The sequence below is a fragment of the Malus domestica genome, chromosome 10 (genome assembly GCF_042453785.1).
Source record: "Malus domestica chromosome 10, GDT2T_hap1".
NCBI classification, from domain to species: domain Eukaryota; kingdom Viridiplantae; phylum Streptophyta; class Magnoliopsida; order Rosales; family Rosaceae; genus Malus; species Malus domestica.
This window is the reverse complement of record NC_091670.1, coordinates 19,885,959-20,030,137: the sequence shown is the minus strand read 5'-3', so window position 1 is coordinate 20,030,137 and position 144,179 is coordinate 19,885,959. Positions and strand designations below refer to the sequence as shown.

General features: G+C 37.3%; 8 protein-coding genes and 3 long non-coding RNA genes across 17 annotated transcripts; 7 read left to right on the top strand and 4 right to left on the bottom strand.

Moving 5' to 3' along the window:
• Positions 1 to 31,127: 31,127 nt before the first annotated feature.
• Positions 31,128 to 31,811, top strand: LOC114827281 (uncharacterized). The gene has a single exon (XM_029108927.2). It carries the CDS (start codon positions 31,284 to 31,286, stop codon positions 31,479 to 31,481), a length of 198 nt encoding a protein of 65 aa, XP_028964760.1. The 5' UTR covers positions 31,128 to 31,283; the 3' UTR covers positions 31,482 to 31,811.
• Positions 31,812 to 47,825: 16,014 nt separating this feature from the next.
• Positions 47,826 to 49,272, bottom strand: LOC114827593 (F-box/FBD/LRR-repeat protein At1g13570-like). Its single transcript, XM_070806207.1, has 4 exons — positions 48,663 to 49,272; positions 48,491 to 48,615; positions 48,224 to 48,379; positions 47,826 to 48,098 (listed from the first exon to the last, which is right to left on the bottom strand). Exons 1-4 carry the CDS (start codon positions 49,270 to 49,272, stop codon positions 47,826 to 47,828), a joined length of 1,164 nt encoding a protein of 387 aa, XP_070662308.1.
• Positions 49,273 to 60,150: 10,878 nt separating this feature from the next.
• LOC114827393 (uncharacterized) lies at positions 60,151 to 60,816 on the top strand. The gene has a single exon (XM_029109180.1). The coding sequence runs from the start codon at positions 60,151 to 60,153 to the stop codon at positions 60,814 to 60,816; it is 666 nt and encodes a 221-aa protein (XP_028965013.1).
• Positions 60,817 to 69,183: 8,367 nt separating this feature from the next.
• Positions 69,184 to 69,702, top strand: LOC108173004 (uncharacterized). Its single transcript, XM_017331326.3, has one exon. The coding sequence runs from the start codon at positions 69,184 to 69,186 to the stop codon at positions 69,700 to 69,702; it is 519 nt and encodes a 172-aa protein (XP_017186815.1).
• A 4,678-nt stretch (positions 69,703 to 74,380) lies between these two features.
• On the bottom strand, positions 74,381 to 75,925 carry LOC114827592 (uncharacterized). The gene is made up of 2 exons (XR_003776697.2): positions 75,758 to 75,925; positions 74,381 to 74,675 (listed from the first exon to the last, which is right to left on the bottom strand). It is a non-coding gene; the product is annotated as an uncharacterized lncRNA (long non-coding RNA).
• Positions 75,926 to 78,622: 2,697 nt separating this feature from the next.
• LOC103432382 (uncharacterized) lies at positions 78,623 to 79,141 on the top strand. Its single transcript, XM_008370572.1, has one exon. The coding sequence runs from the start codon at positions 78,623 to 78,625 to the stop codon at positions 79,139 to 79,141; it is 519 nt and encodes a 172-aa protein (XP_008368794.1).
• A 2,111-nt stretch (positions 79,142 to 81,252) lies between these two features.
• Positions 81,253 to 92,016, top strand: LOC114827590 (uncharacterized). Of its 5 annotated transcripts, none has more exons than XM_070805699.1 (5): positions 81,253 to 81,669; positions 82,334 to 82,470; positions 82,633 to 82,708; positions 84,600 to 84,636; positions 90,384 to 91,212. In XM_070805699.1, the coding sequence occupies exons 2-5, from the start codon at positions 82,415 to 82,417 to the stop codon at positions 90,689 to 90,691; spliced, it is 477 nt and encodes a 158-aa protein (XP_070661800.1). In that variant the 5' UTR covers positions 81,253 to 81,669; positions 82,334 to 82,414; the 3' UTR covers positions 90,692 to 91,212. The 5 variants fall into 5 exon arrangements, 2 of the variants coding, with proteins under 2 accessions (XP_070661800.1, XP_028965514.1); XM_029109681.2 differs by having other exon boundaries at positions 81,299 to 81,669; positions 82,391 to 82,470; XR_011571790.1 differs by lacking the exon at positions 90,384 to 91,212 and adding an exon at positions 91,355 to 92,016 and having other exon boundaries at positions 81,315 to 81,669; positions 82,391 to 82,470.
• On the bottom strand, positions 82,961 to 84,142 carry LOC114827591 (uncharacterized). Its single transcript, XM_029109682.2, has 4 exons — positions 83,862 to 84,142; positions 83,706 to 83,780; positions 83,557 to 83,616; positions 82,961 to 83,436 (listed from the first exon to the last, which is right to left on the bottom strand). Exons 1-3 carry the CDS (start codon positions 84,069 to 84,071, stop codon positions 83,557 to 83,559), a joined length of 345 nt encoding a protein of 114 aa, XP_028965515.2. The 5' UTR covers positions 84,072 to 84,142; the 3' UTR covers positions 82,961 to 83,436.
• Positions 92,017 to 119,019: 27,003 nt separating the features above from the next.
• LOC114827280 (uncharacterized) lies at positions 119,020 to 120,721 on the top strand. Its single transcript, XR_003776476.2, has 5 exons — positions 119,020 to 119,363; positions 119,468 to 119,686; positions 119,807 to 119,905; positions 119,996 to 120,076; positions 120,161 to 120,721. It is a non-coding gene; the product is annotated as an uncharacterized lncRNA (long non-coding RNA).
• Positions 120,722 to 126,250: 5,529 nt separating this feature from the next.
• LOC103415244 (uncharacterized) lies at positions 126,251 to 127,943 on the bottom strand. 2 transcript variants are annotated; one of them, XR_011572357.1, is made up of 5 exons: positions 127,492 to 127,943; positions 127,314 to 127,376; positions 126,957 to 127,049; positions 126,802 to 126,881; positions 126,251 to 126,448 (listed from the first exon to the last, which is right to left on the bottom strand). It is a non-coding gene; the product is annotated as an uncharacterized lncRNA (long non-coding RNA). The 2 variants fall into 2 exon arrangements; XR_003776475.2 differs by having other exon boundaries at positions 126,957 to 127,018.
• A 1,918-nt stretch (positions 127,944 to 129,861) lies between these two features.
• On the top strand, positions 129,862 to 139,994 carry LOC103415221 (magnesium transporter MRS2-3). Of its 2 annotated transcripts, none has more exons than XM_008353563.4 (6): positions 129,862 to 130,577; positions 137,695 to 137,910; positions 138,004 to 138,132; positions 138,291 to 138,454; positions 138,540 to 138,768; positions 139,232 to 139,994. In XM_008353563.4, exons 1-6 carry the CDS (start codon positions 130,125 to 130,127, stop codon positions 139,517 to 139,519), a joined length of 1,479 nt encoding a protein of 492 aa, XP_008351785.1. In that variant the 5' UTR covers positions 129,862 to 130,124; the 3' UTR covers positions 139,520 to 139,994. The 2 variants fall into 2 exon arrangements, with proteins under 2 accessions (XP_008351785.1, XP_008351798.1); XM_008353576.4 differs by having other exon boundaries at positions 129,873 to 130,577; positions 138,540 to 138,776.
• The last annotated feature ends 4,185 nt before the right edge of the window (positions 139,995 to 144,179 follow it).

Here is a 144,179-nt window from a genome sequence, read left to right as displayed (position 1 = left end):
AGTTATAATGAATGCGATGGTGACCTAAGTTTAAACCAATTATTCTTATGTTAAAACTGGAATCGCTACACACATGACTATGTCTTATTTCCTTAAAGAATTTTCTGAACTAATTAAGCACTATTATGGCCTTGTGCTTCATCCTGGTTTCATGAATATTTACAAGAGAAAACCCAACTCTTGGTAGAAGTGGCACCACTTCTTATGTTCATATAAGTGAGGTTCCTTCCTATGTCCCTAATACTATAGACATAACTACAAATAACCTCATTAAGAGATAAAACTCATCCTCCTAAACGTGACAGTCTTGCATTGATCATCTTGGAATGAGCTATATATTAATTTTCAGTGCTTTCACAACCACTTATCAATAACTTGTTATTACCCATTAAACTTTTAAACTAGTGATGTTCTAGACAAAGTCGGGTTACCATTATTGGTGGCTAATTTTCAGGGTTTTAGCCCCATTCTAATAGATGTACTAACTACCAAAACTCTTGAAAGTGTTTTCGTTAACGGATCCGCCAAGTTATTACTTGATTTAACATAAATAGTATTAATAACTCCATCAGTTATATTGCTTGACATATTCATGTCTCAAGCTAATATGTCTAGACTTTCCATTGTATACCTTATTGTATGATCTAGACAAAGTAGCCTCACTATCACAGTATAACGAAATGGATGGCATTGGTTGTGAATGGTATAAATTCAGATTTCATAGTTGAATGTGCTATACATGTTTGCTTTTTCGAAGCCTAAGAAATTGCTTATCCGACAATTGTAAAAATCCACCCTGATATAGACTTATTATCATTAGCACTTGTTATCCAACTTGCATCTGAATAACCTTCAAGTACCGCTGGAAACTTAGAGTAAGTTATACTCCGGTTAATAGTTCTTTTAAGATATCCAAAAATTCTATTTATTGTTTCCAATGAGCATTACATGGATGACTAGTGTATCTAGAAAGTTTGCTTATTGCAAATGCAATATCTGTCCTGATACAATACATGGCATACATTAAACTTCCGATTACACTAGCATACTCAAGCTGTGCAACAGACCTACTATAATTATTAAGCAAAGTTTCACTAGGGTCATAAGGGGTATTTTATTCTTTTATTTGTAGATGCTTAAACTTAAGAAGCAATTTTTCTATATACTGTGACTGAAACAAAGCGAAACCCCTACTATACTTCTTTACTTTAATTCCCAAGATAGTATCTATCTCATTCAAGTCCTTCATCTTAAATTTTGAATTTAGATACTCTTTAGTTTTAGATACACCTTTCATGTTTGTACAAAAATTTAGCAAGTCGTCGACATATAAACATATAACAATACCATAATCATTTATGAATTTAGAGTATATGCATTTATCAGCACTATTATGTCTAAATCCATATAATAAAATGACAAAATCAAACCTTTCATGCCATTGTTTTAGTGCTTGCTTCAATCCATATAACGACTTTACTAATTTACAAACTTTCTTTTCATTCCCAAGGAGAACAAACCCTTTTGGTTGTTCCATGTAGACTTCTTCATCCAAATCACCATTTAAAAATGATGTTTTCACATCCATTGGATGCACATGCAAATTATATAAAGATGTCAATGCGAACAATATTTTAATTGATGTGAGCCTAGCTAGAGGAGCATATGTATCGAAATATCGAAATAGTCTATTCCCTTTTTCTGCTTAAAACCCTTGGCAACTAGCTTGGCTTTAAATGTTTGAATAGACCCGTCTGTATTGTATTTTCTTCTAAACACCCACTTACAACCTATTGCTTTTGATCCTTGAGGAAAATCTACTAAAACCCATGTCTGATTAGATATTAATGATTCAAATTCATCATATATAGCCTCTTTCCGAAAGGCTACATCTCTTGAAGTAAAAGGCTACACAACCCCATACTCTCAAATATGACAAATTTGGTTTTCTTCCTTTCCAAATTTCATATGGTGACACATGTGTATATGGCATGCAGTCAACAATGCTTCTCCCCATAAATGTTTAGGAGTATTAGCATTAATCATCATAGAATTAATCATTTCAATGAGTGTCCTCTTTTTTCTTTCTGCCAAATCATTTTGTTGTTGTGTATAGGGTTTCTTTGATGTACAACACCATGCTCTTCACAAAAGAAATCAAATTCATGTGAAAAATATTCACTACTTGTATCACTACGAAGGCATTTAATTTTCCTTCCATTTTGGTTTTCAACTTCAGCCTTATATCGCTTAAAACACTCAAAAACTTCATCTTTATTAGACAATAAATAAACATATGTGAACTTAGAACAATCATCTATAAATATGATAAAATTGTTGTAGGCATAATTTACTAAACAATTATGGAGGCCACAGAGAGAGGGGTGTGGCAATAGTAGAGAGAAGAGAGAGATGTGTAATTATGAGGTGTGTTCTATTCCACCCCATTGTGCCTTTATTTATAGCAGTAGGGAAGGTTAATTCCTTACCCTTTTATAATTACAACTCTAATAGAATATTAACTACTAAAGGGAATATTCAAAGGTATCCCTGGATACACCAGGATTTACACAATCACATTCCTAATCTAATAGGACTGCAACACTCCCCCTTGAGTGTGTAAATACTCAAACAAATGGCACATCAAGTCTTCAACAATGAAGTATAGTTGATAAATTCGTCGGCACAATGAACGAATGCGAGTCTCAAATCAACGAAAGAATGCATAAAAAGTAAAACTCACAAAACCTCGCTATGGTAAAACCTAAGGTGGGATAAAAACCCATAGGCTAAGGAGAAAAGCGACAAGTTGCATTAAGTCAAAACTATACGTCTTCTGGATGCAAGTAGAAGAGCTCATAAAGGTATGATCAGCCTAAGATGGGTCCCTCATTAAAACCTAGTTATGTAGCAAAAACCGAGTGGGAAAAATGCTTTTAATCATAGGGAAAAAGAGTACATTAAGATCAAGTGAGTATACTTCTAGATACTCCCCTTGAGTTTGACAGAACTTCCAAATGAGAACTACAAGCATTGCATATGAATAGTTAGGCATACCAATTCCTTGGACAAGCTCCTGGAATGTTGACTTCGGCAGTGACGTCGTGTAAAGGTCGGCAAGGTTGTCTAGGATCGGCTTGCATGACTTCAATCTCCTAATGTTTTGTTGATGTAGATGCAATATGTCTTGGTGTAGACTTCATTGATGTATCATGTCTTGGTCGGGTGGATACATGTGGTATAGTCTTCATGGATCGTCGTTGGGACTCAACGATGGATGAAAACAACAAGTACTTCGAATATGCTCAACAAGAATTCCTAACCGTGTCTCACTTGTGGCGTAGTGAAGTGAGGTGAGTCTTGGAATGGTTCAAAGATTTCACAACTAAGGTCATATCATGGACCTCCAAGATATTGCGATATCCCTTAACGGTAAAGACGTAACCATTCGAGAATTTTGCCTTGTGCGGGTTTGATAAATAACAGCGAAGGAGATGTCCTGTCTAATACAATGAGCTAAGTACAACGTGTGCAAAGTTGAACTTAGATATGAAATTTTGGATTCCATAACCTCTTGATATCATGATACCAACAGCTTCTAAATTTGTAGTCCATGTTGTAACAACATTTTCTCATTAGGATTTTGTAAGGGAGGTGCCGTACAGGTTGATGCATTTGATATCATGCTACCAACAGCTTCTAAATTTATTCTTTTTGTTTGAAAATGGAGCGCTTGCCTTTCTTTGTCCACAGTCAGCAAAATGAGTCTTTCATGTCTCATTTGTCAATCAAAGAAACGTAGTGGTTGTGTATTTGGGTTAAGTTAGTTGTGTTAGAGTAAATGTAGAAATATAGAGAATAATCCGAATGATGACTTTGAGGTATAGCTTGAATCATTTCCTTGAAGTGTTATTTGTCCCAACTCGAATAAGTTTGCTAAAGGGTTCTTGGCCAATCAGTTCTAGGATACAACAAAGTATGGAATATTCGATTGGCAAAATCGAATTATATTCGCTTAGAAATAACTAGAAAGAAATTGTATGAATATGATGGAGAGAGAAAAGAGCAAGGATTGTAGAAACAAATTTCTAAAAATGGTGAGTGAAACATTATGCTACAATAGGTATTTATAGACATTAAAGTACCCATTCATCGAGCCCTTTTATTTTAGTTGAAGATATAGAACCCTTCTTAATAATGTTAACCCAAAAGACATGTCTTCTATTTAGAATTTTCAAAAAATAAATATTGACTAATTATATCTTTTAATTCTACTTATACAATTTAAGTAAGCATCATATCTTTTAACAAGAAGTTGCAATTCATCAACCAAAAGGTACAAGGTTGAATTAAATTCAACCTTTTGGAACTATTATTTTTCGCACACACACATGCTGCACAATGCAGCATATATATATATATATATATATATATATATATATGAAACTAATAGCTACAATGCTTCACTCAAAGAGAAGCTACTGCTAGGCAAATACCCAACTTTCTAGCCAATGCGAATATATAAATATATTCTTGAAATATTTAACAATCCTTCCCTATTTTAAGAATATGGTAAATAATATTATAATAATTCTCTCTTTGTAAATAATCACAAGCACACCGATATAATCATGCATACAATAAAAGTGTTTTTGGAATTAAACATTTAATTAGTGTAAGTAATTCAAAGTTATAATGAATGCGATGGTGACCTAAGTTTAAACTAACTATTCTTATGTTAAAACTGGAATCGCTACACACGTTACTATGTCTTATTTCCTTAAAGAATTTTTTGAACTAATGAAGCACTATTATGGCCTTGTGCTTCATCCTGGTTTCATGAACATTTACAAGAGAGAACCCAACTCTTAGTAGAAGCGGTACCACTTCTTATGTTTATATTGGTGAGGATCCTTCCCATGTCCCTGCTACTATAGACATAACTACAAATAACCTTATTAAGAGATAAAACTCATCCTCCTAAATGTGGCAGTCTTGCATTGATCATCCTGGAATGAGCTATATATTAATTTTTAGTGCTTTCACAACCACTTATCAATAACTTGTTATTACCCATTAAACTTTTAAACTAGTGATGTTCTAGACAAAGTCAAGTTACCATTATTGGTGGCTAATTTTTAGTAAACGGTTTTAGCCCCATTCCACTAGATGTACTAACTACCAAAGCTTTTGAAAGTGCTTTCATTAACGGATTCGCCAAGTTATTACTTGATTTAACATAAACAATATTAATAACTCCATCAGTTATTACTTGCTTGACATATTCATGTCTCAAGCTAATATGTCTAGACTTTCCTTTGTATACCTTAGTGTATGATCTAGACACAGTAGCATCACTATCATAGTATAACGAAATGGATGGCATTGGTTGTGGCCACAAATTTATTTCCAATAACAAATTTCTAATCCATTCCGCTTCTTTTCCTTCTGCCCCTAATGCTATAAATTCAGATTCCATAATTGAATGTGTTATACATGTTTGCTTCTTCGAAGCCCAAGAAATTGCTCATCCGACAATTGTAAAAATCCACCTTGATGTAGACTTATTATCATTAGCACTTGTTATCCAACTTGCATCTGAATAACCTTCAAGTACTACTGGAACCTCAGAGTAAGTTAAACTCAGGTTAATAATTCTTGTAAGATAACCAAAAATTCTATTTATTGCTTTCCAATAAGCAGTACATGGATGACTAGTGTATCTAGAAAGTTTGCTTACTGCAAATGCAATATATGGCCTGGCACAATGCATGACACACATTAAACTTCCGATTACACTAGCATACTCAAGCTGTGCAACAGACCTACTATAATTATTAAGCGAAGTTTCACTAGGGTCATAAGGGGTATTTTATTCTTGGGTAAATTACAAAAAACTAGCTCAACTATTGGTGTCACGACACTTTCATACCTCATTTTTTAAAATTGACAATGTCATACCTCATCTTACGAATTTGTGCCAATGTCTTACCTTCCGTTAGCTTGGCCGTGAACTCTCAGTTAAATGTTGACGTGGCTTTATTTGGGACCCACTTTTTATTAAAAAATTATTTAAAAAATAATAATTTACCCTTAAAAAAAAACCCAATTTTCCCTAACCCCTTCCTCGTGCCCTCATCCTCTCCTCTCTTCTCCCCCATCTTTATATTCTTCCCTCGACCCCTTACCTGCAACCCAGAAAGAAAAAAATAAAAAAATTCCCAGTTCGTATTCCCTCCGCACCCACCCTCTTCCCTCCTCTACACACCCCACTCCTTAAATTCACACCCATTTCCCCCATTTTCTCCGTGCCTAGGTTCTCCACCCGCGGAATCGGCCTGGCGAAGGGGGTTCCCGATTCCACCTCACGAACCCGGCGATGGCGGTGTAGACGGGATCTGGGTTTTTTTTCTTTTTTTCTGGGTTGCAGGTAGTGGATGCGGAGGGTTTAGGGAAGACGGGGTGGGGGAAGAAAGGGGTGGTTGCAGGGAAGGGGGGTCGAGGAAGATGAAGATGGTTTTTTTTTTTGGGTTGCAGGTTAGGCTTAGGTGGAGGAGAAGAGGGGGTAGGGAGGGGGAAGACAAACTGAGGGTGGGTGCGGGGGGAAGACAAATTTGTTTTTGTTTTTTTCTTTTTTTTTTGGGTTGCAGGTAGGAGGAAGAAGATGAAGATAGATCCTGATGAATCCAGCTGCGCCTGTGTCGAGAACGGAGTGGCCGATCGTAGAGTTAGCGAGAGGCCTGGCGGACTGGACGATGACGTTTTCCTAGGCGGGGAGGCTGGGGAGGACATGACAGTTGAGATTGGAAGAAGGGGTTCGGTGGAAGAATAAGAGGATGGTGATGAGGATTGCGATCCAGGAGAAGATAAGCTTGGTGATGGAGTAGCAGAGGCGGAATCTGGGTTTTTCCATTGCCGGAAATTTTCTCGGGAAAAATCGGGAGCTCCTTACTTTTGAATGGGTCGGGTACTAGTTTTCTGGCATTGCTAAATTCCAATGGGAAGGGTTGTGGGGCTTAAATTTGTGAGAGTTTGGAAGTGAAAGAATTTGGGTTTTTGAGTTGGAGAGGGATTGGGTTTGTTCTGATCTTTCTTCTTCTCAGTGTTGTACTAGGAGTAAATCTTATAGGCTTTTTCTTTTCACTTTTTTTGTATTTTGCTTTTTGAGTTGGAGGAGTTATCTGAATGGTTGCTATTTGGGTAAAAAGTGCTGGGAATCCACCAGAATTTCAGGAAAAAGGAGAATGGAGAAATTGGTGATGGAAAAGCTCAACCTTTCTGTTTGCCCATGAAAGAGAGAGAGAGAGAGAGAGAGAGAGAGAGAGAGAGAGAGGTGGGAGGATGGTGAGGGTAGATTTACGATGGATGAGGTCAATTTACCTCTTATGATATTTTTTTTTAATATTTAAAAATATTAAATGTTTTTTTTTAGTTTTTAATAATTTTTTAATAAAAAAGTGGATCCCGTCTCTGGCCACGTCAGCAGTTAACAGAGATATTAACAGAAAAACTGACGGAGGTCTGACATTGGCACAAATTCATAAGATAAGGTATGACATTGTCAATTTTAAAAAATGAGGTATGAAAGTGTCGTGACACCAATAGTTGAGGTAGTTTTTTGTACGTTACCCTTTATTCTTTTATTTGTAGATGCTTAAACTTAAGAAACAATTTTTCTATATAATGTGACTGACACAAAGCGTAACCCCTACTATGCTTCTTTACTTTAATTCCCAAGATAGTAAACAATGCTTCTCTCCATAAATGTTTAGCAGTATTACATTAATCATCATAAAATTAATCATTTCAGTGAGTGTCTTATTTTTTCTTTCTGCCAAACCATTTTGTTGCTGTGTATAGGGTTTCTTTGATGTACAACACCATGCTCTTCACAAAAGATATCAAATTCATGTGAAAAATATTCACTACATGTATCACTATGAAGGCATTTAACTTTCCTTCCATTTTGGTTTTCAACTTCAGCCTTATATCGCTTAAAACACTCAAAAGCTTCATCTTTATTAGACAATAAATAAACATAAGTGAACTTAGAACAATCATCTATAAATATGATAAAATTGTTGTCTGCATAATTTACTAAACAATTATGGAGGCCATAGAGAGAGGGGTGCGGCAATAATAGAGAGAAGAGAGAGATGTGTAATTGTGAGGTGTGTTTTATTCCACCCCATTGTGCCTTTATTTATAGTAGTAGGAAGTTTAATTCCTTACCCTTTTAGAATTACAACTCTAATAAGATATTAACTACTAAAGGGAATATTCAAAGATATCCCTAGATACACTAGGATTCACACAATCACATTCCTAATCTAATAGGATTGCAACACTCCCCCTTGAGTGTGTAAATACTCAAACAAATGGCACATCAAGTCTTCAACAATGAAGTATAGTTGATGAAGTCGTCGGCACAATGAGCGAATGCGAGTCTCAAATGAACGGAAGAATGCATAAGCTAAGGAGAAAAACCCATAGGCTAAGGAGAAAAGTGAAAAGTTGTATTAAGACAAAACTATACGTCTTATGTATGCAAGTAGAAGAGCTTATAAGGTTATGATCAGCCTAAGATGGGTCCCTCGTTAAAACCTAGTTAGGTAGCAAAAACCCAATGGGAAAAATGCTTCTAATCATAGGGAAAACAAGTACGTTAAGATCAAGTAAGTATACTTCTAGATACTCCCCCTAAGTTTGACAGAACTTCCATATGAGAACTACAAGCATTGCATATGAATAGTTAGGCATACCAATTCCTTGGACAAGCTTCTGGAATGTTGACTTCGGCAGTGATGTCGTGTAGAGGTCGGCAAGGTTGTCTGGGAATAGCTTGCATGACTTCAATCTCTTAATGTTTTGTTGATGTAGATGTAGACACAATATGTCTTGGTGTTGACTTCGTTGATGTATCATGTCTTGGTCGGGTGGATACATGTGGTATAGTCTTCATGGATCGTCATTGGGACTCAACGATGGATGAAAACAACAAGTACTTCGAATATACTTAACAAGAACTCCTAACCGTGTCTCACTTGTGGCGTAGTGAAGTGAGGTGAGTCTTGGAATGGTTCGAAGATTTCACAACTAAGGTCATATTGTGGACCTCCAAGATATTGCGATATCCCTTAACGGTAAAGACATAACCATTCAGGAATTTTGCCTTGTGTGGGTTTGATAAATAACTACGAAGGAGATGTCCTGTCTAATACAATGAGCTAAGTACAACGTGCGCAAAGTTGAACATAGATATGGAATTTCAGATTCCATAACTTCTTCAAGGGTCTCATTTGCATATAACATATAGAAGATCATAGGTATACTTCAACGTAATACACTCGGGGTGTAGTTCGACTAGTAAACCAAGGCACCGTTAGAACAATGTTTGAACTTTAGGTCAAGGCATAAATGAGTGTTCCCATGATCCTTCATCTCAAAATCCATCTTCAGGTGCGAGCCATGTTGCTCAAGTTCTTTTAGAGTCTTTGTGAGATTCGTGTGAACGACATAAATTGTAACTCTAGCAATTCGGAATAAGACTTCATAATTTAACACGCAAAGGCATTCATTCATATCCTTGACTGATCAAATAATCAATTAGACGAGTATACCACATCCGCCAAATTATTTTAATCCATAAGGGAACGCCTCAAACGAGAGGGTGTTCCATGGTTTGGAACTATTTGAGTCAATCCATGTAATTATTCAGGAACTTACATGTAAATCTCCATATCTATATCCCTATGGAGAAACACTAACCACATTTCATAATGATGCTATCAATCACATGACGTTTAAGAGAAACCTTGCGCCGTAAGGTGTGCATCATATCACATTATTTCATTAATCTCAATACGCTTCCTTTCCCACTTGTAACATAACAGGGTTACCTTGGGCAGTGTAGGAACGATAGGTCCAAACACACTTTGGTAAGAAATTTGACCTGGATTGTAATTTTGGTTGTCCAATCAGTTATACGTTGTCACTTAATCAACGAAACATGGTTCGATGTCGTCGCTTTTCATTTATGTCAATAGCTATCATATAAGTGAAAACATCATCGATGGTAATCTCATTTCAATTCCATTAACTCATCGAAACTAGTATACTGGACCAAGAAATTCAAGTCTTGGGAGTAATCTGGATTAATCTCATGAGATGGAAATGATTTGAGACAACGATTGAGTATAGATTCATTTTATGTCGTGTCATCCTCTTCTAGGGAAGTGAATCCTACGAACCGAGTGATATGTCGTGCTCCAGGTTAAGACAGATTGATTGGCTATCCTCTAGGAATGTTGACTCAATGTCCGTTAAGTACGTCTATCCTTGCAGGCATGTTTGCAGCTGGTTTATGATCTCGTCACTTTAGCTAGATCAGAGGAATGTGTTTGGAGCAACATTTGGAAAGCTAGAATTCATTGTATTTTCTTATCATACTTATGCTGTATGAGGATCGAGATGAGACATAATGGGCAACGTCCATAAAAATTCGCGTTGTTCTGCAAGAACGTTGATGTTCTTATCTCCCTCTAACAACGGGAAGACTATCGCATTGAAGTGACAACCTCCAAATGAGGGGTAAAGAGATCACATGCAAGGGCTCTAAGAGAGCTAGTGTGAAGGAGAATCATAATCGACAAAGATTCACATCCTTCTTTGAGAACCTATATTGGTACATTGGGGTGACGCAACTTGGCACATGGAATGCACACCCAAATCGTGTCAGGCTCGTACCCAATAACCAACTGTAATGTCAAATAGGTTGGGTGGTAATGGGCCTCAAGGAGGACTAACATAACTACATACAAGATTGCATAGCCCTAGGCAGAAACCAAAAAAATTGTACGTTTACCAAGGTCCGGGTGATCATTTAAAGATTACTAGGCGAGGCTATTTCGGGTGAACATGGGAATTTGATGTTCAATTATGAACCCAAAATACATGTAATACTTTATAAAAAATCGTTTATAAAACTCTCCGGCATTATCCAGTCTTTTAGACTTTAAGGGATAAGTAGGGTGGTGAACCCTTAATCGGCCAGGGGGTTTAGTAGCAATGTGTGTGGACAAACATGTGACCAGTTTGTCGATTCATCAACCAAAACCATCAGTATTTATATGGTCTGCATTTTGATTGAATTAGTCCACATATATTCCCTTGAATCCACTGTGAAAAATGGTGATTTTGTATCTTTGCAAAGAATGATATAGAAATCAAATTTCCTGAACCAGCGGACTTTGGTAAAGTGTGCTTGTAGGCACAAGATCCTTACTTCGGGTAAGGAGATGCATCATAGTATCATTATTCGACCTAAATGTCCCAAAAGGTCATGCCAAAACAAGCAAACTGCTCGAATCACTCAGCTCCAGGCCAGCCACATGTGGCATGTTCCCAGTTAGGAGGCAACCTATTAGCCCCAAATCAAAGCTTCAAGCTCATTTTTGGAGGTGGTGCAAAGATATTTCACTCCATTTTCTTCAGTGGTTTCATTCATGATCATTGTCATCTCGAATATCCTAAAGAAAACGCAACGACATTCTTCCAGAACGAATAGAGTATAAGGTCTCTAACATGGTAATTTAGTACCATTCATACAACAAGGAGTGTGCCAATGCTCTTAATCAGGTTGGATAGACCTGAAGTCGTTGCTAGAGATGTGAGTTAGGTATAAAGTTAGTATACGTAGTACTACATTCATCCAGACAATTAACTTTCCCACATTCATACCTAATCACATGTTTAACTGAAGTTGGTCACATATATACAAGAAACATGATTCAATTAACTCATATTCGAGGACCATATCAATAAGATTATCCATAACTAAAACATACACCAAATGTGAATCCAAGAACATGGAAAAATGTTCACAAAGTAAATGGTTTACTAAAGGGATTTGACCAATAAGGCCATTCATGTCAAAATTCTGCTTTTCCAACGATGTTCGGTGGAGCAAAATTAGTCTCACATATTGACTATGAGAATGGTACTTCTCAACGACATTGGTAGGGGCACGAATAGGTGCATAACCAATGATCTATTCTATCAAGACAGAAGTAGATTATGCAAGGTTGAGGTTAGAGAACAATATCCCTTATTCTTGAAGTTTTAGGTCTTAGGTGCCAAAGATCATGCTTCGGGCATGATGTCACACTTTGGCAAGCCCTGATTCTACCATATGTTGTAAAAACAAACTCGAAATTGGATCGTGAGAAAGACAGACCCAAAATTGGGTTTGGTAGGCTCCAATTGAAGATGAAGGGGTCTGTTCGCAGGCCTCTACTGAAGCAAGGCACCACCATTCTGTAGGCTTTGACCAAACTGGGTCGAGTCATTCGGTAAACTCCAACCGAGCTAAGTCTATACTGTTCGGTAGACTCTAACCGAAGCTGGGTCTGTACCTTTCTCTCATATTTGTGGTAGAAATCAGATTCGAGAATTTGGTAAACTTCCGCTTTGTTCACTGCTGCCTTAGGAGTGAGTTAGAAATATGGAAGGATGAGAAAAATTATTCTCGAGTCGAAATCATGGTGTGCTTTAGGCAATGTCTTTCATAATTAGACGGTCCGTAGAAGCGAGCCAAAGAGCCATGGAATCCTTGTTCATGAGGTATTTCCATATGTAATGCTTCAGGCATAAGTCTTTGAATGAAGATCATGGCAGAGGCTTATTCAGCTTTTCCATGCCATTGTTAGCTTCAATGGTTTCTTAGCTTTTTAATAGTCAAGTGGAGATCCACGTCTTGTACCCCACATAAAATGGTTTCTATTAGAAACGTCCAAATAAGGGAAATTGAACTTGTGAGGGTTCGACAATCCATTGAATTGAAGAGAACAAGATTGTGATTGGTGCTATGGAAATGAATCGTGCATAAGCATCAAAGTTAGAACATTCGAGTTCTAAGACATGGTTTTCATGAAAAACATCAAGTTTTCATGAGTGTATTGTTTTATGAAACCTTCGGGTTCAAAGGCACTAAATTTGAAACTAAATGTTCAATTTAGTTTGTGAATGTTTAGTTCATAAAAGAGAGGTTCCTTCAAGAACACATAAAACAATATGCTGATTTAAGAGTAGTGGATTTGAGTTACTTTAGGAACTCAAGAATGAGCACTTCGGGACTACGAAAGGATGTCAACGGTTCAAAGAATAGAAATAAATTATTGAATCGTTAATGTCCAAAGGTGATCTTCAGGTCAATAATTTTGGATTCATTATCAGATTAATGACTGCATGTCACTTTTAATTAATTCAATAGATCAGGATCATACGGGGTGATCGTATAAGCAAAATAATGACATTCGGGTCCTATTAGCTTCAATTGGCAGGGGGTCAAGTGACAAGTGAATTATAGCTTAATTAGCGTTAACCAAAAAACATCCCAAAAATATTTGGATATGGTTAAGAAGAGGGGGATGCCAAAATATGGCATTGGGTAGAAAAAAAAATGTAGCCAAACACACTTTGATTGGCTGCTATACACAGCCTTGCAAATAAAAGTTGTAGGCCTTTGGGGACACGGCTGCAAGGCAGCCCAGATGGCTGCTAGGGGGCTTGGGAAAAACTGATATGCAGCCTAGCGTACAAAGTAAGTTGCAAGCTTGCAGTTGAAAGTGGGTCGTGTGTTGGGAAGAGCCCAACAGCCTTGTGCTGCTGGCTTTAGGCCTAGTCAAGGTGAAGCCCGGTTGTCGCTGGCTTCAAGTTTGATGCAGAACAAGCCCAACAAGTATAGGCTTGCTAGCTGGTAGGCCGAGGGCTGCAGGCCTTCAGAAGGAAACCCAGGTCCAGGCCTAGTTCTTAGGCACATGCAGCAAGCCTAGACAATCTGTTGATGCTAGACAAACATCATATTGACGTCATTGGTGATGCTGGCACAAGCTGCTGGCTTGGTTCAACCGCTTAGTGCTTTTTCCAAAAAAAAAAAAAATCTCTTTCTCCTTTTTTTTCGATATGTAGGGTTTGAAAAACCCTAGAATTGCTTCTAGTTTCTCTTGATTATTTGACTCACAAATTCCACATAGCAAAAATTGCGTAATGCATGAAACGTACATATATATATATATATTGACAAATATATGAAACATATACAATATATATCAGAAAGTAAATATAATTGTAAGGGGTTGATGCATCATGGGGAATGTTTTCATGCCTCATGGTCGTTTCAAATATCTTCCTTTATTTTAAGCATACCTGATTGGCAAAAAACAATAAAAGCCTTTGAATTTGTAGAAGATCTTTCTCAAAAATTAAAAAAAAAAAAAAAAAAACCGGAATTGCATCTCCAATGCGTTGTATCACGTTAAACATAGAAAAATTAAATTGAATCAATAGCATGTAGATTATTTCAATAAAATAATTGATTAATCATAAAAAGAATGATTAAAACATAATACTCCCTTGATTGAAGAATATCTTTAGCGCAACATCAAGAGTGTGCTCATAACGTGTTGTAGGCATAATTTAGTAAACAATTATGGAGGCCATAGAGAGAGGTGCAGCAATAGTAGAGAGAAGAAAGAGATGTGTAATTGTGAGGTGTGTTCTATTCCACCCATTGTGCCTTTATTTATAGTAGTAGGGAAGGTTAATTCCTTATCCTTCTAGAATTACAACTCTAATAGGATATTAACTACTAAGGGGAATATTCAAAGATATCCCTAGATACACTAGGTTTTACACAATCACATTCCTAATCTAATAAGACTGCAACAAAAATATCTTTTTCCACCTCTTGTTAAAACACCATTAAATTCACATTCACATATGTCAAAATGTATTAAGTGTAATAAATTTGTATATCTTTCGGCAGTTGGAAAAGGTTTCTTAGTCACTTTCGCTTCAATACATGTTTCACATTTATCATTGTTATCATCATTGCAAGCAATTAAACCAAGTGTGTGCATGTATTTGAAAGATATAAAATTTACATGTGCTAAATGTAAATGCCATAAATGAGAGGAAGATTCAACAATATAAGCAGAATAATTCACTTTATTATTAATACTTAGTTTGAACATCCCATCACAAGAATACCCGTTCCCAACAAACATCACATTTTTCGACATTATTAACTTGTCGGACTTTAGAACAATCTTTATACCGTTCTTACACAATAAATTTGTAGACACAAGATTCTTTCTAATTTCTGGAATATGTGGTACATTAAGCAACGTCAATTTCTTCCCAGAAGCAAATTGAAGTTCAACGGTTCCTTTTCCTAGAACTTGGCGGAATTATGATTCCCCATTAAAACCTCTTGATTGTCCATTGATGCTTCATATGTCTTGAATTGTACCTTGTCATTACACACATGTATAGTAGCCCCTGAGTCAAGCCATCAATCAGATGGTTTTATTGTTGTTGCCATATTTAGTTCGATAATCATGACAATATGCATCATTGATACCACTGCAACAATGTTATCAATTCTAGAATTTTCCACCATAATTGCGCTATTGGTTTTATTGGCATATTCCTCACTCGCTTTTCTATGTCTACAATCACGAATGTAATGGCCTTTCTTTCCACAATGGTAGCAGACACCATTTGTATTCTTTTGATTGTTGTTGGAATTGGTATTCTTAAACTTCCCTTTGTCAGTTTTGACTTTGAAGTTCTTTTTGTCTTTGTTTCCTTCGACAATGTGAACTTTAGAGGAATATTTATTTGCAAAATTTTTATCACAATTTTGAGTTTCCTCTTCAATATGAATACCCTTTTGCAAATCCTCCAAACTAATATCTTCCACCATGTGTAGAAGTTTCTTTCTATAGTTATTTCATGCTTGGGGTAATTTTGTCGTAATAGCCCCAACTATCATAGGATCCAGAATAACTATTTTAAGTTCATGAAGCTTTGAGACCAAGACCAATAATTCATGAACTTGGTTTAGGATGGGTTTGTTATCAAACATAGTGAACTCATAATATTTGAACATTAAAAATGTATCGGTACATCTTTTCTCCGTTGTGTACTTGTGTTCAAGTGCTTCCCAAATTTCCTTTGGAGATTGAATGTGTGTGTATAGGTCATATAAGCGATCAGATAATGTGCCAAGATGTCCTCGACATACATTTCATCTTCTTCACGGTTCTTTCGATCGGCAACTATTTTGTCCGTGTCTTTGTCACTTGGTTCATGAATAGGCTCCAATTTCGGGTCCAACACATATATGACATTTAGAACGGTAAGCATGAAACGCATCTCGTCCTTCCATCAGGTGAAATTTGATCCATCAAATTTGTCTAGCTTGTAGACATCTTGATTGATAATCTTCAAAACCATGTTATCAGACTTGTTCTCCATGACGACAATAACACTTTAAGATTGTTAGAGTAAATGTAGAAATATAGAGAATAATCCGAATGACGACTTTGAGGTATGACTTGAATCGTTTCCTTAAAGTGTTATTTGCCCCCACTCGAATGAGTTTGCTAAAGGGTTCTTGGCAAATCACTTCTAGGATACAAATACAACAAAGTATGAAATATTCAATTAGCAAAACCGAATCATATTCCCTTAGAAATAAATAGAAAGAAATTGTATGAATGTGATGGAGAGAGAAAAGAGCAAGGAATGTAGAAACAAATTTCTGAAAATTGTGTGTGAAACATTATGCCACAATAGGTATTTATAGACATTAAAGTACCCATTCATCGAGCCCTTTCATTTTAGTTGAAGATATACAACCCTTCTTAAAAGTGTTGACCCAAAAGACATGTCTTCTATTTAGAATTTTCAGAAAATAAATATTGACTAATTATATATTTTAATTCTACTCATATAATTTGAGTAAGTATCATGTCTTTTAACTAGAAGTTGTAGTTCAATTCAACCAAAAGGTACAAGGTTGAATTAAATTCAACCTTTCGGTACTATTATTTTTCGCACGTACACATGCTGCACAATCCAGCATATATATATATATATATACACACACACACACATACACACACATATATAACATACATATAATATATAGTATGTTATATATTATTGAAAATAATAGTTGCAATGCTTCACTCGAAGATAAACAACTATTGGGCAAATACCCAACTTTCCAGCCAATGTGAATATATAAATATATTCTTGAAATATTTAACAAGTTGTCCAAGGCAGTGTGCTAGTTCTCTTTCATCCAAGTTCAAACCACTCTCGTCGACTCCAATAGTTAATCAGAAAATCATATTGTCAAAAACATAAAGCTAAAAAAAGCCACAAACTTTGTTTTTTCTCTCGAAATTGTCACTAATAAGAGAAGGGAAAATCACTTGACAAAAAAAGGAGTGAAAATTATATTTGCAACACATCAAGGTTTTCATGTATGCGATAGGCGCATCACATCGATGATACGCCGTAAGCACAGATTCATGCTACACTGACAAAATTATGTAAGATTTGTTTCTCTTTTTTGCCTCAACATCCGTGGTAGATAATTTCAACATCAGAATGAGAAGTACCGCTAAACCAACGTGGTATACGTAAATCTTGTTGCACTAAAACAATAGGAACATTAGTACCATTTTAATTTTGCAATAATTGTTAATTAACGATGCATAGGACACTTGTGTTTGTAATTCTTCTAAAAAGTTGTTTCTGCCCCAATTCTTGAGGTCTCGATCAGCTCACCAAAATGTGTCACGATAGGAATTTATAACTACAATAACAGAGAACTATAGCTCTCCTACGTCCAACGGATTGTCCAAAAGTTGATGGTAGATATGGTAGATTTTGTCAACCCAGTTATACATGTTCTTTGCGACTCTTGATTGCTTTGGTAAACAGCGTATTATTCTTCAGGATTGAGGATCATTTTCGGATTCTCTCTCGACAATTCTCAAATCGTGTCCATTCATCGTATATTATGTCATCAGTTTTTGTCGGGTAGTATTCATGTTTAATTTTAAATAAAAGTATTTAAAATAATTTATAACCGTACGATGTATGATGAACTGACATGATTTAAGGATCCACAGGATCCTCACAAAGAGGGTCTAGAAGGAATCTTCATTTCCTCCTCTCTAATTGTTTAAATAAATTTAGTACAAATTATTATATCAGTTGTTAAAAAAATTAATTTAAATTTAAGGTCATTTTGGTTTTAGTCCCAATCAACCTAATTGTTAGACTGAAACCTTATTTGTTTAAATATTTTGATCAAGGTCCTACGCCTCATTTAAGAGATTTAACTCATGCATTTATGTATTTAATGTCCCACAAATTATGAAAATTAAACAAATTCAAATAATATTTTTAATTATAATAAATACTTAAAAATCAATTTTAGGGTAATATTGTTCTTCACAAAAATTATAGCAAAAAAATAATAATAATGTACCCACATAATTATTAACATATTTAAAAAATAACTATTGATATATTTTAAAACATAAAATAAAAACATATAATTAGCATGGGTACACTTAGCAAAATTAAAAATGGGTACAAATAAATAAATAAATATGGGTACAAATACAAATAAGAGTTTAAAAAATATGGGCATAAAAAGGAATTAATATAAGGAAAACTAATGAAAATGACTTGAAAACTTTGAATTTTAACGATAAGGACAAAATAAAGGGTAAAGTGAATAGTACCAGGATTAACTTTTTAGTGTAAAAATGTGGTTTTTCGTTAAAGTGAACAGTACAAGAGCTTTTCATTAAAGTTTCCATTAATATATAGGTACAAATTAAAACTGAAAAGAAAATTGGTACAAATTTAAAAAAACAGGTTGCAAATTAAAAAATGGTACAAACTAAAAATAAAAATATATGATAAAAAATTTAGCCATGGATATAAATATGACAAATATAACGTTTCTAACACTAAATGAATATATTTAAAAATAAAAAATATTTTATTAGTGAAATAATTAATAATGTTTATTAAAATCTAAGGACCTTGATTAAAAATTAAAAAAGAATAAGGTTTTAATCAATGGAGTAGTAAAATAAAGATGGAAACCTAATTTTTCCTTAAATTTATTTGCGTTTTTTTTTTTTTTGCCTGAACTAAATACTGTTTTATTCTTAGTTATTTTTTTCTTTTAAAAGGATCAGCTGGTAACTTTGTCACGGCAGTCCATCCTTTTGGGTATTGAAAAAAATCACAGAGACATTTTAGCCTCCCCGCCGCTAACCCATCCCGAAGAATATGGGTTCAAAATTTGTCCCCAACCACGGACCCATCCCGTGATGGTTTATTATTGTTAATTCAAGGATAAGTAGTAAATTTAGGAAAGGTTTGAATTTGTTTGTATACTTGAGGATTATTTTTCCACGACTTTATGCCGCACCTAATTTTTCTACGAAAGCTTTTTAAGTTTATAAAGTGGGCTATATCCTCGGACTCAAATTCTACACCGCCATTCATACATCAAAGTACAAAGCTGTCCTTAGTAGACTGACCAAATAACATGACTAGCCTGACTGCACTCACCATAAAAATATCTAACAAGTGAAGTCTATCAAAATACTACAGTCTACTGATATTATTTTTTACTTGTAAGTGAGATATCTTAAATTCAATTATTATCAAAGGTGGGTTTGAATAACATTATTGCTAGGCTATTGTTAGGCTAAACCCACTCATTTTCTTTAGTTTAGATAATATCATTTGTTAAAAAATAAAATAAAATTATTTTTTTATTTTATTCTAATTTTTATAAAAGGAAGGTTTCATGAAAAGGGCTTGAGCTAAGTTTATTTTAATAAAAAAAATCACGCTATAACTTTATTTAATTACGATATAAATTTTAATGAAAAACCTTTAAATTTTAATAAAAATGACAAAAGAACTTAAATTTTAATGAAAAAGACATAATTTTAATAAAAATGACAAAAAATCAGACGCGCAAACTCACGATACACTGTTTATGAAACTTACTATACTATTTATGAAACTTAATAGTACTACACTGTTTATAAAATTTAACGGTGTTGCACTGTTTAGGAATTCTACTATGTGAGAAAGGTTTGGTGCCAGAGGCAGTTTTTATCATTCAAGGCCTCTGTAATAATCGAAAGTGCTCCAGTTACGAGTTCTACAAAAACGTAATCTCAAGCTTGTGTCGCAAAGGAAACACATTTCTAGCGTTTCAGATATTGTACGAAATGACCAACCACGGTTTCACTCCAGATTCTTATACATATTCATCTCGGATCAGAGTGTTGTGTTTGGAGGGTGTGCTTGATGAGACAGTGGAGATTTTCAAGGTAATGGAAGAAAACAACCTTAGGCCTGATATCGACAATTTCAATGCAAATGGTGGAGATAATGTCTTAAAGACAATATGGGGATGGGAATGATGGGGTCCATCTCTTCAGATCAGTCTGATGAGCAGGAAGATCGTCGTCGTCGTCACGGTGGCGGATCACGTATTGACACAGGTATATGGAAATTGCAGGCTTTGTTGATCTTCAATTTCATTTGCTTGAATCAATAGGACTTTGAGGTCTGTTTGGTTGTTCGGAAATTGGAGATTGAAACAGAGTTGAATTCTAAGAGATTTGAATAGAGATGGACCTTTGATTGGAAAAAGACTACTAACTGATGGTTTGAAAAAATCCTTCCTCATATTGTTCTTCTTTGTAAGTGGTGGATCATGTATTGACAGAGGTGCAAGGCTTGCACACGCTTTTGTTAGGTTTTTTTTTTTTTTCTCTCTTGTCTTTATGATTAAATAAAGTTAGTGGGTAGTTTTTTGTTAAACTTATCTCACTGAATTTAAGTGCTGGAGTATTGACTAATCTATTCAAAATTTCAAACCATGGCTTGAAATTTATGATCAAATTTATCTCACTGCGAAATATAAGCAAGTGGAAAAAAATTTTAACTGAAAAGACATTAATCAAGAAGAAGATCCATAAATCTTATTAAATGCCATACATATGGATTTGTAATTTATGGCAATGGATCCATAAATCTTAGTAATACGAATGATCAACCTTGAAACCGATGTTGATGCGGCTATGGAAGGAACTATTCATGTTATTTAGTCCCTTCCTAGTTTTATGGAGTCTGATGAGTTTGTTTTTACCCATAAGATGGACAATCGTGCTACACATGATGCATCAGCTTATGTCTCCAAAGTTGGTGGTGAACATAGGTGGAATTGGGAAATTTGGAAATACAACAAAAATTTGTACCTCATATAGAATTATAACCATAATTTTAATTTTAAGGAAAACTAATGAAAATTGCTTGAAAATTTTGAGTTTTAACGATAAAGACAAAATATTGGGTAAAGTAAATAGTACCAAGATTGACTTTTTAGCGTAAAAATGTAGTTTTTAATTAAAGTGAACAATACCGAGAGATTTTCGTTAAATTTCCTTAATTTTATGATAACTATAACCAAAAGTTAATATAAAATTACTACTATACGCTTAATCACTGAATACTTATATGTTGTTTTCCTAAACCCACCTGTAACCAATCTCCATTCAAGTCAGCTCCGACGGGGAGTTGCAATTTAAAAGCTGAGCCTTGGATCATTCACTTCACAAGCGTTTTTGCCTCTCTATATCTCTCTGCCTTTTTTTCCTTCCATCACTAGTCTTAAAAAGCTTCAACTTTTAGCTTCTGGGTATTCAAAGGAGAAGAAACTAGCAGGAGGAGGAGGAAGAAATCGGTAGAATTAGAACATAGAATTATCAATTTAACTTCTTAAACTCGTATCTAAATTAAATGATTGTTGAGTTGTATTGGGTTTTCTTCTAAATTTTCAAAATTTTCCATATGAGTTTTATCTCTGATTATCATATCTGGTATTGGATAGCTGCTGGACTTGATTCATCATCATCATCTTCTTCTTCTCTCCAAACATTTTCCATTTTCTTAATTTATAATTTTGCGTGAAAAAATTCGAATCAATTTTTCCAGCTAGGTGGAAAATAATTCAAGAAAAAAGGTGTTTGTGGCCACTTTTTTGGGATGGTTTTATGGGGCATGTGGCCATTTGGAACCCACATGGTGGGCGTGGGGGGACGGAGCTATATTGTGTGTTGGAGAAAAAATAGAGGAAGGTGGGGTGGGGCGGAGCTGCATTGAGTGTCGAAGACAGAAAGGTAGAGCTTGCAGAATGGAACCTACATGGTGGTTATAGCAGGGAGGAAGCTCAACGTTGGTAAGGTATTAGGGAGAAGAACCGCAAGATTTAGGTAGATGGATACTGGGCTCAACGTCGTAGTCATGGCAGTAGCCACCATCTATGTTCAATGACTTGCGGGTCGGCTTCGCCGACGAGTTTTTTCATAGTTAAGAGCAAAAGAGAAGTTTCTAGCTAGTAAGGATAAATTGGTAATTTCAGATCAACTTTTGGTTATAATTATCATAAACTTAGAAGTGTGGCTATAATTCTATATGAGATCAAAATTTTGGTTACTTTTCCAAATTTCCTGGTGGAATTGTATAGTACCTGAGTTTCCTTTCAATATTTTGACGAATGATGTAAGTTTATCTATTAGAATTTAATAAAATCTATCTGTTGACAAAAAAAAAAACATATTTGTTGCAGTCCTATTAGATTAGGAATGTGATTGTGTAAATCTTAGTATATCTTGGAATATCTCTTATATTCCTATTAGGAATTGATTACCTATTAAATGTTGTAATCCTAAAGGGAAATGTTTTTACCTATCTTACTACTATAAATAAAGGCACAATGGGGCTGGAATAGAATACACCCACAATTACACTTCTCTCTTCTTCTCTCTTTATGCCGCACTCTCTCCCTCTGTCTATGGCCTCCATAATTATTTATTAAATAATGTCTACAACACGTTATCAGCACGTTCTTGACACTGCGCTAACAAGAGAGTTTGATCTTCAATCAGGGGAGTATTACATTTTAATCATTCTTTTTGTGATTAATTTATTATTTTATTGAATTGATCTATATGCTATTGATTCAATTTAATTTTTCTGTGTTGAAAGTGATACAAGGCATTGGAGATGCAATTCCGGTTTTCCGAGAAGGATCTTCAACAAATTCAAAGGTTTTTGTTGTTTTCTGTCAATCAGGTACACTTCAAATTAAGTAAGATATTTGAAATGACCATGAAGCATGCAAACATTCCCCATGATGCATGAACCCCCTATGTTTATATTTTCATTTTGATATATATATATATATATATATATATATATATATATATATATTGTATATGTTCATATATATATTTGTTTCATGCATCGCACAATTTAATTGTTATGTGGAATATGTGAGTCAATGTATAAAATTAAATTAGAAGCAATTTTAGGGTTTCCTAAACCCTAAGGGATTTTTGAAAGAAAGGGGAATGGGATATGGTGCGGCACACCACCGTACCATCTCTATGGACACAGCAACCAGGCCACGGCTTGGACTTCACCTCGGCAGGGCCTAAAGCCTCAAGCCCAAAACACTGAAACCAGCCCCGTTTGGCTTAGTCCCCTCACCCGGATACCGCAACCTTATGGTTACTGGGCTTGTGCAGCAGCAAAGGGCCTGCAGCTAGGGGTGGGCAAAGGGGTACAGAAACCGCGGGTCAAGTCGAGGTAATCACGATTCGGGGTGGGTACGGGCTGCTTCTTAATATTTTAGAAAACAAACGGGGTGGGCCAGGGCGGGCTCTTTTCATTTACGGGGCAGGCCAGGTCCAGATACTTAGAAAAACGGGTACCCGGACCAATCCATTTCAAATTATAATAGCTGGCTGAGATTGAATGATAACCTATCATTCAATCTCAACCATTAGTTTCTACCTAGGTCTACCCGAGTCCAAGCCAAGTTCCAGAATTATCACTCTCTCAAGTCTCAGCCGCCTCTCTAATCTCTATCCCTCTCTCTCGCTCATCTCTTTCCCTCTCGTTCCATGTCTATCCCTTTCGACTCCGTCACAGTGTCACTGGAATGGAGGCCCCGATTGCCTAATACGGAGACTCGTCCACGGACTTAGACTCCGAGTCGCTGGCTTCACCTCCGGAGCTCAACAACCCTCAAGAATATACCCCTACGCTGCCTGTAGTACAGATAACGTTGTCAAGTGTTTCCCCTTCCTCCTTCACTTCACTCTCTCGAATTGTCGGCCCGAGTTCGAATTGAATCGAAACCGAAAGCTCGGATCTTTATCACTAAATGGGTACAGTCACTATCCACCAGCTCGATCTTTTATTTATTTATTTTTTCTTGATCGGAGCTTTTTATTTGTTTATTTTTTTGGTTTTTTGTTTTAATTTTTTATGTTTTGGGGTGGTTTCAGCGACGGCGAATCTGTTTCAAAAGATACTAACGGCGCTGGAAAAGCTGGACGGTGGTGAATTTGGCATATACTACAGCTTGCCGGCTCTCAACGATCCCAGAATCGGTTTGTTTGTTTCTCTAATTGGTTTTACTATATTTTCTGTTTGGTTGCCGAGAAAGTGTGGGAAATGAGTAGAAGTTTGAATCTTTGTGGTTTGTGTTTGTGGAAAGTAGTTGCTTTTGGATTACTGCAAGGAAACAGAGTGTTAATTTTGTTTATTTCACTTGAAAGTGTGAAAATTTGTGGTGAAATTTACTATGGTATTAGTGTTATACATTGCAGAGAACCTGCCATTCTCGATTAAGATCCTTCTCGAATCCGTTATTAGTAACTATAATGAGTTTCAAGTAGATGTTGCAAGATCAGAAAATGCGGTGCAGACAAATATGGAACTTGAGTTCCAGTGAAACAAAGAACGGCTTAGTTTTCTGAAATGGGGATCAAATGCATTCCATAACATCCAGATTGGCGCCATTCCAAAACCCAAAAAAAAAAAAAGTAATCAGACATGTGGACCTATCCTAAACCGGCCCGTTTGAAACGAGCCGGGTTAGGTCCGGTTCCTAAAATCAAAATCCTTCTACCCGGTCCGGCCCGACCCGTTACATATTAAAACGGGTAGGGCCAGGTTCCTCCAAATTTAGGCCATGCCCGACCTGTGCCCAGCCCTACCTACAGCTCTGGCCTTCAGTCCATGCCAGCAAGCCGCATAGCTTGCTGGGCCTTGTAGCACCCAGGCCCGCCTTACATGACAGCCAGCCCATTGCAGCTGGGTTTCCTCGCGCCAAACCCAAGGCCAGCTCATGCTGGGCCTTATCCCGTGCCCTCCCTTGGTCCAAAAATTGAAACCCAGCTGCGGCTGGGGTTTCTCCCTCACCCCGTGACCTGAAATTCACACCCAAGGCCCTTTTAGGCCATGCCTTTTACTCAAGGCACCCAACCCGTGCCCAATTATTTTTTTAGGGGCAATTTTTCGACCCAATGCTATTATTTTAGCATTCTAAATAATTTTAACTTGTATGTTAATATTATTTTGCTTCTACAATTGACCTTGTATGACCCGATTTATTGAATTAATTAAAAGTGACTTGCAGTTCATTAATCTGATAATGAATCCAAAATTATTGACTTGAAGATCACTATTGGACATTAACAATTCAATAATTTATTTTTATACTTTGAACCATTGACTTACTTTCATAGTCCCGAAGCTCTCACACTTGAGTTCCCAAATAACCTCAAATCCACTACACTTAGTTGTATATTGCATTATGTGTTATTGCAGGAACCTCTCTTTTAGGAACTTAACATTCATAAACTAAATTGAACCTGTAGTTTCAAATTTAGTGCCTTTGAAACCCGAAGTTTTCATAAAACGAATACACCCATGAAAACCCGACGTTTTTTTCATGAAAACCATATCTTAGAACTCAAATGTTCTAACTTTGATGCTTATGGATGATCCATTCCCATAGCACCAATCACAATCTTGTTCCCTCCAAATTCAATTGATTGTCGAATCGTCACAAGTTCGATTTCTATTATTTAGATGTTTCTCGTAGAAACCATTTTATATATGGGTACAAGGCATGAATCTCCACTTGACTATCAAGAAGCTGAGACACAATTGAAGCCAATAATGACTTGGAAGAGCTAAATAAGCCTCCGCCATGATCTTCATTAGAAGATTTATGCCCGAAGCATTACAAACAGAAATACCTCCCAAACAAGGATTCCATGGCTCTTTGGGTCGCTTTTTTGGACCGTTTAATCATGAAAAATATTGCCTGAAGCACATCATGATTACGTCCATGAATGAGTACAATTCTGAAGTTTATAAATTGGATCGAATTTTTAACTAAAGAAAACTTTTCTCGTCCTTCCATGTTTCTAACTCACCCCTGAAGCAGCAGTGTAGAAAGCGGAAGTTTACCAAATTCTCAAATCTGATTACTACCACAAACATATGGAAGAATCAGGGTCTGCCAAGGTGTGGCATCATGCCTAAAGCGTGATCTTTGGTACCTGAGACCTAAAACTTCAAGAATAAGGGAAAATATTCCCGAATCTTAACCCTGCAGAATCTATTTCCGTCTCGATGGAATAGACCATTGGTTATGCACCTATCCGTGCCCCTACCAATGTTGTTAAGGAGTACCATTCTAATAGTCAATACGTGAGACTAATTTTTGCTCCACCAAACACCGTTGGAAAAGCAGAATTTTGACATAGATGGCCTTGTTGGTTGAATCCCCTTAGTAAACCATTTACTTTGTGAACATTTTTCCATGTTCTTGGCTTCAAGTTTGGTGTACGTTTTACTTATGGATAATCTTATTGATATTGTCCTCGAATATGAGTTGATTGAATCATGTTTCTCATATATGTGACCAATTCAATTAAACAAGTGATTAGGTATAAATGTGGGGAAGTTAGTTGTCTGGATGAATGCGTACTACGCACACTAACTTTACACCTAAATCACATCTCTAACAACAACTTCAGGTATATCCAACCTAATTAATAGCATTGGCACACTCCTCGTTGTATGAATGGTACTGCGTCACCATTTAAGGGACCTTAAATTCTCCCTAACGTTGAGTTTTTAAGAATATTAGAGATGACAATGATCATAAATGAAACCACTGAAGAAAATAAGGTGAAATACATTTGCACCACCTCCAAAAATGAGCCTGAAGCATTGATTTAGGGCCAATGGGTTGTCTCCCAACTGGGAACACACCACATATGGCCGGCTTGGAACTGGGTGATTAAGCAGTTTACTTGTTTTGGCGCGACCATTTGGGACACTTAGGTCGAACAATGATGCTACGACGCATCCCCTTACCCGAAGTAAGGATCTTGTACCTACAAGCACACTTTGCCAAGCCTGCTCATTAGGGAAATCGATTTTCTATATCATCCCTCGCAAAGATACGAAATCACCCCTTTTTCATAGTGGATTCAAGGGAATATATGTGGACTAATCCAACCAAAATGCGGACCATATAAATACTTATTGTTTTGGTTGATGAATCAACAAACTGGTCGCATGTTTGTCCACACACATTGTTGCTAAACATGCTGGCCGATTAAGGGCTCACCACCCTACTTATCCCTTAAGGTCTGGGAGACTGGATAATGCCAGAGAGTTTATATCAACGATTTTCAATAAAGTATTGCATGTATTTTGGGTTTATAATTGAACATTGAATTCCCATGTTCATCCTAAATAGCCTCACCTAGCGATCATAAAGTGCAATTTAAATGATCGCCCGGATTTTGGTAAACATACCAAGTTTTCGGTTTCTGCCTAAGGTTATGCAAGAGTACACAGTTATGTTGGTCCGCCTTAAGGTCCATTGCCACCTAACCTATATGATGTTACAGTTGGTTATTGGGTACGAACCTGACGATTTTCATATTTACACATTTGGGTGTGCATTCTATGTGCTAAGTTACGCCGCTGCAAAGTACCAACTTAGGTCCACAAAGAAGGATGTGAATCTTTGTCGATTATGATTCTCCTTCACACTAGCTCTTTTCGAGCCCTTGCACGGGATCTCTTTACCGCTCATTTACAGGTTGTCACTTTAATGAGACAGTCTTCCTGCCGTTAGGGGGAGATAAGAATGTCAATGTTTCTCGAGAACAGCACGAATTTGGGTGGACGTTGCCCATTATGTCTCATCTCGATCCCCGTACCGCACATGTATGATAAGTAAATGCGATGAATTCTAGCTTTCAGAATGTCACTCCAAACGTATTCCTCTGATCTAGCTAAAGTGGCGAGATCATATACTAGCTGCAAACGGGACGGGACGAAACGGAATGGGATGGGATGGAATGAGACGGAATGGAGAGGGAGCAAAGATGCCCTCGGATGGAAACAAGGAGGAAGAAGAAGGAGATGGAGAGGTTATAATTTTGTTTTCCACAAATGTGGAACGAGTCGTTTCAGAGGGTGAGGCCGAACAAAAATTCACCCAAAATTCATCTTGTGGAACAGCACGTTCCAATCGTTTTAGGCACACCAAAGGTGGGACGGAAAGCCTCGTCCCACTCTATTCCGTCCCGTCCCACGTACCAAACGGTACCTAATGGACGTCAAGTCAACATCCTTGGGGGGTGTGCCGCCCCTGTTGAAGGGTGTGCCGCCCCTTTTGGATAATTTGGACGCCCTTGTTGGACAGTCGAGTACACCGACGGATAGCCAATCAATCTGTCTTGGCCTAGAGCACAACAGATCATTCAGTTCGTAGGATTCACTTCCTTAGAAGAGGAAGATACAGCACAACAATGAATCTAAACTCGATTGTTGTCTTAAATCATTTCCATCTCATAAGATTAATCCGGATTACTCCCGAGACTTGAAGTTCTTGGTCTAGTATACTTGTTTAGGTGAGCTAAATGGAATTGAAATGAGATTATCATCAATGATGTTTTCACTTATATGGTAGCTACCGACATAAATGAAAAGTGACGATATTAAACCATGTTCCGTTGATTAAGTGACAACGTAGAATTGATTAGATAACTAAAGTTACAATCCATGTCAAATTCCTTACCAAGGTGTGTATTAGACCTGTCATTCCTACACTACCCAAGGTAACCCTGTTGTGTTACAAATGGGAAAGGAAGCATTATGAGATGAATGAAATAGTACGATATGATGCATGCCTTAATGCGCAAGGTTTCTCTCAAACGTCCTGTGATTGATAGCAACATTATGAAATGTCGTTAGTGTATTCTCCATGGGGATATAGATAGTGATTATTTAATCAGTCAGGGATATGAATTAGGCCCTTGCGTGTTAAACTATGAAGTCTTATTCCAAACTGCTAGAGTTACAGTTTATGTTGTTGACACGAATCTCACTAAGACTTTGGAAGAGCTTGAGAAAATTGCCTCGCACCTAAAGATGGAATTTAAGATGAAGGATCTTGGGAAACTCGTTTATGCCTTGACCTGAAGTTGAAGTATTGTTCTGACGGTATTTTGGTCTACCAGTCGACCTACACCCTGAAGGTGTCACCCTTAAGTATATCCTTGATCATCCACATGTTATATTCAAATGAGACCCTTGAAGAGGTTATGGAATTCGAAATTCCATATCTAAGTTCAACTTTGCGCTTCGTTGTACTTAGCTCATTGTATTTAGACAAGACATCTCATTTGCTATTGATCTTGGTAAAGATGCAGCACCGTGCCTACACGCATCCACTGAATTGGTATTAAAGACATACCCTGAAGGTACTACGAGGGAAAATCCCAACATATCTCAGGGGATCCAACCCCCCAGATCCTCAGAATGATGCTTGCCTTGTTTGTTATGTTGAGGCATGCAGGTTGCTTATCAAACCCGCACAAGGAAAAATCCCCAAATGGTTATGTCTTTACCATTAGAGATATCACAATATCTTGGAGGTCTATGATATGACCTTAGTTGCGAACTCTTCGAATTGTTCCAAGACTCACCTCACTTTACTACGCCACAAGTGAGACATGGTTAGGAGTTCTTGTTGAGCATATTCGAAGTACTTGTTGTATTTTTCATCCATCATTGAGTCTCAACGACGATCCATAAAGATTATGCCACATGTATCCATCCGACCAAGACATGATACCTCAACAAAGACAACACCAAGACATATTGCCTCCACATCTACATCAAGAAAGCATCAGGAGATTGAAATCATGCAAGCAGATCCTAGACAACCTTGCCGACCTCTACACAACGTCACTGCCAAAGTCAACCTTCCAGAAGCTTGTCCAAGGATGTGGTATGCTTAACTATTCATATGCAAATACTTGTAGTTCTTATTTGGAAGTTATGTCAAACTCAAAGGGGAGTATCCAAAAGTATACTCACTTGATCTTAATATACTCTTTTTCCCTACGATTAGGAGCATTTTTCCCACTGGATTTTTGTTACCTAACTAGGTTTTAACGAGGCACCCATCCTGGGCTGATCATACCCTTATGAGCTCTTCTACTTGCATCCAAAAGACGTATAGTTTTGACTTAAAGCAACTTCTCATTTTTATCCTTAGTCTATGGGTTTTCTCCCACCTTGGGTTTTACCATAGCGAGGTTTTGTGAGTTTTACCTTTTATGCATTCTTCCATTGATCTGAGACTCGCATTTTCTCATTGTGCCTACGACTTCATCAACTATATTTACTTCATCGCTGAAGACCTGATGCGCCATTTACTTGAGTATTTACACACTCAAGGGGGAGTGTTGCAGTCTTATTAGATTATGAATGTGATTGTGTAAATCCTAGTATATCTTGGAATATCTCTTATATTCCTATTAAGAATTGATTACCTATTAAATGTTGTAATCCTAAAGGGAAATGTTTTTACCTATCCTACTACTATAAATAAAGACACAATAGGATGGAATAGAACACACCCACATTTACACATCTCTTCTTCTCTGTTTATGCCGCACTCTCTCCCTCTGTCTATTACCTCCATAATTGTTTAGTAAATTATGTCTACAACAATATTATAAATATTTCTTAAAGCAAAACCATCTACTGTCATATTTACATAATTTTTTGTTTAATTTACTTCTTTTAATTACATGATTTACGGTGTGATCCGAAGTTGGAATTCTTTCTCTCTATTAATTGAAAGAAAGAAAAAAAAAAAAAAAAAAACTTTTAAAAACACGTAGTATTGGAAAATTCCAAAAAGTACAGCGCCTGAAGTACACATTAAGGGATGGCAAATCGGTGATTATCCCAAACACCAAGACCATTTCGAGAGCACACCATATGGATTGACTCGATATTAAACCTAGTGAAAGACACCTGCAACAAACTACAATTCCCAAGCCAGCAACAAAAACTTTCGTCCTCCTGCTTCCCCTCCTCCACCTCCTCCTCCTCCTCCCAACTCTCTAAGATCTTTCTCACTTAATCATCATTAAGCTTTCTAATTAGTCAAGCTTAATCACAAAATTAAGATCATCATGACGAACCAGTTGGAGAGCTTGGTGGAGTCGATCAAATCGAAAGTTCGAGCGCTGAAGAAGAAGTCGAAGAAGCCGTACATAAAGATGGACAAAAGCTCCAGCGTCAAGGTCGAGATCCGCAGCAAAAAGGCCCGCAAGCTCATTGACAAAACCCTCCAGGCCGCCGACCGTCCCGGCAAGCGCCCCATTCCTTAATTTTTCCAGTTAATTAGTTAATCATTATATGATTTGAAATAAGTACATTTCTTCTGTTATGTACCATGTATTTGCTTTGTGTAAATCTATGAGGAAAAAAATGGGGTGGGAGAGATAGGTAGGCTGATTAGTCCTTGTTAAAAAAAAAAAAAAAAAAAAGATAACTGGTAGCAAGCCACGGTTATCTACCTTTCCGGATTTGGAGATGTTATTAGGAAATATTTGTTTTTTTTTTGTAATATTTTTGGTTTGGCTGCCGATTCTGTGTTTTGTAACCGTTTCGGATTGTCTTGGATTTGAAAGCAAACGAACAATGTTTGGTTTGGTTTATGGTTTTGTCATCTATTTTTCTTGTTGGGGATTAGATTGCTGTGGTTATTAGGGCTGGTTTGTTATTGCTGTGCTTTGAAAAAAAACTGCTGTGAGAATAAGCGGCTGTGAAATAAATCAGCAGAGTGTTTGGTAAACTTTTTTGTAAAAGTGCTTTTAGAAAGAAAAAAAACAGTCTGATAGTGGGTCTTTTCATTAAAGGAGCACTGTAGTTCTGTGTGCTTTGAAAAAAAAGCCAGTTTTCCAAAGCTACAAATTGCAGCTTCAGCTTTTTCCTTTAATTTCAGCTTATTCTCACAGCAGCTTCCAAAATAAGCCTTTTTTTTTTAAGTTTACCAAACACCAAAAACACTCCCAGCTTTTTTTCATATGAGCTTTTTTTAAAATCACCTCAACCCCAAACTGGGGCTTATTATTGACAGTTTCTGGTAAAATTTTCAAATTTTAATTGCTTTAAGGGGATTTGAGTGGTGCTCTAAAGGGGCATCGGAGTTGCTATATTTCTAAATCTTAAATAACGAGTGTATAATTTCTAATTTTCTATTGCATAAAATGTAAAGGTGACATTTTTAATGATTATTTACCTCCAAACCCACACCCATCAACACGCCTATCATGAAAATTTTATTTCTAAACCGTGTAATATAATTATATAAATCATAAAACCTAATAAAAAGGTAAATGTCTGTTTGGTACTCTATTTGAATCCAACTTTTTTAAATTCAAAAATAGTTTTCAAGTTTTAGGCTTTAAAAACTTGTTTGGTAGAACTATTTTAAAAAAACTAAACTCAAGACTAACTCAAAAATATAATCTATTATCTAAAAACATAAAAAATATTTTTTTAGAGTTTTTAAACTTAAATTCACTTTTTTCTTTTCTCTCCCTCCTCCTCTCTCACTTCAAATCTATCTCTCTCTCTTTTCTTCTTTTTCTCTCTTTTTTTTTTTTTTACCTTTTTCGTCTCTCCTTTAATCCACTCTCTTCATTCTCTGTGTTCTTTCTCTCACTCATTTCTCTCTATCTTGTTCGATCCTCTCTCTTCTTTCTATTTCATTTAATCATCTTTTACTTTCTTTCCTCATCTCTCCTCCTATTTATTCCTCTCCTGCGACCCCCTCTTTTTAGATCTCTTTGTCTAGTTTAAGTTGTAAGATTTAAAATTTTTAAATCACAAACCAATCAAGTTTTTGAGTCTTACAAGAAAATTATTTTCAAGAAATATTCTTAAAAAATATTTTGAGAAATAATATAAATTTTCAAATATGATATTGAACGGGCCCTAAATAATGTTTAAAAAAATGGCTTCAATGTTAAAATGGTCCCTGTATTTTAGTCATTGAGTCAATTTAGTCCCTGTGTTTTCAATTTGACCAAATTGAAAACACAAGGGCTATTGAACACAGGGACCACTTTAACATTTAAGCCAAAAATTTATAATTTATTATAAACTTATTTATAAAATTATTTATTTGATTTAAAATATTTAAACTAAAATAAAATTAAAAATCATGAGAAAAATTATTCTCCTCCCCACTCCCCAACCTCCTCTCTAACATATCCCCCTTCTCTTTTCTATGTCACAACCGTAATCACTTTTCATATTGGAAATTTTATCTCTTCTATGTGTTATTTCTCATTAATTTTCATTTTTCTGTAAAGAGAAGGGGTAAATATATCTCATATAATTTTTCTTATGAAATTTTTAAAAGATATTGAATGAAATGTTCTTAATTGGCTAACGTAGACAAACACGAGGACTAAATTAGCGAAATCGAAAACAAGGAAACTAAATTGGCCACATAACTAACACATGGATAATTTTGACATTTAGGCCTAAAAAATTCTACACAATTGTAACAGCAACCTACAATCAGTTCATCATTCCATGTCAAAAAATTTATTCAATAAAAAGGAAATACAAGAATTGTAGAACCAATAAAGAGTACTCACAAGCATAATATATTAATAGACATATGTAATTGGGTCAAACTCGGATATGGGATGGCAAAACCATCATCATATCCGACTCGGGATTTTTCAAAAATCTCGAAACCAGACCATACCCATTTATTGTCCCCCATAACTAACCCATTAGGGGCAAGTGTCCTCTTATACCCATACACGTGAGGCTTTTTGTCATCCCAAAAAATTATGTTAATAGAGTATCTCTAAAAGAAATGTTAAAAAGTCCAAATCAGCATTAACTGTCAAAGAAGACAACGACAATGTTTTATAACCGAAAAGGCAAAAAGTTAATTTGATGTGGCATGATATCGATTGACAACTATAACCTTTGCTACCAAAATTGACAGCAACTTTGATTATTAAATGTTTTTTTTACCATTTTTATTTATTTTTTCTCCAAAAACATTTATTATTGTTGCATTCTTGATTTAGTTAGGAATGTGATTGTGTAAATTCTAGGAAATCGTTATGGGATTCTACCATATCTTAACTTTTAGATAATATATTGTTTAAGTTGTAATAGTTATTGCATAAGGATTTTACATTTCCTACTACTATAAATAGAGGCAAAATGGGCTCTACAACATGCTATCAACACGCTCTCCTTGCTGTTGCACTTCCCTGTTAAATAGGCCCTACAACATGCTATCAACACGCTCTAGCCTGACGCTGACGCTAAGGAACTCAAGGTTCGTGGAGGATGTTCTTCTACAAATTCAAAGGCTCGATTTTATTTTCAGCCAATCAGGTTCTTCTAAAACACAAGTTTGATATTTTCTCTAACCTAATGCATAAAAACGTTCTCTATTATGCATTAACCCCCAGCTTATATTTTTGCTAAATACATATTTATTGTATGTTGTATATATTTGTCAATATATATGTTAATGCATATGCAATTTTATAATAGATATAATTATTGTGAGTCAAAGAAACAAAAGAAAATAGAAGCATTGTTGTGACATATGTGCTTATCAATAAGTGATTGTGTAAATCCTAAGTAGAGATAAAGTAGGAATCCTTTGGGATCTAAAAGATCTTTCCTAATAGACTTTGTATTACTTGGAGAGCAAGTTTCTCTCCTCCTTATTACTATAAATAAAGGCACAAGGACTGGGGAATTAACACACAATTCCTCAAGCCTATTCTCCAATCTTTCTCTCTTCCCTTGGCCACACCTCTCTATTAAATATAGGCCACAACACGTTATCAGCACGCTCTTCACGCTATGCTAGAGAGAATTTATTCGTCTTCAATCAAGGGAGTATGTTTAATTGATTAAATTTTGATTTTATTGAATTCATATACTTCTATTGATTCAATTTATTTATTTTTCTTATGTTGAACGTGATACAAGCTTTGGACATGGAAAGCTGAAATTGAAGCAATAATTTTCAGCATTAAACCAATTCATCAATATCGTCACGCAATCAGGTTCTTCTAAAACAACGGTTTTTAACTCGATATTTTTACAGCCTTGATAGCATGAACATTCACCATAATGCATGGCCCAACTTTACGTTTTTCGAATTTTAGATTCTACATAAATTGTGTATGCATTATAATCATAATCCTACCGAATTATGTGAATTGATATTGTGATATTACTATGAATTATTATATGTAATTGAATCTAATTGAATTTATAAAAAAATTAAATTAAAAAAAATAAAAATAAAAGCTAGGGTTTGTTGGAAATCCACCGAGACGCGGCACCAAAGCCGCTGAGCTCCCCTATGCACCGTGAGCCAAGAAGGCTTGCAACCGTTCGTTGAACCCAGAAACGTGAAGCCACATGGCGTTGTCCTTATCCTTCGACTCGGACCAGTGAACCACCGCCTCGACCACCAATTTGGTGTAGCCCAGGCTAACTCTGATGACCTGTAGTCATCGTCGATGGAGTTTGTGGCCAAGATTTCTTTGAAATCTCACCTAAAGTTCAAAATTTCGATTTCAATCCCATGGAGTTCTTTGTTTGGGGAGGTTTAGGCTATCCCTCAGCCACCAAACGATGGTTCTCACATGAACCACCGTCTCACGCACCACTTCCTGACCATAACATGACTGCCTGAAGCGACGGTGTCGGTCCTCAAATCTTGATGAACACCCAGCGTTGCTGGGATGTTTTTTGGTCCAAACCCGAGCCCTACTAGGCTCGCTCTCATTGCACATCACAAGCCCGTTTAGGCCTTGCTTGTTACAACCCGCAGCAAAACAATTTTTTTTTTGTTTTTTTTTTGGGCCTGTATGTAGTAGCATGCTGCCTTTCCATGCTTGGCCCACTTTACACAAGCCTGTGGGGCCATGGTGTCTCAGTGCACTGCAAAACACTAGATTAGCGCCTCTATATGGGCTCATGCTGATTTGGGCATGCAACCGCCTTTTTAATTTTTGTTCCAATTTTTCTTGGGCCACTCATTTTTCATTGCCTATTTTTTAGGCCTTATGGGTTTTTAAATTTTTCTCCCAACTTTTAATTTTGGCCCGAAGTCCAAATAATTAAATTATAAACTCTATACATATTTGCATATTTTCTTGTTGCATATTTTTGTATATTTTGCGTTTGTTTGCAGGTATTATGAACTTGAAGTTCATTTGTTTGCAGGTATTATGAACTTGAAGTTCATACTTCCGAACCCGAAGTTTCGGAAAAGTGCCATAGAAACCTGAAGTTTTTTAAAGAGCAACACTCATGTTGAGACTCAAAATTCTCCATGCTTAAATCTGTTTAAACCAAATCATGTCTTAGAACCTAAATGTTCTAGCTTTGATGTTTATGGAAATTTTATTTCGTAAAACACCAATCACATTCTTGTTTCCACCATTCAGCGTATTGTCGAACCGTAACAAGTTCAATTTCACTGATTTGGAAGTTTTGAATAAGAAACTACTTTATGTGGATACAAGACATGACACCCCACGTGACTACGACTAGTTGCGAAATCATTGTAGCTAGTTCTGGTGTGGAAGAGCTGAATAAGCCTCTGGAAGTATCTCACTCCCAAGGACTCCATGGCTCTTTGACTGGCTATAGATTGTTTCTAATCATGAAAAGACGAATTCTTGCCCAAAGCAAAACATGATTGAAACCTTTACGTCCATGAATAGGTACAATTCTAAAGTTTATATCCGATCAAATTTTGACTGGAAGAAAATCTTTCTAGTCCTTCTATATCTAAATTGCTCCTCAAGTAACAGTATATAGAGCGAAAGTTTACCAAATTCTCAGATCTGATTAGTATTACACTTGTGGGAGAAAGACCGTTCCAACTTCAGCCAGAGTCTACTGAACCCAAGTCTGGGTCTGTCTCTCTCTCTCACAATCTCATTTCAAGTTTGTTTTACAACATATGGTAGAATTAGGCCTGCCAAGAGGTGGTATCATGCCTGAAGCATGATCCTTGGCACCTAACACTTCAAGAATAAAGGATAGTATTTCCTAACCTCAACCCTGCATAATCTAACTCTGTTTTGACGAAATAGATCATTGGTTATGCACTTGTATGTGCCTCTACCAACGTTGTTAAGGAGTACCATTCATGTAGTCAATCTGTGAGACTAATTTTGCTCCCCCTAACACACTTGGAAGAGCGAAATTTGACATGGAATGCCGTATTGGGCGAACCCCCTTGTATATTTGGTTTAATTTATGAATAATTTATTTTATTCTCGGATTTAAGATTGGTATTTGGATGTCACTATTATTCTCGAATAAGAGTTAATTAACAAAATTATCACATGTGACTGCAATTAACTCATGCTTAGGTATGTTTTGTGGGGAAGTTAGCTTGTCTGGCTCTATGCTAACTTCATACCTAATCATCCTCTGACAACCCTTTAGGCTTATCCAACCTATTTGTGGGGCATGGCAATGTCCTATATTGTCAAATGGTACTAATTTTACCATAAAGGGAAGCCTCATACTCATTCGTTCCGGAAGAACGCCCTTTTTGAGTTTTAAGGATATTCTAGAGCACTATTACCATATTGAAACCAATGTAGCAAAATGGAGTAAAATTCCTTTGCATATTACCATATTGCACTTCCTACGAATATAACCAAATGAATATTATAGGGAAGATGGAACGCTTAAAGAGTGGATTACACCCATTCAGACCCACTATGTGGCCGACTAGAAGCCCGCAATTCTAAAGGCATTTTCGCTATAGATGCATGTTTGGGATATCTAGGATGATCCGTTATGTGCCGTTTTGGACATTCTTTTACCAGAAGTAAAGACATCATACTTGGACGCATATCGTACCTTAGCACCCTCCATCTTTCTACGAAGGATTCAAAGAGGACATTTATGGACTAATTCAACCATTCTGCGGACTATTTAGATACTTTATAGTATCGGTTGATGCTTCTACATGTTTGTCACACGTGTGGTTGTTGTCCACAAGTTGCATTATCCACATTGGTGGCTTAGATTAACAAGCTCAGGGATCACCACCCTATTATCTGATCAAATTTATTTGATTTGATAAGTTGCAAAATTCACATCTAAAACTTAACTTTCGATGGATATTACATGTTGGTTGGGTTTTAAAGTTGAACATCCAATCCCATGTTTATACCCAGAATGACCCAACAAAAGCATTCATTAAACGCCTTCAAATGGTAGCGCAATCAATTGGTCATACGTACCAAAGTTCCCGATCTCTGTTTGAGGCCATGCAATATTGCAAGCAACCATATTGGTCCGCCTGAGGCCTGTCTCGACCTAACCTTATAAAACATGTGTCAGTTGGCTACCAGATACGAACCCGACATATCTCATCTATGCGTCTTTCGTTGTGTGGTCTATGTGCCATTTTGCATCGCCCTTACGTACAAAAAAACAAAGGGGTCCTCAGGGAATGATGGAAAGTTATGTCGGCTATGATTCTCCTTCTAATATCGTTACTAAGAACCTTTGCCAGGCGATCTCTTTACCGTTCGTTTTGCGGATTGTCACTTTTATGTGACATTCTTCCTGTTGTTAGGGGGAGATAAGAACATCAACGTTCCTAAAAGAACGATGCAAATTATCGTGAACATCCCCACTATGTCTCATATCTATCCCAATCTAGATCGTCAAAGTATAACCAAACACTTCCTCTTATCTAGTAAAAATGACGAGATCACATATACCAGCTGCAAATGTGCCTATAAAGATATGTACCAAATGTACAATGGACCTTCGTCCCGAAAGCATGAACCCTATAATTATGGCTGACCCTCGTACATTGGCGGCTAGCCAATCTATCTAGTGCCAAAAGCGTGGCAGATCACTCGGTTCGAGGATTCACTTCCCAAAAAATGGGGGAATATAGCACGAACAAATCCGCCCTTTGATCGTTGTCTCAAACCTTTTCATCTCATGAGATTAAATCCGGATTACTCCCGAGACCTGAAGTTCTTGGTCCAGTATACTAGTTTGGATGAGATGTGGAATTGGAATGAGATTATCATAAATGATATTTCATTTATATGGTAACTACCGATGTAAATGAAAAGCGACAATAACGAACCACATTTTGTTGATTAATGTCAATGTAGAACTGATTAGTCAACTAGAAGAATCAATTGATGATGCATGAGATGAATGAAATAGTGTAATATGACGCCTTGTGGTGCAAGGTTTCTCTTACATGCCATGTGATTGATTGCAACATTACAAACATAGCTGTAATATCCTTAGGATCGTGATACGAACCTACATGGAGTTTCCAAAGGACTTACATGTATTTATTCAAATAGTTCTAGACCACAAGAACACCCTCTTGGTTTTCAAGAGGTCGTCACTTTACGGATGCAGAACTATCCGGGCGGATGTGGTATCCGAAATTGCTAAAGTTGAGAATATTAACTCACATGTCGAACTTTAAAATGAATGATCTTGGGAAAAATGGACATTACCTCGACCTAAAGCTTTGAGCTAGCTCTAATGGTATTCTAGTCCACCACTCGAACTAGACCCAGAAGGTGTTACGTCCAAGTATACCCTAATCGTATGTATGCTAGATGCAAATGAGACCTTTACGGAGGGTATGGAGCATAAGGTTCCATATTGGAACGTGAGGTAGCCATATCTAAATACCATGGGCGTTTGTTGTACTTAGCTCAAATACACTAGATCAGACATCTTATGTGTTGATAATCTTTTGGCATAAAGCAGCATTGTGCCTAACACTTCACCACCCAATTTGGTGTTAAAGACATTTTTCCGTTACTACGGATTAGGGCTTATCTATCCTTATGCATCTCAGAATAGTTCGCACCCCCTTGGCCTTCAGAATGATGCCTACTTTGTGGGATTCACTAAATCAGACCATCTGTCTGACCGCACAAGGTACTTCCCAAATGGTTATGTTTTTGCCATTAAGGAACACCGCAATATTTTAAAGGTCAACCAGATAGACCTTTTGTTGCAAAACCTTTGAATCGTTCCAAGACTCACTATGTCTCATCACATAAGAGATATGGTCGAGAACTCTTGTTGAGCATATTCAAAATCCTTGCGATTTTCATCCATCGTTGAATTCCAACACGATCCATGAAGACAATGTTGTATGTATCGACCAGATCATGATACATCCAACAAGTCAACACCAAGCATATTATGTCTACATCAGCATCAACATCAAAAGATTGAAGTCAAGCAGTCCAATCCCAGACAACCTTGTCGACATCTAAACGGAGCCACTGCCGAAGTTTACCTTCCAGAAGCTTGTCTAAGGAATTGGTATGCGTAGCTTTCTCATTTGCAATGCTTGTAGTTTCATTTGGAAGTTTTGTCAAACTCAGGGGGAGTATCCAAAAGCATACTCACTTGACCTTAATGTACTATTTTTTCCTACGATTAAGAGCATTTTTCCCACTAGGTTTTTGCTACCTAAGTAGGTTTTAACTAGGCACCCATCCTGGGCTGGTCATACCATTGTGAGCTCTTCTGTTTACGTCCAGAAGACGTAAAGTTTTGACTTAATGCAACATCTCACTTTTCTCCTTAGCCTATGAGTTTTTCTCCCACCTTGGGTTTTGCCATAGCGAGGTTTTTACCACCTATGCATTCTTCCACTAGTTTTGAGACTCGCATTCGCTATTTGTGCCAACTAGACTAGATGACTTCATCAACTGCTTCTATATTTGCCTGAAGATCTGATGCGCCATCTACTTGAGTATTTGCACACTCAAGGGAGAGTGTTGTGACATATGTTCTTATCAATATATGATTGTGTAAATTCTAAGTAGAGATAACGTAGGAATCCTTTGGGATCTAAAATATCTTTCCTAATAGACTTTGTATTACTTGGAGAGCAAGTTTTACTCCTCCTTATTACTATAAATAAAGGCACAATGACTAGGGAATTAACACACAATTCCTCAAGCCTATTCTCCAATCCCTCTCTCTTCCCTTCGCCGCACCTCTCTATTAAATATAGGTCATAACAAGCATGAATTTTTTGGTTTTGAAAACCCCTAGAAGCGAAAAAATAATGATAATTTTTTTCAATAAACGCGACTGAGCCAGCAGCTCAAGCCTGTGGCCCCTAGACAATGTCGTTTGGCGTTTAGACCCAAGCTGTCCTCTGGGCATTGCTTGCTGCAAGCAAGGCAACCAAACCGAAAGACTGGGTTTTCTTTTATGCTGGGCCTGCAGTTTTCCAGCCCACATCCTAGAAGCCAGCATCTCTGCAAGGATTCGTCCCCGCCTTGGCCCACCTTTCGGCAGCGTTCATCATTGTTGGGCTTGCTTTTTACCTGGTTCCGCATGCTTGCACCTTGCATGTGTGCTGGGCTGCCTGCAAAAACCTACCCTGAGCCCACCTAGCCTGCAGCTTTCTTGCAAGGTCGTGTGTCACTGCAGCCAGCAATCCTTGCTAGGTTGCGATAATTTTTTTGACCCCATGCCACGAATTGGCACCCGTTGCTTCTTAGCCACACCCAAATATTTAGGGGTGTTCCCGGCTGAAGCCCTATTAAGCTATATTTTCGTAACTAGCCTGGTCCGAAGCCAACTAAAGCTAATATGATGTGAAAGTCATTATTTGCTTCCACGATCGATCCCGAATAGTCTTAATCTATTGAATTAATTTAAGTGACCAATAGTCTATGTGAAATCCTATTCCCGGATTTCACTATTATAATGCACGTGTTTGTATTCTTGAGATTTTATATTAAGTTATTTGAAGTTATACTTTAATTAAACTAGTTACGAAGTTTAGAGTTTGGAAATTAATTATTTAAAATTCGTAGACCGTTTGATGTCACAATTTATATCTTTGGATAGAGCTCAATCTCACGAACGCGTAGGCGCAAACCGTTCGCGAAACGGATCTATAACGAAGAAGTTAAAGACGTTTTAGTTGTTGGAAAATAAATAATTAAAAGTTTAGAAGCTACCATGTGGCAGCAAGGGAGAGGGGAGAAAGGAGAGAGTGCGTGAGAGAAAAGAGGAGGGAGAAAGGAGGGATACCCGAAATGGGTCATTTTGACCTGCGAACCTTCAAAATTGAACCGCTCATATATCCTTCATACAAACTCCGTTTTGGGTGATCTTGATGTCCATGGAAAGCCCTTAACGAGCCCTACATCGCTGGAGTGTTAGATTTCTGAATTTATTTCCCATTTGTTTCAGTTCAAAGCCACAAACCCACGGGTGTCTGGACGGTTTTATCCTTTTTTTGATGGCTCCAGCAAGCTTCACCATTGATGACCACCACCAAAAGACTCCTCTAAATCCCAGGAACAAAGCCCAAGCAGTGGTGGAGGCATCAGAGCTCGTATGGATTCTGAATCGAAGCACACCCTTTTCTAGGGTTCTGGCGGGTTTGTGTAAAATCGAGGTGTTTCCCAGAAAAATTGTCCTTGGTCACAGGTATGAAAATTGTTCCCCTCATTGAGATATACTTTCCTGTAAAATTTCTTAATTTTTGAAAATAGTTGAATTTTCCGGCAAGTCCAGGTGGTCGACTGCCACCTGCGTTGGTGCGTGCGGCGGCACGTGGCCAGTGGGCCGACGATGAATTTCTAAGTTCAATTAGATGTCCTGACTTTGTATTTGATATTCGTTTGACATGGATTGATCATTGAACCTAATTTCATTACAATACGTGGTTAGGTCAAAAATATGATTTAACGATCCGACCGTTGGATCGTCACCAAACATTAATGCTTGATAGAAAATAACATTTTTGGATTATAGAAACTTATGGATCGGGAATCCGATGTACGGATCTTCCCTAATTGGATTTCTACGTTTGTAAAATCAAACTTTGGTCGCCACTTGAATTTGTAATTGGCGGAGATCCGACCGTCGGATCGTGATGAAATTTTAGTATGTTGTTTTAGAGGAATAATGTGAATTTTAGAAAGTTACAGATCCAAAATCCAACATGCAGATCTTATGGATCGAGTTATGTAGAATTGTGAACCCTACCTTTGATCGAGAGTTGACTTTTGGTCAACATGTCTCGAAACGTTCTAAATACTAAAATTAGTACTACGGGAGAAACAGTGAGGCCTAGTGGGCCTACATTGGTTAGAGAGTGACTTGAATATATGGGCTATGGTGATTACCTTAAATTCTTATATTAATATCAATTGTGATTACGACTTGGTTTTATAAATGTGATTTTATATATTTAGCCATAGACCTATGCTTATTAAATAGGATTTGGCTTGTACACTGATGATGTTTGTGATATATATATATATATATATATATATGTGTGTGTGTGTGTGTGTGTGTGTGTTTAATTATCTTTTTAATAATGCGATTGATAATTATGATGAATGTTATGACAATTATGAGATTTAATTATTGTTTGATAATTATTTGGATATGATTGCCAACTGAATACCTATTTGAACTTGGCATTACTACCTAGCTTGAGATGGAGATGAGTTAGGTACTTTATTAGATTTTTAGTAGAAATAGTAATTAAGGGAATTCCTTGCGTTGTGTTCCATATGACTAGATGTTGGTTGATATGTGGAATCGATAACATGTATGCGTATAATTATGTTTAATGTGTGATGATGAGATTGCACCACATAGTAGTGGTACATGGATGTGGTCCTGCTTGGTATATCCGCGATGGGGGACCATATGTATTCAGGGGTGATCATGCTTGGTATATCCGCGATAGGTGATCACTACCTACACGATGATATTATGCCTATGGTTCTGCTTGGTATATCCACGATGGGGGACCATATGCATTCTAGAGGTGATGATGATTAGTTGTACTTGGTACATTTTATAGGCGATCATATTTGGTTTGGTTCCGTTGAGTGGTCCGGAACCCGAGGTTGTTGAATTTCATGGAGTGGCCTAAAATCCCATTAATTGGAGAAGTAGGCTTGGCCTAACTGTGTCACTCTAGCCTTAGTTTTATATATATTTGTGTCAATGGTTTTGAGAGTCTTGTGAATTGAATTAGAAAAGATGTTGGACGTCTGAATGACTCATTCGAGATTTTCTATGATTCGATTATGATTTCATAAGGTATGAATTTAGAAGATATGGGAATGATTGTTATTACTTTGATCAAATTAATTAATTAATGCGGTTAGTGAATTGTTTTATGTTTCGTCGGCTCTTAAATATGATGTGTGTTGTGAATTGCAATATCATGATAAGACATAATGATTTATATGTTGGTGGGAGAGAAATCATGTTTTCATGGGGATTGGTTATGTAGCCTGAGTCCATGTTTTACATGTTGTCAAGTTATGATAAATGATTGATGAATGCTATGCTTTTCTGCTTGAACTTAGTGGATAAACGTATGATTTTGTGATAAGGTGAACTACGAATGGCTTGATCCCTATTGAGGGTACGTAGGCAGTCTAACGAAGAGGTTAGATGCAACCATAAAGTATACGAAAAATTATTGTGCATCTAGATCTTGAAGGATACTTTGTATATATTTAGGAGGCGAGGTATGATAGATATACAGGTATTTGGTGACGTCACGTGTCGATGTTGGACGTATGTCGGGATCGGGACGTGACAGTCTATAAATTCGACAAAAATTCAAAATTATTAGCATGAAGTTCATTTTTTTGGCATTAACAATTCAACATATTATTTCTTCTTTTTTCGAACTGTTGACATCTTTCGTAGTCCTGAAGCTACTCACATTTGGGTTCCTGAAGCAAACCCCGAATTCACTACATAAACTTAATAATGATATCCACCATCTTGACTTGGTGGTGGACTTGGGATGTAGCCTTGAGATGAATCATCATCTTGAAAGATACCCCGTAGAAAGTGAGCTAAATTTGGTGTAAGATAGTCCTCGTAAGGAGGTTATGTCCGAGAAAGTCGGAGCTCACGAAACTGGCGATTTGGGTTTTGAAAATTAGGGTTTTGACGATGGCATAACTGGACTTCGAATATGCTGGTACGGGTGAACAAGAAGGTTGCGCGTAGTAGCGGCTGCATGATGTGGGGTTTCAATGGAGGACTCGGATACGACAGGGATTATGGAGGAACTAAGTCAGACTTTGGGGGATAAACTTCATCTCACTGATAGAGAGAAGGAGGGAGTGGTAATCGGCAGAAAGGACGTGGAGGGAGCACTGTTAGGGTTTCAGTATATTTTGTTAGCAGAAGTGCTAACTGAGAGGACTGTGAATGCGGAGGTGTTTTCACTTCGCTGTGGCGGGGGAGGATGGGGTTTCTATCCGCGATTTAGGGGACCGACGTTTCCTGACTAGGTTTGTGTCAAAGAGAGACATGCAGCGTGTGGTTTACTCATAATTTCCTTGGACGTTCCGTGATGATTTTGTAATGGTGGGCGACTGCACACACAGACGCGACGAACGAGGGAGGGAGCTGTCAACGGGGGAGATGTGGGTGCAGATCCATAAAGTTTAACTGATAATTAATCAATGGAAGCTTTTTTTTTTATTATTAAAAAAAAAGAAAAAAAGGAGCTGAATTAAACCCAAATTCCACCATGAGAAAAACCCTAAATCCACAGGCACAGAAAAATTTCAGAGAAAAATAATTAACCAAAATTTTGCGAGTTGCATCGTTATGTAAATTGAAAGGAATTCTGTTCGCGTGAAAACAAACATTGTTGGCTCGCGGAGTAGTTTTGTTTCTCAGTTGGTATAGGCTTCGCACTTTGACCTTTGAACAGGGGCGGAGCCACTAAGGGACTAGGGTAGTCCCTGGCCCATCCTAACTTCATCTGAGGTGTGAACCTCATGGAAGAAGATGAAGCAAACGACGTCGTTAAGCCGTTTTGATTTTAAATCTTTTCGGCTGTCTAATGAAACGATAAGTTTGACAGGGGAGTTTTAAAAGAGATGTGCAATTTTAAAGGGAAAAAGAAACTCCATTTCTGGTTCGATTCTCTCACCTAACAGTAATATACACCCTATAATTTTCTAAAACAACTCACCTTCTTTATTTACAGACTTCTCCCCCTTTTCCTTCGTTTCTACTTCTTTGTATTTTCTTTAGCCTTCCACAACCTACCTCTTATTTGGTTGTTTGGGTTTTTACATTTTTTTTCTTCTTAGTATTGAATTTAAAAGAATTTTTTTTCAGTTTTGTGAGGATTACACGAATTGCATATGTCAACATGTTATGAATTCAACTTTTTACACACACTCATATATATATATGTGTATATATATATATACATATTTGTGAAAGGCCCCTCCTCATTCAGAATTCTAGCTCCGTCACTACCTTTGAATATGGGGCAGGTGAACAAGTTAAAAACTTGACCAAACAGCTAGGACTAGCGGGAACATAGCTAAGTTCTTCACCAAACAAGTAGAGGGCATCAAACAATGAGATTATCAAACACATTTCGAGCCATGGTAACTTCATGAAGACAAAAGGCTCTTCAAACTCCTGAAGCCTTTGAAGGAGGAAGGAGCATCTAGCAACCAATTAAATAACTCTAAATGAACCAAATCTTGACAAGAACACAAACATGAAGTCATGTTGTAAGCATAAGCTTCCTCGATTTCAAGTACCAACTCTTTGATACGATTTCTTGATAGATGACGAATCCCTCCATCAAAAGAATTATTGGCTACAAAACCTGGATGAGAAAGCTTGAATGTGTGTACGGAGCCAATCCGAAGTAAGAGTACTTGATATACAATGCTCTCAATGGATGCATGGTCGGAAGTCGAGAAGTAATCAAACACAAGATGTGGAATCATAGCCGAGTTGAACCTCCATTTGCTTGACAAAACATTTGTCTTCACTGCCTCCTTAATAAGCTTAAGTGACAAATTTTGTCCTTTTATATCACTCGGTAAGTTGCTAATTCTATCCAATTCCATCTTTCATTTCGAACAGGACTTTAATGGTTTTCTTTGTTTCTAAGATATTCAAGTAGTAAAGAGATGTCCATAATCTAATATAATGGCCATGGCCAGTGGAGTCAAGATCATTTAAACTGTGACCCCGGATGTTTGAGTGTGTAGATATAATATATATATATATATAACTGAACCAAACCGTCTATATTAATTTTAATATTTCTCGCATTTCGTAAACTTTTACTAATTATTTTCATATGAGACAGACGCTTGGGGAAAAATGGTGGAGGAAGACCTAGGAAGACTTAGGACGAAGACTTCAAAGACATGGAGTACTTAGAGCTAACAGTAGACTTGGTGCAAAATTGAGCGCACTAGCGTTCTGGGATTCATACAGCCGACAACATTTAGTGGGATATAAGGCTTTGTTGTTTTTGTTATTTTCATATGATATCTGTCTTGGATATAAAAAAGAAGAAGATTGTTAGTATTAGAGGTCAGAGTGTCATAAAATATTGTGTTTTAGAGGTCAGAGGCTACAAACCATCAATGTACATGTGATCTTCGTCTTGCAAGCACGACAATAAACCATTGTAAATAACAAGCACTGGATCAATTTTTGTATACGTTTTGTGCCAAAGAGGAGAGAAGACATTACATTGTTTACCAGAAAGGAAAAATAGGAAGCAAACAGCAGACATTACATTGATTTGTGCAAGCGAATGAAGTAATTAGTTTCAATAGTATATCATGGATGAATCATGGGTCCATGTAGATTATCTCTGCAAAAGCTGAGGCACGCCTAAACCGGAGCAACTTCTTCACTAGTTCACCATTCACAGAAGCAGGTTTAACAGTCATCCTCTTAAGCACAGGAGCATTTGAAAGCAGAAATCTGATAAAATCTAGTTCTGTTTCAACACCAGAAACTCCGATTATTGTCACAATTCGTAGTTGGGTCAACTGGCAATTCTCATTGTCATCTAACGAATACTTTGCTTCTTCCACAAGTACAGCCTGATCCTCCTCTGCCTACACAATGCTAATAGGATTAGAATCTTAAACTTTAAGGCTAAACAGCTCTACAAACTATAAAGCTTTAGCGTAGAGTTGGTTTTCAAGGGTAGAAAATGAATCAACAAAAGAATTAAACTCACCAAAATGCTTAGTACTTTTAGAGAAGGAGAATTTCTTAGAAGGAAAAGAGCAGTTAACAGCTCCTTCAGATGCTTAAAGCGTATAATGAGAGAGAGATAATTCAGAGATAATAATGGTTCAGGAAACTTCTCCGGCAAATCACCAATAGCTAAATACTGGAGAAGAAAAGATGCAGAAGGAAGCAGGATCAGTGAATTAATACGCTCAAATTCACAAGGACATGTAAGGGATATTAAACAAAATTACAAAAACACACAAACCATTACCTGTAAAAAGAAACTCTTAATCTTTAGCCGTCGAATATGAGGTAGGTGAACAAAAAACTTTACCAAATTGCTACAAATGCCAGGAACCAGTCTCTGGTCATAGCTACCATCCAAGGCAATGGAAACTTCAACAAGATTTAAAGTATTTTCAAGGCAAACATTTCGAAATCACCATTAACCTTAAGATATTGGAGATTTGGTGCACCAATCTTGAGACGTGTTAAACCATCAATGTACACTACAGTCAACTTCTCAAGCAGAGGACTGCAAACAATCATTTTATCAAACACATCTGGGGCCAGAGTAATCAACCGAATATCAAGGCTCTTCAAACTCTTGAAGCCTTTGAATGTGGAAGGAGGTTTTAGCAAACAGTTGTATAACTCCAAATGAACTAAATCTTGACAAGAAAACAAACATGAAGGCACCTTGTAGGGATCCCCTTTCCAAATGTCAAGTATCAACTCTTTGATAGAATTTCTCGAGAGATGAAGAATCCATCGATCAATATCACTAGTGGCAAGATGATCTCGATGGGAAAGCTTGAATGTGTTTATGGGTCCAATGTGAAGTAGGAGTACTTGATTAACAATGTTCTCAAAAGTTGTAAGGTTTTTATTTGAATAACACCGATCATCAAACACAAGATGTGGAAGCATAGCCGTCTTGTACCTCCAGTTACTCGATAAAACACTTGTCCTCACTGCTTCCTTAATCGACAAACGGGACAAAATATTTTCTACAACATTGCTTGGTAAGTTGCTTATTCTATCCAACGCCATCTTTCTTTCCGAACGGAACTTCGCGGTTCTTTTTGTATCTAAGATATTCAAAGAAAAAATTAAATCGTTTAGACCATGTTGTTAGAGTTCTCTGAATTAGCTGTGTTTCTATGGAAGTAAGAAATCTGAAAGGTTAGAGAAAGATACAATGTGAAGGAGTGCTCTGTTCTCTCTCAAAGTCTGAGAGGTGATGTTTCATATATCTCACTCAATACACGCACTAAGGCATATGTACATAACTACTAGCCTTAGCTGGATACACACAACCAACATTACAATCTCAGCCTTACACTTGTCATAATCTAAGACTAAGTGAATACACAATTCAACACAAGGCTTATTTACTTTAACTTTACTTAGCTCACAGCTTATACACTAATACTCCCCTTTAAGCTTTGAGCTGATACAACTCCAAGCTTATCTCTGAGATAGTTGAATCTCTCTTTTGGTAAGGCCTTGGTAAAAATGTCTGCCACTTGTTCTTTGGTTGGACAGTATATCAAATCAACAATTCCCTGCTGCAAAGCATCCTTTATGAAGTGATATCTTCTGTCAATGTGCTTAGTCCTTTGGTGAAACACTGGATTTTTAGTTATTGAGATTGCAGAGGTATTGTCACACTGCAAAGGAGTTGCTTCAGCTTGTAACTCTCCAAAATCTTCAAGAACAAACCTGATCCATATAGCTTGAGATGTTGCTTCGGCAGCACTAATATATTCAGCCTCTGCTGTGGATAGTGCAACACAATTTTGTTTCACAGAAGCCCATGAGAACACTCCACTGCCGAATGAAAAAGCATAGCCTGAGGTACTCTTGCTGTCATCTATTGATCCTCCCCAATCACTATCACAGAAACCAACTAAAACTGCCTTCTTGCCTTTCATATAATGCAAACCATAATCCAGTGTTCCTTTGATATATCTGAGCACTCTCTTAGCTATCCCATAGTGCTTGTTAGAAGGACCATGCATATATCTAGCTAACAAACTAGCTGCATACATCACATCTGGTCTTGTAGCAGTAAGATACAATAAACTGCCTACAAGCTTTCTGTATTTCTCTTCATCTGCTGCACCACTGCCATCTTCTTTACTCAACTTTTCAGTAGCCACAAGAGGTATAGAGACAGATTTACATTCTTTCAATCCAAACTTATCCAACAGGGAAGAGGCATACTTCTTTTGATGAATGAAGATGCTAGATTCTGTTTGAATTACCCCCATCCCCAGAAAATGGTGAAGAAGGCCCAAGTCTGACATCTCATACTTCTCTTTCATATCTTCTTTGAACTCATCCAGCATGTCTTGATTATTTCCAGTATACACAATATCATCCACATATATGGAGACTATTAGTATATCCTTTTCTCCCCTTGTCTTAGTGTAGAGAGTTGCTTCACTTAAGCTTTTCTCAAACCCACACTTAGCAAAATAGCTGTCAATCTCTCCATACCAGGCCCTAAGCGCCTGTTTCAAGCCATAAAGAGCCTTGTGCAATTTGTAAACTTTGTCTTCCTTGCCATTAATCACAAACCCTTCAGGTTGATCAACATATACTTCTTCCTGCAATATTCCATTTAAGAAAGCAGACTTAACATCTAATTGAAATATCTTCCAGCTTCTGTGTGCAGCAAGTGCAATCAGTGTTCTGATGGTGTCCAATTTGGCAACTGGAGCAAAAGTCTCATTATAATCGAGTCCTGGTTTCTGCACATATCCTTTAGCAACTAGTCTTGCCTTGTTCTTTTGTACTGAGCCATCCAAATTCAGTTTGGTTTTGAACACCCATTTCACACCAATAACCTGCTTATCACTTGGTCTGTCTACAAGCTTCCAAGTCTCATTTTTCTCAATCATGGATAGTTCTTCTTGCATAGCTTTTATCCAAGCTTTATCTTGTGCAGCTTCCTCATACTTCTCTGGCTCCACAATACAAAGAGTGCATTGTGCTAGGATATCACTGATATTTCTCCATTTAACTGGTGTATGATCATAAGGACTAGTGATCTCAACAGTTTCAGAGACATCTCTATCTTGTTCTTCCATTTGATTACTATTTTCTACTTCTGTCACTTCTTGTATACTAAAATCACTCACAGTCCTATACTGATCTTGAATATCAGTTATTGCAATAGACTTCTCTGAATTCTGCTTCCAATTCCAAGATATAGTTTCGTCAAAGACCACATCCCTTGATAGGATTAACTTCCTTGAACATGGATCAAATACTTTGTACCCTTTCTCACAAGTTGCATAACCCACAAACACACCTTTGACAGACTTTGCATCAAGCTTTTGTCTTCTTTCTGCTGGTACATGAACATAACAGAGTGATCCAAACACCTTTAAGTGACCAATTCCTGGTTTTCTCCCACTATAGGCTTCAAAATGAGTTATATTATCAAGAGCTTTTATAGGTGATCTGTTTAGAATATAAATAGCTGTATGTACAGCTTCTGCCCACAGAAAGTATGGCATGCTTTTATCATGAAGCATTGCCTTAGCCATCTCTACAACTGTTCTATTCTTTCTCTCCACTACTCCATTTTGCTGTGGAGTATAAGCAATGGATAACTGTCTTTGTATGCCTTCAGATTCCAACAACTTGCTGAATTCAGTTGAGAGAAATTCTCCCCCCCTGTCACTCCTTAGGCATTTCACTTTAAATCCACATTGTAACTCCACCATTGCTTTGAACTTTCTGAAACAGATTAGTGCCTCAGACTTATGTCGTAGGAAATAAACCCATGACATTCTTGTGTGGTCATCAATAAACAACATGAAATATTTATTTCCAGCAATAGATTCAGTGTTCATGGGGCCACACAAATCTGTGTGTATCAATTCCAGAGGATTCTTAGCTCTCCAAGCTTGTCCTTTTGGAAACCAATCTCTGTGTTGTTTTCCCATTTGACAACCTACACACACACCATCAACATCTTCAAGGTGTGGAAGACTATGCACCATTTCTTTTTCTCTAAGCTGTTTAAGGCTTCTAAGATTTAGGTGTCCTAGTCTCTTGTGCCAAGACCAGGTACATTCATTTACACTAGCCTTCAGTGCAACTTGATCAGTTTGCATTAAAGAAAAAGGGTAGCACCTATTACTTTTCATCTTAACCTTGATAACCAGACAATCAAGTGAAGGACCATCAAATATACAACACTCTCTTCCACCAAATAGCAAATAATATCCATGTTCGTCCATCTGTCCCACACTCAACAGATTTTCCTTCAAACCAAGTAGAAACATGACTTCCTTGATGCATTTACTACCAGAATTTGTATCAATCACAAGTGAACCTATTCCAGCAACATCTACCAGATTTCCAGTGGGCATTTGTACTTTTCCAGTGACATTTGTTCTTACATTCGTAAGTAGCTCAGCATTTCCAGTCATGTGGTTGCTACAACCACTATCAATGTACCAGTTTTCATTCACCTTTACTTCAGTAATTGCACTGTTAGCATAAAACAGATTGCCTGTCACTTCTGCTTGATTAGCACAGTTTGCCTTCTGAATAACCTTGCCTGCTGTGCATTCTCTAGCCCAATGCCCGAACCTATCACAGTTGTGACATTTGGATTGCCCCTTGTATCGACATTCTCCAAAGTGAAACTTAGAGCACACTTTACACTGTGGTTTAACTGTATCTTACTTCATGAATCCTGAAGAAGATGAATTCTTTGCAGAATTAGTAAATGATCTCTGTTGGAACTTAGGCTTAGACTCCCATTTCTTGCCTTTAGAATTCCAATTTTCTGAGATCTGGATGAACCAGAGTATGCACTACTCCTGTTTTGTTCCTTTGGATTCACCGAAAGTGAAGAGAATGCTTTCTCAGTTGCATCAACAGTATGTAAATCAAACCGTTGTTCTTGGCTTTTCAAAATTGCTACAACTTCCTGCAATTCTACAGTCTCCAAGCATTTTGTATTTTCAATGACTAGACATATGGGATCATATGGTTTACTAAGACTAATCAGAACTTTCTGTACAAGCCTTTCATTGGACAGAATCTCACCAAATGTTTTCATCTGATTAATCAATTCATTTAGCCTAGTAAGATATCCAGACAAAGTTTCATCATCACGCATCCTAGCATACTCAAATTCACGTCTCAGATTTTGTAGTTTCACAGATCTCACCTGATCACCATCATGGTACTCACCATATAACAGATCCCATGCCATCTTCGCAGAATCTGCATTAGCTATCCGAGGAAATATCTGATCTGAGACTGCATTCTGAATAATACCCAGAGCTTTTGCATCTTGCATATATGCGGTGACCATTTTCTCATCGTCTTCTTCTTCCTCTGAGCTTCCTTCAGCCTTCTTCTTCTTCTTTGTTTCTGAGATCGTAATCCCTTTTTCAACTAATTTCCATAGCCCGTGAGATTTGAAGATCGTCACCATCTTGATTCTCCAAAACTCGTAGTTCTCACCGGAGAAGATCGGAGTTCTCACCTCAGAACTTCCAGATCCAGCCATCTCTTAGCTTAGACGAGACGAACACAAACCGAAATCGGATTCTACGATCTTCGCCTGAATCGAAACGAGCTCGAGTGTAGCTCGATTGCTTCACAGTTTACTCCTAGATCTCAAATGATCGAACAAGGCTCTGAGGCCATGTTAGAGTTCTCTGAATTAGCTGTGTTTCTATGGAAGTAAGAAATATGAAAGGTTAGAGAAAGATACAATGTGAAGGAGTGCTCTGTTCTCTCTCAAAGTCTGAGAGGTGATGTTTCATATATTTCACTCAATACACGCACTAAGGCATATGTACATAACTACTAGCCTTAGCTGGATACACACAACCAACATTACAATCTCAGCCTTACACTTGTCATAATCTAAGACTAAGTGAATACACAATTCAACACAAGGCTTATTTACTTTAACTTTACTTAGCTCACAGCTTATACACTAATACATGTGAGAGAGAGTGTGTAGAGAGAGTTGTATATAGTGACAAAACGAGTTCAGATTTCCACTTTCACAGGAAACGATTTAATGGAAGTAATCAGAAAATGTCTCACCTGCATCAATAACAATGGGACGGAGTTTGTCTAATGCAAATTGCATACGTACAAAAACTAAAGCAAAACAACTTACCTTTGTCCAGAAACTAACTGGAGATATACGGTGAACTAACTGCGTAAGCTTCCTTTCACAAGATCGCTGCAAATGGAAATGGATCTGCATAAAATTGTAAAACAAAGTTTATATATGTGGAATAAGAATCGATTGGAGTCTTGAATTTGGTCAAGTTAGGAATTAACAATTAAAGGTCAAGGTAGGAATAACCACTTGAGAGAGGAACCGATTGGGGTCTTGAATTTGATTCCGTTTCACATTGTTATTCTTAACTTGATAGTTAGGAATTGACAATTAAATGTGACTCTTCTCTTTCACATTCGATTCCCACCTTTTGTTACTGTATACAATTCTCTCGGCCTGTTTTCTCCTCTGCCCCACTGCACTCCGCTTCACATCCTGACCATCTAAACATAAATTAATGATTAAAAATGTATCACATCATAAACGGGGCAAATGGTTTTTTAATCCACCTCTAACGATGGAAAAAATTCCTGTAAATTCTGAACTAAACCGAAAAAATTCGATCCCAAACCAAAAATGTCACAGCCTGTCCCGAAATATTTAATTTCGACGGTATGAACTGACGATTTTACCCTTGGATGTTGAGATTGTGATGTGTGTGTGACATGCTTTTGGGATGTAGGTTGTTATGTTGAGTTCCTAAGTTTTGGACTCAAGTAAAAATTAAACTTTTGGTTGTTTTGGTGGATGACCAAGAGAGGACACACACACACACACAAAAAGCACCCCGTGCTCTCTCTCTCTCTCTCTTTCTCTCGGCCTTCCTACCATTTCCGTACAAAACGTACGGACAAACGTCAAACCAACCATTTCGTGCACGGATCGATGTCAAGAAGGTAAAATTCGAACTCCTTGCAAGTCTCTGAGTTTATTTATAACATTTTTAGATCTTAAAACCTTCAAATATCCCGAGAACTCGAACCCCAGATTTCATGCACTAATTAATGTGAGGTTTTTAGGAGTTTTTAAGGGCATAGGAAGCTTTAGATTGTCTTCACGAAGCTCGGAGAAGAAAAATGAAGTGATTTGGATGTCGGAAAGTTGAGTTTCAACGAGTTGCAGGTTTAGCCGGAATATCGAAGGATTTTCCGGCAAGTTTCGTTGGTTTTAGGACTTTTGAAAGCTAAGGTTTTGTTCTACTTGTCCTAAGCTTCAAATTTGTTCAAGTTTCGTGGAATTTGGTTGAGATTTGGACAAGATATGAAGGTTTTCGTGATTTTTCCAGTTTCCGACAAACGACGACCAGCGAGGCTAACCGGAGAAAAAGATAGAATATTCCGTCAAAGTTGACAAAATATTCTGACGCCGTCAGGTAGAATTAACAGTTTCTGTTACTATTTAACGGAATATTCCTAACGGGGTTAGGGGAATCCGTTAGGGTCCCTGCGCGTGGCCGCGCGTGTTACCGTGCCCTTGCCAGGGCGTGGCGGCGTGTGGGACGTCCAAAAATTATTTTAAAAATATGGGGATGTTTGTGAGGTTGTGTAGATCACGTTGGTATATTCAAACATCCCATTTGATCAATGTATGAGAAGTTATTAGCTAGTATTGGTTATGTTCTTTAAATTAACACTTTTATAGTTATTTCGCATATAGGGGAGACTTATCTCGAGGACGAGCGCAATCAAGGGCGACTCGGGGGATACGACCCTTCGACATACCAGTTAGTAGGCTTTTGGTTTTAAGTATATACGTATACGCTTGATGTTTTTCCCAGAAAATGCATTTAAATGATTTATACTTTGAAAATGCCATGCCTATTGATTTATGCTTAAATCATGAGTTAGAATATGATGCATAATATATAATTGTGGTGTTGTGGACGCTCAGGTAAGTACCAGGTGAGTTATGTTTGTTATGTGAATTATCGATGATGTGATATGTGATTGAGCAACTTTGAGCTCATGAACCTGCACCTAGGGTGATTGTGATTTAGCCAAAGATATGACATAGGCTTGTATATAATGTCACCTCCCGCATCATATGCTCACTTTGGGTCCAATTTAGGTGCACAATCTTATCGTATAGACCATCATAGGTGGTTCCGCCTCGTAGGTGACTAGCGAATTATCGCGCAGTTATCATGAGAGCGTAGTGTTAAGCATAATTATATTACAGCCAGTCTTGTCGTACAGACCATTTTAGTGGTTCCGACTCGTGTGCAGTGTAGTGTCGTATAGGTCATTGTAGTGACTATAATGAGCTATGAATTCAGCCATACAGACTTATGCAGGGGTTCCGGCTAATATGTTATTTTCCATGAATTTATTCTCACTTGAGTTACTTACACTATTTTATGTTTTGGCATGGCATACTTATGAATATGGTTATGTGAAGCATCATTTGAATTGAGATATTTATATATACATTTATGCATATGTTTATATTCTATTTTTGGGAAAATTATACATGTTTTACGGCGAGAGGTTATAACTTTTGAGAAATTAAATGATTTTGAAAACATTTGTTTTTGCCCACTCACATTTTCTGTTTTGCGCCCCTCCAGGTTTTAGGTTGTCTTGTTGTTGGTGGTGTGCGAGGATTTCGGCGGTTCTGACATAATAAAATATTTGTAGGACATCTTCTGGTACTGTATAGTGAGTACTTGTCCTACTGGAATGCACCTAGACTTTCTATGCTCTAATTAGGAGTATTTACTCTTGTATCTCACTCCTAACACTTCCTGTTTATTAGTGCTCTTTAGCATCTTTCGGTTTTAATTATTAGTATATTTCTTATCCTTATTGCTTCCGCACTGTGCATATGGCTACGTCAACCTCATGTGACAACCAGCATGCCTCGATCTCGGTCGGGGTGTGTCAAAAAAAGTCCCAAATTGAAATTCCCATAATTTTTGGGACGTCAAACCGAACTGATCCCCAACTATTCGGTACCAGATTCGATATTACCTATTCAATGGTTTAGGAATCCCAAACCGAACTGAATATATATATGGGATAGGATTAAGGGACAAATAGTTTTCCAAATATTTTTACATTTCTTTGTAGCCCTTAGATTTTATAACATCCAAGGGTTCTTATCTATTCATTAAATGACATGGATACTTATGTGGATTTTAACTAATATTAATGATAAAAATAAAACTGAAAAACATAAAATCTGGAAAATTAAAAAAGGAAAAAACCCTCCCTAGATGTAGTCGTGAAAACAAACTAACAGACTTTGAGCCCTAATAACACAAAAACATCAAATCTCTTCAAGATCTACAATGCCTTGGATGAAAGCTAATTAACAAGCCATTGAAAAGTTTTCTTGTTTGCTTAAGAATTTAATGTGAATTAATTTAAGGTTCATCGGGTCATCTTCACTGATTGAAAAAAATGGACTTCTTTAATAATGGGGCAATGGTGGGAAAGTTAGAATTTGAAAGAAAGTGTATAGAAACTTTTTGGGAGAGAATTGGACTTAGATTTTGGAGAAAATGAGTGGCTATATATAGGGGTGTGGCCAGCCCTATTAGGAGAATTGGGACCGACCACATTTGGTTGATTTGTTGGATTGATTGCAAGATATTATGTAAAATAATATCTTGCGAGTAGTTTGGTAATTAATCAATTGATTTTGTCTTCTTTACCCAAAAGTCCACGTGTCGCCTCCGTGATTTTCTTGATTATTTTTTGCTCCACAATATTAGTTTTAACTTTCATTCGGGACCATTAGATGTATAGAGATCCAAGAACTAATGTAAAGATATTTGTCAAAAAATATATCTTTTGATCCTATCCCTATATATATATATATATATATATATATATGCTATAATTTTCCTTCTCATCGATCTTCGTAGGTTGACCCATTTCAACTTTTGTCTATATCTAGTCCTTTAGTTTTATTATCAACAATAAGATTGTACAAATCTGATAAGCAGGATATATAGGGAGCTTACAATTTTGGGATGATTGCAAATGTTTTGGAGATACAAAAATGTCCTCACATTTTGGGATGAAGCACTTTCTCTCCCACTGTGAGAGTCTTTCTCTCCACCCTCCGTCAGAGCCCTTTTAGCCTGTGTGCTGAGTCTTCTTCAAACTTTATCTCCTCCACCGGCCCTTGCCAAGGTATGGGTCGGTGGCTCTCGGGTTTAGTTTTCTTTGCAATCTTTCTGCTGATAGTCACCAGTCTGTGCTTTAATTTTCCAAATCATATGCCATCAATTCCGATTTCTTTTCACCGTCTTTCTCATCCTCCACCTCCTTGGCTTTCCTCAAACCCATTTGATTTCGGATTTGTAGCTACTTACCTTAAACGCGTTTTGACGCGATTATCTGGGGATGTGCGTAGAGCTCCGGTGCAGGTGATCACACCACCACCTCTCATGGACCGGGAAGTGCATTTTGCTCTGGCTCGGGTGTTTACACCACCACTCCCATGGTTTTATCTTCAACTGCTTTGTTGCCTTCAATGACTCTGTTGCTGATGAGTTCTCTCATCAACTTCCTTTAGTTTGCTACAGATCCGTCATCTGTGGTGCTTTGTGAAGGTTGTTGGAGTCGTCTTTCCATCATTTTTGTGGCATTGTTTGGCTGGATTTTTGGCTTTTTTGGCAATGCATCAGCGGCGGTAGCAGGAAATCTAGGGTTTTCTGTTTCTTTTACTGTTTTTGGGCTCAAACTTTTGGTTTGGGCTTTGTTTTCGGCGTCCATATTTTCTTTTGGGCTTTTCTTGTAATTGGACCTCAATCATTGTAAATTTTCGTGTGTTTCGGTAATAAATCTACTACTTTTACCCAAAAAAAAAAAAAAAAAACACTATAAGATCAATTTGCCAAAGGGCTTCGAATGGTTAAGTCAGAAGTGTTTAAGATAAACTGAATATAGTAGTAGAGAGTTGTGAGTTAAAGTTTTCCATTACAAGAGTATTCTGCAATTCGTGTCAAAATGAAGCTTCATCTATTGTTGTCAATATGTATAAAGTGTGTTTCGCGAAAGTCGGATCAGACTTTGGGGGACGGTTGTCACTCGTTTGGTTTCATTGACCCTAATTACTTAAATATATCAACATTTACAATAAAGACAATAAAGAAATTCTTGAAGTAGGATACTCTTGAGTGTTTAAATTGGATTGTTGTTAGCGACTTTGCTCAAAAAAAAAAAAATTCCACCGCAGTTAGTGTTAGCTAGATGCTCAAATCAGTTTGTGTGCTTGAAGTCCCTTTTTATTTATGCTTTAATTATATGGACAGATCTTAGCTATATACAAAGTTTTTACTGCATTTCGAGAATACCGATCCGTCCCGAAATACCAAAAATATTTTGAGAATCTCAAAATTCAAGAATACCGAAATTTCGGTTCAAGAGCGGTCTTTGATTCCTAATCAAAAAATGGTCGGTTCGGGATTCAGGATCCCATTTTTGGTTTAGTATCCCATACCAAACCAGCCCTACCCACTTCCCTCCTATGCTGCTGCCCTCCCTTAAGGGACAACTCACACTTGTATATTTTACTTGTCTACTTGTCAGCTTGTACAGCTGCATGTTTGTTATAACTGTTTTGTAACTAATCTTAGTCTTAGTGAGTTAATTAGGTGTATTTAGTTATAAGCTTTACTTGGCAATGTATATATACTGAGTTGTAATTCCTTATTCATTAAGAAAGAAATATACAAGGCTTCTTTCTTATATGGTATCACCTGCCTCTCTATTGCACATCACTCATATCCTTCTTTTTGTGCAATTCGATCTTCGATCTTTGTGTTGTTGATCCTCGGTCTTTTCTTTGATTATTCTCTACAATTCATGGCGTCTTCAAGCTCTTCTCCTATGCATCCTGAAGTTGTTGCTTCTAATTTTACGCATGTCATTCCCAATTTCACAACGATGAACCCTAATTCTTCGATCTCTTCGATTATAGTTTCAAATATTAGTTGTATGGTGCCTACGAAGCTCAACCATGATAATTACCTCGTTTGGAAAGCTCTTTTTGCTCCAATTTTTAGGCGACATAAACTCACCGGAATTGCTGATAAATCTGAGATATGTCCACCACCATATCTTCTTGATCGATCTAGTCAAAATATTGGAATTCATAATCCTAGTTTTGAAGTTTGGTATGAAAAGGATCAGAATATCCGTATTTGGCTCAACTCTACACTCTCTGAAGACATCATCCCCTTCACAGTCGGTGTCACCTCTTCTCGCAAGCTTTGGTTGAATCTAGAGCAACATTTTGGAGGTGTTTCTACAGCTCACATCCATCAACTCCGCTCTCGTCTTCATTCTGTAAACAAAGGTGATCTCGCCATTTCTGAATACCTGCAACGCATCAAAGGCATTTCTGATGCTCTAATGGCTGTCGGTGCTCTGGTCTCTGATCATGACCTCATTGTTGTTACTCTTAGTGGCCTCCTTAATGAGTACGATTCTTTCATTGACTCTATTGTGCTTCAAATTTCTTCTACCTGACTGGACGAACTTCATAGTCTTTTGTTGAACGAGGAAGTTTTTATGAATCATAAGAAGAAAAGAGTGCCCTCTTCCGCTTCAGAACCATTTTAGGCTTTTGCTGCTCAATCTCAACATCCTTAAGCCCCTCTACTTCCTACACCATCTTTCTATCCTTTTCCACAAGCTTATTGATAGGATTTTTACCATCTACAAAAGTAGGGATAAAAACACTTAAAAATACTTGCAAGAGTACAAGGTTAACGTAGTATGGCAACTCAAGCAATGTCATTTTTCCACAGGGATTGAATGAATAATTTGTATTTAAACTAATCCTTCTAATTATTTAGAACAATGTTTCGAAAAGGTTGATTTTGGAATTTAAAATAACAAAAATGAATTTAAATAAAAATAATTAAATACATCAACAAAGTAAAGAAAGCAAAAGAAAACGGTTTTGGAAAACAATTTAAACACTAGGGTTTTGCCGTCACCATTGACAATCCTACACAATTTTACCAAATACTTATGAATTTCTACATACATGCTTTGAAGGTTAGGTTTTCCTAATACATATTTTCCTCATGATGTTCAAGTGAAAACGTATATCTAACATGCAACCCGTTTGTGATATTCAGATCAAATATAAACATGCAAGACTCACTAAGCTTTATGAAAACCCTTTGAAAAACCATGCAACCCTTAAGAGCATGATGTTCGCCTTAAGTGAACTTACAATTACTAATCACAAGAAGCCCTCCTCAATTTCAGGGTGATGTTCCAACATACATCAAATTACTTATCTAAATACCCTAATGGTCGCGAATCACTAAGACAATTAGATAGTTTAATCACGGTGATTAATAATTCAAAGCAAGCATGCATCCATTCATAAGCAAATTAATAAAGTCACATATTCTTGCTAAGGCTCGTGGATTCTCCCTAACAAAATGACTAGTTACGAACAATCAGAATAAAAACTAAAGAAAATATATTAACTAGAAAAAGGATTGAAAACACCTTGTAGGTAAAAAGTCTGAGGTTCTCCAAAATAATGCCTATGTTCTCTTAATGTTGTGTAGAAAACCCTAATGGCTAAAAAGCCTTTTTTATATACTCCAAATTAAAACCCTAATAGTAAAAGGTTTTCTAAAAACTAGAAAATAAAATAATAAAATGATAACTAGGAATTACATTCCTATTATGACTAGGAAATATGCTCATCAAACAGATAGCCACGTTTCTGAAACTTCAGGGCTCCAAAACAGATCCAAAACTACTCGAATTAAAGATGACCTCCTCTTCAAGTTCCAAGAAGAGCCCAAGTCCAAAATCCATCATCTTCCAGCCCAAAAGTCACAAATAAGCTCTGCAACTCAATCTGCCAACACAGCACGCTGTGGATAAATTAATTCGCCACGATCTGATGCTTCGAGATAAAATTATGAAATTTTGACACAATCTTCTTGACAGGCTCACGAAGCCGCTCCAATTAGAATTACTCGAAAATTCCACCGTTTGGTTATTTTTAGCTAAAAACAATTTCGCATGTCCTACATTAAAAATACATAACAAAGTATTAAAATGTCACCAAAATAATAATCAAAATATACCAAAAATAAGGAATAATATATAGTATAAAATCGACTCATCACTTATGCTACTCAGTCATCCAACTATAATGCTTCTCCAAAGTATTACAACAACAATGGTTGTAAAGGATCCTTTTAGCGTAACAATTGTGGTAATTTTGATAAGAGTTCCAATAATTCTCGTGGTAATTTTCACAATTCTGGCAATGGTTATGGTAACTTTAGAAATAACTCTGGCAATGATTCTGTCAATTTTTATCGCAACTTTGGTGGTTTTAATCGAAACAATCGTGGAAGAATTCCTTGTCAAATATGTCATTCTTATAATCATGAAGCTATTGACTATTATGAACACATGAATCATTCTTTTTTTGGTAGTAAAATTCCACCTGCAAAATTGGCTGCTATGTATGCTTATACTACTTCCAAGCAATCTCCTTCTACTTGGTTGATGATTTATGGACCCACGTCTCATATAACCAATGATATCTTAGCCATTTCTTCCCCAATTCCATATTATGGTGAAGACAAGGTGTATATTGGTGATGGACAAGGTATGTCTATTCATCATACTGGTACTTCTCTGGTTAAAACACTAGATTTTACATAAGGATAAGCTTGCTCACAGTGGTGACAAGTTTACTAATTTATTTTGCTCAGATTGTGCTATAGGTAAAAATCACAAATTGTCTTTGTCCTCTAGTACTAATACTATCTTTGCTAGTTTAGAGTTGATTCACTCTGATGTTTAGGGACCAGCTCCAGTCACTATTGTTGGTGGTTACAAATTTTATGTGTTGTTTGTGGACGAGTTCAATAAGTATACTTGGTTGTTCCCTCTGAAAGCTAAGTCTGAAGTATTTTTCATTTTTGTAAACTTCAAAGCTTATGCAGAAAACATGATTGGAAAGAAAATAAAGATTTTGAGGTCTGATTCAAGGGGTGAGTTCATAAGTTCTCCATTCAATTCTTTTCTCTTAAGTCATGGTATATCACATCAATATAGTTGTACTCACCTCACAATCCATCATATAATGAATGTGTTGAGAGGAAGTGTGAAATCACATCCCCGGATTTCACTATTTAATTTTCATATATTGTATTTGCGCGATTTTATTTTTGTTAATTTTAGAGTTTTAGTTAATTAGTTACAAAGTTTGAGTTTTCGTAATAGTCATTTAAAATCCGTACACCTTTCGAGGTTACACTTAATGGTTTTTAATAGCGCTCGATTCTACAAGCACATAGGCGAATACTGTTCCCGAAACGGAGCTATAACTAGGGGTGGTTCGGTATGGGATCCCATACCGAAACCCTTGTCCCGATTCCCAAACCAAAAATTTCGGGAATCCCAATGTCAATACCGATCCCAAACCAAATTTTCGGGAATCCCGAAATGATTTTGGGCTTTTGGGCTTTTGGACTAAAATATTATGTTTTTGGGCTAAAATTGAACCTTTTAACACTTTTGGGCTGCAATCTGCGAAGAAGCCCGTTGCAATATGTGCCAATTGCAAGACTATGTCAATTTAAATGTAGATGCTACAATTGCAAGACTCTGCCAATCTGGATTCAAATGTAGATGCCACAATTGCAAGACTCTGTCAATTTAAATCATTCATACAGAAATATGTGCAACTATTGAAACCTTCATTTTCTATGGACTCCCATGTCGTGTGTGTGTGGGTGCTTATTATATAAGTGTATAAGTAACCAAGCTGCAATCTGTGCACAAATCTGTCCATCTGCCAATTTGTGCAGTGTGCACAAATCTGCCAATCTGTGCACAAATTTGTGCACAATAGCATTTGCCCATTCAATTTCTACTACAAATGCATGCAATAAAAATAAATTAAGTAACAAATCCAAAAGCAAAAAAAATTAGTTACAAGCCAAGGTTTTAAAATAAATAAAGTAACAAACCCAAAAGAAAAAAAAAATTAGTTACGAGCCAAAGTTTCAAAATAATTACTAGCCAAAGTTACTGAGCTTCGACAAAGAGGATCAAAATGGCCTTCTGTGCAAACTCTTTCCAATAGATGATATTCTCAATAACTTGTTGGTTTTTCCAATTAAGTCATAGGGTGATCAGTAAGAGTGAAATATTATTCAACTCCGATTTTAAACTTCAGCCGCTCGTTTGGACAAACTTTCTTAAACAAACAATTTATGCAGTATCCACTAATGATACGTCTTACCACTTAACAGTGGACATGAAGAAGGGACATGATTAATTGGGACCAAACAAGGGGTGGCTATACAGAATCACATATACACAATAGCGATATAGATCAGAATGTAGCGGGTTTTTAACCTCTCCGTCGATTCAAAATCCCTAATTCAGAAACCCTAATTTCAGAAACCCAAATTCAAAATCTCTAATCAAATTTGGAATCAAACAATTTGTACGAACTTTGGTTGAGTTTATTGCAGGAATTTCTTACCTTTTGCAGTGAGGAGGAGTGCGGACTGAGGACTGGTATAGAGGACAATGGGTGAAGGCGCGATTCAGGTGAGGAGTGAGGACCCAGAGGAATGAGGACTGGTGTGGCCGTGCGGGTAGATTTGGGATTCAAGCGACGGATGTGGAAGGAGAGACAAATCGGCGAGGAGAGACCGAGAGTGATTGTCGAGAGAGACCGAGAGAGAGATCAGGATTTAGGTCTGAGGTGAGGTGAGGGTGAGAGTGACGAGATTGTCGAGAGGGACCAAGAGAGAGAGTTAGACACGGGTTTAAAACATAACAACGGTTGAGATTAAATCTCAACAAAATCCAACGGCTATTAAAATTCTAAATATATATATTTAAAAATTAAATAGGTTTTTTATATTAGCACCCCACAAAATGTTGAATGCACCCCATATTAAAAATTAATATTAAATAACTTATTTATTCTACTATGCAATGGCAATTTTGACCTTATTAGGTTAAAAAAAATAAAAAAATTCTATATACACCCCAAATCATTTTTAACGTATTATTTATTTTCTTCAACTATCAAAACCCCTCCAACCCTCCATTGTTGAACAAAATCCTAACCAATGAAACTACAAATATGTTGATTGAGAAAAATTATTTTTGACGAATGAAACACGAAATCGATGTTTCGAAAGCTTCACATGAGGTAAGGCTTCATATTATTTATTGTTTTAGTGACTTTGACGATATCGATAATTATTTAATCTTGTTTTTGATACATTATTCAAGCTTCTATGTTCGTATTCATCTTTTAGGGATCACAGAGATTACATGAAGAATTAAACATCTAAAATTACCACTATTAAAAATAGACAACATGGGTTTTAATGGTGGAATTGAAAACAACCCACATATGCTTTAAATCCCAGGCGGCATCTTTTGTCAAAATTTTAGTCAACGTTATTTGTCCAAATTAAAAGCTTTATAAGATTTGAGAAATGTTGGTGTCTAGAAAATATGGGGTGCATATAGAAAATGTAAGGTGTATATTAAGAATATGGGGAATGAGGGTATTATGGAGAAGTATGTGGGGTGTATTAAGATAATTTTTAATTAAAAAACAAATGTGAGGTGTATTAAATTTGTGGGGTTTATTCAACAATTTATGGGGTGTTAATATAATAAGCCGTTAAATAATATATATATATATATATATATATATATATATATATTTTCAGTTCGGTTTGGGAATACCGAAATCCCAAAAACTTGAGACCGATTCCCGTACCGAAATTTCGGGATCGGTTCAGTATTGGGTACCGAAATTTTCGGGAATTTTAGTTTGGGATTTTTTTGGTTTGGTTTCGAGAATTTTTCGGTTTGGTTTGAAATTTTTGGGATTTTTTTCCAGCCCTAGCTATAACGAAGGAATTACGAGCCACGTAAGTTAAGGACAAAAACGTAAATTGGAAGGGGGACCAATCCCCGTTCTGGAAAACTGACAGCCGACTCGATTGAGACCGGGTCACTCACATGACCCGTTTTCCGACCCGGTTTCTGCAAGCTGTTCCGACGCCGCTCCGACGTTTTTTTCTAGCGAATTAAAGCCAGTCACCACCAGGAAACAACTCAGCTCACCCCAAATATCATTTCCACCGAAACTCTAGCGAGTTTGATCACAGTTTCACTACGAACAGAGTCGTCGTCTTCCTCGAGCTCACAGCGACGATGCCGCCGTTGCAGCGCTTTCCGACGTCACCTACCACCACCATCTGACTCACTACCAGCCCAGGAACAAAGCCCAAGCAATGTTCGAGGCGTTGGAGCATCGATGAAGTTGAATCGACGATCACCCTTTCTATGGTTTTTCGGCAATCCATGAGCGTTTTCAGGCGTTTTCCCACGGAATTGGACCCAGAAGAAGTTATAAATCTTACTCTACGCCTCAAGCTTCATTTTGGTATAATTTGAGCTACTTGGCGTTAGGTGAAAATTCCGGCGAGTCGTGGCCGCCAGCGGCCACGTGCGACGCTTCAATCATACCTGGCATCATGAACCAGGATAATTAAGTACAATTTTGGCTGTATTCATATTGAGTTAGTGTTCTGCAATCAACTAAGTATTAGCCATAGGCTGCAGAGAATAATAATCAATTGTAGTCATAGGTCATAGGCTACAGCTGCAAAGCACAAAGGTTTGACTTATGAATTAAGATATGACCATCAAGATGCGGAAGAATTACAACAACAAAAAAATGAAACTGAGAAAACAAGATAGATGGGGAGGACGATGGAGTTGAACGAGAGAGGGATATGAGTAAGGGAAGAACGATGAACAGGATAAGGGAAAATAAATAGTCAAACGGGAAAAGAGAGGAGAATTAATGAGATAGGAGAGAGATTAATAAATTTGATTAAAAGGCTTTTAGAATTTTGTTACCAAATATATAATTATTTAAAAAAAAGATAATTAATTGGATTAATTATATTGCATCTCAACCGTTAAAGTGTATAAATTTAAGAAAACTTTCGGTACTGTTGATTTTAATAAAAAATCACATTTTTACATTAAAAATTCAATCATGGTACTATTTACTTTACCCTTTATTTTGTTCTTATCGTTAAAACTCAAAGTTTTCAGACCATTTTCATTAGTTTTTCTTAAATTTAATGATTTAAGATTTGTGTCAATATGTGTCAAAAAATGTTTACTAAAAGAAAAAAAAAATATGTGTTAAAAATGTGGTGTCCCTAATCTGTATCCATTGTAAAACACAAATTATGTGTCAAAATTTGTGTCAAAATATGGTGTCACTGACCCATACCCATTGCGAAACCCAGATTCACTTATTTTAAAAAAGTAGCAACCTTCCAAATCAAGCCAATTTAGGCGCAAACTTGGTCAACTTAGCCATGCCTAATAATATGATGTAATGCCACCATATCTCTGACTCATAATCTTCTAATTGCTATCATTATCGTATACTTTTCTGGTAAATATGCAAACAATAAACTCAAATATCTAATGGTTGATATAAATTTTGTAGATATCGCTTCTTGTCTGGAAATAAAAAACATAACTTAAATTCGTTAACCTCTTTCAACATTGAGAAACGATGTGCTTCAAGAGCTAATTCATACTTGATACTTGTTTGTGAATAATCAGCACATTTTGATTATACTAATGATGTTTATGGCTTATAAATTAAGGTGCTCTTTTTTACTCCAAAAGAGATGTTGTGGTAGAAGGGGATAACAAAATAAGATCATCTCCAAAACAAATATCAAATTATTAAAGTCAAATTACAATTGATGGCTGATGTGACAATCTCAAGTCTTATGTCAAATTTTGTACTTCTCCATCCAAATTGTGAAATGTTATTTTATTATTTAGGCCTAATTGGATTATTAGTTCCCGTGGTAATATGGTAGTTGGAAGATAACCATGTGGTAAAATAAATAAATAAATAAATAAACTAAGATTTAAGCCTATGTGGTGAAGTTTGTTAGGATTTATGCCCAAAATTTGAAAATTTTGTTAACTCTCCGTTAATTATTAGCACGTGAGCCACACATATTAGGCAAACATAACTCTCCGTTAATTGTTAGTATGTGAGGTTAACTTTATCTTTTTAGATTCACGTGTGAGCCTCCTGTGCTAACAATTAGTAGAGAGTTGACAAAATTTTCAATTTTTGGCCTAAATCCAACAGACTTCCCTAGGGCTTAAATACTAATTTTTATTTTTATTTTTTTATCACATGGACTATTTTCCAACTAGCCAATCACCTTTAATCCAATTAAGCCTATTATTTAAATAGAGCCTTAAATGGTTGTAATTATTAAAAAAATGTTGAAACAAAATTTTTATTGGTTGAAATGTGAATAAAATAAGGGATCCACCATAAATGAATTAAAAATTGATGTCAAATTTAACTCTAAATCACCAAATCTTCAAATTCAGTTAGCAAATAACATTTCAGTTGGAGAGATTTTTTATGTCAAATATGCATAGTGGCATACGACCTAGGATTTTGACATCTCCTATAGAGATGCTCCAAAAAAACAAAAGACAAGTAAACTTCGTATAAGTCTACTTTAATATATTTATACATATATTTGAACCTTTCACTTGCCCCATTTGAATTTCGATATGGTCCACACGTCGCAATTAACGATGAATGTTTTTTCTCTTTTGGCTAGCCGTCTCCCAATTAGACTGCTTCTTCCAGCGCCTACTTCCAAGGAACAATTCCAAACCCCAAGTCCCCCAAGTCCCCCACACCTTTATATATACGTACACATTAAAAACTCTCCCTCATCACCTCACAACTCCAAACGATATATACCCAATATACAAAATCCATTAAAATTAGAAATGAGGACCTCTAGCAAAGCAAAGAAGCAAAGCAAGTTCATGCACATTATTTGTGCACCCGTTAGGATCTTAACCAAGGCAAGAAACTTTTACGTGAGGGGCCTGGAAGATTATGCCGGCAAGGTGGGTTATGGTGGCGGTGGTGTGAGTGGTTACACTGCTTCACAAGTTTTGCCCAGGAGCTTCAGCGTCAATTCTTCGAGTTCTAACGACGATGAGGACTTGAGTCAGCTTCTAAGAACGGCGTCGTGCAAGAGAAGTAATGCAGAGAAAGAGAGAGAGAACAATAATATTAAGTCTGTTGGGAGATCAGATTTGCACAGAAGACCAATAGTTAGACAACCCACAAACACTATGAATGGAATGGGGTTGAGGAGTTACAGTGTTGGGTTGAAGATGGGAAGAATTGATGAGGAGACAGCTTGTTCTTTTATGGAAGATAAGGTGGATGTGAATGCTGATTTGTATCCGAGAAGCAGAAGCCATGCTGTTCGGAGAAGAAATGTTGGGTTTGCATAATTAGCCAGCCAAGAACTGATTTCTGAAATATTTTTTTATTTGGATGTAAAAACAAAATGAATTCGTTCAAATTCTTTGTTTGATTATTTGGATGCCAAATTATTTTCGATACAGTGTTAGAGTTAATTTGAATTACCCTTATTGGCCGCAAATTTGTACTTTCTAATTCCTAATTATATTTAAAAATGCTACTCAACAGGCGAAGCTAGGAATTTTTCACTAGGCGTGCTAGCTTAAAGATTTTAATCTTTTATAAACAAAGAAATTTGATACTATATTTTTCATATTATCAATTAGCTTAAGGAAATTTTCACAAAGTGAGCCAAATAATTTTTTCGTTATTAAAAAAATAAGTGTTAAAATTCAAACAAATCCAAACTTGAAACATATACGTACAAGCAGTGTTCTAAAAATTGCTCTAGGCGGCCATGGTGGAAGCCCACTGCGATTTGGGATAGATCGTTTGAAAAATCGGCGGGGACCTAGGCGCTCTAAACATCGCTAGGCGGTCTGAAATTCTTGCCATTGCACAAGGTGCTCTGTAACTCTCCCCACCACCGAAGGCTCTACAACTCTCGCCACCTCAAACTCTCATCGCATCTGCAACTTCAAATTTCCAACTCCCACATTGCATCTCTCATCTCGCATCTGCATCGCAAACTATGGTTGCTTGCCAGAGGTTGAGAGAGAGAGAGAGAGAGAGAGGTTTTGTGTCACGCCCCGAACCAGACATACGTCCAGGATCGACACGTGACGCCACCAAATACCCATATCTCAAACATACCCCGCCTCCGGAATATGACAAATCACAACTCGAGAATCGATTCACATAGCAAATTTTCGTATACTTTATGGCTGCATCTAACCTCCTTATTAGACTGCCTACGTACCCTCAATAGGGATCAAGCCATTTGTAGTTCATCTTCACTATAACTCGACATATAACACATTCTGTTCAAGCCAAAATGCATAACATTCCTCAATCAAACATTTGGACTTGACAAGCATGAATTATTCGATTCAAACTACATAACAACCCGCATGACAATCAAGGTTTCTATTTCATCCATCATATAAATCATTATATTTCAACATAAAATTGCTATTCATATCATGTAATATATCAAAAAATCAACAAGGCACAATAGTATCCTCTAGTCGCATTGATCACTGATCTAGTCGTATTAATAACAATCATATTCAACGTCCTTCCACAATCATCTCAAGTAACCCATTCCATGATATCAAGGAGGCACGATATTAACATTTAATTATGTCAATCAGTCAATCGATCATACCTCAATGCACAAAATTAATAAAGGACTTCTACATATTTCCCTGCCTGATTTCAAGTAATAACTTGATAATTCTAATTTATATTCACAAGATCTATTGTGGGTAATTCTCATTCACTCGAATCTAGGGTACAAGTCTAACTTATGGAAATGAGCAAGAGTAGGTATTCCGGACCACTCAACGGAATCCAACCACATTGGGTTCCGGATCACTTAACGGAACCAAAATTATCAATCGGTTTCTCGCATGTAAAATTAGTGTCATCGATCACAATCTATAAACATCAAGTATAGAATCATGCTTTATGAAATCATAATCAAGTCACTGACAACTTTGAAGGAGTCACCCAGACATCCAATGACCTTTCTAATTCAAAGCACAAGATTCTCAATATCCATCGTTCATATGTACATTAAAAACTTGGGCTAAAGGGATGCAGCTCGGCCGAAGCCTACGTCCTTGAAGCTATCTCAATCCAAACTCAATGAAACCCGAGGTGGATACGATCCCAGACCATCACTCAACGAAATCGCGAAGTATGAGGGATTCCGGACCATCTCTCAACGGAATCCGAGTGGATACGATTCCGGACCATCACTCGACGGAATCGCAAAGTACAATGCATTACAACCACTAAATGAAACTCAAGCTGGATACGATTCCAGACCATCACTCAACTGAATTACAGAGTACGAGGGATTTCAGACCATCTCTCAACGGAATCTAAACTAAATTATGATTGCCTATCGAAATATACGAAGTACAACTAATCATCAACATCTTTAAAATGCGTATAATCCCCCATCGTGGATATACCAAGCAGAACCATAGGCATAATCTCATCGTGCAGGCAGTGATCACCCATCGCGGATATACCAAGCATGATCACTCCTGAATACATATAGTCCCCCATCGCGGATATACCAAGCAGAACCATATGCATAATTTAATAACATAGGCAATGATCACCCATTGCGGATATACCAAGCATGATCACCCTTAGCAGTCCCCCATCGCGGTTATACCAAGCAGGATTGTATTTTGTAGCTCTAGGTAGTAATCATCCATCGCGAATATACCAAGCATGATCATTCCTAGAATGTGTATGGTCCCCCATCGTGGATATACCAAGCAAGACCATCCATGTACCTCTGCTACATGGTGCAATCAATTTAACACACAACTCAACCCCTATGAGTTTCAACGTAGTCACCTACACCATCAACTTCTCATGGCCACCAACTAATATGTCACACAAGCATATAAGTTCTACAGAATACAACCAATAAGATTCTAGGATCACATTGTCATAACAACAATCATACACATCATACATATATAACCACTTTTCATATACGTTTCCAAGCTACAATCGATTCACAATTAATAAACATAGATTGATGCTAAAAATAAAAATAACAATTCAATAGAAAGCACATTTAATAAACAAGTATAACTCAATATGGTGCCACTAATACATATATTGAGACACACGTCAACTGGGAACGACACGTCATCGTGATGAGCCAACTAAGCTCCATCAAGCCTCAACAACAAACTAGAGGTAAACGACACTCTAGAGTAGAGCACATTGACAAGAACATCAACCGTCGATAAGGTAGGTCCATTAAGGTCAACAATCTAAGGTTATTCAATCCAGAAGATCCGCACATCGGATTTCCGATCCAAAAGTTCTCAAAGGTTCAACAACTAATAACTATGGTGCTCACAAAACTGTACGACGATCCAACGATTGGATTGTCATCAATCACACAAACAAGTGGTGGTCCAATTTGATCACCACACCAAACAATTGAATTTCGGGAAACTGAGCTAGACATAGGTTCATAGGGTCACTAGAAGGTATTTGGTACTTAGACAACACTCGTGAACGGTCTCACGCACCACCACACACGATGGTAGTTATGGTGAAGGGTTTGAAAACCCAAATTTTCAACCTTAACCAAAAAGGCTCAAATTTACGTGGTAACTAGAGCTCAACAAGGGAAACATTATTCACAACTAGGCCAACGACAAATTCTAACCGGAAACCATCCAAATTCATCGGAGAAAATCGGCTTTCTAGGGTTCTAAACACCCAATTCTAAAACGAATACGAAAGCACAAACCAAGTATACCAACTTGAAGATTATGAAGAATAGATGAAGTTTAATACCTCACTTGAAAGAAATGGTTGCCGAAATCACCGGAAAAATGACAAAATCGCCGGAAACCCACGGAACTTTGCTACCTGGAACTGGAAAAATGGATAAGAAGATGGGAAATCTAACACTACAAAGATGTAGGGCTTGCCAAGAGCTTTCCATGGACACTAAGATCACCCAAAACGGAGATTGGATGAAGGAGATACAAGCGGGTCAAATTTGTGGGTTAACGGGTCCAATTCACCCCCAAAACGGGTTAGCAGCAGCCTATCTCCCTTTCTCCCCTCTTTTTTTTCAGAAACCTTCCCCTTTTTAATCTAACTTAACCTTTAACCCACATCTGGGAATTAAATAAATCCCATAATCTATAGTTCACAACTTCAAACGTCTGTAACTATACCGTTATAACTCAGACTTGCAAACGGCTTTCGCCTATGCATTCATGGGTTCGAAATCTATTTAAAAACATTAGTTAAAACTTTGAAAAGTCAACGAAAGATAAAGATTGATTACAAAAATTCAAACTCAATAACTATTTGATTTAATTCCCAAAATTTATGGAATTAAAATTAAGTAATAAAAATGATGTAAACGTGAAATACAAACTTAAATTACGAGATACATAATGAATAGTGAAATTCCGGGGACGGGATTTCACATTTTGAGTTTTTGTGTCATGGGTTCACGGAAAGAGACGGATCCCCTAATCACATCCGTTCATCGTACATCGTGCGACCATTTTTTGTCAGGTATTATTTATATTCAATTTTAAATAAAGAAGTTTACAATAATTTTTGACTGCATGATGTACGATGAACGAATGTGATTGGAGGATCCCCATGATCCTCATAAAGAGGATTCGGCGAAGATCCTCCTACTCACGGGAAGAATGAAAAATTAAGTAGAAAGAGGGATTTTTGTTTGACTTTGCCACATGTGTGATTTTTCATGACTAAAACATAAGGGAATAAATTTATTTTTTAATGGGGAAACCAGGTCCAATTAGGGGTGGGCACGGTGCAGTTCGGTGCAGTTCCACTCCTAAACCAAAAAATATCAACGATTCGGTTCCACTTAAAATTATTACTAGAACCGTACAGTTCGGTCTACACCGGTTCCGATTTGGTTCTTACCGGTTTACGGTTCTGAATACTAAATTATTTGAACACCAAATCATCATGCATTCAAATACATCTTCTAAAACTGATTATATGAAGTTGCATACAACACATATACTTTTTAATGCAAATGTCTTTGGTCACACCAAGTCAACAAAAAGAGACAATTAAAAGAAATATGCATTGGTCAGTCAACATACAAAAAAATCAAGAACTCAAAGCAGCATTAGTCTCCTGACATTGGCAGCAACAACAACAACAACAAGCAAAAAGAAATATTCAAAGAGCATTAAAGGAAATATGCATTGGTCTCTTGATATTGGCAACAACAACAAGCAAAAACAAAAATCCAAATGTCCTTGGCAGTGGCAGATTCTTTTTCAAACAGCAGCTCCTGTACACAATCAAACAACATATAATCAAATCAAACAACTTATTTCAGAGAGCAAGCAAAATCAAACAATTTCTTATTTCAGAGAGCAAGCAAACAACATACATCAAACAACAAGCTTACAATTCAAATTAGTAAGGAAGGTGCTAAAAAACTAAAGTTACATACATACCATCAGTAGTAAAAGGTGATAAGTTAGGACTAAATAGTTTATGAAGCTTCAATGCTAAATGTGCCACCATTCCTCTTTTCTAGAACATATAAAAATCAAGAACTCATTAGAAAATAAGAAAGTAAGCACATACATCAACACCTTGTATTCTCTCATCATTGTAAAACACCAACCCACCCCTCTCCCTTCCCTCCCCTTTTAAGTTTCAATCCAATTTTCAATACAAACAACAAATCCATTCACACATATACTAAATTATAGGAATATACATTCACACATAAGGTGTGGGCATTGTCCTTAACAGCCCATGTGATTTTGATTCTCTTTAACGTTGTGTTACCAACGTCGGTTTATAAAAACCCAACCCCACCCGCATAGCATTAAAACAAGCTTTTATCTTTAACACATGCCACATGGCATGCTCTTACTGGATGCAAGTTAGAACTTTGTGGTCTTTACCACACCTTAGCATTTTGATTTCTAAAATATCATAAGCCGCTTTCTTTCTCCATAATCCCTAACTTCAGTTCTCTCCGTTGCATCCTCCATATCCACTCCATTAAATTTCTTCTAAGATTCCTAGTTTTCTATGCATCTTTGTTGGTATTCCGAGCATGTTGGCTCGGCCTACGGGTTGAGGGTAAACCCCGCCCAATCTACCTAATGTCTAGCCCTACCCTTTAATTCTTGGCAGAAATAATAGATGCTCTTATTGATTACCAACAGATGGTAGTTTTAAGTGATACTATTACAATTTAGGCCGCACATCACTCAACACGAGCTAACCTCACAAGAATACAGTAGTACGACAGCAAAACAAGAGTAAATTTAATTTAGCCCAAGAGAAAATGGAAAACCAGTAAAACTGAACCATATTCCTAATCTCAAATATGCGAAAAGATAGAGAAAATACTGAGGGAGGACGAAAGACGAAGAGTCGTGAGCTTTCGTGGAGGAGGGATGACGAGGGCTGTCGCAAAGAGCTGAGGTTGTGGGCTGCCTGAGGAATCGCTGATGAGAGGCTGTGAGTGAGGTGGTTGGCTGAGTGAAAAAAGAATGAAAGTCTAAAAGTGTGAAATGGGGGATGTGAAGCCGTGAGTGAGGTGAGGGTGAGGTGGGTGAGCCCTAATTGGGATGGGATCCACTTCTTTGCAACTTGGTGAAACTAATTTTTCAAACTTTTCCAATCAACACGGTTCTTTTTGGTTTTTTTCATACGATTCGATGCAGTTTGCGGTTTTTATGCCCACCCATATGTCCAATTGTTTTTCAAATGAAAAGCAAAGTCCAACAATGATTAATATAATGGGGTGAGTAAATGTTACAAAATTAACAACAAAAAAAAGTCCTAAAATTATACACATATACTCATATTTTATAATATATTATAAATTTATGTAAATCCGCCTAGGTCGCCTAGGCACCTGTCTAGGCCCCGCCTAACCACTTAGGCCCCAATCCGCCGCCCGACTAGAGCTTAACGTTTTTTAGAACCTTGTGTACAAGAAACAATGAGAAAAATGATGTAAGAAAAAGATATGGTTTGTAAACAATATTATATAGTTTTATATAATTAAATTGAGAGAACTAAGATTAGTGACTAATTATATATATGGTGGGCTACATTAAATTTCACCGAAAGCTACTTGGGTAGCCCTTAATGTGGTTTTGCTAGTGCTTACTAATTATTTGTATCATCATTTGTATCATTTATCTAATAGAGATGAAACTCACAAATGTTGATGGACCATACTTCTATTAGATAAATGATACAAAAGATAGTACAAATACATAGTAAATATAGCTCACTCAATTATATTACATTTGGATTGGTTTTGCCATGTTAGTCAATTGTCCGAAAATGATATGGTTCGTTATTAGTGGCATCAAAGTAGGGAACAAGAAGGTGGATTTTATTTATTGACAGCATTGAACAAGTCGTCAAGCAATGAGCTACGATCTGCCTGTCGGCCTGACCCTACTAGCCATATGCAATGGAATTGACTCTGTAAATTATCTTGCCCTTCCTTTTCTTCCCCTGTTTTAATTAGTTAGACTTTTTTTATACAAAAAAAAAATATTTCTTGAGTCAAATATATTTTTAATTATTAAATTTTTTATACAAAGATATATTTCCATACAAAGGGTTTGGAAGAAAAATTGATTATGAACTCGTTACTTTCGAGATTCAAACCTAAAGTCTCTCACTTACAAGTAAAGACTAATACTGCTAGACTAGGATTGGCAACGGTTCGGTTTGGGACGAAAATGCTATGTCCATCTCCATAACCACAAAAATTAATTATATTCATAACCATAAATTAACCAACGAAGTTTATCCATAACCATACCCATTGGATAATGGATTTCAGTTAACGGTTATTTCCATCTTCGTCAATATAAACAATGTATTTGTTCAGTTAACGCACTATAATTTAGTAGATACTAATTTCGTTATTAAATATCCACCAATTTCTTGATTGTAAGACTCTTGGAAAGAGATGATAAACTTGGAATATTTGATAAAATGATTCAATGAACGGATCTTGTAGAGTATAAAAATTAAAGCATTGAATTTAAAGTATTGATGATGTTGGCTCATCTTAGATATCTCCCACAAGCACCATTGAATTCTCATTGATTTTGATTCAAAACTTTTGAACTTTCCGACAAAATGCAACTCACACAATGCAACTTTTGTATTCTCAAGGTAATGGGTTCGGTGAATAACGATTATAAATATATGGGAGGCCTTTAAGGGAAGGGAACCCTATTTTTATTTATTTATTTAATAATAAAAATGGGGATTAATTGTGAGGCCCACACTATATCGAACTTTAACGATACCAACTATCTATTTTTCACGTTGCACCTCATGGATCATCCTTGCAAAACATTAGCAAAACCGAAAATATTTAAGGCATCTATTTGAGTTAAAAAAAATTAATTGACAAAGACTTTGTTCTAAGAAAACATATAAATTTCATTGTGATAGTTAAAAAGACAAATGGTTTCAAATTAAATAGAATTTTTGTAAAGATAATCTATGAATCAAAACTTACAAAATAGACCGTTCGGATTGTTGAAGTTCGATGTGGAGTGAGTTCCACAACTAATCCCCATTTAAAAAGAAGATGGGGATCCCTTTCACTTAAAGGGTCTGTGCATAGGTTTTAGAACCCAAAGGCCGAGACGTGTTTCTTATTTGGCCATGATCACTCATATATCAGATCTACACCATCATCACATTTATTCTACTTGCCGATCGAGTTCGGTGGCAAATTGGTACGCCCACATTCACTAGAAAGACATAGTTAGCTAATTAGCCATTTACCCTGCGCATCACGCAAGCTAAGCAGTTTTAAGTTCAACAAGAAGTTTTCCCTTTTACTCCTAAAGAGAATGTTGTGATAAAGGGGGATGAGAATAAAATACAAAAGACCAGTAAACTTAGTTGTACAAGTCCACTCTAATATATTATACACTTATTTGAACCTTTCACATGCCCCATTTGAATTTTGATATAGTCCACACGTCGCAATTAACAATTAATGTTTTTTCTCTTTTGGCTAGCCGTCCCAGTTAGACTTTCTAATGCCTACTGGCTAGTTCCAAGAAACAAGTCCAAAACCCAAGTCCCTCAAATCCCCCACACCTTTATATATTCGTACACATTACAAACTCTCCCTCATCACCTCACAATTCCAAACCTCTCAAATCTCTTTCTCTTCTTTGTTCATCCCATATATACGCAATACAAAATCCATCAAAATTACAAATGAGGACCTCTAGCCAAGCAAAGAAGCAAAGCAAGTTGATGTACATCGTTTGTGCACCCATTAGGATCTTAACCAAGGCAAGAAACTTTTACATGAGGGGCCTGGAAGACTGTGCCGGCAAGGTTGGTTATGGTGGCGGTGGTGTGAGTGGTTACACTGCTTCACAAGTTTTGCCCAGGAGCTTCAGCGTCAACTCTTCGAGTTCTAACGACGATGAGGACTTGAGTCAGCTTCTCAGAACGGCGTCGTCGAAGAGAAGTAATGCAGAGAAAGAGAGAGTGAACAATAAGATTAAGTCTGTTGGGAGTTCAGATGTGCACAGAAGACCAATAGTTGGGCAACCCTCAAACACTATGAATGGAATGGGGATGAGGAGTTACAGTGTTGGGTTGAAGATGGGAAGAATTGATGAGGAGAAGGCTTGTTCTTTTAGGGAAGATGAAGTGGATGTGAAAGCTGATTTGTATCCGAGAAGCAGAAGTTATGCTGTTCGGAGAAGAGATGTTGGGTTTGCATAATTAGCCAGCCAAGGACTGATTTCTGGAATATTATTTTATTTGATGTAAAAAACACATGAGTTCATTCCAATTCTTTGTTTGATTTTTTATGCCAATTTATTTTCGAAAATGTAATTTACAGTGTTAGAGTTAATTTACCCTTATTGGCCATAAATTTATACTTTCTAATCCTAATTATATTATTTTCGTTTGGATTGATATTTGCCAAGATGTTAGTCAATTGTCCGAAAATGATGCCTAGTTCGGCCTGACCCTACTTTAGCAAGATGCAACAGAATTGTACTTTCTATAATATATATATATATATATATATATATATATATATAATTATCTTTTTGTTGGGTCAATATGTATTTTTAATTAATTATTTATTTTTATACAAATATATAATTACATACAAAGGATTAGAATATTTGTTACGAACTCGTCACTTCCTAGATTCAAACTTAAGATTTCTGCTTACAAATAAACAAGAATACTACTAAATTATAGTACTAGTAACATTATATTTTAATCGTTAACTTGAGTCTGATATATAATAGGAGGGGATCGAACCAATTGGGCCAAGCCTTCCTCCCCTATGTACGTTTTTCTAAGGGCCTCTCCTATTAGAAGTTATTGAGCGTGACAGTTATGTTGTCACCTAGTATTATTAATCAATGTGTTATAATTTTAGTAAACGATATGGTTGATATGTTATTAAATTAAGATATATTTTAATATGATATCTAGGATATATTATAAAAAAAATGGACATTCATGCTCGTGTTATAACATGAGTAAATTAATTATTGCATGTAAATCGGCTGGAAAGAGCTTGGGTTTAGATTGAGTTTGACTTGTGTTTGGCTTGTCAAATCTCCTCTCGTGTAAGAACAAGCCGAACCTATATTCCGCTGGATATAAAACAAACCAAGCTTGAATGTTGATATGTTGGGCTTGTAAAGCTCGTGAACAACTTTTACAAAAGAGCTCAAACTGGATTCTATTAAATAACTTTTCTTGGGATAAAAAAAAGAAGGAACTTTAATGAAAAGCTCACAGTACTGTTCAATTGAATGAAAAATCACATTTTTACACTAAAAAGTCAATTCTGGTACTATTCATTTTACCATTTATTTTGTCCTTATCGTTAAAACTCAAATGATGTTTGAGATTTTGGTTTTAAAGAATTAAGTTTATATTTTATTCTAAGTTTAGATTAAGGATTGGTTTGGTATTGCTGTGCTCTAAAAAAAAAAAAAAAACTGATTCTGCTGTGCTATGAAAATAAGCTCATTTTTGCTGCTTCACATTTTCGGTTTTTTTTTTTCACCCAAAACTGTGAAAATAAGGTGTTTTTAAGTATTTATCAAACACATTTATGAGCTCAGCTTTTTTTATACCCATTTTTTATAAAAGCACCTCAATACCAAACTTGTTGATGCAAATTTTCGCCGTCTTCAGTCTTGACAAAAATGCACCTGCAAAACAATCAACACCTTTGATCAAAGACCTAAGCCTCACGCGCCCACAAGGTGGGAAGGGGGTTTAGGTCAATGGATCTCCAATGCCTAAGTTAGTTTCTCTAAGAGAGTAAAGTGTTTAGGGCTTTTTTAGGGTTGCCAAAACTCTCAAAATTTGTAGAATATGAGGTATTTATAGAGCTAGGGCCGGCCATATAGTGTTTAATGGAGATATATTCTCTAAATATTCCCAAGATATTAAATAGGAAATAATATCTTAAAATAATGGTGTAATTATCCTTAATTTATTTAAATTAGTATTGTTTACTTGATTGGAGTCAATCTTCAATTATAAATGTATTAAAGATAGGATTTGGGTAATTAATCATTATCTTTAATTCCTTGCCAAGGGCAGGTGAGCTGTGGGCAGTTGTGTTCAGATGCTAAGATCTCCAGGATGTGAGCTGTGCGTGGGAGCATCTGAGAAGTCTACCCAATTATTGAGGGCAATCTTGTCTTTCTTGATTAAAAGTCCACGTGTCGCCTCTAGAATTTTTGGGATTATTTTAGGCTCCACAAAACCAGTACTAATTATCTTCAATGGATGTGGATCCTCTCCTAAGCTATTGCCAGGGGATCCTAGGGATCAATTGATCCCAGCCCTTCAAATTGATCCTATGGCCAAGAAAAGCCAAGAAGCCTTCAAATTATTTCACACAACCCAAGGCAATTTTGTTTGCCTTTTATCCAAATCCCCCGCTCATAATCCACTTCTCTCTCCTCTCTCTCTGTCTCTCTTCCCTCTCTCTTTCTCAATCTGCTTGTTTGCGCCCCCTATTCCCGCTCCCCTAATCTCCAGTTTCCTTCCTCCGAAAAAAAAATTCCAATTCCTACATGCAATCTGGTGGCGGAGGAGGAAGCGGGCCCAGCCAGGGAGTGGGCCCGGCTGGCCATGCCGGATCGACGTCATATGCTGCTTCGCCATCTTCATCGTCCTCGGCAGTGTCGACATCGTAACTGGGTTTTGATTCGGTGCAGCATCAACAACATCAGCAGCAGCAATAGCAATTGGGGTCTAGACAGGTAATGATTGATATGTGTGGCTGGAAATTTGGTTTTTTTGTGAGAATTTAGTTGAATTGGAATGTAGGTTTTGGAATTTGGAATCGGATCCTTTCATGATCTCCAGCTTTATTGAATTTAGGGTCCATAGCTCTTTCTTCAAGTAGAGGAATTTATGGAATTTGTTTCAATTAGGGAGTAAAAGTCAGGGAAAAAGTCGAAATCAATCAAAAATTGTTACATGTATTTGATGCAGAAGTGGATTTTTTTTTAAGTTTTTTGGAAATTTGTGTTTTGATTTCAGTTAGAGGCATAATTTGTAGAAAAGATGGCTATGGTTGATGAAGCCTTGTATCCGATCGCTGTTTTAATCGATGATTTGATCCTATTCCATTATTTAATTGTAGTTGTTTGCCTTCTCATTACGCTTTCACTCTGGACACATGATCTTGTGGTTTGACCTGGCGGATTGGGTTGTAGAGTGTATATAATATGCCGTGGTAGTAGGTTCACAATTCAAAAGTTTCGTTATCTCTTTTATTTTCGTTCCAGTTCATAAAATGTAATTATTCACAAAATCCACTAGAACTTATATTTTGTTCATGTTATCCCTATGGGAATGCTCTACCTCAGTGTATTGGAATGACTTTTCTGTATTTCTCTCCATACATCATTTTGAATACAGAGACTTGTTGTCGGAGAGTGGTGTGATGTTCTGTGACTTATCTGTATTTCTCTCCAGGATAAGTCTTGGCGTGTTTGGGACATGGTCGCGAATCAATTATACGAGTTGTGTGACATTGTTGGTCTAGAAGCTACAAGGTAGTCAGTTTATTTTGTGGCTTGGCTTTTATTATGAATATTGTATTACTTGGATTAGGATGTTGTAATTATTTAAATGTGAATCAATTGTCCGATCTCTCTCTACCTATTTTCTTGAATTCTTAATTAATTGATGAGTGTGGTAATGTTGGTATATATTAGGTTGGACCTGGTGCCTTCATATGTTCGGCTTCAACGAGATAATGAGGCTGAAGTACGAATAGCTGCTGCAGGAAAGGTATCTAAGTTTTGCCGAATTTTGAATCTAGAACTTGCCATTCAGCAGATCCTTCTGCCCATAACCTTAACACCATGAAGTACTCTGTTTTATTGCTTGTACAGAGTACTCTTTTTTTTTTTTTTTTTTTTGGTGTAACTGACTCTGTTGGAGCACATTATTTGAAGAATGAATCAATGAGAAGTAAAAGAAATTGGTACCACCAGTATGTTGTGGAATTGTACTCTATTCTTATCTGAATAGACATAGCTCTAAGGAAATATGCATGTAATATGGTTTCACTTCAAGAAGTAAAAGATGAACGTTAGGTAGACATTTACATAACCAACTGAGGTAGACATTTACATAACAAGTTATGGTTTACAAAAAACCTCTAGCTTTACATGCCTTAACTCATGCATTCTCTAGTGAGTTCCTAATACATTTGGATTTCTTAGTTCACTAAACTAACCCAAAAAACAATAGCTACACATCAGGAAATCCAATGATGACCAAAAAACAATAGCTACACATCTGAGAATCCTACCCAAAAAACAATAGCTATACATCTGGAATCTACCCAAAAAAATCTAGTGATGACCAAAAAACCCAAAACAGTAGCCATCTATTTAAGCATGACTATTTCCAATGATATTTTGATGAAGAAAAGGTTGGGAACTTGACGACTGAGATTCTTCACAAGGCAGCCAAGGCATTGCGTTCGACATATGCGTATTATGTGGTTGTAACTACATTCAACAACCATAATGAGATAAATATATATATGTATATATATATATATATATATATATATATATATATATGACACATATCAAATAGAGAGTGCAACTTGCAAATAGATGACAAACCTAAACATGATGATATGGAATTGGCATATAGGTATTATTACCAAACATGTGAACTGGGACCTGTATATCACATACCAATTTTGAGTGTATATTTGTCAACTAATCAAGCCTTGCTATGAAGATTAAAAAAACATTCAAAAGTACTTCACCTTTGATGAATGGGAGGGTGGCAGTGGATAAGGACTAAAGACATTGGTACCACCAGTATGTTGTGGAATTGTAACCTAAAACATGTCAACGATTAGAAGTTTAATTACATATATTAAGCACATAGGCATGATAAAGAATTAAATGAGTTTAAGTACCTGATCAGACTTCTTTTTTCTTGGTAAGGCTTTTTCCAAAGCACTCCTAATTCTTCGTCTTCCTCGATGAAACTTTTCTTTCTTCTTAAGCCCTTTTGGAATGGCAACTTCAACATTCTCCAAGCAACTGGCCATTTGTCTATTACAATTGGTATGCATTTTCTCATGCACATCATCATTCACTTCTAGATGCAATAGGTCTTCAACCATTTTTGCCAATTTATTTGCTTGCTTAATCACCAGTTGGTATGCCTTTACATTTTCAGATGCCCTTATTGATAATCTAGTGAATATAGAACACAAGGACCTATATCTAAAAGCTTGCTACAATTTAGACTCCACTTCAATCTCACGCCCACACATGTCTACCACACTCTCAACTTTTGCTTCTTTAGTCCACCTGTTCAGTATATATTGTTCAGGAATTTCCTTGATAAGCATGGCTTCTCTAAGGACTTTAATAGCATGACTGCACAAAATACCTTTCATCTCAAATAGTCTACAGTTGCAAGAAACAGTAGATATACCTTGCCTTTTCACCTTACGCTTCTTGGACTTATCATCTAGTTCAACCGTGTATACAAAGTCATCCCCATCAGCAACACAATTTGTTATTGACAATTCAATAGATTATTCAAATTGATCTTGAAACAATTTGAATAGCGCTTTCGTGTAAACTTCTCTAGCTTGTTTCAACATTTTGATATAAAATTTGACATGTGCAATTCTGAATTGTAGGTCATACTCTGCTTCCCACTCCTTGTACCTAGTATCGGTAAGAACCCTCTCAAAGTTTGTGAAAAATTGAACAATATTGAGATCTGACTTCAAATAATTTTTCAATCTTGCATTATAACTTTCACTGATTTGTGTGCTTCATATTCCTATAGACCATGCCGATCTCACATATGCATATGCCCATTTCTTTCTAATCTTAAATGTGGTGGCCAACCAATCATTCTCATGTGCGTCATACTCATCAAGCATAGAATATTAAGCAGCTACAAACTCACTTTCCTCCTCAATGTGGTCAACAAATTTTGTCAAAGCATTGTGAACTCTTTCCTCACCTCTAAACAAAGTATTTAAATTTTTACAAGCATTCTGCATCAAATGCCATAAACAAAGTCTATGGTAAGTTTGAGGCATCACTTCTAAAATAGCCTTAGCCATCACAGGATCTTGATCGGTAAAAATAGTTCTTGGAGCCTTGCTAGACATTGCCTTCAAAAATGTCTTAAATAACCAACTAAATGAAGCAGCGGTCTCATCATACATTAAAGCTGCTCCAAATACAACGATCTCCTTGTGATGATTAAAGCCAACAAACACTGCAAATGGTCGATCCAATTCATTGACTTTGTAAGTTGTATCAAAACTTACAACATCTCCAAAATGGATATAATCAATTATCATTTTAGCATCTGCCCAAAAAATGTTTGTTATTTGCTCCTCTTTGTCCAAGTGTAGTTCATAGAAGAATGATGGGTTTTCCAATATTTGTTTGGAAAAGTATTGTAGCAAGACTCCAACTTCTCCATATGCCATTTTCTTTTGCCTCACAGTTCGAAGATAATTTTTTTGATCTTGCTTAATATATCCTAAAGACTCTCTTCCACCTGCTTGTTTGCTTATTAACTCATAAGCCAACCTTAATGGAATCCCCGATTCTTCAGCTAAGTCTACTTCAGTGGCTTGTGAGGCTGTCATTTTCCGTTGGGATGGTAACATATGAGCATATTATTTCTTTACCAGGGGATGATTATGTTGTTCAACAAAAGTATAAACATAAAACTTTCCCGTATGCCTATCCAACCTAACACCCATATGAGCACCATATCCAGTCATCGTCTCTGCTCTTGGTCTTTTAATCATATCATTTCGCTTATCTACAACTCGAAACCCTTCTTTAGCACAAGAAAAGATTCTTGAAGTGAGTTCACCAGTTTTTTTATTCTTGCCAGCACTTTCTTTTCTAATACTAAACCCCATAATTCCACCATACTTGTTGTAGAAATCATATGCTAGTTGGTCAGTATCAAACTCCATATTTTTTGTAGGTTTCAATTCCAAAGTACCTTCTACGCCATCATGCGGTTTATCCATTATATCATTCACTATCAAATCCTACCACAAAAATATACCAAGATTCAGACAACTTCAGCTCAATGAAAAAAACCAAATTTTCTACAGAATCAATGCAACATCCCCTCTTTTTCAGACATAAACATGCAGCAAATCCAATATAATTGCAAAAATATCATGAAAAGGAAATTCAATAATGGAAGCCTAACCTTTATTATTGAAGACCAGTGGCAACCCCGTTGATGTTAATCGACCAAAGCAAGACGATGATTTCTTATTATTTTAGCTGGGAGCAGTGATGTTGTTCTACCAAAGCTATTGTCATTGCCACATTGTTTATAGCGAAACCCTGGCAGAGATTTGCCTCACATATCAACCTGAGCCTGTCTAACCCATATCGATCTGCTGCTGCAAGCAGATGCTGAGCCATCAAAGTGGAAGCCCCATTGGAGTTAATTCCAGTAAGCTCTTCTATGTCAGGCAGTGAGTCCCAATATAGAAAATGAAGCAACGCTTGCAGAAGGACAAAATTAATGAGTGGCCAAGGATACACTTGAAACTAGTTGTATATGTCGTATTAGTCTTTGAGACACTCGGTGATTAAAGAAAAGTTAAGGGGAGAGCGCGGATAAAATATACATGAAAACGGTCCCAAGAGGATGGTTATGATTCACCAATTCTCTAACTTCACATGACATCACAAGAACCACAAAATTAGAGAAGAAAACCACATCGTCAACCTATCTTACATTTCTAATGAAGGAGGATAAGCACTACATGTAAAGCATAATAAACCCCATGAAAAATTGAATCTTACTACTTCTTGCTAGGGGACATTATACCACTTAATACCAAACAAAACAAATCATTACTGCAATGCAATACAGATTACTGACATCAATCATGCAATCCGCTAGCGATATTGCAGCTAAAGCATAGTAAACATGAGATCTACAACAACATCTCCTCTTTTTCAGACATAAACATGCAGCAGATCCAATCTAATTGCAAAAATATCATGAAAAGGAAATTCAATAATGGAAACCTAACCTTTATTATTTGAAATTGCGGCTTGGTGCGGCGAGGGCGTTCACGGCTGCTGATCAAACTCGAAGACAGAGACAACCCAGAAAAAATGATGTGATGAGAAATGCTCAAAGCACCAGAACGGGAGAGAACTTGAGCTTATTATGGTACTTTTCGGAGGAAGGAGAGGAGATGCAGGAATTGGATTTTTTCGGAGGAAGGAAGCTGGAGATTAGGGGAGCGGGAATATAGGGCGCAAACAAGCAGATTGAGAGAGAGAGAGAGAGAGAGAGAGAGAGAGAGAGAGGAGAGAGAAGTGGATATTGAGCGGGAATGGTAGAAGGCAAACAAAATTCCCTTGGGTTGCGTGAAATAATTTGAAGGCTTCTTGACCTTTCTTGGCCATAGGATCACTTTGAAGGGTTAGGATCAATTGATCCCTAGGATCCCCTGGCAATAGCTCAGGAGAGGATCCACGTCCATCTTCAATTGACCTTTCGTCGTAACACGGAGCTTGATATACTATATCCCCTATAAAATATATAAATAAAAGAAAACTTATGTGATCGTCCTTAAGTACTATATATGAATTTTTTTTTGTTATATTGTTTGTATATTATATATTCTATTAGTAAAATGTGTTGCCAAATTGCAAATTTGTGTTATAATACCAGACCATCTTATTTATAATAAATAGCTCGATACAACTTAAGTTCGTTGTTGAGCTATAAATTTTAAGGCTCGGCTAATAGAAGAAGGAAGCCAAGCAAGGCTAATGTTTGGAAATTAAATTAAGTAAGTCGAACTTGAGCAAAGTGAAAATCTGTTTGGCTCGGTTTGTTGCTGGCCCTACAATGTGATAGTCACACTAAAAAAAATTATTTTTCGTTAGAAACTAAGAAGTAGTTAATTAGATGAAGCTTTTGATTACACTGTTATTGTAAGTATTTTATTTATTTTTTTTGTTACAAAGGGACCCAAAGTCCAAGCAAAACCACTAAACAAGGAAGAACATCAGCCCAAAAGGCTTACACAAATAGCCTGAGTCCTAGCAACCCCAGAAATATCATCTAGAAGTAAGCCACCAACTAAAGGAGGAGGGTCATCTAACATAACTTAGCCTAAGTCCAAAGAAAAACTCAACTTTGCCAAACCATCATCACCCATATTCCTTTCCCTATAAATATGACTTAAATCACATTGATCAAATTGAGTAACCAAGTGATTACAGCCATATACCAAAGAAGCCAAGGGATGCAACTCATGCCTAGTACATTTGACGAGTGACACTAAAATAGTAGAGTCAAATTCCACAAGTATTCTCCTAGCACCCTTTTCCAAAGCCATTTTCAAACCTAGAAAGAGATCCTACAGTTCAAGGTCAAGGACTTCTCCTACTTCCATATAAGCTGAAAAACCCCCAATCCAAGAGCCTTGATGATCACTAAGTACTCCTCCTGAACCAATAGCATGGTTTTTCCCTTTGCGAGAACCATCAATATTCAATTTCAACCATTCCTCGTTTGGAGAAACCCAAACCAACTTTTCAAGAATTTTGCGAGACTTAGAATGACAAACCTTATTAGCATCAGTCCACTCCCAAGCATACTTTAAAATAGTGTTTACAATGTCCAAGGAAGCTTGATAGGATGGATTGAAGACAATACAATTTCTCCACATCTAAATATGCCAACACGCAAACCAAAAAAGATTACACCATTCCAACCCTTAGTGACTGGGAGTTTTATAATGTATGTTAGTAGCAATCCATCCTTCTAGGTCTAAATTGAAAGTAGAGAGGATATTACTAGAGCACTCATTCAAAAGATGAATTAAATTTTCAACAGGACCACTGTATATAGAACAACTAGTATCCAAATTCATATTTCTCTTAAATGTTGGTTAGTTAGAATATTATCTCGAGTGACCAACCAAGTAAAGACCTTTAATTTTTTGTGGTACGTGTGGAACTTCCAAAGTGGAAGCCAAAGAGATTTAGGGAAACTCTCAGAAGGAAAGAACAACTCATAAGCAGATTTAACACTAAAAGTACCTTATTAATGAGTGAGATTCAAACTTTTAAAAATAATAATAATAATAAAACCTGCTTCCAAAATGTCCTAGATCAAATACTAATACTAATTGATACTTCATATTTGTTTTTTGTGCATAATTTTCACATTATGGTTTCCTATACCCAATGAAGGTATGACTTAGGAAAGAGATCATCTTCGGATCTCTTCTCCCAAAGTCACTAGATCAAGTGATTTGGGTCTTTCAAATTTCATTCAACGACAAAAAATCATCACAATTTTTAAGGAGTCAAAACAGATAAACCGTTATTTGGTGCCCTTGATAGAAGAGATCCGGTGAAGACCTCTTTCCGTATGACTTATAAAACAAAAGATTTTGTGTCAGAGAAACAAAAACATCACAAAATACTAGTAGAACAATAGAAAAAGGCCAAACCTCAACTTTGGGAAATTGGGAGGGTCACCTTTACCCAACTTTGATTAATTTATTATATCATATGCTTTGCTAATGTTGTTTTCATTTAACACCATTCTAATATATACTATACATATATTATATGCTTTGCTCATGTTATTTAATGACACTCTTCTTCACTTGTAAATAAGAAGTTTTATATTCGATTCTCGCCAAAGGAGATTTTGAACCATATTATTGTTAGCTCATTGTGAAGCTAAACTCACCCCTCTTCCTCTTAATATAGATTATATCATTTTTTATATGTATGTGAATGTATGTGTGTGTGTATATATATATATATATATAAACTACACATATTCCGATCAATAAAAATATACCGTACAAATATTTTAGTACCTTTCACATGTCCCATTAGATTTAGAACGTTGAAGAAGTCCACCCGTCACTATTAGTGACTTCTCTTCTCTTCGCCTTGCCGTCCGTATGGATTACTTCTACAGTTGTCCTGCCTACTTCCAAGAAACTGTTGGAAAATATTAGTATTTAGGTTTATTTTTAGTATTTAGGTTTTACTTGTTAATTTAGGATTTGGGCCTAGCCCATCCGAGTTATGATTTCTTAAGTTTAGTTCTCTATAAATATTGCTTGTAATTTAGTTTCAGAATAAGTCAGTCACAATGCAGCCTCTTAGGGTTTGTAGCCGTTTCGGCATTCTCGTTTATTTAATAATATTCTTATTATTTTGTAATCTTGTTCGTTGTGCACTCTGATATTCAACTTGGTATCAAAGCAGGTTTGATCCTTTGGGATTTAATCAGCTTCGGGTTGGTATCTGTTTGCTTGTTTCCGTTGTCGTTCGTGTTCAGATTGTTAGTTGGTATTAATTGTTTGCTAGAAGAAAAAAATTGTTTGTTCATTTTTTGTCCCGTGACTCTGCTTCTGCACCTTTGAACACCGCAGCCTGCAGAAGTATCCGCAAGTCTGTATTGCTGCAAAGGAAAAAAGAGGAAAAAGTAGAATGGAATGAAAAAAGAAAGAAAAAAAGGGGGAGTAAAAAAAAAGGAAGAAACAAGAAAAAATTGGTTGCTTGTTTGAAGCCCATGTGGGCAAAGGGAAAAAAAATTTGGTTGGATTTTTTGTTTGTTTGTTCGAAAGTTGGCATCAGCATCGGTATTGACATCGGTATTGGCATCGGCATCGGCATTGGAATTTGGAATCTTGCACTTGCACCAATGGAATTTTGTATTGAAATTGGCATCGGAAGTTAGCATAACAAAGCTTGCATCCACATCTACTTTGGCAAACTCATGTCGTGTACTACCATGAGTTTGACGGGAGGTGTTGGAAAATAATAGTATTTAGGTTTATTTTAGTATTTGAGTTTAGCTTGTTAGTTTTAGGATTTTGCTTGTAATTTAGTTTGAGAATAAGTCAGTCACAATGGAGCCTCTTAGGGTTTTGTAGCCGTTCCGGCATTCTCGTTTGTTTAATAATATTCTTATTATTTTGTAATCTTGTTCATTCCGCACTCTGATATTCAACTGAAACAAGTCCAAAACTCAGATCCCCTAACACCTTTATATATCCACACATATCAGGAACTCTCCTTCATCAGCTCACAACAACATTTTCCATTCTCTTTTCTTTTAGTATTTGAGTTTAGCTTGTTAGTTTTAGGATTTTGCTTGTAATTTAGTTTGAGAATAAGTCAGTCACAATGGAGCCTCTTAGGGTTTTGTAGCCGTTCCGGCATTCTCGTTTGTTTAATAATATTCTTATTATTTTGTAATCTTGTTCATTCCGCACTCTGATATTCAACTGAAACAAGTCCAAAACTCAGATCCCCTAACACCTTTATATATCCACACATATCAGGAACTCTCCTTCATCAGCTCACAACAACATTTTCCATTCTCTTTTCTTGTTTTCAGCCAAACCCCAATATACAAAATCCAGATCAAAGTTATGACGACGAGCAAAGCAGGTTGATGTAAATTATTTTTGCACCCATTAGGACCTTAACCAAGGCCATGAATTTTTACATGAGGGGTCTGGAGGATTGTGCCGGAAAGGTGGGTTAAAGTTGTTGCGGTGTGGGTGGTTACACTGCTTCACAAGTTTCACATTTGCCAAGGAGCTTCAGTGGCAATTCTTCGAGTTCTAACAGCGATGAGGACTTGAGGCAGGTTCTCAGAACAGCGTTGTCGAAGGGTAGTAGTGCAGAGAAAGAGAGAGAATAATAAGGCTGCATCAGTAGAGAGTTCAGATGTGCATAGAAGACCAATTGTTATACAACCCACAGACACCATGAATGGAATGGGGATGAGGGGTTACAGTGTTGGGTTAAAGATGGGAAGAATTGATGACGAGACGGCTTGTTCTTTTCGAGAAGATGAAGTGGATGTGAAGGCTGATTTGTATCCGAGAAGCAGAAGTTATGCTGTTAGGAGAAGAAATGTTGGTTTTGCTTAGGAAAGAGGCGGTGTGAGGGGAATTGAACCAATGTTCTCTCCATCCAACCCATTGTTTATTTTTTCTTTCATTGCCAATCGCTATTTGGAAATGAAATTTATGGAGTAAAAGTTAATTTAAATTTTCCTGAACCTGATTATATTAATTTCTTTTGCCATGGTTTTTCTAAAATGGAAGTCAACCACTAAGAAAAAAGGTTGGACTTTGAATTGACTCATTGAAAACATCCAACAAGTCGTTAAGGCTTAAGCAGTAAGCTGGGTTCTCACTCACGTAATCACATCCAACCAAACAGAAAAATAATGCTCACAAACACAAAATCTTGCATCAATTTTGATGAACTTTGCAAAAGGCATCGCTCCTTTGGCAAATAAGCTATATCACGAAAAAGTCCTCATAACTCTTTGCCAAGCAAACATACACCAAAACCACACGCAAAAAAAAAAAAAAAAAAGTAACATAGCATATAAAACTAACTCCTCATAAGTACGATTTCTTATTCACAGAACACCCACACTTAACTAACATGAAAAATAAGCTTACAAAGCCTAAACCTTACAAGTCAAACCCAACACCGTTAAGACACACAAGATAAATATTGTACGTACCATCAACTGGAGACCTAGAAATGACAAACGACAAGAAAACATGGGTATGAATTCCTCAAACTATTGCAACGGCGCCATGACGAAAAGACCGCACCACTCCTTTATGATTTTGGAATCGTTAGGAGAAAACCTACCATGAATCATCTGTAAGGTTTTCTCAAATAATGTGAGTTGTAACAAAACCATGTTATTGTATATGTTATGAAAATTTAATGGACTTATATTATTTATGGACTTGTAATATGTGTTTTAATCATGATAAAACACTTAAAAGGGAAGTAACTACCACACAAACTCAAGAGGATGAGTAAGCTAAAAACTCTACTCAACGTGGCATAACTGCACCCATGATGGATGGAACAGTTATGGCTTTGTGCGATAAAACTGCTGCATGGTCTCTCTTCTCGGACACCAGTTCATTTTGATACAATCTCCATCATTTGCAGAACATACTCGAGTCCCAGAGAAAAGAAGAACAAGGCCTTCATGCACCACAAGTTTTTGCAGTAAACCTGCTACTGCAAACCATAGTTTCATCGGGATCATATCGTTCCTTACTTTCTGATCATTATGGCAAACTCAGAAAGTAAGTGTTATGTGTTCCCATTAGTTTATATTAGTGTAATCACTCCAATCCTTCATATTGACATGTAGTCCAAATATTAGGTTGATTAAATTTTAGTTCCACATATAAAGTTTTACATCATCTCCAACAAACGTTGATGTTTCTCTTCATACATTCTTGCCAAGCGCAGGAACTACCAAATCACCACCTCATATATGAACAATAATTGTCGCTCAAAGATATGGAGGGTGCCACAACCACAAAGGCTCTTCCCGGCAGAGCGAGAAAATGACCACTACCGAAAACATGAAGAAGAGAAGAAAGAGAACAATAAGGATTGCCCCTAATTTCAAGACTAAAGGATGAAGTCGGGGAAACTAGATTTTCTCTATGGTTTTTCTCTTTATATCGGCTAGTGTTTATTTACTTGACCAATTTGCAATATTAAATTTCACGTGTTCAAATTACGTAGTCAATAGCTTAAAGAGAAATAAAAGAACTAAACTTTATAAGGAATTTCATGGGTTAACACAAATGACTTGTTTTTTAGAGGTCACTGATGGGTCCACTCATTATCAACATGAAACATTAAGTCTCCACTTTAACACTTAATCTTAATCTTTTGTGCATGTTCGGGTATGATTTTCTACTAGTTTAGTACTAATGTGCTTTTAAAAAAAAATTTATTTTTGTTATGTTGTAAGAATAAATAGTTGTAAAAATAAAGTAGTTGAATGTTTGCTTAACCATCTAAACGTCTTTCACAATTTTGGTATATTATGTTTTCTTATCATTGTTTTTCCCACTTGATGAAAGACTAGGATCACTTGTAGACATGTGTTAAGCCATTTGGAAGAGTGTGCTTACTTTTTTGCACTCAAGTTTGAATTCTCCTAAATTAAGTTGAAGTCATATTTGACTCTAAATATGGTACGTACTCAAGTTATAACATTTCCAATGCGTACAAAGTCATATTATGGCGGGATTACAAATAAGGGGTTCCAATCTAATTTCAAATGCATACATGAATACGCCTACAAAAAGTTAACAATTGAGTCAGCATTATTTGCAAAGCAATGCTTGGATACTCAAAGATGAGAAGGATATCATATTCAAAAAAATATGTGCTTGATTCATAAAACTTTGTGCTTATAATCAGAACGATTCAATAAAAACCATCTCTACAAAAAATGAATTGTAACTAAGTTTATTAAGTCGATTAACTGTAGTAAATAAATAAACGGTTCGTAATGTTTTTACCATTTTCGTCCATCTGTTCTTATACCATTCGATGACTAAACGACCTTAGTTTTAATTAATTTTTTGCAGACTTGATCTTTATAGAATGATTTATAATATGGACAGTTCTGATCATAAACATGAAAGTCTCTAAATTAGAAACAAAAAACTTTAAATAGGAGCTCCTACTCATTTTTTGAGTAATGAAGTATTGCATTTGTGAAGTATGAGCGTTGTTTGGGGTTGGTATTGAATGATGTGTGATATAATATGAGATAATCTTGTAGTGACAAGTGTCACCATCTGGTTGACTTAGTTAGTAAGGTAGCTTACTTATTAAGCTACCTAGTATACTATAAATACTAGATAAGAAGCATTTTGTAATAACTGTCCTTGTCTTAATACAAAAGCTACATTGCATTTCTCTCTATCAGTTTACATTTTCTTCTTCGAGCTTTTGCATTTTTGGGTTGTTGTCATGGTATCAAGGTAGGTTGGCCCACGTGTAAAGCTCAACGACCACACGTGCTCCACGTCATTCAATTCGTATTGTCCACTTGTTTGACTTGAAAATTCGCCACACATGAGGGGACGTGTGAGAATGTGAAGGTAAAAGAGTCATTCATTGGTGAAAGGGAAAACTTTACATGGACTTATAAGAGCAGTTCCAGCTTTGGCTGGTGCTCGGGGGAAAGGCTAGTGAACAAGGTCGTAGAGCCCGAGTGTGAGAGTCCACCGTGTGGCAGCCCGAGGGACAGGCCCCGCTCGAGGGAGGGGCCTGGCAGGAGTTGCCAGCCCGAGAGCCCGAGGGCTTTATGACGCACGGCTAACGTCACCCAAACGTCAACCACTTTTTTTATTTTTTTTTTCTGTTAGGTGCTTGCCCCTCAAGCGCGAGTATGGGCACGTGGGCCGACAGGATTTCAGGAATTGGGGCCCGTGACCCACTGAAAATTGTTATCGTTGGGAAGCCACGTGGCTTCCCACGATCTGTTCGATCTCAACGGCAAAAAATTTTGGACCAGAACGTGCGTCGCGCAAACCCGTTATTTTTGTTCTGGTCAAAATTTTTTTTTTTAATTTTTAATAAATATTGTAATTAAATTCTAAACAATAATTAATTAACCAAGCAAAAGTATTTAATTATAAAATATATGAAAATGTACATACAAGATGTTGAAACAAAAAAGAAAAAAAGTACAAGTAGTCTTCTAGGTTTGATACATTAAGCTACTGGGTATCGACAGGGCGAGGTGGCTCTGAGATCGAAGGTGGAGCAAGATGAAATGTTGTTAGCAAGATTTGGAGGCCGGAGAAGTAGCCTCAGTAAGGGGTGTAGGCTCCCCAATCAAAGGAGTACTCACAGCTGGAGCAGTAGATGCTGATAATGCGGAAGGCACATTGGTCACACTCCGACGACGAGTGATCAACTGCAACATCTATACACTTTTTGAACCATAAAAATATAACATTAGAAACTAATCCTTTCTTGCATTTGAAACTAGAAGAAAAAAGCAAAGAAAACTGACATGAGGAAATTAAAGTTACTTTTGCATATCCATGAGCCATTACAAAGAAATAATTGCAGCATTATGAAGTAATAGCTTTTGCTAAATTTGATCATTTACCCTTTAAGGAAAAAAAGTTAAATTTGCTATTTGCAAGCTAAATCCCTCATCTCATGCTCACGAAATTAATGATAATTTCCTGAACAAATTAAGCTAAATCCAATGGTATATAAATAACGCATTCCACAAATCATACGATCCCATTAATTAACAACAAAAAGTAAAGATCGAACTTTTTCAGTTAACACTAATGGGATATTGTATTGAGCTTGAGACTTACGAGTGAAGGCAGCAGGTACCAACAGGTTCAAAAGTCCAATAAGTTTGCCACCAACGAGTTCTGCTGAGGTGATGACCTGTAAAATGAAGAAAGTAATTAAGCCAACACAAATTAGAAACGTGTTAATGCAGAGAAACAATGCTCCTGAATTCATACTTTTTACAGAGTCTAGAGTCTCAAACCTTTAAGCAGAAGACTGTTCCGACTTTGAATTGCTAACGAAGCAATCTGTTGAATCATTTGGAAGAGGAAAGTGTTGGTAAATTGATCGAGAAACTACCATTTGAACGAAAAACTACCATGTTGATTCAAAACCTAGCCAATTAGTTAACATGTTGATTCAAAACCCACATATATAATCAACATAAGCAGACATGTATCGCTAAGCGGAAGCTGAATTCAAAACCCACATTATTATAACTACTGTATAGATACACTAACATATGTGTGGATTTAGAACAAGAAGCAGGTTTTTGTGATTACATGCCTCTAAAAACAGTTTCACTCACTAGACATGCAAATTGACTAAAACTAGTTATTTCAGGTGTGCTCACATCACATAACAGCTGCAATGCAAACCAACTCATGGAGGCATGAAATTTCTCATGTATGACAGTAGAAGATGAATGATGCCAAGTTTATGATATGCAAGACAAGCGACAATTTGTAGTTGAATGATTAGAAAGCTAAGTGATAGAAGCGTGTTTCTTACCGGTCTTCTTGGTAAACTTATAGCCTTTGCAATGACATAGGTACGTGGGGTGGGCACCAAGCGGTTCCTCGGGCATTCCCTGTGTCTCCTGAGCCAACAAAAATGTACAAAAAAATTTGTATCAATACGAAATTAATACTCTATTTTTCCCATTGAAACAACAAACCTTAATTAGTTATCACACAACCATCAACATTGCTTACAATTCCCAAGTCATTGAAAATTCTTACATAGCATATTGCTTCAGTTACAAGCTTTATGCCTTCATCCCCTCTGCATCAAAGTAAATACCCAGAAATCCAAATGGGGACGTCACTGACTCACTACTAATAACCATATAATATGTTAAAGATTGCAAGAATCAAGGATGAAGATTTGGTCATATAGCAGCTGTATAGGAAAGTATCATTGTAATATTTAGTTTATGTTCTTGTAAGTCAACTTATTCTTACCTAGTTTAGCATGCACTCATGTATATAAGTGTGCGTTGTAAACCTCATTATTAAATCAATATAGAAAACCTAATTGGTTTTTCTACATGGTACCGGAGCACTAATCTTGGGACCAAAGAAAATAACAAACCCTAGCCGCCTATCATGGCAGAGAACGATGACAAACTGAAGCCCTCTGGTTCAACGGAGGGAACCACATTTGACGTTAATCATTCTTATTACCTGCATCATTCCAATCAGCCGGGAATGATGCTCGTTTCTCAGCCGCTCACTCCAGACAACTACAACACTTGGAGCAAGGCGATGATCGGTGCATTGAAAGCCAAAAACAAATTTAGTTTTGTTGATGGAACTTTCAAGAAACCAGAACAGAAGGTTGCTGCAGCAGACTTGCATCAGTGGGATCAATGTAACAGCCTGGTTAAAACATGGTTGGTAAATTCAATATCACTAGAACTTCAATCGAGCATCATTTACTATGACCTTACGTACCAAGTTTGGGAAGACTTGAAAGAACGGTTTTCTCAAACAAACAATATGCAGTTATACCATATTGAAAGTGCAATTCATGATTGTATCCAAGGAGCAATAACCGTAAGTTCCTACTTCACCAAACTCAAGGCGTTGTGGGATGAGAGAGATGATGCGATTAGCCTACCCGATTGCGACTACAACACTTTGCAACATGTGTTGGCATTCCAGCAAAATCAAAAGGTAATTAAATTTCTTATGGGACTTAATGAAACATTCAGTGCAGTGAAGGATCAAATTCTGTTGATGGATCCACTTCCTCCCGTCAACAAAGTATACTCCCTTGTGCTGCGACATGAGAAGCAGCACAACACCACCACATGCAAAACGCCAGTTCAGGAAGCTACTGCCTTTGCTGCAAAAGGACCAGATTCTAGCAAGAAGGGTGTTGATATGAAATGTACTCGTTGCAACAAAGATAATCACACCTCTGAAGATTTTCGTGCCCATTTAAAGTGTGATTATTGTGGATGGAAGGGTCATATGATAGATTATTGTCGAAAGTTTAAAAGGACAGATCCGGAGCATAAAAGAAGTCATTCTAAATATTAGCGACCAAGAGGAAATAACGTTTCAAGCAACCTTGAAAGTCAAGATTTGGGAAATTCTTTCCCTTTTACACCTGACCAATGCAAGCAGATCTTGACCATGCTCAATGGCAATAAAGCCAAGGCAAACAACGTTGGTAAAAATTCCTCTCTAAATGATCTCTCAGGTAAAGCTTTTTCTTTCACTTCTTATGATCAGAAGTCATCATGGATCCTGGATAGCGGTGCCATAGACCACATAATTTCCTCACACACTTTGTTGACCTCTTTTGTGCCTGTTAAAAATAAAACGGTAAAACTACCATATGGTTCTTATGCTACTGTGACACATATAGGAACCATGCAGTTTTCCCCAGATTTTATCTTACATGATGTCCTTTGTGTCCCCACGTTCCAACTCAACCTCATCTCTATCAGTAAACTTGCCTATCAGTCCTCGTGCATCACCATTTTTCTAAGTTACTTTTGTGTGATTCAGGACCTTCGTTCGGGGAAGGTGAATGGGACGGGGACTGAGCAAGAAGGCCTATATTTCTTGGATGACACCAACGGGAAAACCACCTTGTCCACTTGTCATGCTGTTACAAAAGCTTCATCCCAACTCTGGCATCAACGCCTAGGGCATCTCTCTGACAAAGCCCTTCATCATACTTCACTTCCTACTAATATTATTGGTTCTTTTGTTTCGAATAATTGTCTTGTGTGTCCTCTAGCCAAACAAACAAGATCTCAATTTTCATTAAGTTCAATTTCAACTAGTAATCCTTTTGAACTATTACATATGGATATTTGGGGGGGGGGGGGTTCGTGTTGCTTCACTCACTGGAGCACATTATTTCCTCACAATTGTTGATGACTACACTCGTTCCACTTGGATTTACTTAATGAAACACAAATCCGACACACGACATTATTTGACAAGTTTTATCAATCTCGTTGAAAACCAGTTTTCTCACAAAGTGAAGACCATTAGGAGTGACAATGGTCCAGAATTTAATCTTGTTGCATTCTACTCGACTAAGGGTATTATCCATCAAACCACTTGTGTTGCAACTCCACAACAAAATGGAGTGGCTGAACGTAAACATCGTCACCTCCTTAACGTTGCTTGGGCCTTACTTATTCAAGCAAACTTACCTACCAATTTCTGGGGAGAAGCCATTCTCACTACAGCTTATCTCATCAATCGTACACCCACACTCGTCTTACATGGTAAAACACCTACGACCTTTTGTTCCACAAACCACCTAAATACTCCCATTTGAAAGTTTTTGGCTGCATATGTTTTGCATCCACGCACCCATATCATCCGTCCAAATTTGATGCTAGGTCTACCCCATGCATATTTCTTGGTTACCCCTATGGCAAGAAAGGGTACAAAGTCTATGATTTTAACACATGTCAAATTTTTGTCTCACGTGATGTACTCTTTCGTGAACATACCTTTCCCTCTACTCATTCTTTCGCACAACACTCTGATACCAACCCTCAACCAACCTTACCATACCTATCTCCCATGGATGATCTCTCTTTTGATCCGCCCAGTCCTACACCTCCCACTCTCATCGTCGATGACCCTTCTCCTCCCAGAGACACCATTCCCGACCCTCTTGTACCCACACCTGCTACCATACCTCCACCTCCAAACCCCATTCCTTCTCCCGCTGACATACCACCAACCCTGCCACCCCAACTCTCCCAACGTTCGTCTTCCCGCATCACTCAACCACCTTCTTACCTTCAACAATTTCATGTTGGTGTCCCCCTGCCTTCTCGTCCTCACCAATCATCGGCCTCTACCGTTAGCTCACATACAGGTAGTACCTCTCACCCTCTTTCTCACTCCTTAACTTATGCTCGCTTGTCTCCCACTCACTGTGCCTTCACCGCATCTCTTTCCCTTGTCAAAGAGCCTCACAATTACCTGCAGGTTATCCAGGATCCTAAATGGTGCCAAGCCATGCGCGATGAGGTTACTGCTCTTGAAGCCAACCACACCTGGACCTTCAACCTCTTCCTTCTGGGAAGAAACCCATCGGCTGCAAATGGGTCTACAAAGTCAAACTCAATCCAGATGGCTCAGTGGAACGCTACAAAGCACGCTTGGTCGCCAAAGGGTATACACAAGTCGAAGGCCTCGATTACACCGAGACATTTTCTCCTATTGCTAAATTAGTCACAGTTCGCTTATTGCTTGATGTTGCTGCTGCCCAAGGTTGGCATTTGTATCAACTTGACGTCAATAATGCTTTCCTCCATGGCGATTTACTTGAGGATGTTTACATGCGACTTCCACCTGGATACGAACGAAAGGGGGAGACACGAGTATGCAAACTTCAGAAATCTCTCTATGGGTTTAAACAGGCTTTGAGACAGTGGTTCCTTAAGCTTTCTTCTGCACTCAAGGCCGCAAGTTATCGCCAGTCCAATGTGGATTATTCTTTTTTCGTCCGATCCAAAGGTACCAGCCTTACTACTATTCTAGTGTATGTGGATGATGTGATATTGGCAAGCAACGATTTACCATTTATTGAGAAGACAAAGGAGTTCTTGGCTAACAAATTCAAACTCAAAGACCTAGGAAAATTGAAGTATTTCTGGGCATCGAAGTTGCAAGGTCATCTCAAGGTATCTCATTATCACAACGAAAGTATGCCTTAGATATATTGGAGGATATTGGTTTTCTTGGAGCAAGACCGGCACGGTTTCCCATGGATCAAAACTTGACACTCACACAAACAGATGGAGAGTTACTGGAAGACCCATCTGCATATAGAAGACTTGTTGGACGTCTAATTTATTTAACAATAACACGGCCAGATCTTGTTTACTTTGTCCACATTTTAAGTCAATTCATGGACAAGCTTAAACTGCCGCATTTAGATGCAGCGCACCAAGTTTTGAGGTACATAAAAGGGTCACCAGGGCAAGGCATCATGCTTCACCCAACAAGCTCACTTCAGTTGAAAGCATATTGCGACGCAGATTGGGCAAAATGCAAAGACACAAGAAGGTCAGTTTCGGGGTATTGCATCGTGCTTGGAGATTCACTCATATCTTGGAAAACAAAGAAACAAACCACAGTAGCGAGATCAACAGCGGAGGCAAAATATAGAGCCATGGCATCTACATGTTGCGAGATAACTTGGTTGAAGTATGTGCTTAGTGATTTATGTGTCAATCATTCACAACCAGTTATTTTGTTTTGTGATAACCAAGCTACACTTCATATTGCATCCAACCCCGTGTTCCATGAAAGGACAAAACATATCGAAATCAATTGTCATTTGGTTCGAGAAAAGATACAAGAAGGAGTTGTCCAAACTGCTCATGTACGAACTCTACAACAATTGGCAGATTTATTCACCAAGGCACTGAGTACCTCCCAATTTGAAAGTCTTCTTAGCAAGTTGAGTGTAATCAATATACACTCCAACTTGAGGGGGAGTGTTAAAGATTGCAAGAATCAAGGATGAAGATTTGGTCATATAGCAGCTGTATAGGAAAGTATCATTGTAATATTTAGTTTCTGTTCTTGTAAGTCAACTTATTCTTACCTAGTTTAGCATGCACTCATGTATATAAGTCTGCGCTGTAAACCTCATTATTAAATCAATATAGAAAACCTAATTGGTTTTTCTACATAATAGAATACTATTATAGGCATAAAATATGCAAACGCTATAAAAAATGCTATTAAAGGCATAAAATACTATTTGATAGCATTTTTAAGAAAAAAATGCTACAAATGAATGCTATTACCTATTAAAGAAGGTTCGTGGTGTAGTGATAAACACAATGTGGCTCAATTCAAACTCCCCAACGATGTCCTCGCCACCAATTCCTTGGTGCCACGATGAGGGAATTCATACCACCTACTCCTAAACTGTAGAAAACTATCCAGAAATTCATGCAACGATTTATCACTAGCCACTGACAAGAATGGGGCAGCAGCAACACAAAAATAGTGAAAATATTATCAAAAAATTGATTATTCAGTGTGAAGTTTCCAGCTTTTGCAAGTCAAGATGTAAATGACATAGCAGTAATTTTACCTTGTCGCCAAAACCTTAGGTTTAACTTCAGCAAGCCAGAGAGCTCTCTGTTAAGAAGATCCACCACTCTCCACAACTCCAGGGCGTTCAATCCGCCTTCGTCGACGCCGAGCCCAGCCACCATCGCCTCATCCTGGGGCAAGTAATTTACAAAATTGCCACCCTGAGCTCTACAGCGGTGTAAGTTTCAGCCTTGGATTGCGGCTTGGAGATTTGCGTGGCGGCCCGTCGTTTAGAACGAGAGGGAGAGAGACAACCGACGAGTAGCGGTGGTGGTTGGATTCGAGATTGTGAAGAGGAAAGATAGAGGGAGAGGATGAGCAAGAGGGAAGATTTGGGGTTCACGGGAAAGAGAGAAGGAGAGATGAGCGAGAGGGAAGAGAAAGAGGGGTTCAAGATTTGGGGTCCAAACTACGAAAATTGAAAAAACAGCGCTTATTTTTCACTATTGCACCGCCAAAATTATCACAACTAGCGCGACGTAGGTATACAATTTGACGTCGCACAAAGTGGTTTTGCACGACGATCACATTAAGGCGTCGCGCAAGGTAGTTTTTTTAAAAAAAAATTATAAAAATTATTGAAAATGTGACTTTCCTTCTTTCAAATTCAAATTTTTTTTACATAAACCACACAATAATATATTTTTCTAACAAAAACCCACAATAATTTTTTTTACATATATATCATTCAATTTCTTAAGTGTTATAAGTACAAAATAAATAAATTAAAATCTACTTAGTAAACATATATATCATTCAATTTCTTAAGTGTTATACGCATTGTATAAAGCTAGTTTTAAAGATCCAACCATCAAAGTTGTTTGTATATGCTTCGAAATCGCATATGCCAAAAATTGAAAAAAAACAAACATTCAAAGATCAAGTAACGGGACAAAACTTCTCAACAGCTATAAACGAAAAATCATAATTTAACGGTTATTTTAACTCCAATTTTAATGATTTTTTACAGCTACACTCCTTGATCCTATATGAATACATTAAAGTAATTCCATCATCAATTTAAAATATTTACACAAGTGGATACCACAAAATCTTATGTTATACTTGATGAAAGTATTAATAAACTCTAAGTGTTAGGGAATCTATCATTTTGATGGGATAGGCATTGTACGAAACTAATTTCAACGATCCAACCGTCAAACTTGTTTGTATATACTTCAAGATCGCATACGCCAAAAATTACAAAAAACAAACATTCAGATATCAAGTAACGGAACAAATCTTTTTGACAGTTATAAACGAAAAATCATAATTTAACGGTTATTTGAACTCCGATTTTGATGATTTTTTACAACTACCCTCCTTGACCCTATATGAATACAACAAACTAATTTGATCGTCAATTTAAAATATGGGTAAAAGACTGTTTACTACCCTCATATTTTGTGGTTTTCAACATTTAGTACATCAAGTTTTTTTCGTCTCAGATTCATACCTAAAGTGTAAATTTTGGGACAGTCTCATACATCTGTTAGTCAAACTGATAAATCTGCCGTTAATTGTGACATGGCGCCATGACTAGACGCCACGTGTCATCCACGTTTTTTTTTTCTTTTCTTCTTTTTTCTTCTTCCTACTTCTGCAATTTTTTTTTCTTCTTCCTCCATCTTCCTTCCTCCTTCTTCCTTCTCCTTCTTCTCCTTCTTCATTCTTCTTCCTTCTCATTCTCCTTCTCCTTCTCCTTCTTCTTCCGCCGAATCTGGGGAAGTTTTTTTTTTTTTTTTTTCTTATTCCTCCTTTTTCCTCCTTCTTCTTCTTTCTTCTTCTTCTTCTTCCTCCGACTGCAACTTTGTTTTTTTCTTCCCCCTTCTTCTCCTTCTTCCTTCCCCTTCTTCTCATTCTTCCTTCTTCTTCCTTCTTCTTCCTCAAATCTAGGGAAGATGAAGGTTTTTTCTTTCTTTTTTTTTTTTTTTTTTTGAGGAAGATGAAGAAGAAGGAAGAAGGAAGAAGGAAGAAGGAAGATGGAAGAATGAAGAAGGAAGAAGGAAGAAGGTAAAGAAGGGGAAGGAAGAAGGAGGAAGGAAGAAGGAGAAGAAGAAAGAGGAAGGAGGAAGAAGAAGAAGGAAGAAAAAAAAAGTTGCAATCAGAGGAAGAAGAAGGAAGAAGAAGGAAGAAGAAGGAGGAAGGAGGAGGAAGAAGAAGAAAGAAGAAAGAAGAAAGAAGAAAAAAAAAACCTTCATCTTCCCCAGATTCGGAGGAAGAAGAAGGAAGAAGAAGAAGAAGGGGAAGGAAGAAGGAGGAAGAAAAAAAAAAAAAACTTTCATCTTCCCCAGATTCGAAGGAAGAAAAAGAAGAAGAAGAAGGAAAAAGGAGAAGAAGGGGAAGGAAGAAGGAGGAAGGAAGAAGGAGAAGGAGTTGCAGTCAGAGGAAGAAGAAGAAGAAGAAGAAAGAGGAAGAAGGAGGAAGAAGAAGAAAGAAGAAAAAAAAATCCCCAGATTCGAAGGAGGAAGAAGAAGAAGGAGAAGGAGAAGGAATAAGAAGGAAGAAGGAGAAGAAGGGGAAGGATGAAGGATGAAGGAAGAAGGAAAAGGAGGAAGAAAAAAAAAGTTGCAGAAGAAGGAAGAAGAAAGAAGAAAAGGAAAAAAAAAATGTGGATGACACGTGGTGCCCAGTCATGGCGCCACATCACAATTAACGGCATATTTAACAGTTTGATTAACGGATGTATGAGACTGTCCCACAATTTACACTTTAGGTATGAATTTGAGACGAACTAAATGTTGAAAACCACAAAACATGAGGGTAGTAAACAGTATTTTACCCTTAAAATATTTACACAAGTGGATACCACAAAATCTTATGTTATACTCAAGGAAGAAAATATCGGTAATATCGGAAATATCGGTAGTCCAAAAACACGGAAATATCGATGGAAATATCGGGATAATATCGATATCGATAAAAATTACATGGAAACCACGGAAATTGTAAGAAAAACTTGGAAATTTTTATTGAAACTTTGCAGGATGTTTATTTAGTCAATTATCTATTAGTTTATCATAAAAAATTGGAAGGAAATGCATTGCATGATGAATTTAATTGATTTAAGTTGATAATATAGCGAGCTGGCAAACATTGTGGATGTAAAAAATATGTAGTAATTAATGAAAAAAATTTAAACACACCAAAATCATTTATATATAATGAAATTAACAAATGTGGAACAAACAATTTGAAAAGTAAGAGAAAAACTGACAATAATATATACATGTGCAATATGGAAACTTTCACACGGCATTTCTAGCCACATGTCAGATCTCACAATTTCCTCATATTTAATTATCTTTTAGAAATGTAGAGGGATTCGTGCAGGGCTCTCTCGATCCTTCTCCCACAGTCTCCTTGTTTCTTCTTCTGCCCCTCATCTCTTCTCTGCAACACACGCAGACCGCACACACCACACACGCACACACCACACACCACACACGCAGTCTCTCCTTCTTTCCATCAGTCTCTCCGTCGTCCGTCCATCCTTCTCCCTCAGCCTCGATCTCGATCCTTCTCCCTCAGTCTCTCCGTCCATCTTTCTCCCTCATTCTCTCCATCCTTCTTCTTCTCCCTCAGTCTCTCGATCCTTCTCCGATTCTCCCCCCCATCAAATCCGAGCGGGTTTTGGGATCTGGAGAAAGGGATTGCTCATTTTCAGGGTCTGAGCGTGGATTGCTCATTTTCGGCTGCCGTTGCGACGACGACGGAGGATCCTCGGCGATATTATGGTTAATATCGCGATAATATCGCTAATATCGCGATATTATCGATATTGGCGATATTATTACGATAATTAACTGTAAACGTTGAAAATATCGCTATGTGAAAATAACGATATTATCAGCGATATTTCGCCGATAATATCGATATTTAATTCCATGGTTATACTTAATGAAAGTAATTTCAACGATCCAACCGTCAAACTTGTTTGTATATACTTCGATCGTCAATTTAAAACATTTACACAAATGGATACCACAAAAGAAAAATGCAATGCAAGAACCCAAAAGAAGAGCAAAAGGGCAAAAAAAAAAAAAGGACTTTGCGCGACGCAGTTGCACCTACGTCGCGCAAAGTCCTTTTTTTTTTTGCCCTTTTGCTTATGGGTACAAAATAAATAAATTAAAATCTACTTAGTAAATACATATACCATTGAATTTGATGGGAAACGCTTTGTACGCAATTAGTTTCAACAATCAATGTCACAGCCCGTCCCGAAATTTTTTTATCGGGAGTGTGAAATGACGAAAATACCCTTGACGGGTATTAAGGTACGTGTTTGACATATGTATATATTTTATGGACTAATTATCATCCCTAAACTTTTGGAGAAAATTGAGTTGTGAATTTGTGTGGTTAGGGATTGAAGTGGGATTGTTTTGGTTGGACCACACCCTCACACACGGACTCACCTTTCCTTCCCCTCTTCCCCGTGTCTCTCTCTCTCTCCTCCCTCACAACTCTCTCACTCTCTCTCACCCTCGATCATACAGACAACACCAAAACCCTCCAAAACTTCGTGGATCGAAGCAAATAAGGTATGATTCTTCACCATCTTGATGTTCTGAGTTGATTGGTACTAGTTTTAGGAAGTGAAACCCTCGGAATCGTCGTGAAACCCTAACCCCGAAAATGTACACTGTTCATGCACACGTGAAATCTTGCATTTCAGGGAATTTCAAGCTCACAGTGAGCTTAAGGACATCCTCACGAGCTTCGGGGTACTTCGTTGGTGATATTTGGACGTCGGAGGACCGAGATTGGAGGTTCTCAAAATTTCCGAACTATCGTGCTTCCCCAGGTAAAATCTAGTGAATTTTAGACCTTGAAACTAGTCCATCGTGATTCTACATGTTGAGGGCTTCAAATTGATATAAAATTCGAAGAAAACGGTTGAGAAACGAAGGAGAACAAGCAATTTTAAAACTCGCCGGAATCCGGCCACCGGAAAAACCAGTCCAGCGACTGGCTGAGGAAGATGATGCGCGTGGGGGCGCGTAGGCCCGTGCCACCCACGGCGCGTGAGGGCGCGTGGCAAGCCTAAAAATTTTTCTAAAAATTTCTCGACGTCCGTGACGTCGAGTAGGTCGATGTGGTATATTCATATACCCAAATTGAGCATCGTATGAGAAGTTATTTCGAATTATTGGTTATGTGTTTAAATTAACATTTTTATAGTTGTTTCGCATATAGGTGACACCTATCCCGAGGACGAGCGCATCCAGGGACGTCACGGGGGTTACGACCCATCGACTTACCAGTGAGTGGGCAGTTTTGTTTTCGTATTACCTATATACTATTGTTTTTCCCAGAAAATGCATTTATATGAAAATATATTTTAAAATTCCATGCATGCAATCGATGAGATATTTGAATTGATAATTGATGCATATATATATGAATTGACGCGGTGGACGCACAGGTGAGTTTTTACATTATTTATACGATTTATTTATGTGAATCGCATTGAAAGCTCATAACCTGCACCCTAGGTGTTAGTGCTTATATTATTCACCACACCGCACGCTTGCCTTGGATCCAAATAGGTGGATGTCGTACAGACCATGTGAGGGTTCCGACATGCTAGTCGTATAGATCACTAGATGTGATTCCGACTAGTGGGTGACCTTAGTTATGCGCCCCGATGATTGATGAGAGAAGCACTAGAGCGTATTCTTACACCTTTCATCGTACAGACTACCTTATGTAGTTCCGAGTGATGTGCAGTGTAGTGCCGTACAGGTCACAGTTGGTGACTCCGGCGGGGCCGTATAGGTCACTGTGGTGACTCCGGCTGAGTGGGATAATGAGCTATAGAATCAGCCGTATAGGACCACTGTAGGGTCTCCAGTTGATTTATTATTTCACCTGATTTTATCGATGCATTCATATTATATTTTGGCATGGCATGGCATATTCTTTTTGAAAAGCGTTGAAATATTGTGAGCTGAGTTTGATGATATATGTATATATATGTTTATATACTATTTTTCTGGGAAAGTATACAGGTTTTACGGTGAGGGGTTCGAAACGTTTTAAATGAAGTGTTTTGGAAAATCTTTGGTTTTACTGACCCACTCATCTTTGTTTTGCACCCCTCCAGGTTCTAGTTAGCAGTTGGTGGCTCACGAGGTCTTTTTCGACATTCTGACAGACGTACTGCATGTAGGACTCACCTGCGGGTGTTGTACTTTTAATTATAGTCCTACTTGACTGCACTTGATACCTACGCTCTGAATTCGTGTGTTTTACTTTATAACTCACTCTTTTATGCTAGTAGGTTATTCTGCTGGGGGTTGGTTTAAATTCCTTCATATTTCTGTTATATCTTGCTTCCGTGTCGTACTTTTGGCTACGTCACGCTCACGTGACGGCCAGCACGCCTTGATTCTTGGATCGGGGTGTGTCAGTTTGGTATCAGAGCCTAGGTTGCAGTCCTGTATAATTGTTAATGCTCTAATGATCTTTTGATGTTTTCTGTCAGAATTATGCCGCCTCGTAGGGAACGTAGGGAATCCCACCGTACTTCTGAACCTAATTTCCCTGATATTACTCAGTTAGGGGAAGCAATAGCCCAGGCTTTACAGAATGCAATTCGTCCTCCTCCCCCTCCTCAGAGGACACCCTTGAAGACTATGTACAATTTGAAGTTGGATCGTTTTATGGGTGATGAGGGTCACGAGGGGGCAGAGAAATGGCTAGACCATATTGAGAAGACGTTTCAGGTGATGCAAAGTCAGGGGAACTTTCCTGCTAATAGGTAGGTTGAGACCACTACCTGGTTTTTGGGTCGAGAGCTGGCAGGTTGGTGGAGGAATCAAACTCAGTTTATGTCCCCAGAAATGGCAGCTGATTGGGAGGTATTTAAAGAGAATTTCAAGAAAAAATTTGTTCCTCCAGAGTACATCGATCGCAAGAAACAGGAATTTACTCGATTGAAACAAAGGAATATGTCAGCACATGAGTGCTACAGAAAGTTTATTGATTTGTCTCGTTATGACCCTGATATAGCTGGTAATCAGGTAGAGATGCTTCGACGTTTCAAGTTGGGAACTAAGAGAAAATGGCGGACTTTTGCCAGTGCACTTCCCTGCGCCGATTATCATGAGTTTTTCAAGATTTTGGTTAGGATGGAGGATTCCGATAATCTTCCCAGTGACAGTGAGGATGACGAGGACAAGAATGATGGTCAGAAGAAGGATAATAAAGGTAAAGGTATCTCCATTCCGGAACCTCGCAAGACGCAGAACTTTAAGAAGAGTGGAGCGAGTTCGAGTTCTTCTAGTGGAGGATATAGTATTACTGGCCCGAGGAGAGGTGGTGGAAGATTTTCTGGTGGACCCAGATTTCAGAGGCAGAGGGATTCCGGTGGTGCTGGTGGTTCTGGTGCTCCGTGGTGCCGCCGTTGTAATTTTCGTCATCATGGAGAGTGCAGGAGAAGTGGTGGTGCTTGTTATACTTATGGACAAATGGGCCATTGGGCTTCTCAGTGTCCCCAGGGTCAGCAGAGACCTCAGCAGACCACTATGCCACCTCTAGCGCCGATTCAGCAGAGCTTTGGACCGGGCAGTTATGGCCAGTCGGGTCGTCGTGGTGCTTACCACTACCAGGGAGATGCTGCTCCTTATGCTTCTGGACCTTATCAGTATCCCCAGGAGCCTTATTCTCAAACGGGGTATTCCCAGGATCTTGGGGGTTATTCTTCTTATTCATCCATGCCAGCTGGTGGATCTCAGTGGCATCAGGGAGGTCAGCCCCGTCAAGGGGAAGTTGCTGCTGGTGGTGTAGGATCATCTAGGCAGTCCAACCCGTCAGGCCAGGGACGTACTTCTCAGGGGCGAGGTAATCAAGGCAACAGAGGTCGTGGTGGACGACAGCAAGCTCAGGGGCGTGTTAATCACATCTCACTGCATGATGCTCAAAACCATCCAGATTTGATCATGGGTACGTTAAATGTTCTTGGTCATTTTGCTAGAGTTTTGATTGATTGTGGTGCTACGTATTCTGTGATTTCTCATACGTTTGCTCAAATGACTCAACCTCACCCTTCACCTCTAGGATTTGATTTAGAGTTTGCCATGCCTAGAGGAGATAAATGTTATGTTGATAGTGTGTATCCTGGATGTCCAGTGATGGTAGAGGGCGTAGTTATGCCAGCTGATCTTATTCCGTTAGATATTGTGGATTTTGATGTGATTCTAGGGGCTGATTGGTTGCATTATAATCATGCCTATATTGATTGTTATGGGAAATCAGTTACTTTTTATCGTCCTGGACTACCCGAGGTTACTTTTGTGGGCGAAAGAAGTGGGGTGAGACATGGTGTTATTTCTGCCATAAGAGCAAGAAAGTTATTATCGAAGAGTTGTCAAGGATATTTAGCACATGTGGTGTTAAATGATGTTGTTCCTAGCAGTGTAGAAGAAGTTGGTGTGGTCAGGCATTATCCTGATGTACTTCCTGATGATTTGCCGGGGTTGCCGCCAGACAGAGATGTGGAATTCTCTATTGATTTGCTTCCAGGTACTGATCCCATATCTCTAACTCCATATAGAATGGCTCCAGCTGAGTTGAGAGAATTGAAAATTCAATTGCAAGAATTACTTGATAAAGGTTTCATTCAACCTAGTTCGTCACCTTGGGGAGCCCCAGTATTATTTGTAAGAAAGAAAGATGGAACTCTGAGATTATGCATTGATTATAGGCAATTGAACCGGGTAACAATTAAAAACCGTTATCCATTGCCTCGCATCGATGATTTGTTTGACCAGCTGAAATGTGCGTGTGTGTTCTCCAAGATTGATTTGAGATCTGGTTATTATCAGTTGAAGATTAAAGATGAAGATGTACCTAAGACGGCTTTCAGAACCCGTTACAGACATTATGAATTTCTGGTTATGCCATTTGGGTTGACTAATGCGCCTGCAGCTTTTATGAGGCTAATGAATGAGGTATTCCAGCAATATCTTGATAAATTTGTTATTGTTTTTATTGATGATATTCTGGTATACTCTAAGTCTAAAGCAGATCATATTCGACATCTTAACTTGGTATTAAAGAAATTGAGGGAACATAAGCTGTATGCCAAGTTTAGTAAATGTCAGTTTTGGTTGACTGAAGTGGCATTTTTGGGGCATGTTGTATCGGCACAAAGAATTCAAGTAGATCCTCAAAAGATAGCAACAGTGGAGAATTGGGAACAACCTCGAACCGTCACTGAGGTACGAAGTTTTCTTGGTTTGGCAGGTTATTATCGACGGTTTGTTCAGGACTTTTCTATGATTGCTTTGCCGTTAACAAAGTTGACCAGGAAGGATGTTAAATTCGAGTGGGATGAGAATTGTGAGCGGAGTTTCCAGTAACTGAAATATTGCCTCACTCATGCTCCAGTATTGGTACTTCCTGATGATAGCAGTAATTTTGAGATTTACAGTGATGCTTCCTTGAATGGTTTGGGATGTGTTTTGATGCAGCATAATAGAGTGATTGCCTATGCTTCTCGACAGTTGAAGAATCATGAAAGGAATTATCCCACTCACGATCTTGAATTGGCAGCCATTGTCTTTGCTTTGAAGATTTGGAGGCATTATTTATATGGTGAGAAGTGTAAGATCTTCACAGATCACAAGAGTCTCCAGTATCTATTTACTCAACATGATCTTAATCTTCGTCAGCGAAGGTGGATGGAATTATTAAGTGATTATGACTGCACTATTGAGTATCATCCGGGTCGTGCTAATGTGGTAGCTGATGCACTGAGTAGGAAACCTCAAGGTCGACTCAATGCTTTATATGCTTGCCGTGTTCCTCTTCTTGTTGAACTGAGGGCAACTGGAGTAAAGTTGGAGTTAGAAGATCCAAGCGAAGCTTTTCTTGCTAGTTTTCAAGTCAGGCCGGTTTCGGTGGATCGTATACTCGAAGCTTAGATGATGGATGAGGAAATTCAAGAAATGGTTCAATTAAGAAATGAAGGGAAAAAGAAAGACCTCAGGATTCGAGAATCAGATGGCATGCTTATGCAGGAAAACAGAATGTATGTACCGAATAATGAGGAATTAAAGAAGGAAATTTTGGATAAAGCGCATTGTTCAGCTTATGCAATGCACCCCGAAGGAACTAAGATGTATCATACCATTCGACCATTTTATTATTGGCCGGGTATGAAAAGGGAAATTGCAGATTATGTAAGTAGATGTATTATTTGCCAGCAAGTCAAAGCAGAAAGGAAGAAGCCTTTTGGGCGAATGCAGCCACTTCCCGTTCCCTAGTGGAAATGGGAAAATATAACTATGGATTTCGTGTATAAGCTTCCTCGTACACGAAATGGATTCGATGGTGTTTGGGTGATTGTAGATCGACTTACCAAGTCAGCGCACTTCATTCCAGTGAGGGAAAAGTATCCTCTGAATAAATTGGCTAAGTTGTTCATCACGAAGATTGTGAAGTATCATGGAGTTCCAGTGAATATTATTTCTGATCGAGACCCAAGATTTACTTCTAAATTTTGGGTAGCTTTTCAGGAAGCTCTTGGTACGGAATTGCTTTACAGCACTGCTTATCATCCTCAAACTGATGGGCAATCAGAGAGGACTATTCAGACGTTGGAGGATATGTTGAGATCTTCGGTGTTACAGTTTGGTGATTCCTGGCATGATCGCCTGGACTTGATGGAATTTGCCTACAATAATAGTTTTCATTCGAGCATTGGTATGTCACCATTTGAGGCACTTTATGGTAGGGCGTGTCGTACGCCATTGTGTTGGTCAGAGGTTGGTGAAAGAGTGTTAGAAGGCCCAGAGATTGTGGATGAGACTACTCAAAATATTCAGGTGATTAAGTCTAACCTGAAAGCAGCTCAAGATCGATGAAGAGCTTAGCGGATCAACATGCTACTGATCGAGTGTATGATGTGGGTGATTGGGTATTTTTAAAATTGTCACCTTGGAGAGGTGTGGTACGATTTGGAAAAAGAGGAAAGTTAAGCCCTAGGTACATAGGACCCTATGAGGTCACTGAAAGGATTGGTGAAGTTGCTTACAGGTTGGAGTTGCCTCCGGAGTTATCTAAGGTTCATAATGTGTTCCATGTCTCTATGCTTCGACATTATATTTCTGATCCTTCACATGTGATCCCTCCTCAACCGCTAGAGATTAATCCAGATTTGATGTATGATGAGGAACCAATCACTATCTTGGATTGGAAAGATAAGGTTCTAAGGAATAAGACGGTGAGCTTGGTAAAGGTGTTGTGGAGGAACCATTCTGTAGAAGAAGCTACTTGGGAGTCAGAAGATCGAATGAGAGAGATGTACCCAAGGTTATTCTATGGGTATTAAGCGGTTTATTTGGGTGTGGGAATTTCGGGGATGAAATTCTATAAGGAGGGAAGATTGTCACAGCCCGTCCTGAAAATTTTTTATCGGGAGCGTGAAATGACAAAAATACCCTTGACGGGTATTAAGGTACGTGTTTGACATATGTATATATTTTATGGACTAATTATCATCCCTAAACTTTTGGAGAAAATTGAGTTGTGAATTTGTGTGGTTAGGGATTGAAGTGGGATTGTTTTGGTTGGACCACACCCTCACACACGGACTCACATTTCCTTCCCCTCTTCCCCGTGTCTCTCTCTCTCCTCCCTCACGACTCTCTCACTCTCTCTCACCCTCGATCATACGGACAACACCAAAACCCTCCAAAACTTCGTGGATCGAAGCAAATAAGGTATGATTTTTCACCCTTTTGATGTTCTGAGTTGATTGGTACTAGTTTTAGGAAGTGAAACCCTCGAAATCGTCGTGAAACCCTAACCCCGAAAATGTGCACTGTTCATGCACACGTGAAATCTTGCATTTCAGGGAATTTCAAGCTCACAGTGAGCTTAAGGACATCCTCACGAGCTTCGGGGTACTTCGTTGGTGATATTTGGACGTCGAAGGACCGAGATTGGAGGTTCTCAAAATTTCCGAACTATCGTGCTTCCCCAGGTAAAATCTAGTGAATTTTAGACCTTGAAACTAGTCCATCGTGATTCTACATGTTGAGGGCTTCAAATTGATATAAAATTCGAAGAAAACGGTTGAGAAACGAAAGAGAACAAGCAATTTTAAAACTCGCCGGAATCCGGCCACCGGAAAAACCAGTCCGGCGACTGGCTGAGGAAGATGATGCGCATGGGGGCGCGTAGGCCCGTGCCACCCACGACGCGTGAGGGTGCGTGGCATGCCTAAAAATTTTTCTAAAAATTTAGGTCGATGTGGTATATTCATATACCCAAATTGAGCATCGTATGAGAAGTTATTTCGAATTATTGGTTATGTGTTTAAATTAACGTTTTTATAGTTGTTTCGCATATAGGTGACACCTATCCCGAGGACGAGCGCATCCAGGGACGTCACGGGGGTTACGACCCATCGACTTACCAGTGAGTGGGCAGTTTTGTTTTCGTATTACCTATATACTACTGTTTTTCCCAGAAAATGCATTTATATGAAAATATATTTTAAAATTCCATGCATGCAATCGATGAGATATTTGAATTGATAATTGATGCATATATATATGAATTGACGCGGTGGACGCACAGGTGAGTTTTTACATTATTTATACGATTTATTTATGTGAATCGCATTGAAAGCTCATAACCTGCACCCTAGGTGTTAGTGTTTATATTATTCACCACACCGCACGCTTGCCTTGGATCCAAGTAGGTGGATGTCGTACAGACCATGTGAGGGTTCCGACATGCTAGTCGTATAGATCACTAGATGTGATTCCGACTAGTGGGTGACCTTAGTTATGCGCTCCGATGATTGATGAGAGAAGCACTAGAGCGTATTCTTACACCTTTCATCGTACAGACTACCTTATGTAGTTCCGAGTGATGTGCAGTGTAGTGCCGTACAGGTCACAGTTGGTGACTCCGGCGGGGCCGTATAGGTCACTGTGGTGATTCCGGCTGAGTGGGATAATGAGCTATAAAATCAGCCGTACAGGACCACTGTAGGGTCTCCGGTTGATTTATTATTTCACCTGATTTTATCGATGCATTTATATTATATTTTGGCATGGCATGGCATATTCTTTCTGAAAAGCATTGAAATATTGTGAGCTGAGTTTGATGGTATATGTATATATATGTTTATATACTATTTTTCTGGGAAAGTATACAGGTTTTACGGTGAGGGGTTAGAAACGTTTTAAATTAAGTGTTTTGGAAAATCTTTGGTTTTACTGACCCACTCATCTTTGTTTTGCGCCCCTCCAGGTTCTAGTTAGCAGTTGGTGGCTCATGAGGTCTTTTTCGGCATTCTGACAGACGTACTGCATGTATGACTCACCTGCGGGTGTTGTACTTTTAATTATAGTCCTACTTGACTGCACTTGATACCTACACTCTGAATTCGTGTGTTTTACTTTATAACTCACTCTTTTATGCTAGTAGGTTATTCTGCTGGGGGTTGGTTTAAATTCCTTCATATTTCTGTTATATCTTGCTTCCGTGTCGCACTTTTGGCTACGTCACGCTCACGTGACGACTAGCACGCCTTGATTCTTGGATCGGGGTGTGTCAATCAAATCATCAAACTTGTTTGTATATACTTCGAGATCGCATATGCCAAAAATCACAAAAAAAAAACATTCAGATATCAAGTAACGGGACAAACTTTTTCAACGGTTATAAATGAAAAATCACAATTTAACGGTTATTTGAACTCCGATTTTGATGATTTTTTACAACTACCCTCCTTGACCCTATATGAATACAATGAACTAATTCGATCGTCAATTTAAAATATTTACACAAGTGGATGCCACAAAATCTTATGTTTTACTTGATGAAAGTATTAATAAACTCAAGTGTTAAGGAATCTATCGTTTTGATGAGATACGCATTGTACAAAACTAATTTCAACGATCCAACCGTCAAACTTGTTTGTATATACTTCAAGATCGCATATGCCAAAAATCGTAAGAAACAAACATTCAAATATCAAGTAACGGGACAAAACTTTTTTACGGCTAGAAACGAAAAATCACGATTTAACGGTTGTTTTAACTTTGATTTTGATGATTTTTTACAGCTACACTCTTTAAACCTATATGAATACAATGAATTAATTTGATCGTCAATTTAAAACATTTACACAAGTAGATACCACAAAAGGAAAAGGCAATGCAAGAACACCAAAAGGAAAGCAAAAGGACCAAAAAAAAAAGGACCGGTGCCAGATGGATATGGCTACGATGAATGCTAGGTTTTGACTTGGAAACCAGCAGATAGATTTGAATGATCACTAGAAACAAAATGCTCGCTTTCCTGCACTCTGTTTTCTGCAGCAAAGCTGCTCATATTTGCTATGTACATATATATATATATATATATATATCATATATGTTCCTTCATCTTTTGTAATATAATCTATGTGTTTAGTTGATTAAACTAATATAGCTCCATTAGTTATATTGCAATATATATACATCAGAAATATCACATTATGTCTTTAATTATATGAAGGTACGTCGGAATGGGCGACGATGATGTGCAATTATTTTATTACTTCATTGAGTCAGAGAGGAGTCCAGAGAACGATCCTCTTGTGCTTTGGCTCACCGGAGGGAGAAATTTTTAGCTGTGACGGGAATATAGATGATACACTATGTGTTTCTATGTAAGTGGTGGAAAATTTTAATTTTTAAGTTATTAACCTTTTAATATACATATTCCATTATTTCTATGAAAACACGTGATGTACCATTTCGTATGACGATCACACTGAAAAATCTCTCCGTCCTGCGTGTTCTGGTTTTCGTACCCTTGTATCCGTAAATATCGGTACGTACATATTTCTGTTTCGGTACTGTTATGTATATATCCTTTTACTGATAAGTAACCCTACCCCTTGAAGGGCTTGCCCGAATATTTGTGACAGGGTAACTCACCAAAATAAGTTGATCTATACGCGATAAGTACATAATAGTTTCGTATAGTTAATTCTTACAAACAGGATTAAGGTATGTACTTGTAATTTTGCTGTAGGTCCACTTTCATTTGATTACGCACATTCCATTGGCAACAAGCCAAAATTTAAGGTATGTACTTGTAATTTTGCTGTACATGTTTTCTTTGCGGTTCATTTTAAGCGTGACAAAAATTTTGGGAGATGGTTGTCTAGTAAGATCGTCAAAAGTTTTTTGCGCAAGTTATACGCACATATTAGAATGTGAGCATCTAACGCTATCCAAATTGACAGTATAGGTGGGAGAACCCAAAATTATTTGACTCATGTTTCAATGTAACAAAACTTTCAACAATTACTAGTAGAAAAAACAGCTTACGCGACGATATTTTGCGTGACGAACAATATTTTGCCGCGCAAGACGTACTTGAGCGACGAAAAATACACTTCGTCGCGCAAAATATAAAAGAGAGGAGGGAAAAAAAATTGCGCGACGAAGAGTTTCGTCATGCAAGAACACTTCGCGCAACGAATAATCGCTGGCGTTGTGGAAAGTGAGCAAGAAAACACGGGGTAATTTTGTTTGGCCCGAAAAACTTGCACAACGAAATAAAGAAATTGCGCGACCAATAGTTCGTCGCGCAAGTTCCTGTCAGTTTTGACCATTTACTGCAAGTGAATTTGAGGAATTAATACCGCATTTAATACATGTGTTTGCGCGACAAAGGCTTCGTCACGCAAAGGTCCTAACCTACCTATAAATATTCGTTTCTTCTGTCCTGATTCTTCACAATTCTATTATCCTTATTCTTCAAAATTCTATTCGTGCTAGGGTGGCGGATAAGAACAAGGGTGAGAGTGTACGTGATGCCAACCCGCATGATTTAAGGGATCATTTTGAGTTTGCGCATTCGATTGTTGTAGCCATGGGGAATAATTGTCCCACTGCTGAGTGGCATTCTTGGGAAGATGTGTTCAGGAATGTGAAGAAGGCTGTGATGGATGAAATATTAGTAAGTATATTATTCTTGATGGATTAATAATTAAGTTTTTGAAATTTTTAGTTATATGTTAAAATTAATTATTTGCATATATGTGTAATAGTGTAAGTATACTCTTGATGATGATACGAATGAACAGTTGATGAAGTTGATGAATAATACGTTGGAGGGAGGTTACAATCGATGGCGTTATGAAGTCTTGCAGAATGGACCAGGATCATCCAAATAGTAGTTTTAAATTTATGTTTTGTAAGACAATATTTAAATTTTAAGGTGTTTTTTTATATGTTATTTATTCGGACTTAATTATGTTTCAATTCTTGTTGGTTTTTTTATTGGATCCTAATGTAAGAACCTTATCCTCGGTTTATATGTGTTTACAATCTTCAATGAATATCGTACTTATGCTGAAAATAATTGTATGGATTAAGTAATTAATTATATATAGACTAAATATTTAAGGACTTAATTATTTATAGAATAATATTTCAGGTATTAATTATTTATAGAATAAATATTGAAAGTTGTCATCGTTCCGAACCTTTTATTAAACTGTTGTGATCATTGTGTTGCGTATATTGTTTATGTTATTTTCAGGGTTTTGGGAAATGTTTTAAATATAGGGGATGTTATGCCGAAAGTTTAGTAGGATTTGTTATTAGTTTTGGGTTAATGATTTTTTTTCATCTCTTTGCAGTGAAGAAAAACACCCAGGGACCTTGTCGGCAATTGAAGACGGCGAATGTTACCCGGGTGACCAACGGTCGTATCCCAATCAGATATGATGAGTGACATCGAGTAGCACCAACCGTGAAGTAGCATAGTGCATAGGCCCACGACATTGGGCATGTCGTGCTGACCTTTTGCCCTATGCGGTGGAAGTCTTGGAAGGCGATGTCAGAGGAGACGAAGAACACGGTGTGCAACCAATTGTCCGTAAGTAGCGTTTCCTTTTTAATGCTTTTCAAGTAAAATTTATATACTTATATTTATTATTGTCTTTTATTACTAATACCTTCAAAATATTTGTTACATTGCAGACAAACTACAATTTGGAGGACATGGACGAGGACATGTTCATGTACCTCAATCGGCTCTTCTCTGAACGCTACAAGTAGTGGAAGAGTGACCTGCACCAATGTTTCTAGCAATTTGATGATCCGCATGTCGCTCTTAAGGAGGGTTATCCGAAGGAGTTGGAGGATTGACAAGATAGTTGGGTTTGGCTTTACGGTCATTTTTAGAAGCCGGGCTATGTGGTGCGTTTTTAATTACGACTTCTTTCATTTTACTTTTTTTAATTTTTACTAATGTTTATCATTATTTTTTTTAATTTTATTTAAGTATTACAACTAATATGTTTATTTTTTTAATAACAGAAGAAGGTGAAGGCGAGCAAGATCAATCGAGAGAAGAGGACTCTTCTCCACCATTCGGGTTCAAGGCCTTTCTCCTATAGGATGGAGGCGCGATGGAAGGTATATATTACATCTTTCATTTCCAATTTTAAAATGTCGCTAATAATTTTTTTTTCTTACTAACATTTTCCTTATCTTTTTCGATTTTAGGAGGGTTCAAAATTTCCAGAGATCGATGTCTTTGCTGACGTTTATGTTCGGCCTAGGAATGAGTTGATCGAGTCCCTTCATGTAAGTAATTTCTTATGGATTCAACATTTATACTAATTATTTCAAATTGTTCTCTATTAATAATCCATGTTTTTTTTTTCACAGGCGACTATGATGGAGAAAAGTCATTCGATGCTTCAAGAGTCCGCCTTCTAGCTTCCCTCAGACATGCCGATTGAGTCTGTGGATCCACCTGAGGATGCAAGGTTTCACATCGTCATAGAAACGTTGGACCAGACTTTTGGTCAAAGGCCAGGGACTTATTGTCAGGGGATGGGAAATGCCAGGCAGCAGGAGAGTAGAGCCTCATCATCATCGCAATCAAAGGGCTAGGTTACGGCTTTGACATAAGAAGTCGATGGCCTGAGGAGTGAGCTGGCATCGTACAAGTCTCAAATGTCGATGCTTGTACAAGCCCTCAGTTCTTCCGGAATACATCTTCCCAGTTTTTTTGCACCATCGCCCTCACAGCCCATCCACACCGAGCAAGCACAGCAATCAGACCCGTCGACCTCCGACCCCGTCCCTAACCAGCAGCAAGATCCTTCGAACGACATTCCTATAGATTTTCCCTTTATTTTTATTTTTATTTTTATTTTATAATTTTGTTCTTACTTTCTTTTAAAACTTTATATTTGTACGTACATTTTTATTCATTAATTTGCTTTTTTTTGTCATTAGTATGAAATCTTTTTTCTTTTTTAAATTTCCTTTTATTCTATTTATTTATTATTAATAAAAATTACACTTGCACGACTGCGAACAATCGTCGCGCAAAATTAAGCACGTTCTATAACTTCGTCATGCATTACCATGTGCCTCTTACATTTTTCGTCACGCAAACTTTTCGAGACGAAGTAGTCACAATGCATACTTGTACCCTTTTATATCGTACGGCGAAAATCTTCGTCCGTATAACTTTAGCGCGACGAGTAGTAAAGCGTCGCACAATTTTTTTTTGCACAACGAATTTGAAATTTTTCGTCTTGCAATGTCTTTTTTCACGACCTTTGCACGACAAAATACGCGCAACGATTTTTTGGTTGCCATAGTTTTCGTGTGACCTAATAATGATTTGCGCAACAAAATCTCCCTCATCGCGCAAACTGTTTAATTTAGTAGTGAATACATATCTATATGTAATGGTCTTGCACGAGGGCGCACACACACATATATCCAAACTAATTTCTTGCTAATAAGATATTATTGTCTCTCTTATGGTGGTCATTGTTAAACTTTCGTAGTCAACTAAAACAAACTGTAAGGGAGAGTATATCGATGTGGATCCAGACAATGACTCGTGCCTAGAAGACTTGGACCTTGTCAAAGAGGTGATTAGAGAATGGTCCTAGTGCGGGTACGATCTTCATCAATTTCCTATTTCTTTAATAACTATCTAACTCACTAAAAACTATCACTTTACTCTTAAAAAAAAAGTTATGGCTTTACTTGTATGAGTAATATTGTGAGATATATCAAGAGGTACTGACTTTATATTTGAATCAACAGTGTGTCAAAGACATAAACGATATGCATATATTGGAACCAAAATGTATTGATTCATCACCAACTCCGAACCATCTCAGTAATGACGCTGTAAAACTTCTCCTTCCTTTTTCTCAACTTCCAAGGCAATGGTGCCGGGTGAGCTGCCCTCTATATATTTCTGCACGCACACATGCATTAGTCAATGTAAACTTTTTATTAACTCAGCATGTATCTACATTGCTTTTCATGCAGAAAGACAACTTTATCTTCTCTGACATTTGGGCAAATGATAAAGCGGTTCAGAATGCTCTTCACATTCGGGAGGCAATTATTTAGTTATATTCTAATTTTACGAAAAAGAAAAACATAGTAAAATTTAATTAGAAATAATATGATACAAAAGCTCGTTTGATAACAATTTCGTTTTTAGTTTTAGTTTGTATTAGATATAGAGGGGAATACATGGCAGAAATGAGGGATATAGAAGAGCGAGGAAGGATGGAAGATAATCAGAAGAAATGTATAAGCAAATGTGCACAAATTTAAAACTAAAACCAAAAACTATATGTTTTCAATTTGCATATTTTGTTTTAAAACTAACCATGAAATAGTTATCATCAGTAGCGGAGCCAAGGTGGGGGCAATGGGATTCCTTGACCCCAATAACCTTGTGGCCAAACAAGAAGAAGAAGAAGGAGCTGATAAAGTTTGTTTGTGTTTGTTTGATTAGTTTCTTGGGGTTTAGAACTTGACAGAAAAATGGAACAAAGAATGCAGAGATGTTGGACGACTACAAGGCTGTGCAAATTGCATCTGCCATCACTTCATTTAATAAGGAATGTTTGTAAGGTTTGGTGCATTGCCAACTCCCAAAACATTTTTTAAGAGTCTGGGGACAAGAGAACTTAAACAAATATTACACCCATTCTCTTCCAGATTTGATCCTAGCCCTTCATTGGGGTTTTAAGCGATCTAATCTGGAGTGCACACTTGTCACTCTCACACACACATACAAAGCATTTAAACTGAAAACAAGCCGTTGGGACTAAACCCTTTTTTTCTTCTTTCTTCTTCGATGCAGCAGCAACTCATCCATTGGAGCTCCACTTGCTGTCGTCGATCCTTGGAACTAGAAGCAGTTTAAGGTCCAACAGGAGCTGCTGGTCCATTTGTTAGCCATCACTCCATCAGCACCTCTTCTCCAGCCCCCTGCTAAATCTTCCCACCACCGTGAATTTAAGGCCTGGCAGCCTCCAGATCGTTAGACCCGCGTTTTCGGCATGCCCTGTCTAGTAATGGAAGTTCAACTTTTGACCCCATTGTCTTAAATTCCTGGCTCCGCCACTGGTTATCATACGTGACATAATTTTCTGATCAAACTGAGTTTATGAAATGACAATACCAGAGGAGTATTGAGGAATGGGCGAGATGCAATACAAGCTTACAAACTTCATTTATACATGATATTGCCTCTAGTATTATTTATCATGAAAACCTCATAAAACAAGGCTACAGAGTTCTGGTTTACAGGTAATGTGGTATACTCTACATTAATTCTGTCTTATACTCAAGCTTACAAAAGTTTTAAACAAGAAGCGCTTATTTGTTCGTTAATTCCTTGTCCTTGGACAAAATATTGGGCTGAAAAATCGACAGTGGAGACCAAGACATGAATGTTCCATACGCGGCTACAATTGCTTGGATAGAATCTCTGAACTTGATGGTTCTGGAAACCATGGCTCGTCAATGGACAAGTTGCAGGGTTGATTTCTAACTCATTTTCTTGTATTTAAGTTCAATCTAGCAAGAAAATTAATTTGCAATTTTCTCAAGCTACACTACGTAAAAATTCTTCACCAGATACTGAGTGCAGTATACAAATGAATGCTACCAGTTGACATACACAACTATAAGGGCAAGAATAAAAAAAAAACCATCAAACTTTGATTTTATACATGTTGGATAAATGTCAACAATCTGTGATAATTTTATATATGCTAATAAATAATAAATACGAATAAATATTGAACAGAGTATGAACAACGAAATAATTTAAAACAGAAAGATTGAAGATCGAGGCTTGTGTATCGCAATGTTCTTGAAACAGAAATTCGTCCCTACTCAGTGCTTGTAGTTCTACGGGCATCTGCTTCACCAGGATTCAACGATCAAGTTAGAATTCCAGCACCAGAAAACTTAACTTCTGGCGAACTTTTGTGTGGTTCTCTCAGAAAGGATGTTTGAGATTGTAGAAGAAGAATATTGATTTTCTGTGTCTTAAATGCCATGCAGATGGATGTATATATAATAAAAGGATGCTTATTCGCAACAGGTATGAGAATGGGATGTGTTTGTTGGGAGACATCTTCTCCAGAGGGGTGCTTTGCTCTGTGTTCTTTCTGAACTCTTCATACTTCATCTAAAAGGATGAGTCTGTTGATAAAAAACAAATAATTAATTAAATTCAAAATTAATTAAATAATTTAATTATTAGAGCCCGAGCCTGTTGATAAAAAACAAATAATTAATTAAATTCAAAATTAATTAAATAATTTAATTATTAGAGCCTGAGCCCAAGGCCCAAGGCCCATCTTTTGATAATTATATATATATATATATATATATATATATATATATATATATATAATTATAATTATATATAATTAATTAGTGCACTCCAAAGCCCAACTCCAAGAGTGAGCCCAATTTTATTCTCCAGACCTATTAGTCCAATCACTTTCTATAAAGGACAAAATCTTATAAAGTGATAAAATCTTTTAGGAATGGCCAATGTGGAACAAAGAAATTTCTACTCAAACTATTCAAATTTCCAACAATACACAACAGTTTGTTTGAGCAAAAGCTAAACTAAAATTTCTCTTCGAGCAGGGGGGAGGCCACGCAGCTCCCGAGTACAAACCTGAAGATTGTCTTGCTATGGTTAGCAGGTGGTTCGCGTACTATCATCTGTAGTCGGTAATTTGAGATTACCAGTCAATCTATTGAAAGATTAAAATTGGAGTTATATTTTTTTCCATAGCAACATTTTCATCCCATGTTGTACCTGCAAAAGTTCATTAATCAATGTTGTACTAGTGCATCCTCTTTATCGATATATACTGGCAATTTAAGTAAGTGCCCAATGCCAAAGTCTTTCATGTATACAGTCACTGCTGTCCTCTAGCTCTTTCGTGAGAGTTCTCTCTCCTTTGTGTGAGTTTCCCAGTTCCATCCATTTCGTAGCCCCGGGATCAAATTCTGTAGCAATGCAATGCTTTCTCTCCCAGGTGACGATTTTGGTAATAAGTAGCATTTTTACGAAGAACCGTCCATTTATTTGATGCATAAGCCTGCATCTAAGTTCGAAGAGATCTATACTGATGAGAGGCCTTAGGTCAAGATCAAGAGTCTCACGCGCCCACGATGAATGAGAGGCTTTGGCCGAAAAACCTCCGATGCCAAAATTAGAATTTTGAGGAAAAAATGTTTAGAGAATTTGGAGAATTTTGCAAGAGTGTAGAACCTAGGTTTTTAAAGAAAATGGGATAGTATATATAGGGCATGGCCAGCCCCCTTTGGAGAGATGGTGACCGGCCCTTTGTGGCATTTTTGGGTGTAATTTGTAGTTAATTAGCCAAGTAATAGATTAATTAGGTAATAAATCAATTAATTAGCTTATTAATATAATTTGAAAGGAATGTTTTGGGGTTACCTTGTGGAGAAAATTTGATGAGGATGGATGAAATAGGTTTTGAATAAATACCTATTTTGGGCACTTTTGACTTGATTGAGAGATGATTGTCCACTATTCCCGTGTAGGAGTTCCGGTGTTCCTTGAGGATAATTTTGTCATTTTTACCCTAAAATCCACGTGTCACCTCCATATTTTTCTTGATTATTTTTTGCTCCATAGGTGGCAGTACTCTTCTTCTCCTCTCTTTTTTCCTTTCACTTCCTTCTCCTTCTCTTTCAGCTTCTATTTTCTCCAATCCAAGGGTCTGTTCTCCACTCTCCTCCAACCCCATGTGCCCCTGATTTCTCTGTTTGTAGCCCCTTCTTGCCCTTTTTCCATTTCCCCCTTCCTTCCACTTTTTAACCTTATTTTCCCTGTTTTATTTCATTTCCCCCTTCATTTCACTCTCCATCCCAATTGACTCCATTCGAAATCTGGTTAGGTTCCTACTTAAGTTCATCGCAATTTATCGCGTCTCACTTGGAAGGTGTCTTGACCTCTGGCTCGGATCTTCACATCACCTCCTTTATTGGGTTTGCCTTTGACGGCACTGTTGCTAGTGGGCTGCTTCTTCCCACTAGCTTCCTTCGATTTGTGGCGGCTACAATTGTGGTGCTCAATAGCAGTGTTTGGGGCTCTGTTTTGGGGTTATGCGTTGGCTCTGTTTTCATCTACTTTTGGGGCTCTTTTTAGCTTGATTTCAGGTGTGTGTTGGGGACGTTGGTTCAGTTGATAGACAAGCAGATTTCCAACGACGACAGTGTAGGAAGCTGTTAGAATTTGCTTCATTGTTTTTTATGTTTTGGGCTCTTGGTTACAACGGAGGTCTATTTTTTTGTTTGTGTGTTTGTTGTAGTTAGGCTTCTTCTTATGTAATTACTAGTAAATTTTACCCGCACGTTGTTGCGGGAGCGAAAATATAACTATAGACTATATTCTTAACATATAAATAACCAAAGACTAAGATAAACATGTAGAAAATGGAGCAAATATTTTTACAAAGTTGTCTAAGTTTATATGACTTACAGAAAAGACATTGTCAAATGCCTTGTCATTGATATACAAAAATGGCTAGTCTAGTATTCCTCATTGACAGTCATCCCAGTGCTTCATTTGTATAATTACTTGAACATGGAATATCCCATAAGAGCACATTTTCCTTTAAGCGTTCACTGCAAATAAAACAATTTGGATCATCCGGAGAAAAAAAAAGAAGTTACAACTGAAACAAAATGTTAATACAGTTGTAATTAATTAGCAGTAATACTTTTACATGAAGAAATCGGACAGACGATGGCAAACTATGATATCAATAAATGAAAAAAAATTCAACAACCATCATTCATTTATATATAGGAATAATAAAATCCATTTGCATTAGCTCTGGATCAAGTTCAACTCAAGGCTACAAAAATTTTAAACCCAAGATTCAGATAGCATTATTCAACCCCAAAAACCAAATAGTACATTTAAACGACTTAACACGATTGAAGGCATAAATCAAATCTAGGAAATTATACTCAACCTGCAATGCAGAAACGAACATTGTAGCTTATATACATTCTCAATGTCCTCAACAAGTCCTCTCTCCAATGGCTCTGCAATCTACAAAAGGTTTTTAGAAGATTATAATTTAAAAACTGAATCACATAAAATTTCTGAAATTAGGTTGCTTCTTACCATAGTTATTTTATTCTTCTTATTGGATGTTTCAGCAAAGCATTTGATTGACAAAGGCTACACTGTTTCACAAAATGAAACAAAATGATCAACCTACAAACAAAAGCATATCCATCAAGAAAAGAAGAACATAAAGTTTTACTTTAAAAATAAAAAACGTGAAGATCACGAAGATTGTTGGAGACCGATTCCAAAAACAAATACAAACCCAATAAAATTCAGCTCAAATTCGTGCAATATAATATAAGCCAAACAACCCCAATTTTCTCAGGAAACCAAGAAAAACCAAGAAAAAAAAAACGAAAATGTGAATTCCAAGATCTAATAAAAAGCACAGTGCAAAGATAAATTATATACCTGGCCCAGAAAGGGTTTGCAAACTCCCACAACAAAACCCTAAAGTTGGAAGATAAACGTTTCCTGCAACCAAAAACAAAATCAGACAAAAGATCCACACGCAAAATAGGAAAAAAAAATAAAGAAAACACTTAGCAGGAATCGAATTTTACAACAATCAATTAAAAAAATTTCTTACCAACCAAGCACAGAATAACGGCACACAGCAACCAACGCACCCAAATCGTTGCGATTCCTTCGCGGAAAATAGCGGGAAAAAACAGACCAACCACCCTTCTAAACGATCGGATCGCGATAAAAACAGCGAGTCACATACAGAGAAACGCAAAGAGAGACGGAAAAACAGAGTGAAGAAAAGAAAAGGAAATGAAAAAGTGGAAGATGCTGGAAGTGGAAGTAAATGTGTAATGCTCTTCCAATATCTTTCCTACAAAACGCAACGTGGCCAAAGCTCAACCAAAAACACCAAAAAACACGTTTCAAATGGGAGCAACAGCTGCAAACAAAAATGAAAGAGGGGTAAAACCGGATGGGCACTGTTAATGAACAATACCCATCCACTGAGCTTTAGTATATATAGAATAGAATATCATTTTTTATCCTTTTTGTGCCACAATCCTGTGGTCGGGTTGAACATCTGATAATTTTTAATCAGTTTTTGGTCCTACAACCGATTTTTTTATCATTTGTTTATCTTTTTCTGTACCACATATCATGTGTGTGGGTTTAAAAAACCATGAACAGGTTAAAAGAAAAAAAAAACTTATGAAAAGACCTTGAAAACTTTGAGTTTTAATGATAAGGACAAAATAAAGGTAAAGTGAATATTATCAAGTTTGACTTTTTAATGTAAAAATGTGATTTTTTTGTTAAAGTGAACAGTACCGTGAGTTTTTCATTAAAACTTTCAAAAAAAGAAAGGCTTCACGGTCACGGATGGTGGGCACGTGGTGTAGAAGAGCACCAAACCGGCCTCACCATTTTTAATCATTTTTTTTCCCTGCTCTAATGTTTTTTATAAATTTTTATAGTTTGTCGTGCCACACAACATGTGACCGGATTTAATTCACATTTTTTAATATATTTTTTGCCTGCCATCAGTTGCTTTAAACAAGATGACAGAAGAATGGCCTAGGAGGGCAAGGAAGTCATTTTACTGTAGAAAAGATGGCAAAAAAGTGGCTTAACAAACGAATTGAGGGGCATTTTGGTCCGCGCACTGTCCGTGAATAGTACAACGTCGTTGGGGTTTTAGTATAGGTATAATGTTGTATTGGTAATAAAGTAACCTTTCAGCAAAAAATTAAGTCCTTCGGCTAGCGGCAGTGCGGCACAGCTCATTGACTAGCCGAAGTTGGCTTTGTATTTTGATTATAATTTTGGATCGAGTAACTTCTTGTACTGTTTAACTTTGTCAATAAAGCTATCATTTAGCCTTAAAAAAAATATTTTCTTCTAATGAATTCTATGTTTGACAAAACAAGAAGAAAGAATACAAACAGAAACGACTTCAAATTAAAAATAATCTAAACACCGACGAACCATTTTAAGCATTTTTGGAAGCTTTCATTGGACCTATTTTGCCCTAAAATTAAGATTACCATACATCAAGCAAGTTTGGTAGAGATTTGTTCATCAGTTGTGCATTGTGGTGGTTCGCATGATCGCAATAGCCACATCAACATGTTAGATGATCTCAATAGCGACATTAATATGTAGGGACGTAGTCTGAGCTATGCTTAGTTTTCACTACCGAATCACATTTGTTTTGACGTACATTAATTTCTTTGTTTGGATTTATAAATATAGAAAATTTAGAATTTTCGCGTAGGGAAAAAAATTTGGAATTTGGGACCTTCAATTCCCAAGTTTAAATTCTATGTAAATAAGTGTCATTTCTAAATTTTCATGAGTGGGAGTTTAAAAATAACAAATTATGTTTCAATTTTCATTATTTTTTTATGTTAACTAAATAAGAAAATTCACAAAAAAAAAAGGTGGTACCCAGTGCACGAGGCTCTAGCTTTATGCAGGGTTTGAGAGAGGTAAATGTCGGCTAGCTTTACCCCCAATTATGAAGAGGCTGCTTCCAAATAGGAAAATTCACAAATTTTAGAAAATAAAATTATGTCATTCCAATTTCCGTCATTTTAAAATTTCTCAATCTTAAACTTTCTCATCCGAACACGATGTAACTTTATTTGTATCGTCGATTTGAAGGACTTGGCATGATTTCCCATTTATTATTGGCCAAATTTTTCTGTGATGGCTCGTAGACCCTATTATGTGACTATTTTTTACAGAAAAGGATCCTCGCCAGATGTTTTTCTTGGGGATTCTAATGATCCCGTGATCGTGATCGTTCATCATAAATTGTGTGGTCAGAAATTATTTTAAAATTTAAAATTTAAAATTAAATATAAATAGTACCTAACGAAAACTGATCGCACGATGTACAATGAACGATCACGATCACGGGATCTTTAGGATCCCTAGGAAAAAAGATCTGGTTTTTTTACTATCATGTGCAGTTTGATCATTGGAAATTAACTCTTTCTTTAATCATATGACTAATCTGGTCTTTCTCAAAATGAGAAGGAGCATGACTCTAATAATACCTCCCCGTATTTTGGGCTTACTGAAAATGTTTCCCCCAGTTGAGTCTGGGATATTAATCTTGTCTACCATCTCTGATCTCATCTTTAATTCTTTACAGCAAAACTTGGAACACAGCAACTCATCCCAGCTCTAACAAAGCAGAGAGGGATTCAGGAGAGGTTGACCTGCAAATTCCAATTCCCAACCGCCGCGATGAGAATCCCTCATCCCACTCACCACCCATCCAAGTCGGCCACAGCCCCAGCGGAGGACGACTCTGACCCGACCCGACCCACAATGCCCGGCCTCGGCATTTCGGTGGCCGGCGGGCTGCGGAAGAAGGGGCTTGGCGTGAGGCCATGGCTGCTTCTGGACTCCAGCGGGCAAGCCCAGGTTGTCGAGGCTGGCAAGCACGCCATCATGCGGCGGACCGGTCTACCCGCTCGGGACCTTCGGATCCTGGATCCGCTTCTTTCCTACCCGTCTACGGTGTTGGGTCGAGAGCGAGCTATCGTGATCAACTTGGAGCACATCAAGGCCATCATCACCGCCCATGAGGTCCTGCTGCTCAATTCCCAAGACCCGTCTGTCACTCCATTTATTGAGGAGCTTCAGCGGCGGCTTTTGCGCCACCACCAAGCCACCACCAAACCCGCGAAAATCCAGGTTCCAAGAAGTTTAAATATTTCGTCTAATGGCCATTGTTTATGATTGCAATTGTGATTTCTAGTATTGAGCTGTGTTGTTTGTTGAGTTTGCTGCTGGTGTAAATCACAGGAAATAAAACACAAGTAAACAGAAATTAAAAGTGAACAAAAAGACACCAGAATTTTGTGGAAAAAACCCTCCAATGTGAAGGGAAAAACCACAGGACAAAGTCCAAAATATGTCCACTATTTGAATGGGATTACAAACACTAATCTCTATAAACTTTAGAGGCTGACTAACTCAAGAGCACGCACACACTCTTGGATGAACTCACTATTTTTCTGTTACACTCACACTCTATAAAAGAGCTACAGGCTAAACACACACACACACACACACACACATATATATATATATTCGTAATCAACTCACTATGGAAGGGGATAGACAAAACAATCAATATTGGGCTGCTTTACATTTCAGTTCTTGAAACTGGAAAAACCTTTCTTTGTCCAAGGATTTTGCTTCTTGGACGCATTAAAGATGGGCATTTAATTTCATGAGGAGGGAATTCTAACAATCTCCCCCTTCCCGACTCATGTCGAAGAAACGCAGACCTCCTGATGTTGTGCACTGCTCATGTTTTCCTTTAGGAAGAGCCTTCGTCAACATATCAGACTTGTTGTTGTTGGTATGAACTTTGCCCAGCTGCAACAATTTTTTCTCAAGCACATCTCGAATCCAATGATACTTGATATCAATGTGTTTAGACTTATAGTGAAAGCTTGGATTCTTACTGAGATGGATGGCACTTTGATTGTCGCAGTAGATGACAAACTTTTTCTGGTGAAGACCAAGTTCTTTGAAATATCTCTTCAACCACAACATCTCCTTGCAACATTCTGTAATGGCACTGTACTCTGCCTCTGTAGTAGACAAGGCCACACATTTTTGCAATTTAGATTGCCAAGACACTTATGAGATAAAGGAGGAGGGGGAGGGCGTCAGGTAGTCGACAGCCGGCACTCCATGATCACGTCGAATCCTTATGAGATTGCCAAGACACTGCTCCCCCTCCAGAAGTAAATAAATAGCCTGAGGTTGATCTTTTCGTGTCTTTGTCTCCCGCCAAATCTACATCCATGAAGCCTTCAAGAACAGGCTTATTATTTCCAAAACACAAACATAACTTTGAAGTACCTCTAAGGTACCTTAGAATCCATTTAACTGCTGCCCAATGCTCCTTCCCAGGATTTGCAAGAAACCTGCTCACCACTCCTACCGCATGGGCAAGGTCTGGCCTAGTACAAACCATTTTGTACATTAAACTTCTTACGGCTGAAGCATAGGGAATTTTCTTCATTTCTTCCATTTCTTCCTTTGTTGAAAGGCATTGGCTGTTGCTTAGCTTGAAGTGAGCAGCAAATGGACAGCTTACAGACTTGGCTTTGTCCATGTTGAACCTTTCAAGTACTTTCTCAATATATCTTTCTTGAGACAACCATTTGCATGCCAAGAATTTGTTTCGCAGGTCCCAAATCCTTCATATCAAAGGATTTGCTTAACTTCTTCAACTTGTCAATCTTATCAGCATCCAGACCAACAATTAACATATCGTCCACATATAGAAGCAATATAATGAAATCCTTACCGGAGGATTTTTGAATGAACACACAATGATCAGAAGCTGTCTTCTTGAACCCATTATCAACCATAAAGGACTCAAATTTCTTGTACCATTGTCTCGGAATTTGTTTAAGTCCATATAGACTCTTTTTCAGCTTGCAGACCATATGCTCCTTCCCCTTGATTGTAAAACCTTCCTGCTGCTCCATATAAATATCTTCATGCAAATCACCATGTAGAAAGGCTGTTTTGACATCTAATTGCTCCATCTCCAGATTCATGCTTGCTGCCAATCCCAGAACAACACGAATTGGAGTCACTTTCACAACCGGCTAGAATATCTCCTCAAAATCAATGCCTTTCTTTTGTGCATACCCCTTCACAACCAATCTCGCGTTGTACTTTAGCTTGAAAACCCATTTGTTTGGAAGAACTTTCTTTCCCTTTGGTCGTTCCACCAAATCATACGTATGATTCTTATGCAAGGAATTCATCTCCTCTTGCATAGCTTTCAACCATTCTTTGTTGTGAACATCAGATTGCACTTCTTGGAAGCATTCAGGTTCGCTACCATCTGTAAGTAGGACATATTCGTGCGGCGAATATTTCATGGATGGTACACATTGTCTGTTGGACCTTCTTAACTCCATATCTTGTTCACACGTGGGTTGTTCTTCTTGACTCTCTTCGGTATTAGAATCTACCGGTGCATTTTCTTGGCCATCATGATTATCATCTGTAATTTCAGTTCAGCTCCCCCTTCAACATCGTGAGCTACAACAGGAGAAATTGGATTGAAATCAATTAGACTATCAAAATAAGGCTGATCACATTTTACATTCTTCTCAAAATCTTCAATTGTTTGGTCTTCAAAGAAAACCACATCTCGACTTCGAACCACTTTCTTGCTTTCAGGATCCCATAATCTGTAGCCTAATTTTTCATCTCCATAACCCAAGAATACACATTGCTTGGCCTTGTCTTCAAGCTTTGATCTCTCCTCCTTGGGTATATGCATAGATGCTCTGCAACCGAATGTCTTCAAGTGTCCATATGAGACACCTTTCTTACTCCATACCTTCTCTGGAACATCTCCATTTAAAGGTGATGAAGGAGACAAATTAATCAAATAACATGATGTTCTCATCGCCTTTGCCCAAAAAGTTTTGGGCAATTTCACATTAGACAACAACCATCTTATTTTTTCCACAATGGTGCGATTCATCATTTCCGCAACACCATTGTGCTGTGGAGTTCTCGGAACAGATTTCTCATGTCTAATGCCATGCATTTTACAATACTCATCAAATGGCCCCAAGTACTCACCGCCATTGTCGGTGCGAATGCATTTTAGTTTCACTCCCGTCTCTCTTTCCACCATAGCATGAAAGCTTTTAAATGTTGACAGCACCTGGTCTTTTGTTTTTAAAGCATATGCCCAAACTTTTCTTGAATGATCATCTATGAAAGTGACAAAATAAGAAGCACCACCCAAGGATTTAAATTTCAATGGCCCACACACATCCGAATAAACCATGTCTAAAATATTTGATTTTCTTTCATGATTTCTTTGAAAAGAAACTCTATGCTGCTTGCCTATTAAACAATGAATGCAGCTGTTTATGTGCATACCTTTAATTTCAGGGAGGATTTCTTTCTTTGCAAGAATCTGCAAACCCTTCTCACTCATATGACTCAGCTGCTTGTGCCATAGATTGAACGAAGCATCCTTTTCCATTGCATCCAGCTCCCCCTTCCATAGTTGAGCATGGGTTTTGTATATAGTGCAGCATTTTCTTCCTCTTGCAATTACGAGGGATCCCTTTTTGAGCTTCCATCTCCCATTTGAAAACTTATTCTTGTATCCGGCATCATCCAACTTTCCAACAAAAATTAAATTTAGGCATAGGTTTGGCACATGTCTAACCTCATTGAGCATGAGTTTGCTGCCACGACCAGTTTCTAGAATCACTTCACCAATCACTTCGCCAGCCTTATATGATGAAAAAAGTGCCTTGTTCGAAGTAGCATGAAAGGAGGCTCCGGAGTCTACTGTCTAAGTGGTATCTTCATAAGACATATTCAAGCATGATTTTTCACACTCCGAGAGAATAATAATATCACCATCTAAGGATATAGCAGCATTATCTTTCTCTTCTTGTTTTTCTTCATTTTTCTTCTCCTTCTTGAGTTTTCTGCATTCTCTTCTATAGTGACCTTTTAGACCACAATAATGACATACGACGTCCTTTCTTGAACTCCCATCAGACTGAGGATAATCACTTCTATTTTTATTCCTCCCCCTCTTTTCTACAACCAAAGCTTTTGAGTAGGAAGAATTCGTGGATTTTCTTCTCGTTTCTTCGTTCAGCAAACTAGCAGTGACTTGATTCATGTACAGGACTCCATCTGGAGCAGAGTTGATCACAGAAATGGCCAAGGTTTCCCAACTGTCTGGAAGAGAATTGAGAAGCAGGAGAGCTTGTAGTTCGTCATCCAACACCATATTCATTGAAGAGAGCTGATTGACAATGTTTTGCATCTCGTTCAAGTGTTCATTGACGGAGGTGCCATCTTTGAACTTTAAATTGACAAGTTTTTTCGTCAACAAAACTTTGTTGCCCTCTGTCTTTCTTCCGTATAAGCTTTCAAGCTTCTTCCACAACGGAAGTGCGTTAGTCTCCATCGAAACGTGATGATACACACTATCATCAAGCCATTGCCTGATAACTTCAATGGTTCTTCGGTTTTGTTTCTTCCATTCCTCATCGGACATTTTTCCTGCTTGTCACCTTCAATTGGACCGAACATATCCTTGCAATACAGCAAGTCCTCCATTTTTTTACTTCCTAATAATGTAGTTTCTTCCATTTAGGCTCACCATTCGACTTGTGTTGACATCCATGATCTACAAAGCAACCCGGCTCTGATACCAATTGTTGAGTTTGCTGCAGCGAAAACAGCAGCTTGCTGCTGGTGTAAATCACAGGAAATAAAACACATGTAAACAGAAATTATAAGTGAACAAAAAGACACCAGAATTTTGTGGAAAAAACCCTTCGATGTGAAGGGAAAAACCACAGGACAAAGTCCAAAATACGTCCACTATTTGAATGGGATTACAAACACTAATCTCTCTAAACTTTAGAGGCTGACTAACTCAAGAGCACGCACACACTTTTGGATGAACTCACTATTTTTCTGTTACACTCACACTCTGCATAAGAGCTTCAGGCTAAAAACATATATATATTCGTAATCAACGGCCTTCTAGAAAACTATGGAAGAGGATAGACAAAGCAATCAATATTGGGCTGCTTTACATTTACTCAGTTCTTGAAACTGGAAAAACCTTTCTTTGTCCAAGGATTTTTCTTCTTAGACAGCTGCGCATTAAAGATAGGCATTTAATTTCATGAGGAGGGAATTCTAACATTGTTAATTGTGATTATTGTGGCCACTTAGTACTACAGTCCAGTAGGTCTTAGGTTCAATTCTCGCCAAAGACTAATTTGAACCACATTATCAGTGTTCTAAAAATCGGCCTAGGTGCTGGGCGGCGGAGCTCCGACCCGATTTAGACCAAAACGTTCAGTTAGGCGGGGAGGATATAGGCGGCTGCCTATGCACTTGCTAGGCGCCTGAGGCGGGCTAGGCGGCAGTGTAGGTGGTTTGAATCTAGCTACAAATTCCAAACTTGCTGCAATTTTCGCAAAGGATCTACAACTTCCAATCTCGTACGTAGCAGCAGAGACCTGGAAAATTTGATGTAGCTCGTCTCTGTGAAGAGAGAGAGAGAGAGAGAGAGAGAGAGAGAGAGAGAGAGAGAGAGAGAGAGACTACCGGTGAAGATAATTTCATAATTTCATAATTTCTGCAGCTCATCTGTGAAGATGAAAGCAGAGAAGAGAGTGCGAAGAGAAAGTGTGAAAAGAGAGAGAGAGAGAGACTACCGGTGAAGATAATTTCATAATTTCATAATTTCTGCAGCTCATCTGTGAAGATGAGAGCAGAGAAGAGAGTGCGAAGAGAAAGTGCGAAAAGAGAGAGAGAGAGAGAGAGACTAACATTTCAATATGTGTTGGTGGTGCAAGTTGAGGACTAAAAGCTTGGGTGATGTGAAAGAGCATGGACGGTTTGTGATTTTAAAATTGAAAACCATGGACTTTGATGGTTTTGTGGAAGGGTGATGTGAAAACCACCTTGGGTGGATGGGTGATGGACGGTTTGATGGTTTAACAATGAAAACCACCCACTATGTGGGTTTTTTATATTTTTAAAAGTTTGGGATATATATTATGAGTGTATATATATCTTATATAAATTATAAATTATTTAGATAATATTTTGTTTTTTTTTCCTAGGCAAGCATTTCATATATGTACATAAAACATTCATATATGTATGTTCTTCTATAAGAAATAGCATATTAGTCAATAATTATTTACATTTTATATAGTAAATTTAATTAATTTATATAATATATCAGAAATTTACCTAAATCCACCTAGGCCACTTAGGCGCCCGCCTAGACTCCGCCTAGCCGCCTAGGCGCTAGGCGCTAGCCCACCGCCCGACTAGCGCCTAGCGTTTTTTAGAACCTTGCACATTATTGCTAACTCATTATGAGGCTAAACACACCATTTCCCCCTTAGTACAAATAATATTTTTTTGTTAAAAAAAAAAAAAGTCGTGTTGCTAATTGTGGTGTTGTTTAATCAAGGTTCTAAAAAACGCTAGGCGCTAGTCGAGCGGTGGGCAAGGGCCTAACGCTTAGACAGCTAGGCGGGGCCTAAGCAAATTTATGTAAATTTATTGTATATCTTGTAAATAAGTGTCTATTTACACTTAAAAAAACTATACTTGTATGGATAATAAAAAAATAATAAAATGCAAAAATAGAAGTAGAAGAATACACAAAGTACATTCATCCAACAAGTTCAATATTTAAAAAACAGTAAGCATATAATCATAATGAGGTGTATTCTTGGATAATAGACTAAATTCTTCTTGTTCATGATCCTTGCATTGAATTGGACAAAGCCTAAATTATTTAACCTTGTTGTATCTAGTTTATTTTTTTTTCTTTGTATGTATCCCCTCAAATAGCCGACCCCACTTAGTGGGAAAAGGCTTTGTTGTTGTTGTATGTATCCCCTCAAAAGTGCTCCAATTCATTTCACAATTGGATGAACTTGTAGTCAATCCATCCTTTGCAAATTAGGTACACCATTTCCATAAATATACCACCATGAAACTCAAAAACCAAAAAAGCATACAATTAATAAAAAAATAAAATAAAATAAAATAAAAAAACCCCCTAGGACGGCATAGGCGCCACCTAGGAGCCACCTAGGACGCCTAGGTGCCACCTAGCTCCAGACTGATTTTTCGAAACGATTTGCACTAAGTCGCGGTAGGCCTTCACTGCCTAGGGCCTAGGCTGATTTTTAGAACATTGTATTTAATTGTGATTTTGTCATTGTTTTGTGTTGTTAATTTTGGGTAGGAGAAGGAGGGCAATGCCAATGAATCGAATTGGTATGAAATGGAAGAAGCAGAGGCAGATGCACAAGTGAGAAGAGCTGCTGGTGGAAATGGGGAAGGTGAGGCAACAGAGAAGCAAGGTCTGGAGGAGAATCGTGATGGTTTGAAGGTTCTGCCTTTTGAGTTTGTTGCATTGGAGGCATGCCTTGAGGCTGCTTGCAGTGTCTTAGAGAGTGAAGTGAATACCGTATTCCGGATTGGATTGCCTCATTTAATAATTCATTCCATTATGTGTAACTTGTTTTCCTTGTTTATGCAAATTTGAGAACAGGCAAAAACATTGGAGCAAGAAGCTCATCCAGCTTTAGATAAGCTCACTTCAAAGATTAGTACTCTCAATTTGGAACACGTCCGCCAAATCAAGAGTCGCTTGGTTGCAATTACCGGCCGTGTTCAGAAGGTTAGCATAGCATTTGATAATCCATACCCTTTCCTTTCATGGCAAAGATTAAATGGAGGTCTTCCTTCATGGCAAAGTTACATTTCTGATGACATGATTAACCAATGGATAAACTAGATGGCTTTCTCAGTGCTAAATTTGTCATGTATTACCTCTAGGTGAGGGATGAACTAGAACACTTGCTTGATGATGATGAAGATATGGCTGAAATGTATCTAACTGACAAGTTGGTTCAGCAACATCTTGAAAATTCGTCCACTTCGTCCTTGGGTGAGAGAGATGACATGGATCCTGAAGCTCCAGGATCAGATATGGATGACAGGCAAGGAAACTTAAAATCTCATTCTTATTTTAATTAATAGCCATGTCAGTTCTTCCGTCGTAACTTTCCTGTTGTACTGTATCAGGGGTCCTACTGAAATCTCAATGGAAGCTGGTGGGGACCACTTGAATTTTGAAGGTGATCCTCAAAACACTGATGACCCCCGGCATCAATTTCTTAGAAGGGACAGCCATGGGACCGCTACTAGCTCCACGCATAGTGCTATAGGAAAGGAACTCGATGTAGAAGAGCTTGAAATGCTTTTGGAGGCATATTTTGTGCAAATTGATGGTACACTGAACAAGCTATCCACGGTATACAAGTAAATTTTACCTCTCAATTTTGTTCGGTGCAAATATTTTTAAGTGAACATAATTTAAAATGGAGAGCGGTTCTGTAACTTCTATTGCTCTAGAAGGAAGTGGGATGTCACAAAAACTTATATACGAGGAAACTATTATAAAGTTATGTTGCTTTGTTTAAAACATGTAACCGGATCTTTTTATAAAGTCTTCATTCAGTTCTTGGAAAAAAACGTGTTGCTTTCATTGCCAATTTCCATTACTACTCTCCAAAATCCTAGACCAAAATTTCCTTTTCCCGACATCCTATCCTTCTTTCATATCATAACTACATAGTATAAAATTTATGCATTCATCTTTATATGTGGAATTTGCTCCTCTTATCATCAATGAATCACTGCATTCTTGTTTAGATGTGTAACATTACTGTTTTTATTTCATGTATATTTATTGTATATCGATTGTTCCTTGGCAGCTGAGGGAGTACGTCGACGACACAGAGGATTACATCAACATAATGTTGGATGACAAACAGAACAATCTCCTCCAAATGGGGGTCATGTTGACAACAGCAACCCTGGCTGTGAGTGGCCTTGTTGTTGTAGCTGGTGTCATGGGCATGAACATCCATATTGACCTATTTGATAAAGAAAAAGCAGGGATGCCACAATTCCTGTGGACAGTTGGTGGCAGTACTGCCGGGACCATATTCTTATATGCGACTGCTATCGGATGCTGCAAGCATAAGCGCTTGCTGGAGTAGTGAGGCCAGGCCGTTTATCATCAAGAACGCAACTAAAACTGAAGTGTGTGCTGCCTCTGGTAGATGTACTTCGGCTAGACAAACACTACTGTGTACAGCTTCTTCGCTTACCGTACGTAATGCAAATATGAATGCAATAAATATCAGCATTTTCAATGTACTTTATGTTTGTAAGAGAATAATGTTTCAGGGTGTAAAGATCCAAAAGATGCGATCCCTCCTATCATCTGGATTACTAGTCGAGGAAACGGTAGCTGGTAAGAAGATTGGGGTCAAAGTTTGAGGAATCTTAGGCGACCTGAATTGGCAGAACTCAAGTCACAATGCATCAAGTATGCTATTGTGAGTTTTGCATGTAAATACGTAAAAACTTGCGTGTGGCCGGAGTTCCGTCTTACTGTGTTGGTGTTCAACAATTGTACGTGTAATGGAGAAAGGCGAATGTTCCTATATAATTAATCTTTTTTTTCTTTCAGTACAATGATATATTTTAAACTACGGGAAGGGGGAAGTTCGGGTAAGCCACACAATAGGCAACCTAATTTGATATCGAATTCGTCATCTACCAGATTCAGACATAAGACCTCGCACTTACAAGAGAAAATTTTATAGGATAGCAATAAGGCTAGCAATGCTTTATGACACAGAATGTTGGGCAATGAAGTATCAACACGTACATAAAATGAGTGTAGCGGATATGAGAATACTTCGTTGGATGTGTGGGCACATGAGAAATGATAAGATTAGGAATGAGGATATCCGAGATAAAGTAGGAGTAGTTGAAATTGAAGGAAAGATGAGAGAAAATCGGTTACGGTGGTTTGGACATGTGAAACGAAGGTCTACTGATGCCGCGGTTAGAAGATGCGATTACAGAACAAAGGTTCAAGGCTGAAGGGGTAGAGGAAGACCTAAGAAGATTTTGGAAAAGACTCTAAGAAAAAACTAGTACTTAGATCTGACGGAAGACGTTGCACAGAACCGAGTGGAATGGCATTCTATGATTCATACAGCTGACCCCACTTAAGGGGAAAATACTTTGTTGTTGTTGTTGCTCGACTCCTTAGACCTACTCCAACTCTTCGTGTAAAACTCAAATTTTAGGTTCTAAACGTACCCCAACTTGCTCAAAGTCTCCAACCATTGGGTCAACTATGAGTTTTAACTCGAAACTCATTTCTGGGGCAAATTTAGCCTAGAATTCCCCTTCGGGTTAGTAGGTTGGCCCACCATATATGTATATTTTTTTTTACTTTTATATTTATAAATTCATTAAATCCAACGGCTATGATCTAATATGATCAAATCTAACAGTCAAGAAAAAGATCTAACGGTCCAAATTTAAATTCAATGGCTAAAATAATTAAAAAAATTCTTTCATGTGTTTTATATTCTTTTATGGTGGTTCATGGTGTCCGTTTAGTAATTTTTCAATATTTATCAGAATCTAAATATTTTTATGTTAAAATGTTCATAAAATTAAACTAGGATAGGTTACATAATAGTTTTTTTTATGTTACTTTAAGAATCCAAAATTCATTCTTTAAAATCTTGGACTAAAAATTTAACCTTGAGGGTTGAAGCATAAAACATGTTTATGGGTTAAAAAATTTAGGTTTTAACCCAAGAGTTGGAGATAGTCTTATTGAGAAAATTCATGATGATTATCAAGTTGCAGTTTGACATATGCACCAGTAACCCACTAAAAGCACAAAAGTAAAAATTTTAACAGATGTGTCAAATTCTAATTTGTCCCGAGTGAGGAATGACTCTTTACTTTAAGGAGCCAAGTTTTTTTAAAAAAAAAAAATTGGTTCAATTTTCTTTTGGTTTTTTTTATTCCTTTTTTTTGGTTTGGTTTTGTTCGGTTAGGTTTTGGTACGGTTGCGGTATTTTTTTATTTTATAAAACTTAATCTTTTTTTAATATAGAATTTAGAAAAGAGGCATTGGTAGACTAATTATAAGAAAATGGGGAAAGTGAAAAGTGAAAAGGTAGTTGTACATATACAAGATCATATAAACCAATCATATTCTATCAACAATCTCAATTGCAAAGAAAAAGATCATCGTATCCATTAAAAAAACAAACAAATAGAGAAGCTCTTCCAAGTTCCAAAGCCTTCCAAAACTTTCCTCTATAACCAATAAAATATCCTCTCTAATTGAATCAAGTATGCTCCTTGAAAAAACCTCAGGCTTAGTTTCAAATTTGGCAACAAAGTTTCACAAAAGAAACATCATAGGCATTACATTCATAAAGTGTAAAGAGCTTAAGTTTTGTTTGGTTTTCGAACCTCCAAAACTGAAACCGAACTAATAAGGTTCGGTTTGGTTTGGTTTACATAAGAAACAGAAGTAGCATGCAGTTCACATATTTTGTCTATGCATGCAACAAAACAAATATGGGTCCTACAAATTTTGTTATCACCTCAGTGATTACAAAAAAAAAGAAAAAAAAACAAATTTAAATTAGGTTCTTATAGTGTCAGTAGCAAGCAATTATAAAAGTGAAATGACCAAAATAAAATACCCATTTCTAATGCTCTGCACCAATCCATTATTAAGTCTCTTATAGCTTATTTCTTTTGGGAATGAACATCTTCAGCACTGAAATGAAACAGGGAGCATAATTGAATAAGTGTTGTTGCCATGGATATGATTAAGGTAACTGGCTAAACAATGCATTGTAATTATACCTCTCCTTTATTTTCTTTGGTTGTGACCTGTTTCCCAATGCTGATAGGAAATTTGTCAAAAGGTTCAATTTTGGGGACAATCAGCATGAAAAATTCACCAGATACCCTGGCCGAATTAGCAGACTGCGGTTGGGTCTCATTATGATATTTGTTGTCATTCAATGTCTAACTAAAAAGGTCACAAAGAAACATAGTAAATGGTAGCCAAAACTTATCAACTATCATGTCATAACATTACTCCAGTGGCTTTGATCAACATCAAAAGATATTCAATATATTTAGAATTGTCTTTCGTCTTTTTAAGAGTCATAAATAACTTTAAAGGAAAAATCCAACCTGGGAACTTTTGCAAATTCTTCTTCAGTGAATAACGCTCTTTTCACACCCATGTTTGATGCAGCTGATTAAATATTTTTACCCTATGGTTGCAAAGGTGGAGAAGGGAGGGGCGTCTCTGCACCAATAATTTATTTTCGAGTAATTGCAGCAGGTGTGTGGTTCAACGGAGCTAATCACTGACTCAAATGGTACTTCCTCCTCAAGTAGTCCAAAAACAACAAAGTTTGTCTTGCCAAAATCATTTTATGATTTCCGAAACGGACTTGAAACTTTTTTGTGCAACCAATCAATTTTTTAAGATGTGGTGGCAACACAAAAGAATCATCATGGCCATTTTCAATGACCAGAGAGTTGGTAAGAAATACCCAGAAAATTTTCAGCATGCTTTCCTATTATTAAGAAGTTGAACTAATTTGTGGTGTTCTCCACAATAAAATTTATTTTGAACCTAAATAAGAAACGAATTATGTCATCACAACAAACCCAAGGCTTTATTTTTTCCTAACATGCTTTGTGTGTGTCTTCAATTTACTCTCCGTTTCTAAGTTCCTAAGGTCATAGCGTTGGGTATTTTAAAAAAAAACCATGTTTGCAGTATATGCAATGCAAAGAGATAAAAAGAATGTAAAAAAAAAAACACATTAAAATTTTCCCATGGTTCATGCATCCTTTGCTCAAATCGTAGCCCACAATTGTGGCTCGGCATATGAGACATGCATTCTACCATGATATGACAAAATTTTCATATTATAATAGACAATCAAGTATCAACCGGTTGCAAAATACAATTCACAGAAGAGTGGATGTTTTTTTTTAACAATGTCAATCACAGTGGACTAACCTTGTATAGTGCAGGATCAAGCAAAAGCTACTGTTTAATTGTCTTCAATTCAGCATCAGCTAGAATAGGAGACTTTGCATACATTTGTGCAGAAGTAGGCAGAATTTCAACGGGCGACTTTACGTATTTGAACCTAAATTGCATATTTTTAGCAGTACCCAAATAGATAGTAAAAATATAAATAAAACAAACATTAAAGAAAAGTGGTTGATTTACTCTCGTTTATATTTCGAAAGTTCTGGGATATCGAGATTGAAAAAGCAAATTGTTGAGCATGTGCTCCCTAAAACATGTTTTCCTATAAAGATAAAAGATAGCAATTAACAAATAGCAAATTTGAAGTGATTAAATATTGACCTTGGTACGGCTTTACTTTGAGTGCAGTCAAAGTAATGAAGACAGTTGGTGAAAGCAATTACAATGTGTGATCATGAAAATCTGTTGTAGTTTCAGCCTAAACTCTAACTGTTCTCCTCTACAATAAAAAGTGGAGTTAGAGTTTTCTATATTATGTTTGTATGGTTATACATGTATAAATGCGTAATCATAATGTTATAGAAGCGTGACTTACTAGGTATTTTGGATTTGCTGGTTTTGTTTTTTCTCGAGTATGATATTTTGCACCATGACGTCTTCAGTTAGTTGCACAACCATCAAACAACCATAAACATCTATAGATAGTATAGTTATAAGCAAGGTATAAAATATCGATGATATCGGAAATATCAGTAGTCTAAAAACATGGAAATTTCGATGGAAATATCGGGATATTATCGATATCG

Bases quoted from the DNA above. Each gene is read 5' to 3' on its own strand.
- LOC114827281 (XM_029108927.2), top strand. From the start codon at position 31,284: ATGACGAACCAGTTGGAGAGCTTGGTGGAGTCGATCAAATCGAAAGTT.
- LOC114827593 (XM_070806207.1), bottom strand. From the start codon at position 49,272: ATGGCGTTGGATAGAATAAGCAACTTACCAAGCAATGTTGTAGAAAAT. The intron at 48,616-48,662 runs GTGATTTCGAAA...ATCTTGTTGAAG, and splicing joins CCAATATCTTAAGGTTAATG to TTTCCATTGCCTTGGATGGT. The intron at 48,099-48,223 runs GTGAGTTTAATT...AGCATTGTGTAG, and splicing joins TAAAAGTACTAAGCATTTTG to GCAGAGGAGGATCAGGCTGT.
- LOC114827393 (XM_029109180.1), top strand. From the start codon at position 60,151: ATGGCGTCTTCAAGCTCTTCTCCTATGCATCCTGAAGTTGTTGCTTCT.
- LOC108173004 (XM_017331326.3), top strand. From the start codon at position 69,184: ATGAGGACCTCTAGCAAAGCAAAGAAGCAAAGCAAGTTCATGCACATT.
- LOC103432382 (XM_008370572.1), top strand. From the start codon at position 78,623: ATGAGGACCTCTAGCCAAGCAAAGAAGCAAAGCAAGTTGATGTACATC.
- LOC114827590 (XM_070805699.1), top strand. From the start codon at position 82,415: ATGGTCGCGAATCAATTATACGAGTTGTGTGACATTGTTGGTCTAGAA. The intron at 82,709-84,599 runs GTATCTAAGTTT...TCTGAATTGTAG, and splicing joins GAATAGCTGCTGCAGGAAAG to GTCATACTCTGCTTCCCACT. The intron at 84,637-90,383 runs GTAAGAACCCTC...TGAACACCGCAG, and splicing joins ACTCCTTGTACCTAGTATCG to CCTGCAGAAGTATCCGCAAG.
- LOC114827591 (XM_029109682.2), bottom strand. From the start codon at position 84,071: ATGGTTGAAGACCTATTGCATCTAGAAGTGAATGATGATGTGCATGAG. The intron at 83,781-83,861 runs GTACTTAAACTC...GACATGTTTTAG, and splicing joins GAAAAAAGAAGTCTGATCAG to GTTACAATTCCACAACATAC. The intron at 83,617-83,705 runs GTGAAGTACTTT...TGTGATATACAG, and splicing joins CACCCTCCCATTCATCAAAG to GTCCCAGTTCACATGTTTGG.
- LOC103415221 (XM_008353563.4), top strand. From the start codon at position 130,125: ATGAGAATCCCTCATCCCACTCACCACCCATCCAAGTCGGCCACAGCC. The intron at 130,578-137,694 runs GTTCCAAGAAGT...AATTTTGGGTAG, and splicing joins CCAAACCCGCGAAAATCCAG to GAGAAGGAGGGCAATGCCAA. The intron at 138,133-138,290 runs GTTAGCATAGCA...TATTACCTCTAG, and splicing joins TTACCGGCCGTGTTCAGAAG to GTGAGGGATGAACTAGAACA.